This window comes from Panicum virgatum, chromosome 9N, assembly GCF_016808335.1.
Source record: "Panicum virgatum strain AP13 chromosome 9N, P.virgatum_v5, whole genome shotgun sequence".
Classification (NCBI taxonomy): domain Eukaryota; kingdom Viridiplantae; phylum Streptophyta; class Magnoliopsida; order Poales; family Poaceae; genus Panicum; species Panicum virgatum.
In genome coordinates, this window is record NC_053153.1 from 2058840 (window position 1) to 2194467 (window position 135628).

A 135628-nucleotide genomic window follows, 5' to 3' on the forward strand; every position below is an offset into this window, starting at 1 on the left:
ACAGAGAGGCGAAGATTGGAGTAATCGCATCGAAAATGACTAGGAAATATCTCTAATCCGGCCTGATAGATAGAATCATCGTAAGGATATGCCAGGCCAGATCCAACGTCTGACCCCCCCCCCCCCATTTTTCTAACCGGCCTCTTTCTTGCGTCTGTCATGACAGGGCAGTCAGTGGCGAAGCCAGTCTAGAAAATGATCTAGGGCGGACTTTTACGATAAAATTTTTACACGATCAGAGCGAGACGCCGAGACTTGCTGCCCGGCTGCAGGCGCCCGCGCCGGCGGCGCACGGGATCTGCTGTCGCCACCGACGGGCGCCGAGATGGGGTTGCTGAACGGACGGGCGTGGAGTGGCGTCGCGCAACGGCATCGACACGCCAGCGTGAGCGCCTGAGCGGGACTGTAGGGGGGGTAGATGGTGAACTGCCGAAATTGGCAGTAACATCTGGTGGCAAGATGCAGTGCTGGGCTGGGGCGCTAGGTTGAACCACTTAAGAGGCCACAGCCCACTCGACCTCGCGTTCGGGGGCGCCGCCGCACCGCCATGAGCCCCTGCCGGAGTTGAGAACGGGGATATTGTCAGCACCCACGAACCAGAGAAAACATCTCCTACTATGGGCTGCCACACCAAGAAGCCTAATGTCTGTCTTGGCGCGAATGGGTTCGTTAGATGGGCCTATGCGCACGTATCAGGCCAATCCCATGTAAACGCAAGAGAGTCGCTAGTTAAATACTGAGTGCGTGCGAGGAGTGATGGTATCGAACAATTTGTTTGAACTCTTACTCCTTTCTCAAGTAATCTATTCTGCGGAAGCCAATTTCCTGTTCTCTTATATTATTCCTATGTTTTTCAGATCCATCATTCTTCTCTTTTTCTACTACCTCTACTGTTAACAAATATACTCTGGACTTCACTTAGAGGGACCTAGGGCGGCCGCCCTGGCTCGCCCTAGTGGTGGCTCCGCCACTGAGGGCAGTTGTGTTCTCTCATCCTGAACTCCTACCTCCAATCCAATGACAAGCCATGGCGTAGTCAATTAAAGACTTGCCCGGGGCTGTCATGCATGATCACTAGTTAAATGCCGTCACATCGCAGAAGATGATTTTATGACAATAATGAGCCGGAGCGTTTGATTGGGTCTCGCGTGGCCGAGCTTCCCCTGCGACTTTTTTTTTTAAGGTCACGGGGGCCATCAGATTTGTACAAAGGTTTGGAGTTCCCTGGCGAACTTTTTGGTGGCCAAGTTGTTGTCATTCACTTTTGAGTTCGAGCACTAGGCTGCTAAACTTTATGTCTTCATATGGTTCATATCAAGTCATTTCGCTAATATGTTGGGAACAAATGTGATATAACTTTGTGCATATGGTGCATAGCCAAAATTAAAACTCTTACTCATTCCACCAATTGTAGTTAACTTTGCTTACACCAATTTAGGATACCTTATATATGGTCCAATATAACTGAAGCCGTTCGGTCAAATTTGCTAAATTATACACACCTGACACCTGTTTGTTCAATTGTGGCCATTTTTAAAAAAAAACAAAGAAACGCGATAATTCTTCGTTTATCAATATCAGGTCGATTGTTGCTCAAAAAAATATCAGTTTGATAGGCGATGATTCCAAGCGAAGTCGCACTCCTCTGTGGCTCTGCGTGGCAAAACCTTCGGTGTGCGGGGAAGTCGTGGTTGCCCTGGATTGCGTGCTAGTAGAGCCTTCTGTACTACGCACGGGCGGCTCGGTCATGCTCATGTGGCACTACCCGCGGCGCTGCAACTTGCTCTGGAACTGGAATTGGCAAAAGTCTATTTTACCTCCTCCAACTATCACCAAAGTTTGGTTTTCCTCCTACAACTATAAAACCGGGTATTTCACCTCCCTCAACTTTTTAAACCGTCCATTTTACCTCCCTTGAGCGGTTTTGAAGACTGTTTTGCTACAGTAACCGTAGTTTTGTCTTTTCCTTTTTTAAAAAATTTCAGTTGAATCTTTGAAAAATCATAGTAAATCACAAAAAAATCATAAAATGGAAAATCCAATTTTGTTGGACTCCACATGAGTAGATATACGCAGTGAATATATTATATGGTATACTTTAGTACAATTTTTTTACTGTAACTTTAGATATATACTTTTCTGTAATTAATTTATAGCTACAGTTTTCGTCGTCCCATTATGGTGAAATTTTTATGGTGAGCTAATCATTATATGATTGAGCTGTAGTAAAAATTTTATGATTATTAGATCATGTTTGACTGATCTATAGATTTATCTATATAAACTAGATAAATCTATAGAAAAATCTAGACGAATGTATAGATAAATCTATAACTCAATCATACATGATCTAATAATCATAAAATTTTTACTATAGCTCAATCATATAATGATTAGCCCACCATAAAAATTTCACCATAATGGGACGACGAAAACTGTAGCTATAAATTAATTACAGAAAAGTATATATCTAAAGTTACAGTAAAAAAATTGTACTAAAGTATACTATATAATATATTCACTGCGTATATCTACTCATGTGGAGTCCAACAAAATTGGATTTTCTATTTTATGATTTTTTTGTGATTTACTATGATTTTTCAAAGATTCAACTGAAATTTTATAAAAAAAGAAAAAGATAAAACTACGGTTACTGTAGCAAACAGCCTTCAAAACCGCTCGAGGGAGGTAAAATGGACGGTTTGAAAAGTTGAGGGAGGTGAAATACCCGGTTTTATAGTTGTAGGAGGAAAACCAAACTTTGGTGATAGTTGGAGGAGGTAAAATAGACTTTTGCCACTGGAATTTGACTGGCCCAAGCCTTAGTTGTCCTGGCCCTCAGTTGTCCTGGAAAGAGGCCCAGCCCAGATAGTAGAACATGGACCCCCAGGATTCACAGCTCCCACGATAGCACCTGATGAGAATTAAGAGCTTCTCATCTGTTCGATCTCCATCCAACGACAATCATCGTTCTTCTTCCTCACGTATATGCGCGCCACCTCATACACAAGCTTCGTTCCCATGCCCCCGCCCATCTCCGGCCGTCTCCGGCGACAGAGACACCGCGTGCCTCACAAAGCTGTTGTGTTTCATTCGTACAAGGTGTCTCCCAACTTCGACGAGTTTGTAGGCTCCTGGGACTAAGTAAATGCAGAAGAAAAAACGACTGATGATTTGCTGTGGCGGAGGTAAAGGGGGACTGGCAGGGGCCATGACCCCTCCTATGCCGGGTATGTCAACTCTAATATAGGTAGTAAAAAATTACATGATTAGTTGAGTGTATTTGATGTGTCCATGGCCGGACACTTGCTATGGATCACCCTGCCAGACGCATTTTATTATTATAATTTCACAAGCATGATGTCACGGTCTCGTTGATCACTAGCATAAAAACAATTTGTAGCATCACTCCGGCAGGCGCATTATTATTGTCTACTTTTTATGTCAACCCCATGAACTTTTACTTCCTTTTTCAGAAATTTCTTCCCATGTGACTGGTGAGGTATTAAGTGAGGTGGTAGGGGTCCCACTTAGAACGATGATGGAGGATAAGCGGTGAGTAAAACCGTGTGATAAACAACATCAAGATGACATCTACTGATATAAATCCTTCCGTTATGAGTGGATTGGACCGGTCCAAAATTTTATACTTAACTGTTAGCTAGCTATATATATATATTCTATTATGTAAAAAATACAAAACAACCATGGTAAAACCACTGTCTACAAATTGTATCATTTATTTCTTTTAAACCTTAAAGCTTTGAGACTATGTTATTTCCGTATTTTTTCATACCGTTGGTGTACAATCTTCGCTTGTCAGATTTTATCGGATGTTTCAACTTCCATGAGTCCTTACCGCCTATATGATATGGTCAGGCATTAAATAATTCATCTTCAACGGCCAAGTTTGTATGCCAAATAAGTTGGTTGATAAGATACTACTGGATTAATATTTGTTCCTCACTGGAGTTTAGCAATAGAATGGATGGAAAGGTGCTTATCTCCGAGTCGCAACTAGGTAGCATGCATGTAAGACCATTAATGTACAACTAGAAATATTCCATTATATAGTAAATGATTTTTAGATAATGGATCAGAATTAAACAAAATTTTCTAAGTGACTTTTTCTCTCTCAGTTTTTTTTAGAAAATTCTACAGATCTCTTTATACTCTATCTTTTGCTCAGGCAAGTATCCGAAAAAAAACTTTGTTCCAAGTAAAGATTGCTCATTTTATTTGGATCTCCAACAAACATACCAGGTAACAAATTGTGCAACTTATGTGTCCTACAATATTCAATTTGTGCAGTTCCAATTATACACATTTTAGGGTAAATGGTCGAAGTTTTTATTAATGATATGTGTGGTGGGATTTATATGTTCTAATCACCACATGCTTATATCTATCCCGATAACTACTCTTTAAGCCACTTATCTCTTAGTGCTATTTATAGAAAATTGTATTCTATATAGTATCTCTCTTCCTGTTTTTACTTGCTGCAAAGCTCATGACAAAGAACTGAATAATAATATGCATTTTCATTTATTGCCGCTTCAAATTTGCCACTAAACATGAATAATCTGCCCTTTCATTGTTGCTAGTTCAAGCATTCCAGTAAACATCGTGCTAACACACATGATTACATGTATCAGATGCTAGATATGCCAAACAAATAATCTAAAGTATATTAAACTGATCAACAAAATTGAAAATAAAAATCCTAATATTCCTCTAATGAAGAAAAACATTTATTTTCTTTTTGTGTTTGTTGAACATCATAGAAGTAAACTTTAAGTCATTTAGTGCATGTGGTGAACTTACTGGGCAAGAAGCGGTTGGTTCTGTAAGTATACAGTAGTTGTGGGTAGTGTAAGCTATACGAACCTCAAAAATATATTGGTCAGTGAGGGAGAGGTGGTGACATGAGATATTTTTGAAAGGAAGTTACCAGATGGCGGATGTGAGAGGGATTGGGGAGCAAGGTCCAATGTGATGATAGAGGAGAAGAAATGGATGCAACAGCTTGAGTGGGAACAAAATGGAAGGGGTGTTGGCATAGTGCTTTTGATTGACGAATGTAGACCGTCTGATCGACATCCAATGGTCTCTTCTTTTTCTTCTTCCTCACGACAAGAGACATCGTTCTTTCACCGAAGAAACCAAAGCTATATGAAGCTAGAAATTTGGTTGGGGACCTCACTTATCTGCCTCCTACTTTATGGCGAACCTACCTTTATCAGAGTCTTTCACATCCAATAGTCAGTGGCGGAGCTTGGATTAAAATCTACTTTAGAGCGAACCTACGTGTTTCAGGCAGGCTCCATAGCGCAGAGAAATAGGTGAGGGAGGGGGTGAGGGCTTCGTCGGCCGGCAGATATGGTGGTTGCCATAGCTCATCGTACTAGTGGCGGAACCATTTTTTATTTCAATGTTTGTTAGAATTTTGATAAAAAACTGAAAACAGACATCTAATGTTTGCTTGAAAGAAAATACAGAAACTATGATACAGTGAGAAGAATATAAAACTTCAAAATTCTAACAAATATTAGATAAACACTTGGTAAATACGTAGCATATCCGTTATTTTTGACCACCACCATGGAGAGAACTGTGGAGATCCATCCATCCATACCTCAGTCAGGTTACCAAAAATGCCAAACCCCTCCTCGCGGGAGCCTAAGTCTTTCTCCAACCATTCCCCCCATCCAACTCCCCCCAAACGTACTATTTACTATATTTTACTACCTCCCTCCAAAAGATTCCTCCCCCTATAACTCCTTCTCTCCAACCATTCCCCCATATCTATTCCCCCTATATACTATCACTCATTAACTAACTATTTATTTAATGTTTTTTAATTTAAAAAAATCATACAGTATTTGTACTGTCATAATACGCATTATTATCGTGTTACGGGGCTCAAACGAGATTAATATCGCAAAGAAATAGTGTGATTAGAGATATATGAGGAGTTGAAACTCCCCTCATATACAAGGGGCTGTGGGGGGAGCTGTTGGAGGGCTTCCTCCCCAAAGCTCCCCCTACGTGGGGGGAGGGCCCTTTGCAGGGCACCGTTGGAGGTCGCCTAATCATCCATTCTTTTCCGGAGGCCGGAGCACGCGGTCGCCCACGCGCGCCTGCAACTGCAATGCATCACCCCGCCGATGGATCGACGGAACGGAACGCCCCCTCTGCTGTGACGTGTCCCGCTCGCCGCGCCCGCGCGCTCCGCGTTGCGGCCTCGCCGCCCACGCGCCCCGCCATTTAAATGCGCTTTAGTTCGATCCATCTTCTTCTCAAAGTGCCCTCCCCTCCGATTCTCCAGTTCCCTTATCCTCTCCCATGGCCGCCAGCCTCGCGCCGTCGTCGTCGGCGCCGCTGAGCCTCCACCGCCGCCGGCGCGGAGCCGGAATCCTCACCTGCCGCGCCACGGCCACGTTCCACCAACTTGACGCCGTCGGTGAGTTCTCCGGGGGTTTGTGCTTTCTGCGGCTCGCGATCTCGCTTTGATTTTGATTTACGCGTGTGATGGGACCTCGGCCGGCGCAGCGGTGAGGGAGGAGGAGGCGAAGTTCAAGTCTTCGGCGAAGGAGGGATGCAACCTGCTGCCGTTGAAGCGGTGCATCTTCTCCGACCACCTGACGCCGGTGCTCGCGTACCGGTGCCTCGTCAAGGAGGACGACCGCGAGGCGCCCAGCTTCCTCTTCGAGTCCGTCGAGCAGGGCTCCGAGGGCACCAATGTGGTAAGTAAGATTCACCACTCCTGCTTCCCATGCCATCGAAGCTGTTCCCTCTGGAGAATTTCATCGAACATGGCACTCGCAGGGGAGGTACAGTGTCGTAGGGGCGCAGCCCGCCATGGAGATCGTGGCCAAGGCCAACCACGTGACCGTGATGGATCATGAGATGAAGTCGAGGAGGGAGCACTTCGTGCCTGATCCGATGAATATCCCCAGGAGCATTATGGACCAGTGGAACCCACATATAACCGACGGCTTACCTGATGCATTTTCTGGTATTTTTTTTCTTATTACTCTGGATTTGCAACGAGAATGCTGTGATTTTGGTATCTTAGTTGTCATAATGTCATTTTTCATAGATTTATGGCCTCAGTTCAATATTAGAATATCCTTTGTTGCCTCTAGATTTTGCATGCTTGGGGGCAAAACTTTGTCATTTCTACTCATGGTAAGGGTGTATACATTCTATAGTAGTTCCTTCTATACTTTTCCATGTGGTTGGTACTTGCCATGAACTCTAGGCTCTCGAAGTTTGTGGCACACTGATGGGCTACATTGGGTCAACCTTGACCTGTTTTTTTTTTCCTTTGGAAGATTAGCAAAGATGAGATATTGTTTGGTGCCAGACTGTACACTGTATGTTGATATTACTTCTCTTCACAAACCAGAATGCTCTTGTGAATGCATCTTTTGCTCTGTTGGGAAGGCATGGGGGTAGTAGCTCTTAATCACAACAACAACAACAACAACAACAACAACAACATAACCTTTTTTCCCAAGCAAGTTGGGGTAGGCTAGAGATGAAACCCGAAAGAAATAAGTTCAAGGTTCAGACACATTGATAGCTAGTCTCCAAGCGCTCCTATCCAAAGCTATCTTTTTAGAGATATTCCAATCCTTAAAGTCTCTCTTAACCGACTCATCCCACGTCAGTTTAGGTCTACCTCTACCCCTCTTTACATTATCGACCCGCTCAAGAAACCCATTACGCACCGGCGCCTCAGGAGGCCTTCGTTGGACATGTCCAAACCATCTCAGCCGATGCTGGGTAAGTTTCTCCTCAATTGGTGCCACCCCGACCCTATCCCGAATAACTTCGTTCCGGACTCTATCCCTTCTTGTGTGCCCGCAAAACCACCGCAACATCCGCATCTCTGCTACACTCAGTTGCTGGACATGTCGCCTTTTTGTAGGCCAACATTAAGCACCGTATAACATCGCCGGACGAATTGTTGTCCTATAGAATTTGTCTTTTAGCTTTTGTGGCACCCTCTTGGTAGTAGCTCTTAATCATAAACCAATTATGGTCACAACATTTTTATGATATTTGTGAGTTCTTCTGCAGGAGGATGGGTTGGATTCTTCTCGTATGATACAGTACGTTATGTGGAAACAAAGAAGCTTCCATTTAGTAAGGCACCACATGATGATAGGAACCTTCCTGACATTCATTTAGGCCTCTACAATGATGTCATTGTGTTTGACCATGTTGAGAAGGTATGCACAAGATCCGCCATCCATTTATGTGTTTCGATTAATTATGTAATGCTGTATCTTGTAATTTATATACTTAATAACATACTCAAATTATTTATATGTTGCTTTCTTCCCTATGAAGCTACTCCAATTAGTACACGTGATGCATACTATTTAATATTTATTCTCACTCTCCATCATCTCTCTTCCTCTCTATGGTCACTAAAAAATACTTGATATGTTATCATCAAACTGTATTTTCCATGGAATAGCAATGAGCATGATTAGTGGTTATGCCATCATATGTTTACCGCGCGCTTCTAAGTTAGCTACAACCAACAGATGGTGATTAATTTTTGGGACCGACTATAGTATTAAGTAGGTAGGAGTGAACAATATTTAATAAACAGTATAAGAATTGCAACTGTTTTGCAATTTTCTTTTCCCTGGAACCTTCAATGACCACCTCTCTGGCAAACTGTGAGAGTGTGGATCTTGTTCCTTACAAGCATTGGCCTTGATTTTTGTTTTTTGTTCGATATAGAAAACACATGTTATACATTGGGTGAGGGTGGACTGCTATCATTCTGTTGATGAAGCATATGAAGATGGAACAAATCGACTAGAAGCTCTGTTATCAAGATTACATAGTCTTAACATGTGAGTGTTATGCGGCTTGGACGATTCTCTGTTTTCCATTACATAAGTACTATTTTCTTTCACTGCTTCTTGTTTTACTGATTGATTAATCATTTATGTAGCCCAACACTTTCTTCCGGTTCTATTAAACTTAATGTTGGGCACTTTGGCTCAGCATTACAAAAATCATCAATGTCATGTGAAGAATATAAGCATGCTGTTGTTCAAGCGAAAGAACATATTCTGGCTGGTGATATTTTTCAAGTAGTCATAAGCCAGCGTTTTGAAAGACGGACATTCGCCGACCCCTTTGAGATCTACCGTGCATTGCGCATTGTAAATCCTAGTCCATATATGGCCTATCTACAGGTGACTTGAATACCTATAACATTCTGAATGTATTTTTTATGGTTGTTTTTGTGATATCCTGATTGACATGCAAATGATTTATCTCCTATGACATCCTATCTCTAATGACATCCCTCAGGCACGAGGTTGTATTCTTGTGGCATCAAGTCCTGAAATTCTCACTCGGGTGCAAAAGGTACACTAAAACAACAACTTATCTACAAGTTATGCTTTTACCCCCCCCCCCCCCCCCCCCCCCCCCCCCAAACTTGTTATAAATTGTTCCAAATGTGTAATGAGGCTGGTTCGGCTGCGATGCCCATGTGTAACAGTGACATAATAGAAAGGAACATGGAACTATAGTTGCGATATGATGTGTCAGAACTGCCAAAGTTGAGAGTATTTGGCAAATGTGATTAGAACTAATGAGGTTTGGAGTTGGGCAATTGGCCTTTTATGTTATGGAGAAAACTTATCCAGGTTGTTTTCGTATGCTTGTCAGCTTGTAGACGTTATTCAAGGTGAAACCATGAAGTGTGATCTAGGAATTAGCTACAATTTGTGAAGTGTGAACTAACCTCTATGTTTGTTGTACTGCTTCGATTATTCTAAAAAAAACTATATATTACTATGAAGTGAATATTACAATCAATTTTGTTTTTTTTCTAGAGGACAATCATCAATCGGCCACTTGCTGGAACTATAAGAAGAGGGAAAACGAAGGCAGAAGACAAAGTTTTAGAACAGCTGCTTTTGAGTGACGAGAAGCAGTGTGCTGAACATATTATGTTAGTAGATCTCGGTCGAAATGATGTCGGAAAGGTTTGTCTTTCCACTCTGTTTTATTTTTCTTTTGTTAATTTATTCTATTTTTCTTTTGTTACTTTACTCTATTTTCTTTTTCTTTTGTTACTTTACTATATTTCCACACATTTCAGAATATGCTAATTAATGAGGTTAGTTTGTTCATTTCAGAATATTTTGAATGGATAAATCATCGCATTTAGTGGAATTCCTCCATATTCTTAATCTTCAAATAAAATAAGTTGGCATCTATCATTTCCTACTGCCCTTGATTTCATCCCCTAATTGATCATACGAAGCCCCATTTCTTTACACATTGAGACATAAATTGCTTGGCTATGTTTTGTCTGGAAAGTGTACTAGGAATAAAATTGTCTACTGTTTTCTCAGTATATGTCAAAACACCAAAGATTTGGCATAGTTCTCTTTTACCAAATAATGCACCGTCCTGCTGTGTTCAATTTTGCAGCTGTATTTCCTAAACAAATCTGAGCAGCGTGTGTCCATACCACAAAAAAGAGAGACAATTTTGTCATCTAACACTTTGTTGCTATTAAAGCCTTTTTTCAATGGCCACGAATTGGTTAAGGCTTAAGACCGGGTGGACTTTTATCTTATCTGCTGTTCTATGGTTCAAAATGCCTTCGGTGCTCTACAAATATATATAGTCTGATCTGCAATGAATTTTACCATCTTTACAGGTGTCGAAACCAGGTTCAGTAAAGGTGGAGAAACTTATGAATATTGAACGATATTCACATGTCATGCACATTAGCTCAACAGTAAGTTTGATTTAAGATAAGACAACTTCAGTAATCTCAATTCTTCGTGGATGACTATAATTAGTTATAACAGTTACTGTCTCTTATCATAGAAATACAAGCTTTCCACGTTGTTTGCTTATCTATAATTGTATCTAGGGTAAGTAAGTAGGTGTAGGTCCAATGAAACAAGAATTACGAAATATGGTTTCTTATGACTATACCTTAACATCCTTTGCTGAATTGTATTATCAATATTCTTTACAAGATATGGGCCTATGTCTGAACTTATGTAGGTAACTGGGGAGCTACGTGATGATCTTACCTGTTGGGACGCGCTTCGTGCAGCACTGCCTGTTGGAACAGTTAGTGGCGCTCCTAAGGTAACTAGTTGAAGTCCTCTTTATTGTGTTAGCTTCGTTTTCTTTTTTTCATTTTCTCATCTTGTTACCCTGGGTCCAACTTCCATGCCTGCTTATGAAACCAATCAGGTGAGAGCAATGGAGCTGATCGATGAGCTGGAAGTGAACATGGACATTGCTCTTGCTCTTCGCACTATCGTCTTCCCCACTGGATCTCGGTTCGATACCATGTACTCATACACTGACGGAAACCCGCGCCAGGAGTGGGTGGCTCATCTCCAAGCCGGAGCTGGGATAGTGGCCGACAGCAAACCAGACGACGAGCACCAGGAGTGCCTGAACAAGGCTGCTGGCGCTGCCCGTGCCATTGACCTTGCCGAATCTACATTTCTAGACGAGTAGCCTACTCTCCGTGTAGCAAATGTTTGTTTCTAATTTCTATGTAATTGCTGACAATAGTAGGAAACCTTAGCTTCCTGGCTTTGAAGCTCTAGGATTTATGCTGTTCTGAATAAAAACTCTATTACAATAATAAAGTTAATAAATGTAAAGTAGATGACAAATTCAGCTATCATAGCCCGTTTGATCATGATACAATTTGGTGGCAGAAGACGAACTAGCAAGTGCAATCTGATAATTGGCAAGAACCTGAAAGCGCATATAGGACAGAAAAAAGGCATCCAACAGGAGCATATAATTGAATAACTGAATCCTGCATTCAGCAACAACAGCCTTTTGTTCTCTTTATAAAACTTGAAAACAATTGCACTAGTAACACATGCGCAGCAACAACAGCTGTTTCACTTTCACCGATATCCTACAGGTGTTTGTGTTTCACTTCCACTGATATCCTACAAAACGGTTCCAAATTGGGAATACAAACATGCAGATGTCAAACAATTGAACTAACATCATGCAGATGTAATCAATTTAAGGCATATGAAAAGACTTCCAAAAGAAAGCACCACTTGATGTAATCAATTGAAGGTATCTATGTTAAAATATAAAAAAGTTAACAAACTGATTACATTGTACAAGAAGTCAAGTACAAACATGTATCTGTCACACTCTTCTTTCATGGCGTTCACTATCTCCATCGTACCTTGATCGCTTGTGATCCATGTCATCGTATCTGCGTCTTTCTGATCTTTCTCCTCTTCCTTGAGAATATCTGTCATCATTCCGCTTCTCACCTCTTCTCTCAGGGGACTTGTCACGCACCCGATATTCTTGTTTTCTATCATCATGCCTACTCCTAGAATCTCGCTCTCCATAGCGCTCTGATCTGGATGATTCACCATCCCTAGAACTCCAACGAGTGTTTGTATTTTTCTGAAAGCATATTTCACAACGATCAGAATAGGATGTTAGCATGATTACCCTATATTTACAGGAAAAAAGGTTAGTGATAAGCTATAACGAAAATTATAGTAAGACAAATTTCAGCATATAAAACTGGAACTATATGGATTACCTGATGTCATATCAGCATCAGTTATACAGTAAAAGAACCTTATGCATATACAGCTAGTGGAACTTGTTTTTAAAAGCTTCTAGCACATCTAGAAATAAGGAAATATGAGTATGTATACTTGAAAGAAACATTGAGCGAAATCGATGTAATACTTATTTTATAGTTACTAATGGATCTGAAAAGAATGTTTTGCACAAACGTGTCACTGCAAGTCAAAAACATTGGGTTCCTTAATGTACATTCATAGTGAATAATCATACCTGCTCATCATGGGAAAATTTGCAGGATGCTCCACGGTTGCACTCGCCTTTCTGGAAAGCATAGCAAATGCCACGACTCTTTGGCATATCATGGTGTTTGTCATGCTCCCATGGTGCACTGCTATCCTCTTTAGAACCCCAACCGGTGTTTGCATTCCTCTGAAAATATAATCCATGAACATCAGAACATGGCACCACGCATAAACGGATAGAATTTAAAGCCAATAACAATAAACCAAGCTAACTTGTTGCTAGATTATTGATTGGCATCAGTAGGTCTGTCTGGATTGGGAGTATTTGGACCCTATATATATCCTAAAAGCTCCTATTGTGGCTCCCTCTGCATGTGTATCCCTCATTGTCTAAAAACCGAAAGGGTGTTTTAAAGCATATCCCATAGAATCCCAAAACAGAGCAAAGCAATCCTCACAAATGTAAAAATGTTTTTGCCTTGATTAGGTAATTCAATGACTCAACCAGAGTATAGATTAGGCCATGTTAATGCAAATGCCTATCACACTTCAAGCTTATGTTGTTTCCAGCAACCACAACAGCGGTAAACTTCATGAAACAATGGTTGTGAGGTGACAGGATACTGGTACCAAATTGATCAACAAATGATATAGTGTTTTTCTCAAACATACTACTGGTATCGGTTTGTTTACTGGCATTTTTACTGGCATTCACAGTAATTAATGACACAAACAGACGTGTTAATGCATTTACAGCACACTGACCTGCTCGTCATGCGAATATCTGCAGGAAGCTCCGCGATTGCACTCGCCTTTCTGGAAAGCGTAGCATACTCCACGGGCCTCCCTCTTCTGCTGCCGCTCCTCCTCATCTTCCTCCTCCTTCTTCTTGTACTTGCTCACATGGTCAACCCTTATGATCCTCCCAAGAACTTTAGCTCCATTCAAATTGTCTTCACCATGTGACAATTAGGCAAGCAATAATAAAAATTAGGACTAGACCAGGCAATCAATTGAAACGGAATACTGAAGCGACAAAAGAGAGAGGGGAAGAGGGGCGAAGAGAAGGCTCACCGACAGCGAGAATCGTGCTCCTCTGGTCCTCGTACGCGAGGAAAGCGAAGCCCTTGGATTTTCCGGTGCCCTTGTCGCGCACAAGGTTCACGTCGACCACCTCGCCGTACCTGCGAAAGGGGGGAGGGAGGGGGGGGGGGGGGGGCAGAAGCTCGTCAGATCTCCCTACCGGCATCGATTTAAACCGGACGAGAGCGGATGAAGGGAAGGCATGGAGCGGGGAGGCGCCCAGACTTACTGCGCGAAGAAGGCGAGGATATCGCCCTCGGTGAGGTCGAAGGGGACGCCGCCGACGAAGACGTAGGCGGAGTCCTTGAACTTGGCGTGCCACGACGCGTCCTCGCCGATTCCAAGGAGCGCCTCCTTCTGGTTGATAACCTGCGTCCGCTTAACCTGCGTCAGGGGATTCATCGTCGCCGACTACGGGGCTACTCGAGCAGAATCGCGAGGAATCGCCGACGGCTAGCAGCGATAGATTGACTGAGATTGAGAGAGAGAGGCCGGTGTTTGGAAACGAAGGGCCCAGCGTTCTTTTGGGTTTGGCCCAACTTACGGCTGTAGGCCCGGCCCGGCCTAATACCGAGCGTGCGTTTTCATTGAAAGGCCGGGTCCTCAGGCAAATGATTGTTCAGTATGGGCCTCAGGACACCACTAATTCTTTTTTGTTTTGCAGGCTACCTCTAATTCTTATTTTTGTTGTAAGAACACTAGTAAAAGTAAAACAAAACATCATTACACCCTTAGCTTCACACATGATCCTGAGATTTGCAAGTGATATAGTAGGTCGTTATCCCCATCCATGCATTTACTTTTGTTTTTCTTATGTTTGGAGCATTCAATCATATAAGAGCAGACTGCAATGGCAGTTCTTAAAAAAAATCTTTAGATCTTTAAACTCCAAAACGTAATTACAAACCTTTAAACAATCAGATTTTTTTTCTCCAAAAAAAACTTTTAATAATTAGACAAGTAAAAACTTTTTTCAGACAACGGCATTAAAGCTGAGGATGGATGAATCAATCAATCAAATAACATGCCAATAAAAGTGAGAACTGATCTGACAGTAGTAAATTGGACTTTATTTTTATATAAAACTTCTTCACGCAGTTCATATGTGAACTCGCCATATAGTAATGGCAAGCTGTCTTGACAAACTCATCATGCTCTTTTAGGCCCAAGCTCATTTCAACCTTAGCAGGAATGTGTGAGTTGTAAACAAAGGTTGCACACGTCCACGTGTGTAAAACTCAAACGCAACCCTTTTGGCCGCCTTGCTGCCCCGTGACTTGAGTTTGACTCCAACAATCCTCTCCACTCTCCAGTCTCCACACCGCCACGCCTCATTTCCACTAGTGATTTGCGCGCACCCATGCGCGCGATAAAAGCCAAGGTTTATATCAACAATTTGTAAACATGAAAGATGAAATAGAAAAATCCATTGAAAAATGGCTACACGTATATTACAAAAGCATGATGGTATGCAGTAGAGCAATTTTTCTATTTTTCTGTAAAGGACTAATCCATGGAAACTATAATCCATAACAACAAAGCCATATAACTTCTGCAGATTTAAAACTACTTGAAATGTGCCTTGTTCATAGGCAGTAGCCTCTGTTGATTCCGCACACACCCAAAAGAAAAGTTGTCTTGTGCAGAAATAGGTACCATTTAAATCACAGCAAAAAGGTATGCGTACAATTTTTTGTGATCATATTTGGTTTCAAAATGGATAGGAAAATTATATGATGTAAAATGAGAATAATTGATTTCTACGGGCGTGGAACTTTTGCAAGTCTATCTGATGCTTGCATTAAATATGGGATGAATGTGTCTTGGTTATGACATGATTTATGCATAAAAGGCAGATGTCATAGCCTCACAGCATGTTATACAGGTTGCAGGTAAAAAGTAGGAAATGTCTCGCTGCCATCATGTCACTAAGTGATCCAGTGGTATGCCAATGGAATGTTTGATTATCAAAAGAAAACATTCCCAATTGAGATTTCATACGTCCAAGAGCAGTAGAAAAAAAAAAGATATGCTTTGTGATGCGTCTCATAGCTACCTGGTATTTCTGAACAGGTACAAAAGTTATTCCTGCCTAATGATATCTTTGTATGGTATCTTGCTTTGAATCACGCCTAAATATTGAGGCTATTTGTTCCTCTGTTTTCTTTTCCTTTCCCTTGCTGTTGTTTATGGGGGAACAAACAATCATCGCAGAAGTACACATTAGAACATCTTCATCTGTGGCCAGCTTTTCTAATCATACACCAAAAGGCAAAGGAAAGATGGTTATATGGTTTGATGATTGTTGCTGGTCTCAAGCATTCAAATAGCATCTGAACTTGAACACACTCAAACTCTTCTACCTCCGCTTCATTTCTGAACATCGAAGACAAAGGATGAGCATAGCAAGTAAGGTCTTCAAATGTACCGCTTCGTTTTTCTTTTGTTGCTAAACTCCATACTCCATACACAGTAGCTTTTCATAAAGCAAAATCATATCTTACAAATGAAAAAGGTAGAATATATATGCATTAAACAAAAGCACTGCCCCTACAGGGACTTGGTTTGTTGAACTAATAACTCATCACAAATAAACTAAAATAAAAATAAAAAAAGGTATTCTTGGCCAACTCAAAAGAAGCAAAGAGGCCGAGTATATATACTCTTGCACTTTATTTTCAGCCGACAAAGTAGAGTATTTACTTGTATATATAAAATCTTAAAGTAGAATATTTCCTTCTATGTATAACATCGACTATCTACATATTTACTTTCGGTTTTCAAATGAAAAGAGACAGGTCATGAGAATATGTTAATATATAGTGTGGTGTGGGGAGAAAATCGTAAAAGTATATAAGTTCGACCAGATGATGTATTGTGTTGAAATAGCTATAGGTAAGCAGTTTAGAATTATTTATATGAGTACTTTTAACTGACATATATAGGAGCATCATGGCCAAGGTACTTTCATATTGCTAAAGTTACTGCTCCATAAATAAAATTCATGTTCTTGAGCTATCATTGTTACCTTAGGCAAGGCATGTAGCCTGAATTTCTCTTCATCAAGTAGGAGTCCTTGTCAGCCGCATTTGTAGTCAAATTCATTCTTATTTTTGCAGAAACCTGAGCATCCGTATTTGGCCAGTATTGCAGAGGCAAACCATCAAACACATTGTGTGGCTCCATGGCATGGCATAAGGCCACATCTCATAAGCAAATCATCAAACACATGGTGTGCATCCCCCATAGATGACAGGACGAGTCACTCACTTGTAAGCAACGGGTGATAGAATTGGAGAGGATGCAGCTGCAGACCTGTGCAGGGCTGCTGACAGCTGCTGCATCGCATGCCTCGTCAGTGAGACGTGTTGTCCCCGTTCGTGAGCTGCACTGCCGTAGTGTAGCCCTGCCTTCTCCGGTGAGCCATCCCTGGCAGTAAGCTTTGCCTCTGTAATGCAGCATAACCCCGCTGGTGAGCTGCGATGCTACATCAGCTATTGGCTGGCGCAAGGGGCCCATACGAAGCAGAAAATGTGCGAGGCGAGAACGTTGATCTGCAACAACAGAGGCAAGTGCAGAGGGGATGGGCACGGTGAATAGAGTAAATGGATTAATGGAGGGGATCCAACAATGTCAGATTGAGATGATGCGGTGAGAAGAAGCACCCCCGGAAGCTCTACCATCAAGGGGGAGGTGGCTCGGGCATGGCGGGTGGCGGCAAAGACGACAAACCGTCGGAGCGGAGGCACCGAGGTGGCAAGGTTGGACGGCGCCGCTGCATACGAGGCTGAGGAGTGGTGCGCTGCGAGGAAGGCAGCCAAGAGGGGAGGGGCATGTGAGGGCTGGAGGAGTGACGTGTTTTGGCAGCTGAACGGCCCGCGCCTGCTGCGTCGTGATACCGGAGCCGGCACTATCATCGGTGAGTTGCTTCATCTGAAAGCCACCGGCTCCCGAAGGAGGTGCCGCATATTGGAGGCCGGCGCAACGCGAAACGTAGCAAATCGCAAAGAGCAAAAAACAATCCCAACCTCGACGACGATAAGGCAGTCGCGAGCGGCCGCCGCAAAGAGGCACGCTGCAGCGGCGGCATAGCAGCAGCACGGCATGGCGCGACACGCTGGGGACATGTCGGCGAAGAAGCCAGGCAGGCAGCTGCGTGGACGGCGAGGCAGCTTCAGCCGAGCAGCGGAAATCCCAGTGGCCACATACGGCACGACGAGCATCGCGTGGCCCAACAATTTTCGAGCGACGTGGCCGGGGTGCGCGGGCGCCTCCCCCGCCCCGATTGTTACTTTAGATTTGACCATCGTCCTCCTCCGCCTCGTCCCTCCCGCCGGGCGACCACCCTTCCGCCGCACGCCGGCTCCCTTCCGCCGCGCCCCTAGGCTGCGGCCGCGTTGACCCCCGCGCCTCCTCCTCCACCGCCACCACCGTCACCTCTCTTTGCCCCTTTACGTCCTCCCCAAGCCCCTTCATGCCGTCGAAAGGCATCTCCTCCCCCCATTTAGCGTCCACCGTCCACCGTCTCCCTTCCCCCAACGCCTCCTTCTCCTCTCCAGCCACCGCCCCTCGGCCTTCTTCCTCTGCGCCGGCGATCTCCTTACAGGTACCAACAGCTCGTTCGTTTGATCGTGCCGACGACGGACTTGTGGGTTCAGGTTTCCTGATGGGATGTGATCAGTCGTTATTGCAGGCGCAGTTTCCATGCCAGTGGAGTTCAGGTCCGAGTGCGATGACATTGAGGAGGCCAAGTCCCCCAGCAACACGAGCGTCGCCGCCGTCGCCGTCAAGAACGCCGACGCCTCGGTCTACAAGATCATCCACGGCTACCTCAAGCAGAAGAACAACTCCATCATCAGAGTCGCCGCCAATGTCGCCAGGAAAGCGGCTTCCAACAAGTACACTGACAATTTTTATTTTTTTTTAACACACCGCTCTATTTATCTGCGCTGCATTCATGGGGGAGAAGGAGATGAGAAACCGATCGTTTGCTTTGCGTGTTGTGTGTCCAGGTTATCGAGGAAGACCTCTGATGTTTTCGACACCTTAATTCAGAAGCAGCAGAGCAAGTGGGGAAACAAGACCGGGCCGTTGCTTTCCGGGATTTGTTACTGCATTGCTTCCTGCAGCATGATATTGCTCAACAAGGTGGTTCTCTCCAGCTACAATTTCGATGCTGGCATATCACTGATGCTATATCAGGTAATTCAGTTTGTTTGCTCCTCTTGTTCCCATACTTTCTAAGAGTAATTATATGACGATTGTACCGTGGCGCTTGCTCATGTGTGATTACTGATAAATTGTTACCTTGAGCTGATCGAGCGTCCTTTTATGGTTCAGAACTTTGTATGTGTGGTCATTCTTCTGATACTCGAGCTCTTCCGTGTTATTACAACGGAGGAGCTCACATGGAAGTTGATAAAAGTTTGGATTCCGGTGAACCTTATTTTCATCGGGATGCTTGTAACTGGAATGTACAGGTATTTCCTGCTTCACACTGCATATACATGATTACCAGTTTATCACCTCTAGCATTAAACCAGATATCATGGTAAATTAAATGTGACTGTATTCCGTCTTTTTTTTTCTCATTTCAAGTTGTAGTAGTCTGAACTCTGAAGTACGAACTTTATCGGTTTGGTAGTCTTTGAGTATATGGATTAACCTTCTTTTCTCATTGTTTCTGTCACTCTTCAGTTTGAAGTACATAAATGTTGCGATGGTGACAATACTAAAGAACATGACAAACATTATAACAGCTATAGGGGAGCTATATATTTTCAGGAAGAGTCAGAATAAGAAGGTTTGGGCCGCACTATTTCTGATGGTAGGTCCATTACTGTTTGGCACGCCCGTTGTTTTACTTCTATAGTACTAAATAATGGCTTGATTATTGAGCTCAATTCAGAATTTACCTCAAGAATAGCAAGATTTGTTTTACCTGAGCAGTATATAACTCTCTGTTTTTGCAGATTGTATCTGCTGTATGCGGGGGCATTACAGATCTCTCTTTCCATCTAATTGGTTATACGTGGCAAATTCTGAATTGCTTTCTAACAGCAGGCTACTCGGTTAGTTCATTTTTGCTAATAGTTTTACACAGTTATAGACTACTGCAAGTCTCTTCACGGTCTATAAATGAACTGCCGCGCAGAGGATACTGTTGGGCATTTGAATCATTGCCATTTATATGTACTAATTCATACCGTAATGCACTTAAAAGGCATAGGCCACACCAGTTGTGTTAAACTTCATTCAATTGTATTGGATCTTCTTATGAGATCAATCTTATTAGTTCTGCATGCCCAGCACATCTAATGCATGGTCCTTCTTAACAGCTCACACTAAGGCGCTTGATGGATACAGCTAAACAATCATCAAAATCTGGCTCCCTCAATGAAGTTTCTATGGTGTTACTCAACAACGCGCTATCAATTCCGTTCGCAATCATTTTGGTTGTAATCTTTGACGAATGGGAATATGTTTGTCAAGCGTAAGAACTTCATCTTGCTTAAAACAGACTTTCATGGTGTGGATTAAGTACTTGGTCTGAGTAGTTTGTTACTGTGTTAAATTTTTTTTCAAGGCTGAATATTTAGAGTAGTTAACTCTATAAATTTGACCACCGACATGTTGTGCATTTACTTTTATCTGTTTATGCCAGTTATGTAATCAGGTATATTAGAACTTCATGTCATCTTACTCCACTTCAAAATAACTTGTTTCCATAGAAAAGCATTCTGACTTTGCTCACAAAAGAAGCTTTAATCTCTGTGATCAACTTAAATAATAAGCCAGATGAGGTGCATAAGGAAAACCAACATTTTTTATCATCACAATTGTTTTTTCCTAGGGTACAACTATCAATGTGCATGCTTCTCCATTCATACATGGCTTTCATTTGTTTTGCAGTGAAGTTACCAGAGAGCCTATGTTCTGGGTTGTTGCAACAGCTAGTGGTTTGCTAGGTCTAGCAATCAGCTTCTCTTCGGTGTGGTTTTTGCATCAGACTGGTCCAACAACATACAGGTGAGACAATAGTACTAACCTAATCGTGTCCACCGAAACTAAAATGTTTACATGAAAGGAAGAAATATGCACTCCTGTGAACCCAGCAAAGTTCTTATCACTTCTGTTCTCTTTTTCAGTCTTGTTGGTTCTTTAAACAAGATACCCATTTCAGTTGCCGGTATCTTGCTATTCAATGTCCCTGTAAGCGTCGAGAATTTCTGTAGCATAGTTTTTGGTAAGAATTTATTTCATCTGTGCTGTTTTTCTGATGTCCTTTTACCATGTTATATCCTAATGATGCCACATTTTTACATGTTCTCACCAGGTCTTTTTGCTGGGATATTCTTTGCAAAGGCAAAAATGTCCTGAAACTGTTCTATCCAAGTGTGGTTGTAACATGAAAAGTTCCTGCGGCCGCTCTGCCTATGAACTGTACAGAGATATGACAGAGTCCATTTTGTCACGAACGCCGCCCCGTCGTGAATTTTACATTCTTTCTCTCCATGCACAGGGTGTACGGGTACAGCATGTGTGTGTGTATATGCCCTCACTCAGTTTTTTACCATAACTATGTCAAAGGCAGAAAGAAATCTGCATGACTAAACAGCAACTGAAACTGTTCCGATCCGATGTCTGTGATCAAGAAATTGAGCACAATGTTTACACAAAATAAAAGAAAAATTTATGGTTACGGCTTGGTTGTCACCCAATAATTCTTCAGATATTCATGGCAAAAGCATCCCCAATCTTATTACAAGAGTTTGCAGAGCTTCATACAATTTTTGGACTCGTTATGTTGGGCTACTGGATCTATTGTGTTTCCCTGAGACTGATACATAATTCCTGAATCACAAATGTCGATAATTCCTAGCAAGCCGTCAATTCAATATTTGATCAAGATCAGAGGCATATGGAACATTGATCTGGTTGGTAATTTGATAATTTCAATAATCCATACTCAGCTGAAGAAAAAAGAAGAAGAAATGCTGCGTGAAGTATCAAGTAGATCACATTATCACATAGAAAAAGGAATCACTTGAGTTTTGAAGGGGGGAGCCACAGGCCACAGCCACCTCACACCACACCACACGTATATATATGCAATCAATTTTTGCAAAGCCAATCAATCCAGCTTCGAGTTTCAGGAATCAGCCTTTCTTGTCGAAGAGCCCGCCGATGTTGAACCCCAAACCGCCGCCGTCGTCGTCGCTGGTGGCAGCTTTCTTGCCGCCGGCCGTGGTGCCGCCGCGGGCCTTGGCGCGCGAGGAGGCGGTGCCGCCCCGGACCGGCGCGCCGTCGATCTTGTTGAGGAGCGGGTCCGTCTCCACGAGCTGGTCCTTCTTGAAGATGGCGCCGAAGATGAAGTCGACGAGGCTCTTCTCCTCCTTGGCCGGCGCGGGGCTGCCCCTCGTGGCGGCCGGCACGGCCAGCGCGGACCGCCGCGGCCGGCTCCTGCCCGCGGCCGAAGACGACGCCGGCGCCACGGCCGCCACGGTGCTGCCAAAGCCCACCGACGCCATGCTAGCTATCCTATTTCGTGAGGCGGCGAGAGGCCGGCGGGTATATAAGCGGGGGTGGTGATTGGGTGGTGCTCGCGACGGGGAGGGCGAGGCGGCCACAAGCGGCTTATCCGCATGGAGCTAGTCAGCTAGCGCATGGCCACCACCGGCCGGTGGGGTTGGAGACGTGCCGCTGCCGCGCGCGCGCGCAACAGGCGGCCGATCGGGCCGTGGGAAACGGTCGAGGAGTTTCTTCAAAAAAAAAAAAAAGCGGTGGAGGAGGTGGACGTGGTTGGGCCACACGGGCCCGCCCCTGCGATCGGGCCACGTCGGTCGGGCCACCAGGCTTCACTTGCCTTCTTGTCGAGTGCGACGCGCGCATTTCAGGGAGATTCGCCTTGTTTTCGACGTGAAAATTTGTGGAAAGAGGTTGGTTTCATTTTGTGGAAAGGGCGCGGTATCGTGCAGTTGTCAAGTACTTGCTGAGCTTTATTAGATTTTGTTCGGTCGCAATTAATTTTCAATCCGGAATAAATTCCGAATTTTTGTTATATCTCTTATTGTTTTATCATTCCCATCCAAAATGAATTCATGTGAATCCAAACAAGCTTTATTAGATTTTGTTCGGTTGCAATTAATTTTCAATCCGGAATAAATTCCGAATTTTTGTTATATCTCTTATTGTTTTATCATTCCCATCCGAAATGAATTCATGTGAATCCAAACAAGCCCTTAATTGGCACCGCAACTCCTAATTCAATGCTTTCTCTACAAACTCTCGAGCTTAAACTGTAACATTACCTACAAAAAAAATAGTACCTTTCAGTGGTGATACAATTCAGGAAAGATACAATTACCTGGCATTATACAACATCTTTAGGGTAACTTGAGGTGAAGGCGCCACGTTGTCCATTCTTCCGTGGACCGTTTTCACCTTGGAGCCAAAAAAATGAAGGCAGAGTTCCCTCTACTTGTCAAATCTTAGGCTTAGGCCCTCCGCAGTGTCCTAGCGGCGTCCAGATTCACCGTCAGAATTTGGAGTAGCTCCCTCCGTGTTACGGTGTGTATTACGGTGTATTACGGTACCGATGCCCAATAAGAGTAGGACCCACACAAAAGTAAAACAATAGCCCCAGCTATGTGCATGTAGGAAGAGTAGATTTCAACTGCCTAATGAGCACTATAGTATTTTATCATCATTGTTTATGAAGTTAGTACCGCTACACGTTTTTGCATCGCTCCAGAATTTTGGAGCATTTTATCATTGTTTATGAATTAGTACCCATGCACATTTTTGCATCGCTCCAGAATTTTGGAGCATCAGCTGGATTTTACGTCACTAGCCACGGTGTGTGGAGTGATGTTTAAACCATCTCTCTTCTCTTTAGGCATTACTCAGGTCTCAAGGTAAAGGCTATCTGTATTCGTCGTCGTCTAAATTCATTCTCTAAAAAAATATTTTTGTCTGGTCACCAAAATTCTCTCCTTTATACTCAATTTCGCTGCAACCATTCATCCTCTATATCTTTCCTCTACATCAACAACCAAACTCGGACCCACATGTCAGCCCCATCCCTCCCACGATCTCTCTCCCCGCCCTCCCCCCAGCTTCTTCCCCGCAGGTGGCCCGGCGGCCCCGCACTCCGGCCGGCTCTGCGCGCGGCCGCATCTCGGCCCAGAGCAACTCGGAGCGGGACGCAGGCGGCGGCCAGCAGGCCACGCCGCGGCACAGCGCCCGGAGCGCGCCCGCGTCGCTCTCCTCTCCGCACGCCTCCCTCTCTCCTCGTTCCTCGCCGGCGTGCCCATCCTCCTCCGCCACGCGCGCCCTCCTCCGGCCACGCCGCGCCGCCGGCTCGCCTCCACGGCCTCCGCCAGCCAGATCCGGCCGCACCGCCGCCCGCCGCGCTCGGCGTTGACGCGGTGGCCCTCGCGGCGACAGAGGCCCTCGCGGCGACAGAGCCCCTGCCCCCCATGGCGCTACGGAGCGGCCACGGCGTGGGCAGGCCCGCAGCGCAACGCAGCGGCCGCACGTCATGGAGTGCGGCGGTGTGCGCGCGGTTCCCGAAGGCGGTGGGGTGGTACGGGCCCGCGGCCGGGCGCAGCCGGCGTGCACCGCGTCGAGGCCGGCATCCATGGCGCGCGCTGCGGATCCCGGCGGCCACCTCCCTCCTCCCTCGCCGCGGCGGATTGGGCGCTACGCGGCGCGCGGCTCAATCTCGGCGGCGGCGCGGAGTTGCGCCTGCTCAAAGGAGCAGACCATGGCGCGGCGGCGAGCTGGCGCAGGGCCACGCCCCTCCCCTGCTTCCTCCGCCCCCTCTCTCTCTCCCCGGACGCGGCGACACGGACGCGGAGCAGCGGCGGGCCTCGCTGCAGCTCCATCGGGCGGCCTCGACGTCACAGCGGCGGCGGACCTGCGTGGCGGGGCGAAGCAAAGGCGCCGCGGTGGAGCAGCAGTGTTGCAGCGCTAGTGGCTCCATGGCGCACGGGGCGGCGGATGAGCGCTGGTCGGCGGGTGGTTGCGGATGGCGCCAGCGGGGGCGTAGGTGGGGCCAGCGTGGGGCTTCGCGGACGTCCTGCAAGCAAGGTTTTTTTTTCCGACCGGTATACACAAACCGCCGGGCCGATTGGACCGGTAACCGGTTGAAACCGGACAAACTCAAAATTGAGTTCAAATGATCCCGTTGAAACGGTCGGAACCGGTTAGCCGGCTGGTTTGGTGGTCAAACCGGACCGGTTTGCCTGGTAACCGGCCGGTTTGACTGGTGACCGGTCAAATTCAATTTTTTTTTCTTTTTTTGGTTTAAATTCAAATGCCCGCAAAATATACTAAATAAATGTTTGTATAACATATTTTAGTCTAAATGAACCCTCCAACCCTCTTTTGTACTACTTTTACATTGTATTTGTATACTTTTGTATGCACGTTTTTTTGTTTAACTTCAAATCCCTGCAAACTATACTAAATAAACGAATTTTTGAGAAAATTTGACACCATTAGATTCGTCGCACCTTGAAGTATTTTTAGGAATTTTTTGAGAATTTTTCATTTTTTGAATTAAAATTTAAATTTTGAATTTGGGCCGGTTTCTAACCGCCCGATACCGGAATCGGTCCGGGCCGGTTAGACCGGTAACCGTGGTAACCGGACCGGTTCCGGCCGGTTTTTTTAACCCTGCCTGCAAGTCCAAGTCCGCTGGATTTAGCTTAACTCCGCTCGTCCGCAAGCGTTGCGGAGCCCGTGCAGTACGCCGCTGCAGCGGCCTCATACGCTATCGCGCACTGGTGGACGGTTTACCGTCCCCCAGTGCGGATAGCCTTAGGCTTTGGCTCAGCTCAGCTTGCTCCGGCTCGCTTAGATAATAGCCAGCTCGGCTCGTTATCTAAACAAGCAAAAAAACGCAGCTCGGCTTGGCTCGTTTGCAGCCCGAGCCAGCTTGTTTTGGCTCCAGCGACTGAAACTGACACAGCGACGAATGGCGCACATACGCACGGTGGATGAGTACGCGAGGCCGCCTCAACGGCGGTGGGAGGTGCCGCTACTGGCTGGAGCTCACCGGAGATTCCGAAGTTGGAACTGGAGCGCGTCGTGCTCGTCTATGATCTGGAGACCCGTCAGAGAACAGCCACGCATGACGCACGATGAACAGACATCTTGCGCAGGGGACGAGGATGCCTGCCGGATGCGGGTCTGGAGGCCACTGACGCGTACCTCCACTACCGGCTCATCATGGCCGAGCCCCAAGCAACTCCATGGCCTACATGCATGAGATCTGCTAGCACAAAACTCGCAAGAACGAAGGATCTCAAATCGAAGCTACTGATAACGAATCAGGCTTCCTCAACTATTGGATGCTCCAAGGCAACGAAGCCAAACAAACTAAAACCAACCAATCCAAGCCGGAGCATCTCAATTCCTACGGCCTCACTTAGTTCATCAGCACAACGGCGGAGAGGAGAAAGATGCTGAAGCTATACAAACTAGGAAAATTGGCGCGCTAACGCCGCGCATGCACGTGATGTGCGTATAGGGTCGTATGGGCTGTTGAGGCTCGTTTGCTGCAGTGCAGAACGGACATGGCAAAGATGATTCGAACGTTGGCGTTGGAGTAAGTTTGGGGAAAGATTCTGTGTAGTTAAGGGCGGTGCGTTCAGGCCTTGGTGGGCTATGTGTGTAGTTCAGGAGTAGATTGGACCCATACTTCATCAATTGTTTTTTTAACTAAGGCAGGAGCACTGCCATGTTATTTAAGCAATAAGAGAATGAAAGATCTTACAATAGGTTTGATTACATAAAAGATAGCCAAGCTCTCAGCTCGCACTTTTATCAATTGTGGAAGGTGAGTATGAAAAGATACGGGCCCTGGCAGTACGGCAATATTGTTTGGTTTGGTCGTACCGTACTTTGGTTGATGGGCTGTCTGAGCTGGCATTGCAATGTTGTTGCAACCTATGCACACTGGCAAGTAGGAATGCCACTGGGCTACATATGCATGAGGCAGCCGCTACTGTGCCTTGGAACAAATTGATATTTCTCGGAGGCATCGATGGAGGTGGACTCGTCTAAGGAATTGAGAGAGAAATCTGCTGTAAAAACACGGACGTAGATGGCCGAAGAATTTTTTGCCTTCTAGATGGCACCGAAATTTTTTGCCTTCTAGAAGGCACCGAAATAGAATTCAAAGCAGGTATGCAGCTCACACCGAGAAATATATGCACTGGAAAAAAGAAGAAGCATTGAAACAATTAAATAAATTAGGACCATAGCTAAAGTGGACTTGAGTAGCAAAAGTAAGCTAAAAGCAAAATAACACGAATAAGAAGCCCCAAAATAAAATCAATGCATAACAATAATACTCTAGGTACAAAGAATCTCTATTAAACTGAATATATTAACAGCAAAAGCAACGTGCATCTAAATAATTTACCAAGATGACAGCTATTGCAGGCTAAAACTAAGCACAACAGTAATAAGATGACAAAACAAAGGTTTTATGACCAAGCACATGCAATAGAACAAAATATGAACACCCAAAAAAGAGCACCCGTGCCGTTAGGCTAAAAGCAACAGCCAGAGCAACGGCAAAATGAAAGGAAACAAACTGCATAGAATAAGTACATGACTGAAAATGATGAAATGTAGATAGAGTTCACATGCGCACAACACAACTGAAATAACATCAGAATTGGTTGCAGGGCCTATCGCCAGAAGGGAAAAATAGTCATGGCTAGAGAAGGAAAAGGGAAATCATAGCTGAGAACAGGTACAACAAAATAATATAGGCACACATGAGGACCAGTACAGTTTGGAATCGATAATCTCGCCTCGACCAAACACCAGCAGCAGCGGCACAGGCCCCGGGAATCACAAAGGGCAGACCACAGAGCAGACAAATGGATCCTGGGCATAGATAAAGAAAAATATTCCATCAGCATATCATTCGGAGCAATAGAGAGAAATCCAAGTAAGAAAAGAATGAGAGAGAACACAGACAGCTGCACTCAAAACAAAAGTAAGGATGAAAAGCAAATCTAAGAACCTGAAGGGGAAGAAATGAATAAACGAAAATCTGCAATAAACAGTAAGGGGCCAAAGAGAAGAAGCGTGAAGGAAGCATAGCAAACGGATAGGAAAAGGCCGGAAAATCTTAGAGCTCAGCAAAGAGGAATGAAAAAAATATAGGAATAGAAACTTACCGAAGAAGGAGAAGATACGGCTAATCTATCGGCAACGGAACCCATGAACCTAACCGGCGGAGCAGTCCAAAGGAAAAGCAAGGCGAACGGCTAGAAATGGGCGCCAAATCTTAGAGGTCATCAAAGAGAGAAGAAGAAAAAGAATAGGCACATGAACTTACCAAAGAAGGAAAAAAGAGAGTATGTCTAGTCGGTGTCTAGTCGGCGGTGTGGACGACGACCTCTAATCGGCGGCGCAGTAAAAAAATAACGCACAGGTGGGAGGTGGAGACCACGCCACCGACGAAGTGCGTAGCAACGATGTGGCGTCCGAAGTACACAGCTCTCAGGCAGGCCGCAATGCACCAAAAGGAACAGCAAAAACCCAAAACAATGAACACACACGGGTGACGCAAAGGAGCGGCCCAAAGAAGATCAGCCCAAACCAAAGCAGGAGACGCAAAGACAGGGAGGAGCAGGTGCCAGACGTCACACACGCAAGAGCCACAAAACAATTTGGAACATACAGGGGACATGCGGAGCGACATAATTGGCACTCAGGCCTCCGGAGCCCACGGTTTGATTGGGCGATATAGAGTTACATATCTGCGCCACAAGGTGAGGAAGACAGCCTAGGAGGAGGCCAGGAGGGACATCTGGGCTATACAACTATAATATTTTATTAACTTGTGATATGGTGCCGTTTGGTTTGTTCTTAGAAGATTCTAGAGCACACTTTGACCGCTAATTACGAATTAAATAAAGATAATTTACAAAACCGACTCTACAACCCCTGCGCTATAAACCCTGAAGAATTTAATGAGTCATTTGATCATATGATTAGATGATAGTTACTATAGCATCATTGTAGCCAATCATCAATTAATTACTATATTAGATTCGTCGCGAAAAATTACACTTATCTGTAAAAAAAATTTACAAATAAAATTTACTTAGTACTTTATAGATATAAGATTCTCTCTCCTAGAAATTTCTATAAGAGGGGTATCCAAACAGGACCAATGCCACATGAAGGGGGCATGTAATATTATTATCTATGGACTACATTATGGTCCCCTACAAATCTACTTGAATAAGTGCCCAGATACTTTTAATCAAAAGGTAGTAAGATTGCTTGGATACGTACAACTATTTTTTTTTTTGCGCCCGGGGGGTGGGGTGGGGGGTAACCGAGTGTGGGTCGATCCGTCCATCAAATTATAGTCACAACGATTTAGCACGGCATATAGACAACATCTAAACGTACGCACATTATTATCTTTTGGCATCAAGCTTTAAATAAAACCTTTTTATGCTATTCATAACTCTTATTGTTTTTAGATCTGTAGGTGTAGTCAAATAGTCAAGAACAATTATTTTGAACTAAATAAATATTGCTACAACAGATGTGCAATATCATCGTAGATATACTATATTCGCCGAATCGCATTCTACCTATTTCATTAATCACAAATCTCGACTCGTATCATATCAAATACCAAAAAATTGGGAAAAGTCTGTTTTACAATCTCGAACTATCGCAGAAATCTGATTTTCAACTTTCAACTACAAAACCGGATAACATAAGCCATTCAACTGTCGAAACCAGGTAAATTTGGACCTTGAGATGGTTTCCAAGGTGGTTTTGTATTTTTTTTAAAAAAATAAAATAAAAAATTAGATCTAAAAAATCAAATATAATTCATTCTAAATTAGAAAAATATTAAACTAGTACCAAATTCTTTTTCTAAAAATATAACCTATCTATTATTGCTCTATTTAAAAATTAGTTATTCAAAACTAATAGACATAACTACAAGCAACCAAATATTATGAAAATAAAAAAAATTTGATCTGAAATACTGAAACGTATCATGGCAATAGATAGGTTATATTTTTTATAAAAAAATTGATACCCCTTTCTTATTTTTTATCTAGAATGAATTACTTATGAATTTTTTTAATTTAAATTTGAATAGTTTTGATTCTCACAAAATACAAAACCACCTTAAAAACAGCCTAAGGTCCAAATTTGCTCTATTTCGACAGTTGGATAGTCTATATTATCAGATTTTGTAGTTGAAAGTTAAAATCAAATTTCTGTGATAGTTTGAAGGTGTAAATCGAACTTTTCTAAAAAAAAGTGTCCATCACCACAGCCCCAAAGAAGAGAGTGGAGGCACTTATCATGATTCATGCCAAAGGCACATAGTGAGCCTGCCGATTTAGGAAGACCAGCCACGGCTGGAGCGCCGCCCTCTTCTCCTCACAAACACATCCCCAAGGACAGCGAGCCGAAAAAGAAGGGAGCAGGAGGACGCCACCCCGGGCGCGAAAAAGCCCCTCTCCAAAACCACGCCGCGCCGCAGCATTCTGCCATTCCCGCAAAAAACTCGCCGGCGGCGGCGGAGACCCACCCATGGTCGGGTCCGACGTCCCTCCCGGCAGCCCCGGCGCGGCCCCGGGGTCCCCTGAGCATTCAAGGAAGCGCAAGAGCGTCTCCGCGGCCGCGGAGGGGGACGCGGCAGCGGCGTCGTCGTCGACGAGGCGCGCGACGCGGAGCTCGGCGTCGCCGCTGGTGGACGTGGATGGCGCGTTGGCGTGGGCGCGGCGGGCGGCCACGGGGGCAATGTGGGCGGTGCGTGGGCGGAACCGCGGCATCGTCGACGACGATGGGCTGCTGGCGGTGATCCTGGCGCTGCGCCACTCGCGCACCGAGGAGGTCGACCCCGACGAACCCGGCACGCCCTACTCCAAGGTAAGCGTTCTTTCCAGGCTGCGCCGCTTTTTTCTTTTCTTTCACTAGTTCGAGTTCTCGGGATTCGCTTAGACGAGGATCGCCTGTCGATGAATCGGTTTCGGGGAACTTATTTCTCCTTTCGTTCTTCCATGGAAAGATTGGTGGTGTTTTGAAGCTTGCCGTAGTTCCGCCCAAGAAAAGTTCCGCGGCGAATAGGATGGGGAATTTTCGCCATTGCGGTAACTCCCACTTAGTCACTTGCCACCACTCATGCTCCTGGACTGTTAGTTCACGGAATTATCAGCTGTTCCTGAAACCGTTTCTTCAGTGCGAGATCTGCGGGTGTTTCGATGGCTGCATCCTTCAGTTTTCATGTCTGATTTCATGTCCGAATAGGATAGGACACGGCATTATATTGTTTGCTGGGCCAAGAGTCGTGTTGGTTCTGTTAATGTTTGATCTGATTGATGCTATTTCTTGGGCATGTTATGATGATCGAATGGAGTGTGCTGTTATTAACGTTCCATGATCCATGTTATTACGATGTAATCTTCTTAGTCATGCTTCTCATGTCAAGATTGTGTTACAGTAGGTGTTGCCTTGGTAAGAATATTCCCATTCACCCCAGCCCCCGCGTCGCCCCGCTTAGGCGGCTCGGGCGGCGCCCGAAGCCCCCCCCCCCCCCGTCGCATCCGCTCGCCGCGCCGCCACCCGAGCGGGTCGCCGGAAGCCCGTGCGGCTCGCAATGAAGGTGGCGGCGGGGCTCCTTCCCCTTCCCCGGGCGGATCTGGGCGGGCGCGGCCGTCTCTGCCGCCGGTGGATCCTAGCCGTGGGCTTCTCCCATGGCGGACGAGCTCGAGGGCCACGGATCCGGCACGGCATCGGCCGGATCCGGCGGCTACACGTGCGGACGGCGGCGACAGTCGCGAGGGCGGCGCCAGCTTGGATGGCGGCCATGGTGGCGGCGGCGCCGGTCTGGGCCTCAGATCCGGCTCCCCGGGAGCCGGATCCGGTGCCCCTGGGGGCAGATCCGTTGGCGCGGCTTTGGGGGCGCCGCTGTCAGGCCCGGCAGGTGCGGCGGCGGCGTCGCCGGCAGGGGCCCGCAGAGGGCGCTTGCGGCGGCCGGTGCTGGCGCCCATGTGCGGCGCGTGGGCCTGTTGAGGCGCGGCGGCCGGCGCGGCCCGCCTGGGCGTGCGGTGCGCGGGCGTGCGGGCCAGCGGAGGCACCGGCAGGGCGTTGGCGTGGAGCAGCGCGTGCAAGCCGGCGGAGGTGGCGGCGCGTGCGCCTGTGGCAGCCTTCGTGCGGTGAGGCGTGTGGGTGCAGCTGGCGGTGGCAGGGGCGGCGAGCAGGCTGCGCGCGGCCGCCGCAGGAGGTTGCCGGGTCGCGAGGACGGCGGAGGGAGATGGAGCTTCGGCAGCGGGCTTTGTGGAGCTGTGACAGTGGCGTCCCTCGGTTGGGGCGGCCGCAGCGATGGTGCCGGCTTGAGGCGACGAACGCGTGCAGTGGGGTGCCGGCACTCCGGGCGAAAGCCCTCGCCAAATTCATTCTGGTGAAATGGCGGCGGCGGCTCCGGGCGTCGCTCTCCCTGTTGAGGGCGTCATTTTGGAGTTGCAACCCTCCTGCACGAGGTCTCTGGGTGAAAACCCGGTCCAGCTCCTGGACGAGCGACGGCGGCGCCTGTGGGCGTCGTGACTTCCTTGGAGGCGTCGTCTCTAGAGACACTGTTCGGCGACTTGGCCGGCCTGCTGCTCGCAATTTTCTTCGGCCGGTGGTGACAAATCTGTCGGAGGGCGTGCTGAGAAGGGGGTTGCCTACCTCACGCCAAGACGACTGCTCTTCTGTTGATGGTCATCACTCGGCTGTTGTCCGCCTGCTTGCAGCGTTCCGCGGCGCCTGGAGCTGCGTGGCAGTCTCCAGTGCGGTGCGGGACAGCGTTTGAAGGACGGCGCTAGCGCCAACGACAATCAGTGACGACTTGGCCTGCAGCGGATCGCGGCGGGGGTTTCAGCACGGCGAAACCCTTCCGGCGCGGTACAACGTCGGAAGACGGCGCGGGCGACATCTTCGGTCTTCTGGCTCGAGGGCGGCGTCTTCGTGCGAGGGGGAAAGCAACGTGATGATTTCGAACCACGGAGGTGGTCTGGCGGCTTGGTTCAGTTCCCGGGGGGGCGGGGCACCTCTTCTTGCTGCCTCGACGGCAATCCCTGAAACGAGTACGGAGTGTGCCGTGTGGCGGGTTGGAGGTCCCCGCACACGAGAGAGGCGTGCTGAGTGGCGGGTTGGAGGTCCCCGCGCACGCGAGAGTGGCGTCCAATGGCAGAAGTGGCGAGGCCCCTGCACGTTGGGTTGCTCCGGACTTGGTGTTTTTCATGCCGTCGAGCGGTTGATTTGGGTGCAGCAGCACTGCGGCGTTGGGTCCTGCACGGCGGTGGCCTCCTGGTGTGGTGGTGTGTGCCTCTTCTGCTCCTCTATCAATGCTGGAACACTTCAGTTGTTTCGATAGCCGCAAGAGTGCGATGGTAGGTGGAAGCTGCGGTTGTGCCTTTTCTCCTCTGTCGTCGTTGTGATTAGAGTTTGGCTGTGTTGATGTCCCAATCCAACCGGCCAGTGAGTATAGTTGAGCGGTAACCCGTGTTGACGTCCCAATCCAACCGGGCGAGTTTGTTGTTTTCTTTTCTTTTTGTTTCCTGCCTATGGCCTCCCAGGGCTGTAGTCTTGTATTTTTCTGCTATATCAATAGAAACGCACTCGTCGAGTGCCATTCGTTCAAAAAAAAAGATTGTGTTACAGTGATGGGGGGTTGGTTTTATTGGATGAAGTTGAATGGAAGCTGTGGTGATTAATGTGTTTGTTAAGGATATTGTTAAATTGTTTCCATTGTTATTAACTTCTGCTGTGCCCTTGTCATTAATGTTGTTTCATTGTTACATTGGTTGATATTTCTTATGGTGTCGTTAATGTCATTTCATTATTTCCTTGATTGAGATTTCTGAATTATCACACGATATGCTTACTAGGTTAGTGCACTGCAAAATGATGCATTATTGGTTTCATTTCCACTCTCGTTGCCAAAGTTTCAATTGGTCAGTATCTATAGTGACTTTGTTGGAGGAACAGTTTTTCTGCTTGGTTATGTCGTGGTTAGATTTTCATTGGTTATGTAGAAAGAGGAACTTGCACTCATCATGCAAAGGCATTGTTCCTTTATGGTTTATTTCTAACATTTTTTATTCAGGCTAAGGTCATGCAGGGATAGAATTCCCAGATCTGAATCGTCGTAAACAGTTGTATCATGGCTCTGAATTCCCAGGTCTCCTGACTGGTAGTAGTGTGTGACATTGTTTGTCATAAGACTGAAAACATTTGTGCTCATCTTTACTTTTAAAGAAAAACAATACAATGCAGATCCTGCTGCCAAGAGCAGTCTTGATAAACATATGTTGTTATTACTGCTTGGTGCCTTCCTTTTCTCTCTACCACTTTTAAGTATGTTTTGCTCAATTTGTTGTCTAATTAACTTCTGCATGCTAACAGAAACAGAAAAGACTTCACAAAGGCACAAGGAGTTCTGGGAGGATAGCTGGTGACCTCAGTCACTTATATAGTTTTCTTGTATCAACGAGGAAACTTATTGGGATGGACCCTGTCATGCATCAAGCTGCTGTCCCTGAGTGGGTTAATGGCCCATCTGAGGAAGAAAAGGCTCAGTACAGAGATGATAACGAGACCTTACAAAAGATAGGCACTGTGGTCAAGCTGCCACCCATTGTGGAGCCACGGAAGACGAGGAAAGCAATGGATGACAAGTGTAAATGTTCTCATCCTGGATCTGAGGCCTGTGCAGGAGTTCATGTAAAGGAGGCCTGGAAGAGGGTCAAGTATCAATTGGGTGATCATGCTTTCAGAAACTGTGGGTTTGATGCAATGGGTGAGCGAGTTCTGAAGTTATGGACTGCAGAAGACAAGAAGAAACTTGCTGATATCGAGAAGTCAGTTCCTCAGAAGAATCATGAGGACTTCATGAGGATTGCCTTGAAGCAGTTTAAGTCAGAGAGAACAATGGATTTGACCCAGTATTACTACAATGTTTTTCTTCCAAAGAGATTGGCCAGCCTGAACAGGGCAGAGGCTACAAACGTCATAAATGCAAGTCCAGATGATGAGGGCAACGATGAAGATGATGACAACGATGTGCATCGCTCTAAAGAGAAGAATAAGGGCTCTAGATCTTCTTCCAAAAGGTAATAATAATATTATGTGATCCTTGAAAGCCATTTTACTTTCCGCAACATAGGTGTAATTATTATATGTTACCATTTTACAGAATATTCCTTTTCACTAAAGAGCAAATAACCTTAGTGTATGATTTGGGTGCATGTCAACCTTGTTCATTGGGTTTTCCATAATGACACTGCTGCATTTCACCTGCAAATTTCCAAAGAAAGGATACAACCAGTAGTATAATTATATCTGGAACCAGATTCTTGATTCCCTTTCAAATGGTTATATTACAGGGTTGCAGATGTCCTTGTTTGCAGTATCTTCAATCAGTTATAGTTCCCTGGAAAACTAAAAATGGTTTTATAAGTGGATGGAGACTGGCTATTGCTTTCTACAATCCAGCCCACATCAATTTACAATTTTATACTTATAAAAGGGAATGAGAGATCCAAATATCTTATATTGACCCCCTCAAAAATTAGATTACAATTACACATTTCATTACCTGTCTTTGAAGATAATTTGGCAGTTTACGAATCCTGTCTGTGCATATAGATTGGTTACATAGGTTCTTGATAGTGATTTTTCTTGCTGCAAACAGCAGTCTATTGTGACAGTTATTTATGTCTTCCAACTGAAAGTCGAAATTGTCTTTGCTCTTTACTAGCATGGTAATTTTATTCAGCTTTCTTTGACAGGTCCAGAAAGTAGGGGAGTCAAACGAAGTTGAGATGGGTTGGCTGTCATTTTGCTGCGGAGGAAGAGGAAGTAGGGAATAGGGAAAATCTGAAATATCTTAATTGCTTGGACAACTGTTCTTTCTTTTTGCTGTTGGAGTTGGGGTAGTCCTGCCAGGTTACACATCTGACTATATGCAGTTGAAGTAGAAAAATCTTTCACTTTTGCAGCGTTTGAAAGTGAATGATTCTTAGATCTTAGGTACGAACCGAAATCAGCTAGCAGTGAGTAAACACTGGAGTAAACATATGTTGATGAGTTGTCTACCATGTTTGTGTCCTCTGGAGTAAACATGTACATGGGTTGCTCCATTTTGTACTTGAGATACATGACACCAGATCGAACAAAAAATTGGAATAGAGATGCAGAGCTTACCAGATATCTTGGTCAACGCGGCGCTTGGTGCTTGTTGCAGAATCCCTTGTTCATTTCCCTTCTACCCTTGTCGAGTTGCTATCTTATATCACCATGCTGTTATGGGAATTGTCACATGAATATCTAAGTTCATCCCGTCATGCCTACTGGCAGATTGTGGTTTGGTCGATGGAGAGGGTCCAGATAACTAGTAGTCCATCCACCTGTGGCTTTGTTCTGTGGCTTGGAACGTGCAATTTGAGAATGTACTGGCTGCAATATAAGCTATGTTCTGTGATTCATTTGAGGCTTATGGGCAACCCAATCCATGAACCAAACTAATCGATGGACGAGAGACCGATGCGTGGCCATGGCGGCCAGATCGTCGCAAGGCAAGCGCGTCTATATGATAGGTCGGTTACAATCTGACAAGTTGTAGCATGCGAAAGATTTAGTTTCTTGGTGAAGCATACCAACAGTCTGCGTGATCGATCGGATGGAGGCCGCCGCAGCGGAGCAGCATGGAACGCGAGGCGGCCGGGAGGAGCAGCCGGAGCGGCGACGCCGCCGCCGCAGCAGCAGCTGCGCCGTGGCCGAGACTGGCAGCCCCTACGTGCATTGCGGCTGCAGCACGGAGTAGCATGCGACGGAACCGCCAAATTAAATGTAATGGCCGTCATTTGAACATATCGGGCGCATTAGTTTAATGATTTAATTTGGCGATCCTTTCTCAACCCATGGCTCGATCGAAACAACATTGGTAGTCCCACGCGAAGGAAGGCGCAGATGGTACAAACACAACGAAACTTGAAAATACAACACATGACATAGTAGGATAAAACACTTTTACAAACAACTTCGAATACAATAATTTTACAAACCGGGTTAAATACATACTTGATATACAAGTCTTCCAACTATTAAAACTAGAATTTGTGTCAAGAAAAAGACTATACTACACTACCCCTGAGGTTCAGCCTGACACCACCGGTTAAACCGGTGTGCATGGGTTCCCCACGTAGACACCGGTCAGACCGGTCCCTCCGACCGATCAAACCGGTCCCGGCAAAACAGAGGGGCTGCACACTCAGCCCCCCAAGGGTGCAACCCGCCAAAACTCTAGTCTAGGGGTCTCGCTCCACCACTTCCCACCCCTCTGCATCTCTGCGGATAAATTTAACGCAGCAGGGGCAGAAATCCACGTCTGGGTGCCCTGAAATAAAAGTATGGTGGCAACAAACCCTGAGCAACTAATACTCAGCAAGACTTACCCGACCAGTGGGTATAATTTAGCCCATATACCTAGACATGCAAGGCTTTTGGCTGGTGGTTATTTTGCAGAAAAGCGACTAAAATAATAACTTACTTTTAGTATTTTAGCTCCAAAATCTATACAAATTAACTCTAATCTAATGTTTGCATGAATCAACTATAGCAAACATATTGGTGCAATCAAATAATAATTCCATGTGTTCATTGTCATATTTATATATATCCTCCTCATTCCATCATGAGACTACGATGCAGCAAAGAGATCAAGGCCCAGATAACCACGAGACACGGCGAATTGATTCGATTTAACCTTGCAAGGTGGACCTAACCAACACGGCACGCAAAAGCCCCGTCGAACCCCACGCAGCGACCTTTCCCCTCTCCGCCTCGAACTATAGGAACCAGTCCAATGACATATGGTCAGCCGAGCTCAACGTGAGACCACCAAAAGTAAACATATGCATCCCCATTTCTCCGCGACTACTTGACTACCCCAGGAGTTGGGTGCGGGTTCCTGTACTTTTGAAGCAAAGCAGTACTCTGCTTACCGGTTTCGACTACCTCCTACTCCTGGCATGCTGTTAGTACAACTCAATCCCCGATCAGCACTGTCGACAACGACCGGTCCTTAACCGACTCAGACGGGGCTAAGGCACCTAGGAACCCCTGTCCTGCTGCCATACCTATACATCATCATCACTCCCCGTCTGGTCTCACATTCCATATCACTTTCAATAACTCAGGGACTGTAATATAAACACATATAACTTATATCTCGCGAGAAACCGAAAAATTACCCGACTTCTAAATATCCTATATCTCGCGAGTGACAAGAAGTCACTCGACTTCTATCAAGGACTTATTAAGTATAGCATTTCTATTGTCCTATACATGCTAGTATAACTCAAGAAACCTAAGGATCATGCAACTAGGGTTCCAATCAACTCCTGAAACATAATGCACAAGTAATAGAAACGTATATAGATGTCATAATTTAAAATATTAGGACATGCACCGGGGCTTGTCTTCAGTCTGCGGCTCAGTGCTAGGGTGAGATGGGCCTTTGGCCGACTCCCCACGATCCTCCTGCTGCAGGGATTGCCCCTGCGGCTCCTGTAGCTCCACAACCACCTCGTACACAACCTCCTCCGCCGCGGCTGCTACACGTGTGCATATGCATATGATATGAGAGAATGCATGTATGATTTATAAAAATTACAAGTAACCTATATCCGAATTAATTTCTAACTAATTGCACCAACAACCACCTATTTAACCCTCTCAGCCACTGCTCTACCGGTCAGACCGGTACCCCATACCGGTCAGACCGGTCCCATTTAACTTAACCACGACACCGGTCAGACCGGTCCCTCTGACTGGTCAGACCGGTCCAACCCAGACCAAAAGCTGGAATCCTTGGCGCGGCGAAAATCGCCCACTAATTCCAATATCCTTCTAGGAACTAGTTCCAGGGTGCCATTGGAGGTATTTGACCAGAGAGAATCACCTAAGATCATCTAAAAAAGGAGATCGACTCACACGAGCCTTCATACCTTGAGTGAGCTCCTCCTTGCACGAAGAACTCGAATCCCAAGCACCCCAGGGAGGGAATCGAGGGGAAGATAAGCCACCACGCGGATTTGATCATTTCCCCGGCCTTGGAATCAAAGGAAGAGGAAGGATTGAAGAACCTAGGGCTTGAGAAGGGGAGAGCTCGGGTAGAGTGAGTGAGAGAGCTTGTGAGGTCGAGTGCACAGGTGAGGAAGAGAAAAAGAGAGTGATTTAAATGCTGTGAGGCTCAAAACGGTTGAAACCAGTTCAACCGGTCAGACCGGTTGCTCCGACCGGTCTGGCCCAGGCTGACTGGAAAAATTTTTGTTTAGCGATTTGTCGCGTGAGTTAGAACTAATGACCGTAATAAATTTTTAATTACAGGTAATTAATACCTAAAGTGTTAGGTAGTACAACCGCCGGACATACGGCGCCGCCGAGAACCACCGGCCCGTCGACAACTGCCGCGGCGCCGGCGCCACCGAGGGCCCCACGCTCTCCGCCTAGATATTCAAGCGCGAGCCGTGACACGTCGATCGGGTGATCCAACGGCCTGCATTGCTAGCTTGAAATACTGTCCAATGCACGGTCTCAACATCTGATGATCTGAATGTAGCGAACAGAATCATTCGTACGTTCTTGCATTACGTGTGCGATTGATGTGGCCAAGTAGATACGCTTGTTAATTCCTCGCCAAAAAAAACAACATTCTTCGCTAAATTCTGATTGCGAGTTTCGTTGATCTGGACCAGAAAAGTATGCAGTTCGTTGTCCTATCCGAAAACCTGATTGCGCATGATAATGCTATACAATAACCCGCTGCATTAATACAGATCTGAACTAATCTGACCGAGTCTGATTGCTACTACGCCCGTACCAACCAAACCATGACAGCGCAGTGCATGGATTTGAGATTCGGTGACATTCTATGGCGACATTCTCGGTGATATTAAATCACTGACGTGTGAGACCCATATCACGTGACCGACCAATAATTCTCCGTTTCAGAATGTTCTCCCATCTCGTAAAACATGCATATCCATGGACCGATGTTATCCAATCAGAGTTCACACTACAATTGTAAAACACGGTCATGGTTGTACGTTCTCAAGAAACCATTGGGACTCTCCAGAAATGGACCTGGGATCAGCAATGACCTTCAGGTCATCGAGGCATGCCCCGTTGACCCAGCAGCTGCCGGACAGCAACAGCCACCAGCAATCGGCATCCATGTCCTGCTGCTCCGTTGAACAGCGTCGAGTCATCGCCCCCTCCCCCATATGCATATCAGCGGCAGGCCACGAGATGAAGCGGTCACCAGTCGGCACCGGATGAGAGCTTCCCCTCGGCCTCATGGCAGCGTCTCCTGCAGCATCGAGGAGGCAGTCGACCACCGGCAGCAGAAGGAGCGGCGAGCTCCCAGGAGGCGCCGGCGCTCACGGCCTCCGGCCTTCCTACGATCGTGGGGGGGGGGGGCGTTCTCCCCTAACGTCTACGGCCGGCAGCTCTCTTCCTACAGCGCCCGGTCCTCGATGAGCAGCAGCGGCTCGTTCAAGGCGGCGGCGCAGCGCGCGCTGGCGCGTTCACCAGCTGCTTCTTGCCGCGGGTCCAGGTCAAAACCGAGGAAGAGGAGGTGAAGAGCAGAGGCACCACAGAGTGCCATGTCTCCATAGATTCAGGTAATACAGCTCCTCCCCCCCCCCCCCCCCCCCCCCCCTCTCCTGAAGTAGGCTACTTCTTGATTCTGACTTGTGCTGAATTGGAACTCTATCATGGCTGAACTGAAACAAAGCTTCTCTGATCAAATTTAGCACCACACCAGCACTAAAATCTTCAAATATGAAATTAAATCTGATTGCGTTGAATGTTTGCAAATCGAGCAGCAGGATCAGGGCAAGAAGGTAGGGCGCTCACAGTTGCTGATTTATCGAAGGCGACCTCAAATTTCAGCGAAAAGAACATAATAAAGCTAGGAGGTTCAAGCACCATGTACAGAGGAAAACTCAAGGATGGGTCTCAGATTGCCGTCAAATGTGTCAGAAAGGTTTGGAACCGAAGAACATGCATATTTCTGCATTGTACATACTTCATACAGCATGTAAATTGCAGGAGCACTAGATTAGTGGTTATAACTACTAGCTCTTCTGTCGCCGCAGTTGAACGGTCAGTATCTAACAGCTGAACTCTGGAAGGAGCTTGAGACTCTTCAGAATATTGAGCATCAGAATCTGGCGAGGTTCCTCGGATTCTTCGAGCGCAACAATGACAGCCTTATTGTCCTCGAGTACGTCAGCAATGGCTCCTTGAGGGAACACTTGGATGGTATGCATCCCTATCTCTTGCCACAAATTATCCAATAGATTATGCTAATTTTTCATCATCATGCTTGCTGTTGCAGTATACCACAATGCTAGAAATTGTTCTGCTGTGAGTTCTGTATTAGTATCTGTATCGAAGTAGCATCGTTTGTCAGTCTAGGAGGATACTGATCTACCGGGGTTTCGCACTGCTAAAACATTTCAGAATCCTGCGGAAATGGTTTAGAACTCGTGCAACGGCTCAACATCGCCATCGACGTTGCTCATGCCATCACCTACCTGCACGAGTACAAAGGTATGAACTCTGCTCGGTACATGTTCTTCAGATCAAACTGTGACATGATTTTTGCCATGCTTGGTGAATACACTGGTGACCTAGAAAAGGAAATGGGCCTGTCTGATTCTCTGAAACTCACGTAATGTGACGTTGAGTTGCAGAGCGTCCGATCATCCATGGAGGCATCCGGTCGTCGGTCGTGCTGCTGACCGACGCGCTGGCGGCGAAGGTGACCGGCTTTGGGCTGCTGGGGATGGCGGCCTCGGCCTCGGGCTCAGGCACAGGCTCCGGCTCCGACGCAACGCCGGCGAAGGGCGCCGCCGGGTACGTGGACCCGGAGTATGTGAGCACGTACCAGCTGACCGACAAGAGCGACGTCTACTCCTTCGGCGTCCTCGTCGTCGAGCTCGTAACCGGCCGGCCGCCCGTCGAGCGCAGCCGCGGCGGCGAGGCCCGGCTCACCACCAAATGGGTAAGAAACGAGTCGAGGATTTTACACAGTGCAGAGCTGCGCGACGCTCACAATCATGCCGTGCCATGCCATGCAGGCGCTGCAGAAGTGCAGAGGAGGGGAAGCCGTGGTGGCCATGGACCCCAGGATGCGGCGGAGCCCGGCGTCGGTGGCGGCCGTGGAGAGGATGCTGGCGCTGGCGGCGCGACGGCGAGGAAGGACCGGCCGTGGATGCGGCGGTGTACCGAGGTGCTGTGGGCCATCCGGAGGGAATACGGAGTACCACCGCCGGGAAGAGCCGCGCTGCGCCGCCGTGGCAGATGACCGGAGCGACGAGTGGGTGCTCAGGTAGCTCGTAAGCCAAACAGAGGATGTATCCTGTACATGATGCATGCCTGGACCCTGGAGTGGTTGGTTTGAAACTGTAACTAGCCTGAAAGATTTCTGAACAGCTGCCAAATGGAGGATTGCTCATATCAAGATTTGAGATTTAGCATGCACTTGCAGTATGTGTATGTAAAGCTAAATCACGCACTGGGAACCCCCATTTTGTCACGGAGAAGACTACCTAAACTTGTGCTGCATATTTTTAGTTCAAGCACTACGATTTCTGACAACGTTCTCAAATAACCTGGCCACTTCCGTAGAAGTCCTTTCTAGATCAACAGATCGGGTTCCATGGCAGGGGCCAGGCAAAAAGAATGCCATTCTCAAGAGTAACACTGAGCATAGTCGAGACAATGTCAGTTCAGTGACAATAAGCTCGAGCTCCGCGTGAGCCAATCTAATGCATCACCAGTTAGAAAATGGTTGAAGTGTGTACAAAATTCTTAGGCAAAACTGAAACGGATCTACTGTAAAGCTATAATCCTTGAACTTGTTAACTGTTGGGGAGCAATACATGCGGGTTCTCTGTGCAGATTCAACTCCCCAGTATATTACAGTGTAAACAAGGCAACAAGTCCCTGCCATGGGAATGTTGGGGAACTCTCAGCCGATCTGCTTCAATGTGGCCCAGGCATTATAATCACTAGTCAATATTCCGTGAAAATGATGGTAATGGTGCGCCTTCTTGGGGCCGTAAGATGACAAGAACACCAAACATCCCAAGCATTGGCAGTAGCACAAGCCACTTCAGCAGCTTATAGTAATGCATGTGGAAGGTGAGTGAGAACTCGTCAGAGAAATACAGCCCATTTTTATCAACCATCTCTAGGAGCACAGTTCCAGTTGTTCTAACAGGAACAGTAGGAAGCATCATTCGTTGCTTCCCTGGTTGATGATACACACTACTGACCACAATCCGCCTATCTCCTTGATAATTCCCAGGAACAAGTAAAGTTACCTGGAATTGAAACATAAAACGAATTTAGTTGAACTCAGCGCACATATGTTGCTTATTCCTCAGGTGAAGCTTTGGATTGTGAGATATTTGTTTTCTGTTGAAAATAAGGCCTGCGAGAATATACCGTCACGTTATAAGGAGCTTGATTCCCGTAGGGCACCCTGTACTTGTCAACAATCTCAAACTCTAGCCAGAAATTCTTGCCCTCTTCATCACGGAAGGTCCTGGAGCCATGCTTAACATAAATACCTTCACGGTTGTACTGATATGCAGCATTATTCCTTCCTTGGTTTGATGATCTCCATTCCTACCATCAATTAGAATGAGAAGTTTGATCGACGGAAAAAAAAAAGAGAAATTCTTTCCCTAGTCCCTAACATGCTGATAAAGTGTTTGAAGTTTAAACATCCAAAAAGCAAAAGAATAAAATCTAGAAGAAAATATGGGATTCTGAAATATTAAACAAGATTTAAGCAAAAGTTGCAAAAGGTTAACCAAAAGATCAATGTTCTATCCAAGCTGAGTTAAATAATGGGAAGTAAAATGAAGACCTACAAAAACTGATTGTGTACCTTGAGAGGATGGTGTGGTGAGGGAGTGGAAAAGCAGAAGACGTTGCCATTCATAGTGGTAACAATAAGATCAAGGTCGTCTCCACCATCCACATTGTCAGCCAAAACCATAGTGTACCTGCCAGTCAAAGTGAATCAGCCCATTTTATCAAAGTCTAGTATCCAATCCTCAACAATGATATCAAACATCTTGCAAAGCAAAGAAGAAATGCCATACGAGGTTTCTCCAATGTCTACAACATCTGCACAGCCACTTGATCCCTCAATCAAATATAAATAACCGTCAAATGACATTGTAGCAAGAGTTAGCCCTTTTGCATTTTCTCCATGTTTGCTCATGTCGAGCAGTAGAACAGGACTCATGATTCTTCCATGTGCTCTATAGGGGAAAGGTTGAATTTTTGAGCCATCCTTTCCACTAAGAACATAGATGTTTCCCGACACAGTTGGGACCACAACATCAGTGTGCCCATCTCCATTGACATCACCAACGGTAGGTCGCTGTCATCATATGATAACAATTATAATGCTAATCAGATTGCATTTTGAAAGCTGTAGCCAAGTAATGAAAGAAATATAAAGCAAAGGAAATGCTGTGGTGAAAGCATATGTCATATCTTCGTTTGGATTGAAACCAAGTTATAATGTTCTCAGCCAGTCATTCAAAATATAGTGATAGGATAAGTTTAATCCCAAACAGTAGAATTTAAGTAAACAATCTGAGCTATACTAAGATGCAGTTTTAGCACATGCAGCTATAGCAGTAAACAGACAGTCACAAGCCATGTGGTGCCTTGCCATACATTATAGACACCAGGAATTATAAAGCAACAGTCCGTCAACATCTTATCTTACAAAAGAAACAAGTGAAACTTGCCTGTGGAATTAGACTCTTTAGATGCACTTCCCAGATTTCTTCTCCTTCTGCAGTCCATGCTGCTACGTTTCCATGGGAATCAGTAGTAACCATCTCCATTTTGCCATCATCATTGATGTCCGCAGCAATGACTGGTGCATGGATCTCAGCCATCTCAAGGGGGAATTTGTTCCTAACCTTACCTAATTGACAAAACAATATAAGAAGAGGATAAGGATGTTTAACATAGAAATAGGTTACCAGTACACAGAAGGCAACCGGTATAAAGGGTTGGAATTCATTGTATTCTAGTGAGTATTTCAGTGAATTACAGTCTAAATTTCCGAAGAAAAATAGCATGTTACAAAACTGATTTATTTTTTCCTGATTGAGAGGAGAGATGTGTGTCCTTTCATTAAGAAGAAAGAATACACCACACACCAAAGACAACCAGAAGTCAGTACACACCAATACAAAACTGATTATTATTTTTGCCTATTGAAAACCGATGCAATTTTTCTCATAGACCAGTAAAACTTGATTTAACCTGTTTGGTTGTCTTCTGTTTTCTGTTTTACAAGGGGACAAATTACTTGGTCCCAGCTCTTTTTTCTAGCCACGGAACAGATCCTAAACTGGTGGCTCAGCCAGGAACACAAACCAGCAGGCTGGAGCACCCTGCCCTTTACTGGTGTGGATTATTACCCCAGTATTTGTAACTACAACAACAAATAGCACTATTCTATGTTCTAGAAAAGATAGCACTATTCTAGTCGAAAAGCTATGATCTGGGAACTTGATCTGTACAAAATATATGAAAAACAGGTCACTAGCTCAGAACAAAGCTGCTTTTGTGAACCATTAATATTACGAGATAAAAACTTACCACGATGGTCAATAACATAAAACAAGCCATAAGCAGTTCCAACAAGGATGTCCAAATATCCATCACCATCCAAATCAACCACAGTTGGAGAGGAATATACATGAGCACGGAAATTTACAGTATCTGTGCTCAAATCAAGATCTGCAGTCCATTTGACTTGCCGTGTGTCAAGGTTAAAGACAACTATACTGCTTGCAACATATTTTTGCATGTCAATTCCTTCTAGTTCTTTTGCATGTTCTGGGTTGTCATAATATCTGCCAACAAAAGCAGCAAGTTAATAGTATAACAAAGTCAAAAACAAAAAAAAAAATCACAAAGTGTTTGATTGTGGTAACAAGTTCTGTTAAGAAAACAGTCTCCAATCATAAAAGCAAGATTAACAAACACCTAGCATTGGCACGAAAGATAACACAGTGCCACTAACAAACACCTAGTTTAGAACATTTTCATCACCATAACATATGTGCCCACTAGTTTTTTAAAAGGAAAATATGAAATCTGGTGATAAAGCATGATTCAGAGAAGCGAAGGTTCAATCTGAATGAGATCAACCATGACAATGAAGAAACAAAGTTTTGTGATTTTATTCTTGGGACACAAATTGTACATGTTACCATATAGGACATAAAAAACGCATACATTTTTTTCTTCATTTTTTTAGGGTCACTCAAGTTCAAATTCACGTAGACTGGCAAACAGTTTAAGCTAAAAAACTCATTTCAATTATGAAGCTGAAGTCTAATTAAGAAGTCATGTGTAACATGTGCCGGATGTGTTTATAGCAAACAAAGAAGCCTTACTCGCGATCAAAGAAGTATGATACAGCAATCACCATTTCTTGTACACCATCTTTGTCAATATCTGCAATTACCTGTAGAAAAAATGAGGATAATAACTCAGGCCTATCTACAAAATGGACATAAAAACATAAGCAAAAGGAAATAAAAGCTTTACTTACTGGGGTGGACAAGATGTGGGCATCTATGCTCACAAAATTTTCCTCCTTCTCATGTTCTTGTTCTTTCCAGTCCTCATCACCCCACATGGATTCATGAACATAGTCATCGTAATCATAATTGTACTCGTCAGGGAGATCTTCTGGATCCCGAAACAAGTCAAATGATGCATCAGCATCTTCCTCTAGAGGCTCATTATTTTCAGCAGTGGCTGCTACTTTTGCTCCGGAATCACTTTCATGAGTTTTTGAGCTTCCTGTTTTATCATCACTTTTGTCAGTTGTTTGAAGCAAGCGTCTCTGAGTCTGTGATGTATTCTCTGCTGCAGTAGTAACACTAGATATGCTCCCAGAACGAGTGTTGTTCACAATGTTCAACAACTCCACATTCTCTTGTGCTTGGGTAGAATTAGGTTTTGTCTCAACTGAGTGTTGTTGCACAGATCCATTTTTCTGGGCCTCACCTCCCTCCACACTTCCTACAATGATAAACATAAATAAATCACATCAAAATGGATGTTTCTTACGTATTCTACGTCACCAAAATGCATAGATAGTCCATTATCCACATCAGTTAGTATAGTTTGGTACTGGTACAGTATGCATGCAATTCTTTTTATGTTTCATTTTTAGCTTGATGACATCAGACAGTTATGCTAATTGAAATCCATGGAGCTACACAACCATAAATTAAGCTTTATCATGATATGCAAAAACAAAAGAAGACATTTCTCTCAATAAGTAAATATAGGAACACATTTCCCATAGCATATTCTAGGATACCTGATTTGTTTTGCTCTATCGTGGGAGATTCCTTAGAAGCAGCCTCTTTGGCAATCGAATTATCATGAACATCTGGATGAGAGCGGTCAACTGGATCTGGATTTAGCCCAACATACCAATCTTTACGTACTTTCCTACGAGGTACCTCAAGCTTGTCCATCATCATATAACCTGATACCCTACATAACAAACAAATAAATACCGCCACATTTGACAGGAATACATAAAACTGTGCTTAGTAGAGTTCCTTACCTAAAGAAATTTACTACACCGTTGTAAGTTGCCAAAGCTATTTCCCGTACACCATCCTTGTCAATGTCGTATAGAAGAGGACTTGAATGAACATTTGACTGATGAAATGCAGGCCATCCTGCAAAGCATACAACAAATATATATTTACAGGAACAATACACCAAACCAATTTATTTTACCATGCTAACAAGAGAAATTTGCTTAAGACTTTGTCAGGAGCTAAAAGGATCTTAGGACATTACAGACACTAATTAAGTACAGATGAAACTTCTTTTCATAATCTGTAAGGAAGAGGTAAGAATGCAACATGGCAATGAACCAGCACCTGGCAGTTTGTCTCCATCAGTGCCTTCAAGAACTTCTAAGTAATGAACAAATGATGGCACCACTACTTCCAATTTTCCGTCACTGTGCAACAGAAAAAGGTTCATTACAAGTGTCTCTATAATGAAATCTTATCAAGGAAAATGCACCAAAACATTAACCGGGACAATGGCAAATGTGTGTTTGACATTTTCAAAATAAACTTTGTGAAAACTGCATACTTCGTTCATTTGACTGGTGTAACAGAAGTAGTTACAGAATGCTTGCTGTGAAGCTGACACGGTTTCAGTGCATGGAGCAATAATTTCATCGCCACATGAGCAAAGAAATAAAAGATATAATATGATTAACATGGTTTTTACTTTTTTGCATCAACAGCAGAAGATAGAGAAAGATATCTGACAGATCACCAGATAAGGCAGATATGTGTGACGCTAAAGACAGAAACCAAATTAACTAATTGACAAATATCTTTTACCTGTTGATATCAGCGATCAAGGGAGTTGCATAAATGCTGGAACTAACTTCAGTCTGCCATCTCAGCTCCACATGCTTCGGACATTTGGTCTTCAATAAAGCATCTTCATCTCTATTAAGATAAAATATAGATAAACTTCTTGAGTGCATAAAGCAATTCATATAGATGGCCACTATTAATTAACTGGCGTTTAAAGGCTTTCAATTTAAATAGTACTTAGACATGTGAAAAATCCTTCTGACTCTTGTATAAAATATTGTGACAAGCGTAATTAAACTTACATCCTAAGTTCACTTTTGCAGATATGAACTTAGATGAAATTCATTGAATGTGTAAAAACGTGAACACCTCACATGTTAAGGTAACAACTCAAGCTCTAGGCCTTGCATTAAATAAGTGTTAAGTACATAATTTCCTCCTTGTTTGGCTTTAGTTTCTATGTGTTATGCAGCAAGTCTCAATTAAACACAAGTAAAACTCTGGTTAACATTAACATTAATAGCAAACTTGCTGAGATGGCCTGTATGGGAACATAATAGAACAGATGCTTACCATTAGAAAGCACAATGTTACAGGTTCATCATAATTTATGATGAATCCAAAAACCTCAAGTGATGTTCTGATTTATCCACATTTACTTCAAATAGCTTATGAAAACATCTTTGACTAGGTTGTGATCATCATGTGAGTCTTACGTCACCAAAAAAAAGAACTTTCACTTTGTCAGCTCTTCCTTCTAATTTCTGTGTAGATTATGGGTGCGATTGGATTACCACTGTAGTTGCTACCTCTTTTGGAATATGAGTAGGGCTAGTAGCAATTTGAAGCTACTCAAAATTGATCATGATGCTCAAATCAGACAACAGCTGCTCGTTTCCATTTTCAAATAGGGTGTGCTAGGTGATGATTCAAACTTTTTGCTTGTACAGACCAGATGAGAAACTAAGACCGCAATACTAGAATGAAGAAAAAGGCAAGTGATCACTAGGCGCCTTGAACGCCTAAATCGGTATCGGTAGCACACTAGCACGGAAACCACGAGCTTGCCAATTCCATCGATCGTAACGCCCCCACGAGAACCCAGAGGAAACGACCACTCATCCAATCCGATCGCTGCCGCTCCCAAGGATCCAGCAGCAATTCCAAATCTAGAGCGGCACGCGAAGCGCGAAGGGAAGGGCGCGAGGGGAGGGAGGGAGGGAGGGAGAAGCAAGCGGCGCTCACAGGTTTGGATAGCCGAGCATGTCATCGCTGGCCTCGCGCTGCCGGAACTTGTTGGTGGAGTTCTTCGCCTCCTCCGCCGCGGCGCCGGCGGCCACGAGGAGGGCGCACGCGGCGGCGAGGGCGAGGAGGGGCCGCATCTGCGGATAAACCCCCAGCCCTCCCTAGGGCTCGCGCGGCCGCGCCGGAGTGCTGGGAGGAGGCGGGCGCGGGGAAGGGGATCTCGCGCGGCGTGCGACTGACTGCGGGTGGAGTGGGCGAGCCAGCACGAACCAACTCGAAGGGAGCGGGGGTGGGGCCGGAAAATGTCAAAGCCCACGAGGGGCTCCCTGCAAAAGTTACCAGCCAATGACTCAATGGGCCGATACGGCTGCTGACAGGTGGGCCGAGGCGGTGAATCCTACGACCGGGGCCGGCCTATTGGATCCGATGCGGTGGGGTCGTGTTTAGAGTAACTCTAACATTTTGATTTTTTCCTTTCTTTTTTTTATCTTTTCTTAATATAAAAAATTAATGGTGAAAAATATATTCCAACAAATTAATTTTTCATCTCTCTTTCTTTTTACTCCCATAACTCCCATAAGCGCGATTTTAGGACCGGATGCGAAAACCAAGATGTATGTAAAATTACGAAAATGCCCTTGTAAATGAGCGGTGGGAGACCGAGAACAATCCAGAGCATCCTAATATTTCAGCTTGGATGGACTCCACGTGTGCTTGCACGCAATCTGATGCAACTTTGGGACAGCAGCATCGGCACTGCAGCACCTAATGCTGCGTTTATTTTGGGACTTTTTTTGAATAGTAGAAGTGCAGTCAATGTGGGACGGAGGGAGTATTTTTTTCTCAATCCTCAATATTAATTCTCCAATCCCTAATAGAAAGGAGAGAAAATAAGTCTCCCTTTTCCTATTCCGACGGCCTCTTGCTGCTCTGTGCTGCTGCGCTTAGAGCAGGTATTACGGTCGACTACAAGAAGGCTGGATCTCACGTGGAGGAGAGAGAAGAGAGAAAAGAGAAGAAATCCGGCGCTCCACTCCCCGCCGGCTCAATCCAGCGTTCTCTTCTCTGCTCGTGGGCCTGCAGGCACTAAAACGCCAGCATGCAGCCTGCAGCGGCGCGCGGAAGCCGGCGCATGCCTGCGCACGCAGCCAGCCGGCGAGCTGAGTTATAAAACATGCTCTTACCTGTGCTGCTGCACTCGCCTGTGCTGCTGCTTGCTGCTTGCTGCTGGCAAGGCCGCACGCCCCTGCTATGCTGCGCTCGCCTGTGCTGCTGCTTGCTGGTGGTAAGGCTGCACGCCCCTGCTCGCTCGTGCTTGCCAGCTGCTCTGCCTGCTTGCTACGCGAGAGCGCCACTGCTTGCCGCCGGCCGCTGCGTGGACAGAACCCGGCCTAGTTCTTGGTTCGTGTGCGCCCTCATCTCTCTCCAAGCCGAATCAGCGTCGCTCCCTTGGCCAAGGCCGACTGCTGCTTGCCCTGCTGCGCGCGTTGCAGTGTGCAGTCCGTGCCTCGGCTCCTGGGAGCTCGCGCGTCCCTGCCCCGCGCGCGCGCCTGGCACCGCTGGGCACAAGGGAGCAGACGAGGGCGCCGACGGTGGCAACAAGGGAGCAGACGAGGGCGGCGGCGGCGGCGAGCAGGGCGGCTCACCCTGCTCGCCGACGGACGGGGAAAGGAACACCAGGAGAGGGGAGGGGAAAGAAAATGAAGAAGATGCGTGAGGGGAAAGAAAATGAAGAAGATGCGACAATGACAAGTTGACCCCACGTGACAGGAGAGGAAAAGGGGAAAGGGAAAAAATTAGCTATTGGAGCATTTCTCCTCTATAAGTTGAAAGTTGGAAAGAGGATTCCCTATACGGTGAGAAAGGGAAAAGAAGAAAATCAAGCTATTGGAGTTGCTATTAGCCCCTCACCTAAGAGCATCTCCAAGAGTTCCCCATTTATTCTTCCTAAATTTTGTTGTTTGCCAACTCCCCAAATAGGTTTGGGGAGATAAAAAGAAGATCATCTCCAATAGTACTCTATTTTAACTTGCTAAATATGAAAAATTGTGGCCCATAAATTCCAAACCAAACTTTCTTTCCTCCCGTGATTCTTCGACGCCGCCGTCTCACGGTCGCCCCTCTCCCCTCCAGCTCGATCATCGGCCAAGTAGCTCAATTCGTTCTTGTCTGAACTATGACGACGAACCAGCTTCGATTAATTGTATCCATCCAGACTCTGTACTACAACGGCGCCAAGAACTTCTGGGTCCATGGCACCGGGCCCCTAGCTAGGCTGCCTGCCCCAGAAGCTCGTCGCGCCCAGGCCCGACGACGGTGACCTCGACTACAGCGGCGGCCTCAAGACCCTCAACGACGGCGCCTACGAGTTCAACACCCAGCTCTGCGGCTAAGGCGGGCCGCCCTACAACTACAACGCGAACGTGAGCTGCCTCGACCTGGGCTTCCGGGTGTGCGAGGACGGCGCCAAGTTCGTCAGCTGGGACGCTCGCCGAGGCGGCCGACCTCGCCGGCCGGTGCCGGAGGCTGCCACCGGACGGGAAGCTGCGGACGCAGAGTGCCTGTGCCATCGACGCGCTCTCTGGGAAGCTGGACCTTAACCTCCGGTACTGCGTGCTGCTCGTGAGGACCAGCATGCTGTCCGAGTCCTCCGGCCCGTCGCCGCCGGCGCATGCGGATGTCCGAGAGATGCTCTCGAGGCTGCAGATCGGGCACAAGGCCGGCCAATTTGCTGCACGAACGAGACCTCTCCGCGGGAAGAAAACGCGCGACGAAGAAAGCGCTCGCGGGGAGTCGCGATGGGGAGCTACGGAGTAGCGCGCATATTTACGCACAAGCCAACCCAATTTACCAATTGTTAGGAGATGGAAAATTAAAATAGGGAACTATTGGAGAGTGTTTTTTTTCCTTTTTCCAAAAAATCAAAGATGGGAAAGAGAGATGAGGAACTGTTGGAGATGCCCTAAGATGACTGAGTTTGGGGATCCGAAATTCGCGGAGATCCGACGGTCCTTTTTTTTGCGAGGGGGAATCCGACGGTCCTGAACTCCTAATCAGATGACAGAGTTTGGGGAGACATGAGGTGGTCCGACCAATAAAAGCGAAGCGATTGGATGATTTGGGCCGGCGAGATACCGTGAACGCGATGGGTGATGATAAATGCTCGAGAAAAGCCCAAACACAATAGTTAGTGCTTTGAATCTGATATTGGCGATCACTGTGCAAGTGCTCGCACGGTCACGATCTGCGACTGCAAGGGGCCGAGCTAGGAACCTCTGACACAAAGGCACATGGCTAGCTAATCGTATGATCCGGGGCCAGCACAATGCTAAACAATACGCAAGTCAGAGCTAGTACACACACATCTCGCAAGTCATTGCTCACGCTACGAGAAAGTTTTCAGTTGGCCTCGATGATTACTAGTAGAGGATGATGGGAATTAACATGAATTTAATTCATCACAAACACAAAAAGGACCCTGCGAACAAGATCGAAATGCCTGCACGAGAGATTTTCTATTACTAGTAGAAGTCAGGATAAAACAAGTCTGGCATCTCATCGCAGTAGATTTTCTATTCGGGAGAGAATTGATGGTGGATGCAGCTCAAGGTTTTGATACTTGAATTGAACAAACAAAAATGCTCCCAGCTCATTGCCTTTGTCTCATCTACCCAACGCTGCATGCGTCCCTTGAATTTGGCTTCCCCTGTCTGTCGGGCTGGCCTTGTTAAATCCACGAGACCCACCCAGACTCCCATTTTTGGCGCACAGTGGACGGCATCTTCTCCGCTCCCCCACACTGATCACACACCCTTCGCAGTCAGAGGAGAGCGAGCAGCCGCGGCCGCAGCACGCGCGAGTGAGCAGCAGCGCGAGGCGAAATGGCGAGCAAGCCGGTCACCGTCGGCGACCTCATCCACCGCGTCGCCTCCTCCTGCCTCTCCAACCGCCTCCCCTGCAACTACACCATCCGCGACTCCGTCGACAGCGATCTGGACGACGACCCGTTCGCCGACGCCGTCTCCAGCAGCGACAAGTGCCGGCGCTCCCCCTCCGCGGCGGAGCTGGAGGAGCAGCAGGAGGAGGAGGAGAAGCTCAAGATCTGGGAGGAGGGCGGCCAGGAGGAGCGCAAGGCGGCCAAAGGCGACGCGGAGGCGCTGATGGCGGAGGTGTTCGACGCGGTCTCCGGGGTGCGCCGCGCGTACGCCACGCTCCAGGGCGCGCACTGCCCCTGGGACCCCGACAAGATGCGCGCGGCCGACGCCGCCGTCGTCGCCGAGCTCCGCCACCTCGCGCGCCTCCGCGACCGCTTCCGCCGCTCCGCCGCCGCGGGCCACATCCCGCGCCCCAACCCCTCCGCGCCGCCGCTCCGCGAGGCCGTCGCGCCGTACGAGGCCGCGCTCGACGACCTCCAGCGCCAGCTCCAGTCCAAGCAGGCCGAGGTGGACGGCCTCAAGGAGAAGCTCGCCGCCGCCACCAGCCGCCGCAAAGGCCGCCACCACCCGTCCAAGCCGAACGGCCCCGGCGGCGCGCCCACGGCGGACCTCTTCACCACCTGCGCCGAGCAGGCCCGCGCCGCGACGCGGGCCTTCGCGGCGCACCTCCTCCACCTGATGCGCGCGGCGGGGGTGGACGTCGCGGCGGCCACCCGGTCCCTCACCAAGATCCCCGTCTCCTCCCCGCAGCTGGCCAAGCACGCGCTGGAGGCGCACGTCACCCGCGCCCTCCTCGGCGGCTTCGAGCACGAGTCCTTCTACCTCGACGGCTCCCTCTCGTCGCTGCTCGACCCCGCCGCGTTCCGGCGGGAGCGGTACGCGCAGTTCCGCGACATGCGCGGGATGGAGCCCGCCGAGCTCCTGGGCGTGCTCCCGACCTGCGCCTTCGGCCGCTACGCCGCGACCAAGTTCGCGGCCCTCCTCCCGCCCCGCGTGGAGGAGGCCATCCTCGGCGACGGCGAGCACCGGCGGGTGGTGAACGGCGGCACGCACCCGCGGACGCCCTTCTACGGGGAGTTCCTGCGCGCGGCCAAGGCCGTGTGGATGCTGCACCTGCTGGCGTTCGCGCTGGAGCCGCCGCCCAGCCACTTCGAGGCCGGACGCGGCGCGGAGTTCCACCCGGGGTACATGGAGAGCGTGGCCGGCGCCCCACCGCGCGCCGGCGCGGGCATGGTCGTCGGGTTCGCGGTGGCGCCCGGGTTCCGGCTGGGCAACGGCGCCGTCGTGCGCGCCCGGGTCTACCTCGTGCCGCGTGGTGGCCGACCGTGACAGGCCGATGCACGGCGCAGCGCCGCGGTCCACGGATCACCGGTCCGATCGTTCGTTGTGTGGGCGCCATGCTGGAGCTGGAGCTGGAGTAGCTGCAGTTCTTGGTGAAGAACAGTGGTAGTGCCGTAGTGGTAGTACCGTACTACTAGCTCTGTAGACTTTCACTGATGCTCCTTAATCTAGATTGCCTTTTTCTCTCAAGTAATCAACGATGTCAAGAGGACTCGGAATTGAATGTATCATCATCGTTCGGTAATAACCAGTACCATTTCCTGATTAAAAAGTAGGTAGGAGGGTAAATAGACCATCCTGTAGCAGTGAGCAGTGACATCAAGAGACAGCCAGGGGGGCAGGGGAGATCTTGGATGTGGCCATAGGAACTCATCGTTATCTTCAAATAATTTGCTGAAGATTATGTCAGTGAATGCATGATGATGACCGGGCAAGAGCAGTTAGGGTGCAAAGAACGCATTTTTTTTATGTCTTTCTTTTCCCCTAGGATCTCATTTTCAGTACAGATCTATGGAAGCTGCCGGAAAAGATAAAGTGAAAAAGGCCGAAGCTTGTCTTGTTCGTAATCGTAAGCCTTTGGCCTAGAGTTGGGTCTCTTTCTACAAAGCAATCTCTGTTTGCCATTGTGCGAAAACCGAAGCAAGCCAGCAACGCATTGCTACATGCACAATGCATGATGATCCAAATACTCGAAGAATAAATAACCTACAGGACTGACAAAATTGAAATGTCACTTTCTACATTTAGGCCAAAATGTGAGCAATCTAGTGGAAGTCAATGGTTTCTCAAATCCAGCATCCTCAACTCTTATTTATAAACTTGCATTTTCAGTAACACCTGACCTTACACGAGGGCCTAATTTTGTGAGAATAATTTTTGCTTTTTCTTTCACCGGTTAGCCAGGTATACTCTTCTGCAAAATCAATGAAATAGGGACGTTCTGGTGCCCGTTCATTCAAAAAAAAATCAGTGGAAGAGAACGCATGCTACCAGACTCAGAAGTTACTGGTCAAATTTAGACGACAGCTCATGTGCTAACTCTTTCCCTGATAACTCGCTCTTCAACAGTCCACTGTCCACCCACTGAAGTCCCTGCTTCATTCACCCCAATCTCCAGCTGGAGACCTTGAGTGTTGTTAAAAGCTATCGATATTGTGATCCACAAACACAAGATGCCTGCTCGGACATTAAACAAAAAGTGAGAAACTGCTCTCCTGCAGCTAAAGTATGAAGGAGCTAAAATATTATCATAATGAGAAGAAGTTTGATATATGATGGAATCCTGAAGTTTTATTACTTATACGAACTTGCAGAAAAAAAAAAGACTTGTATGGTGTTAAATGGACGTTCACTTAAATGGCGGAGCGCAAATCAGAGCAGTGCAATAACAATGAATGCAGGTTCTATCATAGTACTCCCTCCGTTCTAAATTGTAGATCGTTTTGACAAATCTAGATGCATAATTTTTGCTATGCATCTAGATAAATACTATGTCTATATACATGACAAAAATTATGTATCTAGATTTGCCAAAACGACCTACAATTTAGAACGGAGAGAGTACATTCTTTGCCCAACAGGTGAGAAAACATGCTCCATATCTACCATTTCTTCTGCTATCCTATTTATGTAACTTCAACAGCTAGATGTCCCCTTCTGATCACTTCTACAGGCATAAATGTTTATCAAAGTCAGAAATGAGGATTTAGAGGAGTTTTCAGACCTCATAATTTACTGTCATTGTTGTCCGCTTCAACCAACTCAATTTGATCAAAATCTAGATCCACGAAGCTCTCTTTCCCGAAAAGTGTCACCTGGACAGTGGCCTGTGAAAGCTAACACTTCTTAGATAGCCAAACAATACCAGAAGGCATTGGAAAATAATCGTACAACTAGTTTACTAAGATTAATATCTAATTGCCCCAACCTTCCTGTTTTTGAGATTCACTTCCAGGATTGAACCAATGAAGTCCTCAAAAGGCCCAGAGAGAACATGGACAGTAGCACCAGCTGAAAAAGCTCGCTGGCTGGTGCCACCTTTTGAGGGTGACTTCTTAAACTGCTTCTTGATCTTATTCATTAACATAAGTTCAGATTTTTCAACAGGTTTACTGAATGACTCAACATTTGCCATGTTCTCCATTCCTTCAAATTCTCTATCAACTTTCTCTTGTTCCTCCTTTTCTTCTCTGATAATTGATTCAACTTCTTCAATTGGAATTGGTTTTGGCTTTTTAATCTGCCTTTTGCTGCATAGTGAGAATATTACTATATTAGTACCAGGGCAGGTACAAGAAATGCAAATCGAAATAACTTATAAATAGAATAGACTACAAGGAGATATGATCATTATAACAGTATATAGATGTTGTGATCATCATTTTCCTTGTAAAGGAATATCCCTATCTTCATAGAAGCTTTTAGTTTTCAGGAAACGCTTAGTTGAGCATGTTGGTCACTAGCTAGGTTGAAGGATATTTGTGCAATTAAGTCTGGCAAATAATGTCCATACCCAGAGCAAACGTTAAGGATTCAAGTCTTCCTCACAAAAGTTAGAAGCTGAGATGCTATCTAAGGTCAAGTACTCTAGTGTATAATCAACAACTGAATATTTCCAGCAAAGAATATGAAGGCAGCCACCTAAAAACAAGGACCATAGCTATGAAAACTAACAATGTGTCAACAAAAAAGAACAAAGGCCAATGAATGGAAAAGACCCAGGGAAGAACTCACATTGAACCAACTGTAGCCCCAATAAAGCCATAACAACCTTCGGTGTCCCTGATGAAGTCATGTAGCTCCTTGTTTAAGGTGCAATGCAAAAAGACCAACCCAGGATGCAAAGGCTTCGATTTGACACTGATTGTGCCACTCTTCAATCTCCTCTTGACTTGGATGGATGGATTATAAATCTGCGAATAACCCAGTACGAAACTATAACAGTCGCACGACTACTGTGCTGTGATGTTGCTCCTAACTCCTAAAATAATTAATTGGTACGAACATGATGCGACAAACTGACAGCCTAAAATCACGCCAAGTGTTGGGCAAAATGCTCGTGCGAGCCGTCCTTGATTAGAGGCAGCTACAACACAATCAAACTAACAAAACTAACGAATGAGCAAGAGCGAGAGATGAAGTGAAACCTTGAAGGGAACTTCGGGGAAGCGTCGTGAGATGGCCTTGGTGAGGAGGTCGACGTAGTCGGTGCCGGGCGCCATGGAGACGCGCACGAGCCACCACTGCGGCCCCAGCTCGGCGAGGAGGTCGAGGTTGAGCTCCTCCCGCCACGACCTCTTTGGCGGCTTCTTCCACCGCCGCGCCGGCTCGTGGATGAGCCGTTCCTGCACCTCCTCCTTCCAGTCCGTCGCCCGCAGCTCCCGCCGCTCCCTCTTCTGTAGCCGCCTCTCCCGCGCCGTCAGCTCGCCCCCACCCCCATCCGCGGAAGCCGAAGCCGATAAGGTCATTGACACGGGAAGCGGAGACGATGACACGAGTGCCGCCGCCGCGAGGGAGCAGCGGCCCGCCGGGAGGCGGAACAGCAGCGGATAAGCCAAGCTCATGGCGAACAGCCTCAGAGGCGAGCAGCTTGAAACAAGACGATTAAAACGTACTGGGCTCACAGGTGGGCCCCTGTTGTCGATGAGGCCCATTCAGATGCAGCCCACTTTGGAAGTGGGCCTCTCTGGGTTGGGTCTCTCCCCTCTCCGTCTCCGCCCTCTCCTTCCACCGGCGGCCCCCTCCGCGGAGGAAGAGCAAAGGGATAAAGCCCTAGAGTTTGGCGAGGGAGGGCGGAGCCGCGGCTGCTGGTCGGTGGTCGCTACATCGGATCTCCCCGCCGCCGTCGCTTGAACCTAGGCCTTTGTTCTCCTTCCCCGTAAGCTTCCGCTTCTCCTCCTCTTGGTTCTCTACTACGACTTCTTAGGATGATTTGTTTTCCTTCGGAGTTTGAGCTCTGTGCTTCTTCTTGCCTCTGTCCTTTGCAGGTGAGGTGCCGCAATGGCCGCGAAAGGCTCCTCATCCAACATGGAGAAGGAGCAGGTGTGCTCACGCACATTTCTTCCCGTTTTCGGCTTTTGGTAGGCGGATTTGTTGCTTTTGCTGAGGTGGGTGATGTGCGCCTTTGACTGGACAGATGTTTTGGATGGCGGAGAAGGAGATGGAGTACAGGGTTGATCTCTTCAATAGGTTAGTAATATCCTCCTTTTTCTTGCCTGAGATCACTAATCTCACAAGGATTAGACCAGAGCTTGTAGCTAGCCGCGTGGTTGCAATTCGAGAACATTTCCTCGAGAAAGAGGAGTTGTGCTCGAGTTACAGTGAACTCAGGCTCCTTGCATTACAAACTGGTATCGATAGTGCAATATGGCAGAAAGTTATAATCCTGGTCACTATAAGCCTGTCTTGGAATTTTCAAGCTAGTCTTTTGTATGATATTGATATGTCTGGCTTCATATGCTCAGCCCTTCTTTGGCACCTGATACCAATTGTCATAAGAATATGCACTGAAACAAGTGAGATGAGATATTTAAATACTTATTGCCTCCTAAGTCCTAATTAGTCCAGCGATAAAGAGAAAAGAGTTCGTATGTCTAGGCTGGTGTTAGTAAAACAGCATAGATATGCTTATGCTTATCGTTATTAATAGTACAATCTATTGTTTCCTCATCATTCTGGACTAACTGAAGGAATTGAATATGTTTCCAAGAAAAGCAGAATAGGATATATTTTCCTACATAATGTGTTCCTAGTTCGATTAGGCTTGTATCTTCCAAAGACGCTCTTATCTGGACTATTAATGTACATAGAGTTTTCCTGGATCTCTGAAATGTCTGCCATGTTTATGGTACTTAACAATTTAATACTTAACATCTCTACTCTTATATCGCTCTTCTCAATCTAGCCCTTTTACAGGTGGAATCATGTAGGGTTTCCTTTTTATTTTACTTGTTCTGATAGTGGCATTTTGCTTTATGCAGACTTACACAGACCTGCTTCGACAAGTGCGTTGAGAAAAGGTACAGATATAATCAGCTTATGTTTTGCATAACTAGAAACTTTTGAAACACTATTTGTAGTCTTGTTATGGCATCCTTATTTCATTTGTAACGGATAACCTTCTCATCAAAAATTTTGTATTTATGTATGGGTAATCATATAGCTTAACTAGATGAACAAGGTAGTGTATTGCAATGTTACATGTCAAGCATGGAACTTCTTATGGCAAGTTGTAAGAAGGATCTATCATCTGTTAGATTTAAATATGTGTTTTTTTTCCGGGGATTTATTTTATTTCAGGTATAAAGAAACTGAGCTCAATATGGGTGAGAACAGTTGCATCGATCGATGTGTTTCCAAGTACTGGCAGGCAAGTTTGTTAATACCATTTCTCTTTGTGGATCCTTTTTATACTTATTCAATTGCTTAAAGGGTTTATAGCTAGAATTGGAGCATAAGCATGACTGTGCTTATTAAATTTGTGAAAAGTGTCCTTGATGCTGTCTTCTGCTCTTCCCTACTTTTGACTTTGGAAAACAATGATGTATTTCTAGTGCTCCTTCTTACTGCGAACAAAGATAATTTGTGATCTCCATCCAGAGGAAACTGAACATATATGATTAGTATATTCTTTTTGCTGTTATAACTTTCATGCCACAACCTACAGTCTAAATCTGTTTGAGAAATATGCAGCATTATGATTTTATATGTATCTGCTATAACGGTTGCTCGTTATGGTCCCAGCATAACAACAACATAGTTGTCAGTCCACTGTTTTCCTTGTTGATATGCTGGCTATAATGTTTTGTTTGATAGTTGTTACGTGCTAGTTTGTTTCTATTGATTGTGAGTAGTTAATGTCACGGCATTTTAATCTGTCTTTCGGGCATTCTTTCAGGTGTCAAACATAGTTGGTCAGATGCTTGGGAACCGGCCTCAGATGTGACCTGGGAAGCACTAGTTGCATTTTTGTAGCATAATCTGTCGCTCTGTTTCCCCATTTTGGTTGGTTTTACAATGTGGCCACCTGCTAGTAAGTGCTCCAATACAGCACCAGTGACTTGCTAATTCATGGACCGCCCAAAAGGAAATCCCAATGTCTTGCACTTTCCAGGGATGTGCCTTGTCTATGAATCATGAACAGCGAACATGCTTGTAATAATTTGATACAGCTCGAGAGAACAATTCTGTTGCTAAAGTTGCACCTGTCTGGTAGTTGAACTATTGTATCGATGCATTTGGACTGACATAGCTGGTGGATTCGACTTTTGCTTGCTCGAGTCATTGCAGTTTGATGTGCTTAGAGTATACTAACATTTCTGTATAATCCATATTAGACATGCATTTGAAGATATCGTAGTTCAAACTAAATTTGGTCCCTCGCAAGAAAACAGGGTCAGACTGCACTTTCCACTCAGACACGAAAATTCCTCAGGTTCATATTAGTTACCGTTCTAGTTTTGACCTATGTCAGACTATATATAGTAACACCATAAGAAATACTTCAATGATGCATGATTCACATGTTGAAGGATACATATTTCAAGGAATTGATGTTTAAAGATAGATATGACGACTTTTGTAAAGCTAGAATGTCAACTAATTTGGAAACCGAATAGTTCATTTCAAGTGTCATATTCAAAATTTAAAAAACAGAGGGAGGATATTCATTTGTTGATCTAATTTGGTTTGAGAAATGATGGAACGGTGAACGCACCATCTAATCACTTGGTTAGAAAAACTCCAGAAATATCATCAGCTAACAAAAAAAAGGACTCTAGGATAACAAACTCATTTAACAGCAGCAGCACACAAAATGGAGCATGCACCATACACGACACGAAGACTATATCTACGTCGCATAGATAATGCTTACACACATAATGCAACCAGCTGCCTGATGTTGCTATAATGGGTAACAGATGCCATAGAGGATCAACCATACTTGAAGATGCCTGATTTTTTTCCCCGAAGAGGCCTGATATTCTGTTCTGCCCATCCATGGCTATTGAAAAACCGACTATCAAGCAAAAAAACAAATATCCAGCACTTATGCCTGACGGATCAAATATCTCAAGTTTTAAACCTGATAAAAATTCGAAAGTTTGTATATACATGAATCTGTTGAAATAAAATGAAAATTTTGTCACTTTACAATCTCAGCATCAACAGAATGCTATCGCGATACTAGTTGCCCATTTCCGTATTCATGAATATGGAGGTGTAATAACAGCCAACCTAGGAGTTTTTTGGAAATACCGATACATGTTAGGGAATACCAAAAATAGCCCTACTGGCGGCAAAGCATTGGAGCAGGCACCCAAAATGCAGGCGATATAAGTACAAGCAGAGAGAGCATCACACATTCAGGGCGGCTATACATTTGTAGCTCTACTATTTCTTTCAGCTTCCAACACAGTGCCTTTCTTTAGCGCTTCATTGCTTTCTGCCTCCCTTCCCAGGCTATGGAGTGCCAACGCCTGCAGATAGTGTCCCATTGGCCACCCAGGTGCAATGTCCTCAACCCTCTTTGCATCCTCTAGGCCTTCCTGCAACTTGCCAGCCACTACATATGCGAAGCACCGTCGCGCCAGCATTGTTGGAACCACCGCTGCACCTGAGTCAAGGAACTACCAAACATACAATACCGTAGATCAATTGCCAGAAGATAGTAAAGAAAAAACATAGCAATTTAACATAGTCCAGCAATACATGATATGTGTTACTACCATATTTCAGGCACAGCACGGTACATCCAGCATTCAGAGTTTGAAGTTTAGATTATCATTAGAGTTGGAAATAAATCAAGATTCAAGCACCTGTAAGACAGCATTCTAATTTGCAAAAAAAACCCCAAAGACTAGCTAACCTAACTAGGTAAAACGAAAACATTTTGGGCTTCAAACTCACAACAGCAAGACTAATCTATATTGACTAAACACAATAAAGTAGCAAATGTATTGATTTGAATTGGACAAAAAGTACAGATAGGAGAATTATATGTGCGCATCACATGATAATATAGCATACCCTTGAGTAACACTGGACGGCAGTTGCAAAATCCTTGGACTTGAAGGCATTGTCGGCATGCCTCTTGACGACGAAGCTCTCAGATATTTCGCCGGTCCATGACTGGAGAGATACCTGCAAGTTCCAGCATTCCAAATACAGATGTAAGATGTATATCAAGTGTTCTTTCCCAAAGTTACCATTCAAAGCATGAAAGCAAAAACACTGCAGGAGCAATTTCAGAAAATGGCACTCTTGGGCTATGCCAGAACTGGGCATTTGGCAAACATTAACCAGCCAGAATGGTGAGTTGGTGATAAAAAGCTTGCAAATTGTACTTTACACTGGCTTGTGGATAAGTTCTCTCTCTTGAGAAGATACAACAAAGGTCTCTTATAATTCTAAGGCAACAACATTTAAAGTTGAGCATGGTTGATTAGTTGAAATGTCCACATAACCTCAAAGTTGTGCATGCAGAATGTGTATATGGATGCCATTTCTTTTTCATGCATCTGAGAGCAGTACGGTTCTAATTGCACCGATGATTGATGACAGCCACACTCTATATGCATTTTATCACATTAAAGCAGTATAAAATGAAAGATAAAATTCTATCTATCTATTAATTTATTTTCTGTTTATCATGGAGAGGACAGTACAAAACAAGGAAGGGAAGCAGTACATAACATGAGCTGACCACTATATATCTACATCATGGTTTATCAAACATAGACTTGCTAGTTTCAATCATATGTGCTAGTTTCAATCATACGCCCCGTATTAAATGGATGTTATTACATCCATCTTGCATTGGAATGGTATTAGCTAGAAGAATTAGAGTACAATAGTGTCACAGCAACAAGCGCCCTAGAAATAAGATTTGATAGCAAACAGTTCTTTTACCTCAGCATTAGCCATGTCGTCCTCATTATAGCCATCATCCAGCAATATCTCATGAACCACGTCCAGGTCTGCTCTGGCAAAAGCTTTCCCAATACCAGATAACCGGACTTGGTCTGAGCTTCTTTTATCCTGTTGGATGCCCAGCAAAGTGTGTGAAGGAGTCTGCATCAAAATTCAGTTCGAACGATTAAGCAAGGAAACATGCTAGATGTCATCAAAAGGAAAATCAAGTTAAAATGTATGGCACACAAGACCAGCCTTTGTGTTCTCAACACATACACTAAGTGTTTCCTTGCAAAGAGCATCATATGTGCTAGTGAGAAGTTGCAAGGATAGAGAATATTACAGAAACGTCTTTCTGGAGACTTGCAAGACCAGACACCACTGCTTTCAGATTTGGCCGGTCACGTGCTTCATACTGCAAGCAGCGGGATGCTAATCGCATCAAGTCAGTTCCATCAGAGTTGGATACATGACCTTCCAAGCAAGAATCCATGAGCACCAGGAAGTTCTTTCCTCTTATAAGGTCAAGGGCCTACAGAAAAGAAACATTTCTTCGATGAATTGATCAATGGGAAAAACTAGTTCAACTTAATGTCCATGCACACAAATTAACATAAAGGCAAGCAGAGTTCAATGTAAAATCTGAAAATTGAGGAATGTAGTTTTGCTTTTGCAATTAAAGAGTAGGTCCAGTTAACAGCAGAATAAATGCGGACAAAATGCATACACACCTTACACTACATCAGACGATGAATTATTTGTAGAATATGTTAAAAGCACACAGAGAGCAGGAAAACTTACATGACTTGGTGGAATGTGCTTTCCACTCAGGAGATCAAGCAAGACGGTGCCAAAACTGTAAACCACACTCTCTGGACTAACTCTGCCTGCAGAACAGAAGTTCAGAAACAAATAAAAAAGCCACATTCCCAAAATCTTTCATGGAACACTATTGCTGTGTGTGACGCACTTACCTGTCTTCAGGTATTCAGGAGGTGTGAAGGCCAAATTAGTACTGTAGCTCTTTCCATCCCTGCTGTTCTTCATCAGACCAAAACATGATAGTCTTGGGTTACCATCCTACAAGTCACAGTCCAGAAACAAAAGGATTACACTTTTGTATGGAAGGCCTGAAAAGCATCTATGGCAAATAAGTAGAGACTTACCACATCAAAAACGACCCTGTACGCATGCAGGTCATGGTAGAGTGCTCTCCCTTTGCTACTGCAGTATTCCAATGCCTGTGCCACATAAAGCGCAGCCCTCATCCTCATTGTCCAGCTCAGGGGGTTTGTTTCCCCTGAAACACATAATCACCAGCAACACATAATCACCAATCCATCATGAGGGCAAAATGAAATTATATTTTTTCGTTACATGGAGCAACTATCATATTAAAAAATCATCCAATTATTGATTTTCCTAAATGCTTAAAGCTCCTAACTGCCATATTCCTGCAAGAGTTGTCCATGATTAACAGGTCATACAATGTAAACCATTCCCAGTAAGTACCATTCGTCCTAACCAACATTTGCAGGTTGGGTGCAATTAAGTTATAAATATCTCCTAGGATGGTTGACCAATGCAATTATAGACAACCAATGTGTTGATTTACAGCTAACCTACAGTTCAAAAATAGAACCAGACAAAGCAAACAGATAGAGGATTGTGCAGCATAAACTACCCAACACTTAGCAATTGAAGGAGTTTCGAGTTAGTCTGAAGTACAGAAATAGCACCGGACAAACAAAAAGCTAGCAGAAAAAACTACGTCAACAACCCTCTGTAATTGAAGGCACCTCTGTAATTGAAGGCGACCCTTCCACAGTGGATACAGGCGACAGACACACATCTTAACTACGGGTCCCAATATCATCACCTAGTGCTAGGTTTGAACTGGTAACACTTCAAAATCAACTCTAGCAACCCCAAATGTACTAGTTGCAGCTAATGTAGACAAAACCAAACGTACAGTGGAAGAGATGCTTTGCCAAGGTCTCATGTGGCATGAACTCGGCAACAAGCAGCCGCTCCCCGCTTTCGCAGCAGCAACCAATTAGGTTGGCCAGCCGGCCACTGCGCAGCTGCCCAACAGCCCTCGCCTCCTCCTGCACCCACAGATACACAGCCATTCAATCAGACGCAAGACTAACACAAGAATGATCCGTCACACGAAGCAAGCTACACGTACCAGGAACTGGCGGGAGTCAGGCCAGGCGGAGCGGCCGAAGCGCTTGATGGCGACGGTGCGGCCGGAGCTGAAGAGCGTGCCCCGGTAGACGATGTTGGGCGCCTTCTCGCCGTGCTCCGACACGATGCGGTCCGGCGCGAAGCCGTCGGTGGCCGCCCGGAGCTCGTCGAGGCTGTACTCGGCGAACACCGGCACGCCGCTGCCGTCATCGTCGGCGGCGCCATTCTCTGCACAGGGTACCAACACCGGCGCCGGATCAGGACCAAGGACGCGAGCAGAAACAACAGCACACCTCGGAATCAAGAGCAAAATCTCGTGATTAGCTTCGCATTGCTCCCCGCCACGAGATTATCACAAGGAACGCAGAGAGCCACACGCGGTTTAAGTCCAAAATCTCGCGAGAGCAACCGAATTCGTCGAACCGAGCAGAGAAACGTGCCGAAATCAGCGACAGGAGGGCCGAACAAAACAAGATTCGGATCGCTGTAGCGCGTCCAAACAAATCAGCGGGATGGATCGGAGCCAGACGCAATGAATTCCAGCGAGATCGACGGGACCAACTCCACCGAACGGAAGCACGAAATCCGCGGAAACGAACAACGAAAACCCCAGAAAAAACGCAGCAGAAACAAAAGGCGGCAGCCCCAAATGCCGGGAGGCGCCGCCCCCAACCGCAGAAGCGGACGACGCAGCCAGAAAGGAAAAAAAAGCATCGAGAATCCTTGGGGGGGCGCAATGTGCGGTAGGTGCGAACCAAGCATCGGCGACTTGAAGTGGGGAGGCCACCAGCACACGGAGAGCTTGGAGCAGCGAGCACCCATGGCGTTCGCCTAGATCTCGCAGCAAGCGGCTGCTCCGTCCGCTCCTCCACCACCACCACCACCCCCTCCTCTCTCTCGGCCGCTACTGGTAGGACTCGAATAGAGTAAGAAAGGAGGGGGACTGGACTGGGACTGGGCTCTGGGACTGGGAGGGAGGAATAGAAGAAAGGAGAGCCGGCGGGTGGGGGCGCTCGGGTTGTGGATCCGAGGAAGGTGGTGGTGGGCTTTTCCGCTCTTCCGCACCCCTGCTGTCTGCAGCCTGTTTGCTCTCCTCACCCACATTATGGCTGCACAATATCTGTCACATCAAATTTTCAAACACATATATAAAATATTAAATATAATTAAAAAATAATTAATTATATAGTCTAACTGATTTCTACGAATCTAATGATGCTAATAAATTTATGATTGGACATTAATTGTCAAATAATAACGAAATATACTACAGTAGCTAAACTCAAACTTTTTCACAAACTAAACGCCCCCCTATATACTCCCAAATTCTCTTCTTTTCCACTGGAAAACAGAAGGATTTTTGTGCTCTTTTGAAAAGAGCCGGTGACTACAGCAGCTGCTGCTGCAAAGCTTAAATTCCTTTGGGTGTGGATTGTTCTGAATAAATATATGGTTAAAATGTTCGGCCAGGCTTATAAGGGTGTAAGTGTTGAGTTTTATGTACGTGTGTGTGAGTATGCGTATGTTGTGAGTGTTTGAGTTTGTACCGTGTGATCTCAAAAAAAAAGTTGCAGATGTACTAGTACTTGAGGTACCTTTTTCTTCAAAAGTTAAGAAATTTTTCTAGTTTCATCTTGCATGTCCACTGCGCGCGTGTGTTTTGGAGTAAAACGACCACATTTGGGTATGCAGTGATACCAATAATATGATGCTAAAATTACATCGGATTGAAACTACGAGGTCCATATTTTGGTACCTATTTATATCCCCATAAGACAATATCTCTTATTCAAACGGGAAGTATATAACTCTGGTTAAAGTTAGCACTTGATAGATGACAAATAGTATAGTAATAGTAACTTGTATCCAAAAGGAGTGGCATTCGGTTTAGCACTCATTAAAATCCTGCCGTTACTTTCCATCATTCACGTTTGATTCCTGGAGCAGTTGCTACACAAAGTATGCAGTTCTAAGCTCGCGCATTTAGCAAATCAGTTGAATCACAATGCTGTATGGCACGATCGCTTTCCTAGTTGTGTTAAGCAGGCTATTGCTCATGATTGTAATACATTTATAATGAGCAATTAATAGATCTCTCTTTTCTCACAAAAAAACCTCGCGTGTTGCTAATATGTGATGATCTCTGAACCTGATCTTGCTAATACGTGACTTTACAGCATGCTCCTAATCTTGGAGAAACTCATTGAGCAAAAAGGATACAAGTAGATAGAATTGATGCAGCCTGCCTAAGCCTCTCACAGTCATAGATAACACACAAGGATCAGCAATGTGAACCTGAAGGAGAATTGAGACGAACCGGCCGGCGGCGGACGCGTTCGATCTCCTCCACCAAGCAGCTACATAGTCGTTGGGGCAGCACATGCAGGTGGGCAAAGCTAGCAATGCGAGCACTTACCAGGATCGAAGCAGCCGCGTCAGATCCGAGCGATATGATACCGAGTGGTCGTTGTGACCGATCGTTTTGACCAGGACGAGACGGCGCCTGTGACCCATCGGCGTACATATGTTCACATCATCATCACGCTTTAACTTGTTGGGCTATAAAGAAGGCCCATTGCCTCGGCGAGCTTTGTGCAAAGCAGCTGCAACACGCTTGGTGGCTGGGTCTCCTTGGCTTCAAAAATTCTCGTGTTCCTCTTCTTCCAAAGATTCCAAATTGTGTACATGATCACCACTGTCTTAGTTCCTCGTTGATCCTTTAGCATATTTTGCAGTGACTGAATCCACCAGTTCTTAATGTTTGCATCCACTGCCGGCTTTTTAACCAAATTATGAGTCCAAATCTGAACTAGCTCGCACACCCGCTGTGCAAAAGGGCACTGCAAGTGCTGGGCTATTTCAGACGCCGAGACGCAGAGTGAGCATAGAGGACCAGGAAGGATCACTAGTAATTCAATGCAGGATCACATGAGCACCTTTCTTGTTTGCGGAACTCCCGCATGCTTTGCCTACGTTACCGGGAGATCCCGCGTCGTCTTGGCACATAGTAGTAGTGTATTTTAGGATCAACCGCGAGAGCTTTTTGTTACCGCAAATAAGCCCGAATCTTAAGTACGACGACGGGTTCAAAATCGGGACTCTTTTGAAAAGCTAAAATCAAAGCTCAGTCCCGTTTAGTTTCCAAAAATTTTCGTGTGCTACAGTAACTTCGAACGTTTAACCACTAATTAGAAGTGTTAAATGTGGATAACTGACAAAACCCATTCCACAATCCCCAGGCAAAATCGCGAGACGAATCTAATAAACCTAATTATACAATGATTAGACAATGTCGTGCTACAGTAATCAATCTCTAATGAATGATTAATTAGGCTTAATAAATTCGTCTCGCGATTTTCCGTCCATCCATGTAATTAGATTTACAATTAGATAATGTTTAGCCTTTCTAATCTTCGATTGAAAATTACTACAGTAATTTTTTCCAAAAAAAATTTAGAAACTAAAAGCGGAAGAGCTCTCGCCATCGCCGCCGGTGGTGACAGACACCCTTCCAAGTGGGCCCTGCTCTGCTGCGTGCTGCCCCCGCAGGCAGGCAGGCCGCACGTACGCACGGGCACAGCGGCCTCGTGAGCCGCAGTGAATCCATCTATCTCCCCGCTCCCGGCCCGGTCCGTCGCCTCTCCGGATCGCTTCCCCCGAGACAGCACCGTCGCATCGCTACTCTAGACCTTGTTTGTTTGGTTTGCAACAAAACTAGGGCCCATATTTTCCGAATTTTTTTTTGCATTGTATGAAATATTAAATAAAGTCTATTTATAAAATCTTTATAAATATGAGTGTAATTTTTCGCGACGAATATCGATGATTAGCTACAGTACCATCCTCTAATCGCACGTCAAAGATCTCATTAGATTCTTCAGGGTCACTAGCGCGGAGGTGGTCAAAGATCTCATTAGATTCTTCAGGATCATTAGCGTGGAGGTTCTGAAGTTGGTTTTGTAAACTGACTTTATTTAACACTATAATTAGTGATCAATGTTGTTACTATTTCTAGCACGCTGTAATTATAGCGCGAACCAAACAAAACCTCTCGTGCTTCTACGTAAGGATGGATCCGGATGCCTGAACATCCGAATTATCCGTATTCGTATCCGCTTAAAACGTAAATATGGATATTCGTATCCGTATTCGAATTTAATATGAATGTCATATGGATGCATCCGAATTCGATTTTAAGAATTTTTCTCAATCCGATTCCATATTCGTATTCGAAGAATATCCGATCACATCCGTATCCGCAAAGAAACAGTGACTAGAGAGACAATCTTAAACTTATATGTATACCTATTACTTAATGATGTACACTATTTAAATTATTTAGAAAGCCAGATAACTAATAATGCATTTATTAAAATTAGTAATGATATAAAAATTAACTTTAACTATTTAATATATTTATTTCATGATTAAAATTATTTAATACGAGTCAAATCAATTATTTATTTAATGATAAAATCTTTTTATATATCTTAATTATTAAGTATTTAAATATTTATTTATTTTACATTTATAATTAGTATTATATAATTAATATAAAAGCTATGCATAGATAATTATATTTATTTTTTTATTAGCTATCTCCTAATCATTTACTCCCTACTTGTATAATGATTTTGATCTACTATAAAATTATTGACAAAATAAACTGATACTCATGATAGCTCTATGTTTCAAATCGAGAAGGTATCCGGATTCGTATCCGGATTCAAACTATCCGTTTTATATTCGTATCCGATAAAATTCAAATTTATATTATATCCAAATTAAAATATAATAAAAAATGACATCCGTATCCGATCCGAATCCATCCATTCTCCTACGGCAGCGGCGGACGAGACCCCCCGCGTGCGGCCGCTGGGACCGGGCCCTTTCCCCTCTGCTCTCAAAGCTTTTTCGATCTTTCTCTTTCCCCCGTGCGCGCTGGCCCCCCTCGGCCCGGCGCTCGGCGCGGTGCTCGACGTGACCGGGAGCCGTAAATGCCCCATGCCCGTACCACGACCGCGACCGCGCGCACGGGGGAAGGGTGCCTGGGCCTGCCCTCGGATTCAACTGCACGGCGCGCACGAGGGGCCTCTTCATTGGCCCCCCGCGCAGGGCAACCATTGACATTCGAGCAGCTGCCATGAATGCCTGTCGATTCGGACGCCACGACGTCGATGGCAATGGCATGGGGCTGCAGTGTCCGCCAGCGCTGCCGCTGCCGCTCCCCTCCCTCCTGCAACAGCTGATGGAGAACTCCTGTTACTGCACTGTTACCTCCTCGCACGCTGCCGGAGCCGGCAGCCAGTTCGTTTTGCCCTGCTGCCCGATGACGAGCTGTCGAGCTGCTCGCCGAAGCCAACGATTCAACGAACAAGGTCGAACAACCTGACGTCGGCAGTCGGCTCGTTAGCTAGCTCCACTCGTGCAGTGGCTCGTGCCAGCACAAGGCAGTTGGTGCGTGCGTCGACGCGACGCAAACACTCCAGCTCGTGCAAAGCCTTTCGGACATTCTCACGCCGCAGATCTCGCGGACATGAGGACGGATCCGTCGGACAAGGCAGCGAGGCACGCCGTGCCGGCCATGGCGAAAATTGGCGCGCAGGATCTCCGTACGTCCGGCCTCTGCGCCGCGCGAAGCCTCTGGGCAGCAGGGCTCATCCCGTGGCCATCATCCGGTTGCATGGTGTGGCTGGGTGTGCCTGCCTGCCTAGGTCACGCTCTTTCGTCGCGGGCCGCTTCGCTTCGCCTGCGCGAGCGCGGCAAGCTCAGGTCAGCGGATGCGGCGCGATGATGCTATGGAATTCCCCCTTCCGCGCACGCAACGCCGACGTGCATAGGAGTACGCGCGCGGCCTCTCGGATCGGCGCCTCGGCCGGCCGGCGTCGCAGGCCCGGCAGAGGCCACAGGCCAGTAAGATGGATGGCGTCCGCGTGAGGTGGAGTGGAGTGGAGTGTGATGGGAGGCTGGGCGTTGGGTTGGAGTTAATTCCCTCAATGCCATTAAAATTTTAACTAATTTTTTGAATGTCATTAAAATTTAGGTTATCTCTTCATTGCCACTGAAATTTCAATATAATCCCTTCAATACCATTCCGTGAGCGAATCATTAAAAACCCATTAAATGTTCATATTTCACCTTTGGATAGGCTATATCCTTATCGTCCTGCTCACCGGCGAGACCATGGCGACCCGTGCGAGGCGCAGCCTCGCAGGCGGGCACCAACCAGGCGGCAGGCCACCTGCGGTCGGGAGCGGGGACCTGCTCCTTCTTCGCAGCCGGGCCGGCGCCAGGCGCGACGACGAGGCGGCACCCTTCGCGGGGGTCTTCTTGGACTCCAGCTCATCATTGGCCGGCCCGCCCTTGGCCATGGCGGCAACGAACTTGCAGGCTCGGCCTCGGAGCGATGCTCGCCTTGCCGGCCGCCGCTACTAGCCTGCCTGCTGCCCCCTGGGCTATGTGTAACGTCCCGCCTCCCCCGAGGAGAGTCGGCTCTGATACCATTCTGTAACGTCCCGCCTCCCCGAGGCCGGGTCCGCTTATATCTGACTGTCCTCACACGCTTATATCTGACTGTCCTCACAGACCAACACCAATCTTTTCTGCACACTTTGTTCTCACTCATGCGCACCCGGGAAGAACTTCCCGATCGGTCACCCATCCCTAAATTTCTCCGGGCCAAGCACGTTTAACCTCGGAGTTCTTTGTAGACCGGCTTCCGGAAAAGAAATTGCAACTTATTGGTATGAGTATCCTATTAATCCTATTAAGTCTTGGGCCGGGGTGTCACACTCTGTCCCATGGCCTCTGCCTGTGCGCGACCCCGCAGCGACGGCACGCTGTTCCTGCACCGCGCCGGGAGCCGCGTTGCGTCGGGGGTCGAGGCCGCACTGGGGGCGTGCGCTTCGGGGGACGGGCGGGCGCAGGCCCTCGCGCGCGCGTCGGAGCGGGGGTTACACGGGTGCCGGCCCGAGCGTCGTCTCTCTCGCTGACCGCCGGAGCCGCCATTCCCCCTACGCGCAGCCCGCCCGAGCCAGCTTCTGTGCTGCCGCTAGCCGTGCACGGCGACGGAACTCCGCAGGCCGCTGGAGCAGCTGCTGACTAATGACACTCGCCTGGATCACTGAAGCCGGTGCTCAACTCACGTGGAGACCGGCGGAGTCTCGCACGCGCATGCCGAGGCCGCTGCTTGCCTTATTGCCGCGCTCGCACGGACCGCCGGCGTTGGGGCACTGCGCCTTCAGCCTCCGAACACGTGGGTCCATGGTCGTTGCTCTGCTCATCTGGCTCATCATGGAGTTTATTTTGTGGGGGCAGTATTGTCTTTTCATCTTGATTTAACGGTCTTTTTAACAGCAAAGTGACGGAATGGAATTGGAGGGATGGGGTTAAAATTTCAGTGATAATGAAGAAATAACCTAAATTTTGATGGTATTAAAAAAATTATCTAAAATTTTGATAGCATTGAGGAATTAACTCGTTTGGTTGGGTGGGTGGCAACTGGCAATGATGGCCGCGGGAAAGGCAGGCAGGCAAACGGCAAACCGCGCTGCGGAAACCCACTGGCATGTCGCCCTGCTCGCGCTGTCTTGCCGCGCCCCCGGCTCAGCCCTGCCTGCCCCTCCCTGGATATTCCCCGGCGTCCCAAACCGCCAGGCACCTCGTTTGATTCGCGCGCTATGATTTTAGCACGCCTCTTCTGGTCTGCGTATGAAAAATCAAATAAAGTCTATTTATAAATTTTTTTCAAAGATATGTGTAACTTTTCGCGACGAATTTAATGACGGTAATTAATCGATAATTTGCTATAGTGATGCTACATTAACTATCCTCAAATCGCGCGGTCAAATGTCCCATTAGATCCTTCAGGGTCACTATCGCGGGGTTCTGAAGTTGGTTTTGTAAGCTGATTTTATTTGATACCATAATTAGTGATCAAACTGTCGCTATTTACTACCACAGCACAAACCAAATGGGGCGACACACACAAAATATTTTACTCAGAAAATCTCACGATGCACCTAGATTTGCATCGCTCGTCACCTTCACCTAGGCAGCTGTTGAGTAGGATCACGGGGCGGCTGCTCTTGCTGCTGCCTACTGTTTCCTCATTAAAAAAAAAGCAATAAACAAATAGTACTTGTGCTGTACAGTAACATTGAGGCCATGTCTGGGTGGAGCGGTGGAGCCAGTCAGCCTGTTTTCTTCCCCAACCTGTTGACGCCTTTCGAGATCAACACACAAATGCATTGGCGCAAAAAGGAGCTCGCTGCACCGCCTCCAACGTAGACCGGTCAGACCGCTTATAGCGAGCGGTCAGACCGGTCACCGCCGGCGAGAACGGCGAAGAACTTACGAACGTTAGCCCGGGAAGACCCGTCGGGGTAGGCACACGTAGAGTTGTTCTAGAGTCGGCAGACCACCTAGAACGCCCTCAATCGACGTATAGACGAAGGAGGAACAACAAGTAGTAGATTGGAAAAAGTTAGGACAAGAGAAAATAAAATAGTAAAAGTTGTATTGATTGATCGATTGGATACCCTTAATCGGCCGTGACCCTTTATATTTATAGAGTGGGGTGAATTTATCCCGCAAGAAATCCTTTTACAGATTTAAATCTACAAGAGTCCTAATTCTACTCGGATTCCAGGTAAACCGGTCAAACCGGTCAGATCCACCGGTCAGACCGATCGGTGTTGCTAAACCGGTTACATGGTCCAGACCAGTCAGACCGCTCGTAGGCACCAGTCAGACCGGTTTGTTCAACCTGTGCCAATTTTTATCATCAACATATGTCCTCCTGTTTTTGGTGATGCTAGCATGCCAAAAAACAAACCTCTGGACTAAAATTATCTAAAGACGATGATAAACATGCATCGGCCATATTTTGTTCTAAGGGCGATAAATTCTATCGGCCGTATCTTACTTCTTCTTCAAGCTAACGACGAAACAACTTGCTTAGGGCTCCATACCTGCTTATTGGTCGTCGACCTTGCTGGTTCAACCTCCGCTTGGTGTTTCATAGACTCCTTGTTGCGCATCCGCTGTAGCCTTCTCTTTTGGGTGTGAGACAAGCCTGAGGGACACCACCTCGGCTGTAAATACTGAATATCTTGCTTCATATCTTTCTCACTATTTTGGTTGCAATTAGGTTTGCTTTTGACCTAATTATCGCTAGCAACAATCGGTCTTTGAGAGACATCATAATTTGGATATGTAGAAAAAATATAGAATAAAGTATGGACGCATATACATTCTACTATAATCCAAAGGTGTGTAGTAGTAAGGATACGACCAGAACTATGGAGCACCCGGCCCACCAAATGAATATGACACAAAAGCATTATTACTTTGTTGTACATGAGAAACCGATTGCTCACGATGCTTCGATGATGGATTTGTATCTTTAGCTTGATCTGGTCGTTTCTTCTGTTTTTGAGTAGCTCCTTTCTCCTCATACTTGGCCAAGAGTTACTTGAAACTCCGCCTTTTCTTTTTTGTCGTTTTTGAATTTTTTTAATCTTGCCCGGTCAGTACAGACCCGGCGCCCTTCTTCTGATCGTGCCCTCCGAGTGTTGAATTTTTTGATGAAGCTTCGAGGGACTTCTTCATCTGTTCAGATCTTAGTTCACCAATGACCATATTCTTCTCCATTGTTGATTCGTCTTGATTTGGCCGAATTAGAACATTAGGATTTTGTAATTCAACAGTATACACAGGGAAAGGATTGTTATCAATTTACATTTATGGAACAACCAATCGTCCTTCATTAACGGCCGATTGAATTTGTCTTTCTAAACACATTGCAATTATTGGTTGCATGAGAAAATAAATTGTGCCACTTGCAATAAGCACGCCGCTTTAATTCCTCAAGCGGTAGAATAGTATGAGACAATTTGATGCATCCTAATCTATTTAATTCATCGAATATGCGATCACATTTGGATACATCAAAAGTAAACTTAATATTATCTTGTCAATTTTTCTGAATCGGCTTGAGAGAACCACAAGTGCAAGATTTATCATTAGAAGGCCAAGTAAATTCAGCAGCATAAACATACTTGTTTTCATCGTCCGAACAATTTGATTCACAACCAAGAACACAAACAGGACGATTAGGCCTTCCATTGGACTTTTGCAAAGCTTCTTTAGCTCGGTTTTCATTAGTCAGAGCCTTTTGTAAAACTTTACTAACATCTAGAAATTCTTGTCCATCTAGCTTTTCTTTATGAAAATTGAGTAAACCAGCAAAAGCTAGATCAGCCAAATCTCTATCAGAAATTGTCAAACTATAGCATCGGTTTCTAATATCTCTAAATCTTCTAATATATTCAGCAACACCTTCATGTATCTTTTGCTTAACCGATGTAACATGTGATAATTTTAATTCAGTTTCACCATTAAAGAAATAATTATGGAATTTCCCATGTACGAATTGAATTGGGTGATAATGAAATAAACCAAATAAATGCAGCACCCGATAGAGACAAAGAAAATAATCTCAATTTATAAATATCACTAGTACTAACTTCACCACATTGTATAATAAATTGGCCGATATATTTTAATGTAGTTCTACTATCATCGCCAGTGAATTTAACAAATTTTAAAATTTTAAAATCCTGTGGATATGCAACATGCTCATATTCTTCAGGGTATGGTCTCTTATATGATCGGCATCTCCCTTTTGGATCTATACCAAAAGTTTGTCTAAAGATTTTAATTACATCATCTTTAATGCTGCCAGATCCAAAATCATCGGTCATAGGCCGATTTGGTATACCATGATGTTGAACAAAATTCGGCGGCGTAGAATGCTGCAACGAACTTGCTGTCCCATGAGGTACATTTGCATGAGGTGCTGAATTATAATTAATTCAGTTACGTTGGTTAGCTGAATTAATTACTAAAGCATTATTAGTTGGATTTTTGCAATTAGCCAAATCATTCATTGTCTTATCGGTATTAAATATATATGCATTATTATCACTACCGATAGGTTTCATACCAAGATGTGATTCTATTCGGCTAAAGCGATCATTAAATATATTATGAATATTTTGACCAATAAATTCTAACTTATTATTAACATGAGAAGAAACAACATTATTTATAGCATTAGCTATTTCTGAAGTAAGAGCAGGTTGTTCGTTCTCATCGAATTGTACCTCAAACTGTGAAGCATCGAAAGCGTCATCCGTTGTGACCTTCCCTTGACGGTCGATGGAGAAGTGCGAGATGTACTGTTTCATGGCTTCTTCCTCCAGCTTCTGGATCTCCTTCTCCTTCTCTTCCCTGATCTTCTGTCGGATGCCATCAAGAACCTTCTGATGATCGGCCAAAAGTTGCTGAACAGTCGGCCTCTGGATGTTGGCAACATCAACATCACTAGGTTTAGAAATTTTACTGGCCATGGCAGCCGATTGATTCTATCCCCAGCGAGTCGCCAAAAAGTATGTTGACACTTTTCGAGATCAACACACAAACGCACTCGAACGTGCAGCGTGAAGAGGAGCTCGTTGCAGCGCCTCCTGCGTTGACCGGTCAGACCGGTTATAGCGAGCGGTCAGATCGGTCACCGCCGGCGAGAACGACGAAGAACCTACGAACGTTAGCCCGGGAAGACCCGTCGAGGCAGGCACACGTAGGGTTGTTTTAGGGTCGGCAGACCACCTAGAACGCCCTTAATCGACTTAGAGATGAAGGAGGAATAGTAAGTAGTAGATTGGAAAAAGTTAGGGTAAGAGAAATTAAAAATGTAAAAGTTGTATTGATTGATCGATTGGATACCCTCAATCGGCCATGACTCTTTATATTTATAGGGTGGGGTAGATTTATCTCGCAAGGAATCGTTTTACAGATCTAAATCTACAAGAGTCCTAATTCTACTCAAATTTCAGGTAGACCGGTCTGACCGGTCAGACACACCAGTCAGACCGGTCAGTGTCGCCAGACCGGCTACATGGTCCAGACCGGTCAGACTGCTCGCAGGCACCGGTCAGACCGGTCTGTTCAACCTGTGCCAATTTTGGTCGTCAACACAACCACTTGTGCCGTTAGACACCTTGGTTTGTGAAACGATCTTGGATGTCGCCTAGAGGGGGGTGAATAGGCATTTTAAATTTATGCAAAATTCAACACTTAAAAACACTGTCAGCACATAGACCAGACAGACCGGTCCAGGACTTAACCGCAGAAAACAGATAGCAACCGGTCTGACCGGTTGTGTCCTGTGCAGAACCTGCCCACAATTAGAGTTTCTCCCCTCTTTAACTCTAGCCCAAATGTAACTTGGTGTAGTGTATTTGTAGATGATATCAAGTATATTTCTAGTCCCTGCACACACAAAAACAACACCACCAAGTAGATCGAAGCGGAAGCACAAAGTAATAGCTAGAGAAATGAATAGTGAGACAAACCACAAAAGGAGACACAAGGATTTGTGTCCCAAAGTTCAGATTCACCAACGTGAATCCTACGTCTCCGTTGAGAAACTCGTTGGGCTTGAGTCTCTTGCAACTCGTTTCTTTGAGTTGGGTCTTTTTCAACGACTCCTCCTTTCCACTATCTTGATCCTTTCCACCAAAGGGGCAAGATCACGCCCGCACAAATTTGCCGCTGCTCACCACACCGTCGGGAGCTAGCCGGCGACACCTAGCTGTCTAGGAGGCTCATCTCCAAGAGTAACAAATGCAAAAATGAAACTTTGACGGAATCAATGGTGCTCAAGCTATGGATGCTCTTAGCTACTCGAAATACAGCTCTCACAATGGTCACTTTGCTCACACACACTCAATCTCTCAACCCAATCCAATGATATGTAATCTAGTTAGCACAACTCACAAAGAGTGTTGGAGAGAGCTAGCTGGTCAAGAAAATGCCTCAAGAAACTCAGAAGAAAGCCAAAAACCAGCAGCCCTCAAAGAAGAGGGCTGAGGGGTATAAATACCCCCACTTTAAAAACCCAGCCATTGCTCTGTCAGTACAGACCGGTCAGACCGGTCTATTCAAATAAACTAGCCGTTGGACCCCGACCGGTCAGACCTGTCCTCCCGACCGGTCAGGGCCAGAGAACCTAAAACCCTGTTACAAGACTCCACTTGATCCATCAAGTCAACACTTGATCATTCAAGTATTTCTAAGTTAGTTCTCAGAGGTTTTCTCTCAGGATCCTCTCATGGGTCATCTATGAGCACTTTTGACCGAGTCAAATAATCAATATTGCATCTCTCTTGATAGTACGGCATACCTATATTCAAGATTAAATTTAAAACACATTTCATCCACTTGAGTCTTGAATCACTTCATATTTGCCATACTTTGATTTCCTCGAACTTGTGATTCCAACATTGCATAATCTTCTCTTTTGAGCAAATCCATACTTGAGTTAGTGACTTAGAGTCCCAATAACTTTACAAGTCTATCCTTGGATCCTTAAGTCACTCCAATATGATGTTTGATGCATTTCATCGCTTCTCACAATAAGATTTGGATATGATTCTTCGAACACCCCACAGATACTAACACTTCACCTTAGCAATTCGCACACATGGTGAGCCGTCGCTCCACCAAAGTTTGCTTAGTCCCTTGTCATGTTGAGTTAAGTTTTGTACACCAACAATGAATTACATATTCTATTCTCATATCTTCATTTCTTTGTTTTGCGTTGAAATTATGAATGATAACTATATTTCACGCATTGCAAGCTTCCATAAATAAGACCAATAAATTTTGCTCACAAGTGTATGTCTCTTTTTATTTTTTCATAACCCACAAAGTCTTGCAATAATATTTTCAACAATTTGTACCTCAAATGTGCCAAGCCATATATATAGAAAACACTTGTTGTCATTGCATGAACACTTGTTTCTTGTTTCTCTTCACAATATACTTGACATTTACTAGTATTTGTTTTTTGTTTGATTCTATATCACATGAGCTAATAACAATAACTGATTTGCAAATAATTCCCTGCTCATGACAATTTCAATAATATCGTTAGTCCTTTAATCATGTTGTTATTCAATCTCACCAAAACCCATTAGGGCTTAGATGCACTTACAGTTTGTACACTGACATTTGGTTATCTTTTTTCAAGGAAAAGACGTTTTGGTTATCAGCAGTCGTCAACCTTCACAAGATCCATCCGATCAACGAAGAACAAACCCAATTCGAGCAACCGCTCCGTCATACTAGCAACGTTCTCGGACCTGTCTTTCGGCAGCTACGAAGGCGTCGTCTACCCAAGCGCTTTGGGGAGGCAGAGGAAGATGTGGAGAAAGGCAAAGCAAAAGGGAGATAGCAGTAGTAGATCACTGTTGGTGCGCCCCTGCGCCTGTGTTAGATTCCTTCCAGAACTGATTCCCCTTTTTCATTTTTTTTTACATCGGCGAGCAGGGGGCCAAAGCGAAGGCGACGGAGAGGGAGCGAGCGAGTGGGGGACGGGGAAGGAAAAGGCGACGCCGGGCCGGGGCGTCGCGGCCGTGGGGGGCACGGCGGCAGCGCAACGTGCCCAGGCCCGTCCCCACGTCCGCGTCGTGTCGCCTGCTTTCCGAGCTGTATCGTATCCCGTTGCCCCGAGATCTTGTGTAACCCACGAGTATCACCGCTGTACATGGCCGGCCGTCCATTCGCCTGCCTTCCTGCCTGCCTGCCTGCCTCATGACACCATGACAGGCTGACACGCTGTACGTTCGAAAGCAAGAGGCTCTGCTGGCGGCCGCGGCTGCTGTTTATCGGCGCGCCATCTTTGGAGGAAATCGGTGCGGGGCCCGCCGGCCAGCGTCGCCGGTCTGTCTTTGAGCACCGCCGCCTCCCGTCCTCCATTGGACTGGACCGGACCGGCGAGAAATCTTCCGGCGCTAAGGGCAAAGGAAGCGCCCAAATGGACCGGAAACACACACACAGAGGCCCGCGTCTGATATGATGGGCCGGGTCGCAATGTGGCGTTTGGATTTTGGAAGTGATGATAATAATGGGCCAAACTATCGATCCATTGCATCCATCATCTGTCTCGGCGAATTTTGACGACGACGGTGAGATCTTTTGCTCTGTCTGGTTCGTCAGGAGTGTGTGGATCGACCCAACGTTACACGCGCATCTTATTATCTTGACTTTTGCGGCCATGAAATCGGCCGGGGAGCTACAGACACCAGCGACCCGTGCGCCGCCCGCAACTAGCTCCAGCCGATCCCAAGTACAAGTAGCTCCTCCTTGCTAGCAGACTCTACACACGCCGGCGTCGCGTCGATGGCGTTGCCCGTCGTGTCGTCCGTCGACGGCGACGAGCGTGAGGCTGCCGCTGCAGCTGGTGTTGTCGCGCGCCCACGATTCGGGGAAGATGGAAACTCAACTCGACGGGGGGAAACCATACGGTCCCAGATGACGTATGTCGACGCCTGCCGCGTCCAAGGCTCCTCCAACGGCCTTTTCTTCACTTATCGGCTGGGCTGACGACATGCCCATTTATTTGGAGGTTTCCAAGTTTGGGCGTCTGAACGAACGTCTTATCGGCAGGCGCATGGCGGCCGTTCTTGCACACGTAGCAGTATGCAGCAGCACGAGTGGTGTTCGTCTTCATCCAGCGAGCTGCTGCCGTCTGTGTTCCGAGTTCCAATAATTCAGGTTCATTCTGTGGAATCTGAATACAAGATACGTGCGTGCCGACCGCGGTGTAGCGAAAGAGAACCACTCAGGGGTGTTTAGTTCCAAAAAAAATTCTACGGTACCTATCACATCGAATTTTTTAACACATGCATGTAAATATTAAATGCAGTTGAAAAAATAACAAATTGCTAGAGTAGCCAAACCCAAACCTCTTCACCAACTAAACACCCCCTCAGTCACGAGGTTTCAGCCAAATTTCATGGCGAAAAGATTTTCAACTGATTACCGAGTTCAGACACGGAAACCACAAAGGTAAGATGACATGGCACAGTGGGTCGGACAAATAAAATGATACCCTAATGTTGCAGGGACATCATGTGCGTGACCAGCTTATCGATGGCCAGGCACGACGACCCGCCCTTGCCGGTGCACTCCTCCGCCGCCTTCTTCAGCTCGCCGGCCCTCGCCCTCATCTCCGCGCCGTCCTCGCCGGTCATCAGCAGGCGGATCGCCGCCTCGACGGCGCCCCTCTCGAGCTCGCCGCCCACCTCGACGCCCACCCTCCACACGTGCTCCACGTACCTCGCGTTCCCCATCTGGTCGCCGAAGTAGGGGCGGCACAGCATCGGCACCCCCTCGCACACGCTCTCCGTCGTCGAGTTCCACCCGTTGTGCGTCCAGAACCCGCCCACGGCGCGGTGGCGCAGCACCTCCTCCTGCGGCGCCCACGCCACCACCATCCCACGCCCGCGCGTCGCGGCCTCGAACCCCTCGGGAAGCTCTTGGCGCGCCGACCCGCGGACCATGCCCGGCCGGACCACCCAGAGGAACGGCACGCCGCTGCCGGCGATGCCCCACGCCGTCTCCACCAGGTCATCCGGGCTCATGCAGGCCAGTCTGCCGAAGCTCACGTACAGCGCCGACGCCGGGGCCCGCGCGTCCAGCCACTCCAGGCAGCTCCGGTCCTGCCGCAGCAGGCTGCTGTCGCCGGCCGGGGAGAACTTGTGGAGCGGGCCGATGTCGAACACCGGCACGGCCAGGTCCCGCCGGAGGCCGTCCAGCTCGCGCCGCTCGAGCGCGTCGAACGTGTTGAGTATGAGGCCCGAGGAGAGCTTCACGGCCGTCACGGCGCGGGCCAGAAGCTCGCGCACACCGCCGCGTTCGTCGCCGCTGAGAACCACCAGGTCACGCACTCGGTACGGCGGCAGCTCGCTCACCGGCATGTCGCGCCGCGACTCTGCATCCGATCCATCAAACGAGTTCACGTCGATCCGAGCCCGCGGAACATGTGTTCCTCCTGTTCCTACGAGCTACCAAAACAAAGAGAGAGACGTACGGACACAGGATGAGAGGACATGCCTTTTACGGGGAGGTAGCCTTTCTCGAAGAGCATCGGGTACGCGAGGAAGCAGGCGCAGCAGGCGGCGCTGCCGGTGCGCAGCGCCAGCGTGGGCACGGCGAGCTTCGCGGCCACCTCGAAGATCGGCAGCAGGTGCGCGTCGGCGATGAGGCAGGCGACGGCGTCCCTGGAGTACTCTTCCAGGACGGCGGCGAGGCGGTCCCGGAACTCGGACTCGCACGCGCCTGTGAGCGCGAGGATCTGCGCGACGACGTCCTCGATGGCGACGGGCGCGGGGCCGGACGTGCCGTCGGGGACGGGGACGAAGCGGTACTGCGGGTGGCGCGCCGGGTCCGGCGCGTTGAAGTGGGTGTGGAAGACGGTGACGGCGAAGCCGCGCGCGTGGAGGAGGCCGGCGAGCCGGAACATGGGGTTGATGTGGCCCTGGTACGGGAGCGGGAACAGGAGCACGTGCCGGCGGCCGCCGCCGTGGACGGCGTTGCTCTCCGCGGCCATGGCTGGCGTTGCTCTCCGCGGCCATGGCTGGCGCTGGTGGCGGCGTCATGGCCGATGGCTGATCTGCAGAGTGGAGTGCTCCACTACCTAGCTATCTGCGTGAAGGCTCAAAAACACAGCACATGCTGTGCAGTAAGATCTCGCATTAAGCCACATAAATCACCACACTGAACAATCCAACATCTTTTCTGCCCCATGGCGTGCTCTGCAACTGCGGCCGTACAAGCCATTGTCCATGCTCGGTCAGGGATGAGGACGGGACGACTGCCGATCAGCAGCACCAATCGATTTCTGGCTGCGGTCATCAAGTAGTTATTGGCCCTCGCTGCGTAGGTTTAGAACCGGCCCGGCATCGACGTCAATCATGGAAAGCATTCGGTCCTTCCCCCATAACTTCATGGAGGATGACACGAATGGTGAAGGAAAAAAGAAGGAACGGCAACAGCGTGGTCTGGCCTTCTTGGAATGGCAACAGCATGCCTCTAGAGAGAGGTCCATCTCTTGCTATTTTACAAGGAAATTTCATGGAATTATTGGTGAATTAGGGATGCAAGTTTTCTTTTTTCAATCATGGCGCCGGCCAAAAAATCATCAAATTGAGCTACCACGGATTTTAATGAGGTAAGAAAAAAATGATGGTAAACACAATGACATGGATCTACCTTTAGAGCAAGGCTAATAGATTTCACCTGCTGCCCGCGGATAGCAACGCCATGTTATCCATCAAAAGTAACTACTCTTTTTAATTCATTCGCACCCTGTGCTATTTAATGCTCATCAACTTTGTGGACCAATAGGAGCAGCAGGATTGCTAGTCGCCCTCTTGAAGCTGGCGTTCTGCGAACCGCCCGCTCCATTATCTCTCCTCTCTTCTCACTCCTCCATATAGGGTTTCACCGGCTACTCACATGCCATAATACTTGCTCTTGTAAAGTGCCCATTCCCCCAGTACATGATGATATTTTGCTAGCAACCAGTCATGTTATTTGCATTCGTAGTTGAACATGGACTCTTGGAGCATGGTAAAAACTGCTTTAATCCAACCTTGCTAGCGCGTTGACTGGTTTTGTCATGCTGTCCAAGTCAACGTTTATTCACAAAGCTAGGTTCAATCAAGTCAGCATTGAAGTTCATGCATGATTCAGAACTGAGAACCGTTTTCAGCATTGAAGAAGAAGATGATCATTTGAAGGGTTTCATGTTTGCATCATGTATGAAGCTTTTTCAAAAGAAACTAACGAGAAGTCATGAGTTCTGCTGCTCACTTTATAAGAAGGCAGTTTGCTACAGGCACCGAGTCTTTTTACAGGAACCGGCAAAACCCACACCAGATGATGCATGCAGATGCAGACGTTACATGAAACTTCAAACTTCAAGTAGTATGGGCAACTGAGTAGAGGTGAAAGTTGGAACACACAGTGAGCAGACGCCACGCTTGTACAGTGAGGTAGCCTTTCTCGCTGAGCATCGGCCATCGAGTAGGAGGAGCACGCCAAGGAACGGTGCGCACCACGCACGGCAGGCCGGCAGCAGGCGGCGCGCGTCCGCAACGCGACGGCGTCCCACATCCCTGGTCTACTACTACTCCTGCTTCCTTGTACGGCGGGTGGCTAGCTAGGCCACTGATCGGCCCCTTTTGGTCAAGCATGGCCCAGGGTCAGATGTTACATGGGCCGGGTGTGCCAGGCCGGGCCGCTCGTTGGCCCAGGTTCACTTCCTGCTTCCTTCTCCCCTTCCTTCGTCTCTCTCGTCGTCGTCAGAGTTGAGAATCCCCCCATTCCGCAAGCCGCGCCAGGGTTTTGCTGCTCCGGGCAGAGGAAGGGAAGCGGCGCGATGGCGGTGGCCGACCTGGCGTTCAAGGCGCTGACGGCGGGGCTGGGCGTCGCCACGCTCTATCTGGCGGGCACCTTCTCCGTCAACGTCTACCGCGGCCTCGCGTGGCACTCCGAGCAATCCGTAAGCTGGACCCTCAATCCCCGCCCCCTCCCCAACCCCACGCGTCGCTGGCCGGGCCCTGATTTGGGTTCCCTTAACTTCTCTCCGACCGATTCGATGCCTGCTCGTGCCGAACTCGACCACGCTCTTGCAATTAGCGTAGCGACGATGCTGGCGGCGTCAGTGCTCTCCCGGTGATTGTTTGTTGCGTCGCTTGGTTTGTTCCTGGCTGGCTAGATCAGCAAAAAGCTGTTCCTCTTCTGTTTTCTGAGCGGATGCGAAGGGACTGTCTTTCCGGACGCGTCGGATCAGTTTTGCAAGCGCTTACATGATATACTTCGGCGATCCCATTGCGCATACATGTCTGCTAGGTTGTTAGAACTTACCCCATTCCTCAAATTAGTTGACTTAGCATTCTATTTAGGAACGTTAGGTGCCATTAAATGTTCGGTGCGAAGCGAACTATGGTGGTGAAACTACTTGGTATGGTATGGACATCTTTGTTGTTCAGAATAGGGTGTGTTGTTTTCCTCTTAATGAAAAACGGTCGCGAAAAGAATAGAGTGTTTTGTATGCTCTAGTGTAAATAACAAGGTTTGGTTACCTCTGGATTCTCATGGTAATGTCAATATCTCGTATGCTTTGATTAGTGCCAAGTTGCTGTCTATTATGAAGAATTTGGCCATGCTTTGCAAATTAGCAATGATGAGTGGCTATGCGAGTGTGGATGTGTGATTCTTGTCATCAATCACTGGATAGAAAGTTACTTTATTCCTGTGCTTTGCAAGCGTTAACATGATAATTCAGCAGGTCCTATTGGGCGTATTTATTTGCTAGCTGTTTCATTGTAGAAGCAACCGGTGTTAGAACCTATCCCATTTATCAAATTAATTGCTTTAACATTTATTTTTCTGGTATCAAGGTTAGGCGCCACTAAGTGCTTGGTGCGAACTACAATGATGGGAGATGAAACTACCTGGGTTGAACATCTTTATTGTTTGGAGTTAATGTAGGATGTTTGTATGCTGCAGCGTAAATAAGTTGGTTAGATTACTTCTAGTTATTCTTCATCATGCCAAGATCAACGTTTGGACTTTCCTTAATCCTCATCGCTCCTGGAATCTGAATAGCATTCCTGATTTTAGTCTACAACTTATTTGGCATATATTTTCTTTTTTTTAGTCGAATACGCAGGAGAACTGCATATTTTTATATTAAGAGAGAATTGGCATATATTTTCTTGGTTTAGTGAGAACTTGATGCACTTTTTAATCGAATTGATCATAACATTTGGAGATCATATGCTTGCATTTCTGTGGAGCTTAGAAAAGAAATTCTCCATATTAGGATTCACAGTCCCTGATTAGTGATATTGGTATAGGTAAACCTCAGTGTGATTGGTCAGTTATGGAATGCAAAAGTCACGTCAATGCTGAATATGGTTTCAGTCTGCTAACAAACAAATTATTGTTCTGATATTGGTTACATGGATCCAGCTCTCCATTTTGGGCCTGTTTGGTTGGTTTCCCTGCCGAGCCAGGCTCGCACGAGGGAGCCAGGCCCCGATTAGCCAGGCCCGGCGCATGCATGGTGAGTGTGATTGGTTGAAGGTTTGTTCGAGACAGGTTAAAGGGAGATGGTGATTGGTTGCTTGAATATGCAGACGGCCAGCCACCTTTTACACGCGTTGGTGCGCTCGCTGCGCTCGCCCGAGCTAGGCCGCGCGGAAACGACCGTTTCTCCTGTATCTACCGAGCCAGACTGAGAGGGGCTTTTTGCACCGCACGGGCCAGGCCCAACGGTTGGTTCAGGCAACCAATCATGCGCAGGTTGTATCTGCAGAGACTGGCTGAACCATATCCAGGCAACCAATCAGGCCCTTTAAGTCCAGTGAAGCATTCAGTTATTGGCTAATGGGAAATACTTGCCTTGCTGTTTGCTAAACACATGGGTGCTAGATGAGCATTGTTTTATATTAAGAGTGTGGAACCCGAGTAATAATTTTGGGCCACCATAGTTAAGGCTTCTGTTTTCTAAATCTAAAATACCCTGAACTCCCGTGATGGAACCTTGTCTTTCTTGTTTCAGATATGGGTTTTACTCTTTTCTTTACTGTATTTTTGCTATGCACATTCTTCTGGGCTGCATGGTAACTTCTACTGTTGTCCATTACAGAAGCTAGAAAAGGCGAAAACCGAGGATTGAAAAGGATCAGCAGGCTATTTTAGATGGCAGACGCAAGCAACCAAAAGGAGCAACGAAAGGAAGGAGCCTTTTTTGTTGATGGGCGATCATTTGTGTTTATTGTATTTGGTTGTGTAGACCTTTCAAGTTCCCCAAGGAAAATTTGCTATGCTAATAAAAGGCAAATTTGCTATACTCCAAAAGCATGAAGTGATCCCTGTAGTTCAGTATCCTTGTAAGTCCGAATACATGTGATTATTGCTAAGAAGCAGAGCACAGAAGTGGATCAAGATTTCAAGAGAAGCCACAAAATACTGGACAAATTTGTATTCCACATTAGAATTATAAATCCTTTGCACTGAAACTCGAAAGAAGTGAGGGGGACACTTGTGCGAAAAACTGTCATAACTGTCCACGGAAAGTTGCACACATACTGTGTATCTTTGCTCACGTTTTGAGCAACTGATACAGTAGGCCTTTTTGGACAATATTCAACTGTCAGAACCTTTGCATTTCGTTCATCAGAGCCATGGGGTGAAGTTGAACCTTATGCGTTTCCCAATTTCAAAACCCCAGTGCGGCAGTGCGCCACCCACACGGTGCCCCGTACGTGTCCGGTGCTTTCGCTACCGTGGGTGGCGATGCTCGGCGGCGGACGGGTGGAGCAGCGCTTGGCCGGCGCATCTTCCATGGCCGTTGGCCGTTGGGTTTGAAGGCCCCATGGACCACGGTCCCCGACGATGGCATGCTCGTAACCTCTTTGCCATGGTCATCTCTGCCGCAGGCGGCCACGCCATCGTGGACTCGTGGTGTCCAGTGCCAGCCGATTCAGACAACGCCGGCGAAGCTTTTGCCGTGTGGTGTGATGATCAATTTTGCTGCAGGTGCCTTTCAAAACAAAAAAACAAAAAAAAATTGCTGCTGGTGAGGCCTTTTAGGAACAGACTTTGGGGAGCGTGCGCTTCTCTCCAAAGTTCACTAGCGCTTCATGTCTGAATGTTCTCGGTTTTTAACAAGGCATTTTTTGCTGCTCATCGATCCCATTTTTGTTGGTGATCACTGCTAACAACTGAAGCGCTGTAGATGCAGGTCCCTGGTACGATTGTTCATCCAGTGCTACAAACTATTAGAAGGTGTATTGTGCAATAGAGGTGCCAATACTCTGCCTCTGCAGTCAAGCATTGTTCACTGTCCTGATGGGATGGTGCGTAGAGGTGTCAATGTGTCATGATGGCAGTAATCGTAAACCTGCTTAGTTCGTCGATGAGATGAGTGCTAGATCCTGTCAGATGAGTAGGATCGACGTATTCAACAACAATTTTTGCTGACACATTTATTAGCTCAACAACACAAAACATTTGTGTACAATATCAGAAGTTCAGAGGTCAGAGCTATAAACTGATTAAAAAAAAGTGCTGAGATTCAACAGAAAGGAAGGAGAATCCATCACGTTGCGTAAAATTAGGTATTGAGTTCTGAAAACAAAACAATACTTGTGTACGAGAACCCATTCACAAAATGGAAACACGCGTACTTTCACACGACTAACTTCGAGCAATGCATCTGTAAAATTCTCTATAACACCTCTTATTTTAGTGTCAATATTTTGAAATACAAAATACTCCATCCGTTCCAAATTATAAGTCATTCCAAGAATCTTGGAGAGTCAAAGTTTTTCAAGTTTGACCAAATTTATATAACAAGATAATAACATTTATGATACCAACTAAGTATCATTAGATTTTTTGTTAGTTATATTTTCATAGTATATCTATTTGATGTCATAAATTTTTGTCTCTCTCTGTAATTTTGGTCAAATTTTGACATGGTTTGACTCTCCAAGATTCTTGGAATAATTTATAATTTGGAACGAAGGGAGTAGGTTTTTTATTCTAATACAAAATAGGTTTTGGAACTAAAAGATTGTGAGTGTGTCGTATACTCGTGTGTGAGAGGGAGGAGAGAGGGAGGATCCCAAGTGTGTAAATGTCTTCAAACTTTCCTTCTTGGTGCCCCAAACCAACGAATGTGTGGCAGTTCTGCAGTTGTTACGCATTAGTGGGCTTTTTCTGGGCCAAAATACTGGACTACGCAGGCCTAAGCCCATTCACATGTGCTAGGACTTGGGCCCAGTCGTTCTAGCGAAACCCGAACCGTTCGTTCGCCGCTCCGGCGAAGGCTGCCCCTACACCGGCGGACCGGCCTCGTTCGCCGCCTCGTCGGTCCTCCGCAACGGCTGCTGCGGCGACAAGGAGAAGGAGCCTCAGGGTCATATCCGCAGCCCCTCGCTCCACCGGTACGGCGGTAACAGCCTGTGGTTAGCACCCGACAGAGCGCTCGCCTGAGGGAGGAGAGATCCGCCGCTGGGTCCAGCCGGCTGACGATGGAAGCAGCGGCGAGCGGCAAGCGCGCGTACAGCATCATCGTGCCCACCTACAATGAGCGCCTCAACGTTGCCCTCATCGTCTACCTCATCTTCAAGCACCTCCCGTAAGCACAACCCCCCTGCCGTCTGCCGCTGATTTTCCCCTCCCTCGTGTTACGGTTGTATCGAGATCGTCTTCGTGGACAAAATCGTAGGGTTCGAATTCGGTTCTCTGTGATTGAAATCCGAGCAAATTGAATCAACACCTAACAGGAATCGGTCCGATCTGTTTGTGACTTTGTGTGAATGGAACTACCCCTATCTGTTTAACAACTTTGCCCTCAGATCCGACTGCAGGCACATGTAAATTATTAATTACAATAACTCATCAGTCCATTATGCATTCAATTGATGATACTCTCTTTCTTGATATTCGAACTCTGTTATGTGGCCATTAGCCAACCCTCCCTTGAGCTCTGCTTACACATTCTTCGCTATTGAGTTGCAGAGATGTAATGATGCCAGTTCTGTTGAATACTTGAAGTGATCACTGGCCACTTGCTTTTCTGAGAACAATAATGAAACGATTTTCTAGTGCATTTTGGCAATAATCAAGGTAGAATTTGCCTGTTTGTTGAAGTTTTGAACTGTCAATGATGATTCGGTCTTGTTATAAGAAGAGCTGATTCAGTTAGCAGTTTTCATTTCTACTTGCATATTTTGGACCATACAGGTCATAGACGCCCTTCATCCTAGTGCTGACCTGCTGGGTGTGCTTAATTCACTCTATTAGACTAACAAAAACTTGACACACTCACTTCGAGTTTATCAACTACGTCAAAAGGGTCATGAGAAGCTCTTCCAATTGGAGATCAAATGCAGTATTAGATATTGCAAGTCTTTAGCTTTCAAAAAAAAAAGACATTGCAAGTCTTGGCCTGTTGCACATCCCTGATCTCAGAATAGCAATCTTAGAATGTCATCATGCATTATACCGGCATTATTTAAGTTCCATTGTTTGCTGAAAGCTTGCTACTTTTGTGAAATGGAAAACTTTTACGTTCACATAGATATGTTGCCAATTTCTTGCATATTATAAACCCTGAGCTCAAGTTTTTGGACCATAGGGATGTGAACTTTGAGATCATTATTGTGGATGATGGTAGTCCAGATGGAACTCAGGACATTGTAAAACAACTGCAGCAAGTATATGGTGAAGATCGTGTTGTAAGTATCTTCTAAAGTCTAAAATATGTTCCAGATCAGCTTGAAGTTTTTGTATATGTGGTCTTTTTTTTTTGGTATCATGGCTTAATGCATTGTCTTTGATATGACACAATGCCAGTTACTGCGAGCTAGACCAAGGAAGCTAGGACTTGGTGAGTTTAGAACTCCGATATAAGTGTTTTTATGTATTTATGCCATCCGTTCATATTAAGTAGCAGCTGCAAATATGCAGGTACCGCATATTTACATGGATTAAAGCATGCCTCAGGGAAATTCGTTATTATCATGGATGCGGACCTATCTCACCATGTATGAACCTTTCACCTTTTGCTTTTTTTATTACATTTTTTTGCTATTCAGAATATTTTGCTTCCTAGCTTGCTAACTATTTTTCCCAATCTTGAACAGCCAAAGTATTTGCCAAGCTTTATTAGGTAAGAATCTTATCTCTGAAGATATAAGAGTTATTGGATTTTTAATATAGATAGTAGCCCACATCCTCAATCTGATTTTGCATGCAAATAATTGCCAGTCCACATCCGAGAATGTTTTTAGTCACAATAGGATAATAGTGTCACAAACTTTAACCAAATAGCTGGTCCCTTTGGGCCTTTGGCTGAGGCTATTGATATGAACTGGCTTGGGAGAATGTGTTCGTTTTTAATCATGTTATTTCCTTAAGCAGGAAGCAAAAGGAAACTGGTGCTGATGTTGTAACTGGCACACGTTATGTTAAGAATGGTGGTGTCCATGGTTGGAATCTCATGCGCAAGCTTACTAGCAGAGGAGCAAATGTTCTTGCACAAACGTTACTACAGCCTGGAGCTTCAGATTTAACTGGATCGTTTAGGTGTGCCTTCTTTTATTTCGAACAGAATAAACACCTTTCAATCTCTGTCTTTCGATGATGAATATAATTTCATAATAGGCTATATAAGCGAGATGTACTGGAAGATTTAATCTCCTCATGCGTCAGCAAGGGCTACGTGTTCCAGATGGAGATGATTGTTAGGGCTACTAGGAAAGGCTATCACATTGAAGAGGTACGTAACTGTGTTGTCTCATTTTTCTTCCGTGTAATAATGAACATCTCTTAGCTGTGGTAAATGAAATTTTGATTACCCTATCCTCCCCAGGTCCCAATAACGTTTGTTGACAGAGTCTTCGGAATTTCAAAACTTGGTGGGTCCGAGATAGTTGAATATTTGAAAGGCCTTGTGTATCTGTTGCTCACAACATAATTGATGATGTACTGTAGGCATCTAACTTCGTGGGTAAAACCGTGTAACAGAGAATTTTTATGATGTGTCACTGCAGCTTGAGTTGCATATCACTACTTACCTCTTCAACTTGCGAATGGATTATTGTATACAAGTCTTGGTTTGTCAGTACATTATTTCACACAAGTGTCCCTCTCAATTCTGTCGAGTTTCAGTGCAAACGATTTATAATTCTGATGCGGGATACAAATTTGTCCCGTATACATCGGCTTCTCTTTATTCACTTGTCAATTAGTGCGCTGCTTCGTAGCAGTAATCACATGTATTCGGATATGCAAGGATACTGAACTGCACAGGGATCACTTCATGCTTTTGGAGCATAGCAAATTTGCCTTTTATTAGCATAGCAATTTTTTCTTTTTTGTATCTCTTTATGAATCATCAGAGGTCAGATACGATTGATAGTTGTATGTTGGTCTCTACAAAATATAGATAAATGCATATATTAAAGAACCATGTAAGCAAACGACACCAAGACACAATATTTTTTAACGAGGTTCGGCCAATGTGACCTACATCCTCGGGGCAATGACTACGGGCGCTCCTCCCCGAAAACAACAGCAACATCGAGTCAGTCTCACAACAGCAACAGCCGCAACTTGCTTGCAGCTAAGCACACATGCAGCAGCTAGTTCTAGCCAGTGCTACACATCACTACATCAGAAGGCGAGGCCGTCAAAGAAGCCAGCATCCATTGGTGCCACTGCTGTTGGCGGGCCGCAGCATCGGCTGAACATCTCGTCCATGGTGAACTGGGTGTTTGGGGAGCAGCCACCGTACTCGCCGTAGAACGGGCCGCCCAACAACTCCTCCATGGTGAACTGAATGTTCTCCAGAAACTGGTCTTCCTCTGTTGGACACAGGGTCTCTGGCATCGCCATCTGTTGGTCAGTAAGCATCAACTCCTCCTGATGATCGACGCCGGCGCAGGCGTGCTTGTGACTCATCTTGGTCGGCCGAGCGTGAGGTTCGTCGCCCGTCGCCTTCCTCTTGGAGCCGGACGAGTGCTGGGTCGTCGGCAGCTTCGACTTCCCTTTAGCGAGAGACGAAGACGAGCGATAGATCTTGCAGAGCACATGGTCGCCGCCGTGTTTCTCGTCGTACTCGGTCATGCACCATCCCATGCGGTTGAATGCACGGCTGGAGCCTCCTTCCTTGCGACCGTAGGATAGGTTGCAGAGCGTGGCGCCGTCGAGACCCTTGACGGGCTTGGGGCCCGCCTCCGAGTGCCAGCAGGTACCATCGCCGGCGATGGCGCGCTGCCTGTGGCCGCTGGGTTTGCCTTGGGCGTTCTTGAATCGCTTGGGGCAGTAGAAGAGCCAGATGGCGTTGTAGCCGCCTTGGTCGAGATCGGTGCCCGGCACCGGCTCGCGGTTGGCGACGAGGTCCGCGGGGGCGGCGGAGCAGACGTCGGCGCGGTGGACGAAGCTCAAGTCGGCGGCTCCGGAGCGGAGGCTGCGCAGAAGGGCGATGGACGACGCGTCGTCGCGAGGGCGGAAGCTGCCGTCCTCCGCAGCCATGTTCGCAATGGAAATCGCAGGTTCTCTTCGATCTTCCTCGGGCTCTCGAGTTGCTTGGTTCCCGGCGAGGGCGAGAGGAGGTGAGGGGAGGGAAGATGAACTCGAAGATAGCAGGTTGATGTGCGTTGCGCAATGCATTTGGGGGCGGCGGCGCTTATAAAGAGAGGGCGGCGTGGCAACAAAGTCGGAAGTCGGAAGTCGGGTGTACGGACACAACACAGTGGCGTCGGTCCTCCGCAACGGCGGCTGCGGCGACAAGGAAAAGGAGCCTCAGGGTCATATCCGCAGCCCCTCGCTCCACTGGTACCAGCCTGTGGTTAGCAAACGACATAAAGCTCGCCTGAGGGAGGAGAGATCCGCCGCTGGGTCCAGCCGGCCGTCAATGGAGGCGGCGGCGGGCGGCAAGGATACTGAACTGCAGGGATCACTTCATGCTTTTGGAGCATAACAAATTAATTTGCCTTTTATTAGCATAGCAAATTTTCCTTTTTTTGTATCTCTTTATGAATCATCAAAGGTCAGATACTAATGTTAGTTGTATGTTGGTCTCTACAAAACATAGATAAATGCATATCTTAAAGAACCACGTAAGCGATCGACACCAAGACACGATATTTGTTGCCTTCATGGGATTTCGTCTTCAGAGTTGAGATTGTTCACGCTTGACGAGCATGGCACTCACCTTTTCCTTGATTTCGTTACTTATTGCGTATTGGAATTCAGAAAGTGGAGTCAAACAAAAGCCCCCAAGTCTTTGAAGCCTGTCGCTCCAACGAATTAGCACAACACTGCTGCAGCTTTTTCAAGTTAACACTGCTGCAGCTTAAGCATCAGCCATTAGTCCCGGAGATGGAAGCTGTGGTCGTTGTCTGAAGATCCTTTTCCCTTTTTGAAGATTAATTGAGAAAATGACTGTGCAAAGAAAAGTACTTGTGAAGCTCTGCATTTGAGGGGCCAAGCTGCACATCATGTCATCATCCAAAATTCATTTAGCTAGTTGACCTTGTGCCGGATTTACTGTTGTTCGTCAGATGCCAGTCCTATTTAACGTTCAGCTCAATGGTTGTGAGTTGGAGCAGAAGGGATGACTGTCAACTTTTAGTTCTAACGTTGGTGGTGACTGGCAACTTTCAGTACTAACGTCACACACGCAGGAGAACATAAGACAAAAATTAAGGTGCCAAAATAAAAAAAAAGGTTCAGTACTTTCTTGTCTATAAACCTGTTTAGTTCATGGCTTATTAAACCTATCAGCCTGGGCTGATTCTTGTACCCTCAGTGCCTGAGGCAAGTCAGAAATCAACAGCACGTTTCATTCAAACACATGTAAACATGCTGCCATCTCAAATTTGCTAGGATTGCTGCTTTCTTTCAGAACTGAAGAGTCCTATTACGGACTTTTGTGCAAAGAGATTGAAATCCAACTGACGCAGCCTGGAGAGAAGCATTTGTAATGAAATCCAACTGACTCGGCCTGGAGAGAAGCATTTGTAACAGCTGCATATTCGTTTGCAGCCTGCATTCCGAGCCCATTGTTATCTGTTCGTTCAGTTGACTTTTAGAGTATGTTTTTTTTTTTTGGAACAGAGTATGCTTTAAGAAGTTGATTTAGTAGCGAAGAGAAAAACGGTTTAAAGACCTTTAGGCAGGGATTTTATTTACCTTTTCAAAATCTTCTAGTTTCAAAACCTAGTATTTGGTAATTCTGCCATCCAACGGAACTGAAACAATATATGCACACGGAAAATGCAGTGCACCAGAAACATCTAGATCCCAAAGAGGCAAGTAGCATTGTGCACAACTCAGCAAGCTGCCCAAATCTTCTTTTCCTCTCATCTTGAAATGATCAATTAAACGGAATAATCCATACGGGACACAGATCCCAAAAGCAGTAAGATAAGAATCCATGGTAGCATATATACACACGAGGAGAACATAAGATAACAATTTAAGCTACAAAAATAAAAAATTCAGTAATTTCTGGTCTAAGGACCTGTTTGGTTTGAGATTTAAACCAATCAGGTTAGGCTGATTCTTGTACTTTGAGTGTCTAAACATATGCTGCCATCTCAAATTTGCAAAGGATTTCTTGCTCCTTTTCAGAACTGAAGATTCCAGATTGATGAGGCCATGAACTGCTAGGAACCCTTGTGCCAAAGGGATTTGAAAGGCAACTGAGAGAACCACGACTCAGATTTAGGAGATTTAGGAGACGCATTTGTAGCAGTGTGCGGATCTCGCCAAAACTTGAGAACAAAAAGGCTCTCCTCCTCAGTACATCTTTTCAAGACAACGCGTGATGCATACCCCATCTCGCTCATCAGATGACATATATCCAAAGGATCATTATCTTCGAGGGTCACCATGTACAGCCACCCTCTTTCTGATAGGATCTCCCGCACAGCAGGAAGGATCCTGTCTATCACCTGGCGCCCGTTCAACCCTCCAGCCCAAGACGAGGCAATGCCTTTGCATCCAATTTCTTCCTCCGGAGTTGGCACGTAAGGAGGGTTAATGACTACCACATCAACCATACCAGCTAGACGTTTCTCAAGACCAGATACAATATCAGTAACCATCACATCTGCATGCACACCATGGGCTTCAAGGGTTGCTTGGGTTGTCTCCGCAGCATGTTTGTTGATGTCAGTTGCTAGGTATTGGGTTCCAGAGGCTAATTGCCTGAGCATGATCGCAAGAGAGGTGATGACATAACCACTGCCACACCCTACCTCCATACATAACCTTGGCTGCAGCGCCAAAAGTTGTGCTTTGTCTGAGAGCAGTGCATCAACAAGGGCAAAGGAATCATCACATGGCTCATACACCTCTGGATGGCTTGCAACAAGCGGAATCTGTGCAGTGTTTAATGTCCTTCCTGAAGAAGACTGCAAAAACAAGTTCTTATCATGCAAACTGGGACGTACATTCCCTAAAATAATCACGAATTTCAGTATTTATCCGTTTAAAGCAAGCACAATCATTATTTAGATGAAACAAACCAGTACATGACAAAATGGATATATTGCTTGTTAGCGCTCTGCACTCTTGCAACAAGCAGTTAAAAAAGACACTTTTAGCTAAATGACACTTATATCAGAGTTATTTTTTTTTTAGCAAGGCCCTCTCACTGCCCTAAATAAAGGGCGTATCATGAAACATATCTCTCACGTTGACCTCACGCTATACCTTTGCTGCCTAACCTAGATTGCTGTATTAACCTAGACAGTTGCACAAAATAACTTGAGCACTTACTGAGGAGGTTTGTGCACATGATTGATCCAGAGTCAAATTTCCAAACAAAAATCCTACCTACTTAGGATGGGGAACGACGGCGCGCTACCAGGGAACTACCTCGCGGGCGGCGCCGCAGGCCGCAGCCATGGCCACGTGATAATCAAAACGAGCTCAATCCTGCATCCCACCACCTCCGCTAGACTACAAATCGTGAGATGCGAGGACTCATGTTCAGCTCCCAAACCCTCGGCCTCCCCCAATCTGGAACCAAGAACCGTTGGAGTGGGGAAGTGCTCACCTTGCCCCTCCTGGGGAGCCCCTTCTCGGCGGCGCTGGCGGAGTGCTCCGTGAGATTTCTCGACGCCGCCGCTCCGTCTCCGTCCGCCATGGAACAGCAGGAGCTGGGGGGTGAGCCGGTGAGGTGAGATGCTGCCGCGGCGGGGGCGGCGTGTTGGGGAAAAGAAAGGGAAGGCCAAGGAAAGGGGTCGCGGCGGCCCCGGGTCATCAGTCTTCTTAACCGAATCGACGCCTCGGACAGGTCAGGCTCGGGCTCAGCCTCAGCCTACGACTCTATCCACTTCCCGTTCCCGGAGGCAAAAATCTCCCCCAAAATCCAAGGCGTTGTGGAATCCTAAACCCCGGGTCTACCCCCGCCGCCGCCGCCGCCGCCGCGTGCTCGCATGGCGCTCGTCTCCACCGCCACCGTCGCGTCGTCGTCCTACCACTGCGACCTCCTCCTCTTCTCGACGGCCAGGAGGAGCTGGCGCGGGCCGAGGAGGAGCCGCGGCGCCGCGGGCGCGGGTCTGGCGGCGCTGGAGCGGGCAGGGGCCGCGGCGGCTGCCGCGAGGAGGGAGGAGGTGGTGCCTGCGGGGAATGGCAGGAACTCGTACGAGGTGGAGTCGCTGATCGACCGGCTGAGCAACCTGCCGCCGCGGGGCTCCATCGCGCGCTGCCTTGAGACGGCGCGGCACCGGCTGACGCTGCAGGACTTCGCCGCCGTGTACCGGGAGTTCTCCCGCCGCGGCGACTGGCAGCGCTCGCTGCGGCTCTTCAAGTATATGCAGCGCCAGTCGTGGTGCCTCCCCGACGAGCACATCCACGCCATCGTCGTCGGCGTTCTCGGGCGCCAGGGACCCGCCCTGCTCGACAAGTGCCTCGAGGTATTCCACGACCTCCCCGCCGAGTCCCGCACCGCGCTCTCCTACACCTCCCTCATCGCCGCCTACGCGCGCAACGCGCTGCACGAGGAGGCTCGCGCATTGCTCGACCAGATGAAGACCGCGGGGGTCGCGCCCACCGCTGCCACCTACAACACCGTGCTCGCCGCCTGCGCCCGCGCCACAGACCCACCCGTCCCCTTCGACATGCTCCTCGGCCTCTTCGCTGAGATGCGGCACGATGTGTCCCCCTCCGTGCGCCCCGACCTCACCACATACAACACCCTCCTCGCCGCTGCTGCCGTACGCTCTTTGGCTGATCAGTCTGAAATGCTGTTGCGCACCATGCTTGAGGCCGGCGTCTCCCCGGACACTGTGTCTTATCACCACATTGTGGATGCCTTTGCCAGCGCCGGCAACCTCTCCCGTGTCGCTGAGCTGTTCTCTGAAATGGCATCCACAGGGCACACGCCAGAAGCTTCTGCTTATCTGGGACTCATGGAGGCACACACGCGTGTTGGCGCCACGGCTGAGGCAGTTGCTGTGCTGCGGCAGATGCAGGCTGATGGTTGCACGCCAACAGCTGCCACATATCGTGTACTGCTTGATCTCTACGGAAGGCAGGGGCGGTTTGATGGAGTGCGCGAACTCTTCCGTGAGATGAGAACTGCTGTACCGCCAGACACAGCAACATATAATGTGCTCTTCCGTGTATTTGGGGATGGTGGCTTCTTCAAGGAGGTGGTGGAACTCTTCCATGATATGCTTCAAACTGGGGTAGAGCCTGACATGATTACCTGTGAAAATGTCATGGCTGCTTGTGGTCGTGGTGGCCTCCATGAGGATGCCAGAGAAGTTCTCGAATATATGACCGGAGAAGGAATGGTGCCTACGGCGGACGCCTACACTGGCCTGGTTGAAGCTCTTGGCCATGCGGCTATGTATGAGGTCAGGATACTAACCCAGGTCTTATTACCATGACCCTGCGATATCCCATTTCTGATGAAATGTTTAATTGGTGACATTTTCGGTATGCAGGAAGCCTACGTTGCTTTCAACATGATGACTGAAATCGGTAGCTTCCCAACTGTTGAGACCTACAATGTTCTTGCAAATGCATATGCTAAGGGCGGGCTGTTCCAGGAGGCTGAGGTCATATTTTCTCGGATGACTAACAATGCTGGCATTCAGAAAAACAAGGATTCATTTGATGCCCTCATTGAAGCATATTGCCAGGGTGCACAATTGGATGATGCAGTGAAGGCATACATGGAGATGCGCAAGTCCAGGTTTAATCCAGATGAGCGTTCCCTTGAGGGGGTACTCAACGCCTACTGCATAGCAGGGGTAATAGATGAGAGTAAAGAGCAGTTTGAAGAACTTCAATCTAGTGTGACTGTGCCTAGCATTATTGCCTATTGCATGATGTTGTCACTATATGCTAGGAACGACAGGTAATGTGAGGGACTTGTTGTTTTAACCTACAAAACTGTCATATTCTCTCTGGAAGATTGCTCATGGTTTTATAACAGAAACACTGATGCTAACAAAGAGCACATTATGTTTTTTAACTGAAAATTACATTATATTAATGATGTGTTGTTAGTTTCCTTGTCAAATTAACTGTTTTTTTGGGGGGGGGGACAAGGTTCAAAAAAATGTTATTAAACATTGTTTAATCTCCATTAAACACTAGACGGAGGCCTAACGTCTACGTTTAGCCTTCCTAGATGCTAGTCAGTAGGCTAACGCCTGCCTAGCGCCTAGTGTTTTCTTGAACATTGGGGGAAATAGGAAAGGAGATTTACGAGTGTAGGAGAGAATAATGGATGTATTCCTCCAAACCCTAGAAGGGTGGGTATATATAGTTCCTATACAGGGGCCTCTAGATGGGCCTCTATACACGGGCTCACATGTACACCAACAACGAGATTCGATTTTGATGTGCCTGCCATCTACATTTTAGGTTGCTAATCAGAGTTTAAACAAGCAATTGAAACATAAACTGCCAATGTAAACAAATGATCCTAAGCCTCTAAAAAATACTGGGGCTGGGAACTCCGATCAATATGCTGCTAGACATCAATTGAGATTTGGATGATAATTATCAGATCAGGGATCCGGATCCTTCGTCAACCCAACTAATATGATAAGCACTCAGTTTCAGAAGGTGAAAATTTGTTTTTGTGTTGAATCACACTTGTAGATACCACTTGTTTCCAGCATGGTACTGTTGGGTATGAATTCACATTTATTCTATGCTTTGGTATGGAAATAAGTTTCTTCCCTTCTTTGTGTGTGCCCTTTCTGTTACTTAGCATTTTTTAGTTGGGCATGGTATAACATTATTCAGGGTTTCAGGCAGCATTTGTAATGGACAATGGCACAGTGCCTTTATTTGCGTCTATCAGTTTAAATCAAACAATTCTTGGGGAGACTATCAATGCTTTGGATACAAGCATATTTGTGTTTACATAATTTAGGAGTCACTGAAAATATTATCTTGTTTGATTACAATTACTTTGGATACAGCATGTTCCCTATTTCTACCCAATGTGATGGGACTACACTATAATCGATGTGCATTTTTTAACAAACTAATCAATCTGCATTTTTCAGGTGGACTGATGCATATGATCTGCTGGAAGAAATGAAAACAAATCATGCTAGTAGTACACATCAAGTTATTGCTTCCCTAGTCAAAGGGGAGTACGATGATAGCTCCAACTGGCAAATGGTTGAATATGCCTTGGAAAACAATACTTTGGAAGGCTGTGACTATAGTTTACGATTCTTTAATGCTATCCTTGATGTGCTTTGGTGGTTTGGTCAGAAGGCCCGAGCTGTGAGGGTTCTTGATCAAGCAGTAAAATTCGGGCTCTTTCCTGAATTATATCGTGACACCAAGCTGATCTGGTCGCTAGATGTACATAGGTAATGCTACGTCTTGATCATAGTATTTGCCTTAAGCAACTTGATTTTCTATTTGCCAGGATGTACTAACTATCAGCTTGCATTTCAGGATGTCTGTCGGTGGAGCACTGGTGGCTGTGTCAGTATGGCTCAATAAGCTTTATGACAGACTACAAGGAGATGAAGATCTTCCGCAGTTGGCTTCTGTTGTTGTATTGTAAGCTTTGAGCCTAAGTTCAAATGTTCCTTTCGTATTACTGCCTTCTGTTGCTCTGTTATGGTATATTCTTGAATTGACTCTATATTCAGTTACTGAGTCGTTTTAGTTGATATACTCGCAGAAGTGCAACTTGATTTTAAGCCAATTTCTGTAGTGTTGAACTTTACATGAAGAGAGGAGCATTTGAGGGTATAACTGGATATTTTCACTGCAAGTGAAACTGAAGCCCAAACTTTTTTCGTAGGATAACAGTACATCATGGCATTATTTCATTTTTATTCTCATAAAATGATATACACTTATTTGCACTGTTATCAATTTAAGTGAATATTTTCCTTCTAGCCTGTTTTGGTCTGTCTGATTATTCTTCTATATCCACTTGTCCAGGAGGGGAGAAATGGAGAAAAGCACAATAACAAGAGGACTGCCAGCCGCAAAAGTTGTCTACTCCTTTCTAAATGACACTCTATCAGCGTCGTTCCATTTTCCAAAATGGAATAAAGGGCGAATTATATGCCTGAAGTCCCAATTGAAAAAATTGCAATCAGCCATATATTCATCAAATGGGTCTGCCACAGCTGGTTTTGTCCCCATGACGAACTCCCATTTGCCATCTCCTGGTTCCAAGATATATACTAGGGAGGCCCAAGTTGATAATGGCGCAGGCCATTTGCCTGAGGAGCCATTGGTAGAGGAAAAGGAGTCAGAGCTTCTTCCATTGTGAGTTCTGGAGCTGCTGCCCTTTGCATTTGCAGTCGTGATGCCATCGGTCTGAACAATGGGAGACAGGATGCGAGTGACAGCCATATTTTTAGAGTTTGGGCATTCAGACCTTCATCTCAGTACTATGGAGACAGGATGCGAGTAACAACCATAGTCCTGCTTGCAGAGCGGGGTTTGCTTCAGTTATATACATGGTGGATACTATCTCAGATCCACATCTTTGCCTGAAATTGGCCCATAAATGGTGAGCCCTAGTTACTGCAGGCTTGACAACAATGCAGAACTTCCAGTTGCATTTCAGGATTTAGCTCGTTGTAGGGAGGAGAATGAGATTATGGATGTTTCTCATCTATGTGACCGCCGTGTACACCCAGCGCAACTCTGTAAAACACGATAGCCTCGTTAGCCTGATAAGTGACTGCTAGTGAGACATGTCACCTGTTATACGTTCTGATCCTGAAGAAATAGTTCTTGTAGTGTGACTTTACTCTTACAAGGGACAATTGTCACCTGAATTTTTTTGTTGCTGTATGTACGATGCCGTTGCTTTAGATATTCACAAGTGAGTTCACAACTTGTTCAAACGAGGAAGAACCGGAAAATATTCCCTCCGTTCCAAATTGTAGTTCGTTTGACTTTTTCAACTTTAAATTTGACTACTTGTCTTATTTAAAAATTTATGCAAAATGTTACTTCTTTTGTTGTGGCATGTTTTATTAACAAAAGGTTTTTGAGAATGACTTAAATTTAACTATGTTTGCACAAATTTTTTGAATAAGACGAGTGATTAAATTTAAAGTCAAAAAAATCAAACATCTGTAATTTGGAATGGAGGGAGTACGTTCAAACGAGGAAGATTTTACTATGCCCATTGTCACGTGGGGGTAGCCACTAGCGTGTGGGGCCCTTTTCAATTAATTACTCAAAGTCAAACTACGCTTCCACCAGCCGGCCGCTAGTGGGCCCCCGGGAGGCCGGGAGCCACCACCTACCAGAGCCTGAGCCCGGAATCGACGGCGCCGCCGGAGATGGAGACGGAGGCGGCTGCGGCGAGGCAGGCCAAGGAGTCCCTGGAGCTGGCGTTCCAGATGTCCCAGATCCTCGACACCGGCCTCGACCGCCACACCTTGTCGCTGCTCATGGCACTGTGTGACCGCGGCGCCAACCCCGAGGCCCTCGCCGCCCTCGTCCGCGAGCTCTCCTCCGCCGCTCCCCCAACCGCAGCGGCGTCGACCCCTCTACTGTGAGCAACGGCACCGCGGCCCCGGCCCCGGCCCCATCATCCGTGTCTCTGTTCCCCTCCGGCTCCGGCCTTCGCCGTTCCTAGGGTTTGTGATATCCCCTTCTTCTCCGGTGAGATTGCTTATCGGTAGTCAAACTAGATCTCACAAATTACATTTGTCCGTCATGAATGACTGAATGTAGCTTTTCCTCTGTTGAGTAATTTTGCTTCCTGGTCTCCTGGCTTGTGATGCATCTGTACTTCCTACGATGAGTTAGTTCAGACAAAATGTGCAGATATTACCTGACCCGTAGATGTGCTGCAGCTTTAATTTGGAATTAGGATTCAAATCGCAATGTATATTTGGTTCACATGGTTAATTTTGAATCTGGCATTTCTAGAAGCAGATAATGTGAATGTTGAGCTGTGGAGTCGTTGTTGTTTCTGTGGAACAAGAACAATTTTGGTAGTTTCTACCTGTTGTTCTACATGCTGCTCTTTTAGCTATACCTTCTTGAGGTGTTGACATTTAGGTGTGTTGCAGCGACTGTAGATTAATCATCTGTGCAGAATTTAAGCCCACCCGGGTGCCCCATGACCAACCCATTTCATTCTGTATTGGAAAGCTCACAAGTTACTCGATCAGAATCTAGACTGCCACAAGTTACTCGATTGCTCTTGGAAAATTGATCATATGTAAAGGTGATAATTGAGGACAATTGATTGATGGCTGGAGCTTTGCCTATCAAAGGAGGCAAGAGAGCTTCTTCTTTTTTTTCCCCCTTTGACCCAAAGAATCAGGAAGATAATTGTCAAAATTGTTGCTGATTGTGATTATAGATTCTTTATGCCGAGTTTGTTTGAACATAGATAATCAAGCAATGCGATGATTGTGGTTTGGCTTTTTGCATGTACCATTTTCTTTTGTTTCCTAGTGCTGGATAGGTCTAATAATCTGTTACGTCGCCAAATTGGTAACATCGGATTTCAATTAGGTTGGTTCTTGCAGTTCTGGTTGAATGTTTACTATAGCTTTTTGATACAAATACTGCCCAGGACGAAATTAAGCCTTATAACATGATGCTCTAGCACCATTTGCTCCTATACTGACTGATTTTAGATGTAAATCGTTTGGTGTAATTTTTCCAATGTCAGTTAACATACCTTGTGCAGCCACTAATAATGGCTACTTTTCCTATATGCTGCTTCAACATTATCTTACTGCTTCAATTGACATCTTACGGTTGTTTTTGTCCAATCCAAGCTACCTTAATCATTTTGTCAAGTTCCTTGAGATTTGAAACTTAACTAATTTTTTGTCCCAAACCTTCTTCTCTTGATGTTGTTGATGATATTTCCTGTATTTATGCTTAAGCAGGTATTGCTGAATACTGAACGGGACTATGTCATCATTGTGTAACAAATGCAAATGTAAAGCTGGAATTGCTGGATGAAAAGGAGTGCCTTCTGCATTGTTGTGGCTTTTGTTGAGACAAGAAATCTGTGGTTCACAGAGGCACTGAAATTGACGTATCCTTCCAAGGACTTGTGCGGGTTAACAGTTGTGATCATGAGGTGTCGTTTTCTTTTTCATTCATCATTAGATTACGTCCATCAGTTGTATGCATCAGTTTCGCAGTCGGTCTTCCGTCAATTATCCTCACTTTGACAATACCGCGCCGTGCCTTGTGATGTGCTTATCCTGCGAGGGCACGTGTCATGGGCTCATGGCTGATCCAACATTCGCTTTCAGATTGCAGTCAAAAGGTGCGAGGATGACATCCCGTCCGCTGCTCCCGTGTCCCGGTTAGAAGTGCACCGTGATGCCCATCTTTCTGGTGCTCCACTTGTACCAATATTCTCGATCTGATCAGCTCTTGTTCGTTGTTAACAGTCGTGAATGTTTGATACCAACCGTGCAAGTTGCGATGCACAATTCGGAAGGTTTGATCAGCTCTTGCAGGCTGTCCAGGTTCAATGCATCGATTTCGTATTGCTCAATTCTTGTAAATTTTTTTAGAGAGGCTACAAGTTTACTTTAGCTTGATCAGGTCAGGAATTTCGGCTGAATCTTATCGGAGCAACATAGTCCTATATTCGAATTGATCGGACTACTAAGCTCTTAAAAAAAGCCGGCCTGGGCCGACCTTTAGTGGACCGGTCGTTTTGGACTGCGGGATCTGCTCCCAATGGCCCACTAGCGCAATTTCAGGTCATTTTTTTTTCTAGAGAAAGAGATAGGAAAACCATTTCCATGGAAGGGAATGCGTGCGTGCGGTGTGAGGTCGGGCGCGGAGTTAGGTCAAGCCGCGGTTGCGACGCGGTGGGCGGGCGAGCCGAAACCAAGCGGCGATCGAGGCGAGGCGTGGCGTGGCGTCCGGAGATGTCGCAGAAGAGGCAGCCGGGGGAGAGCGACGGCCAGCGCCGCAGCGGGGGCGCCGAGCCTGGCGGGAGCTCCTCCTCTTCCACCCTGCCTTACCGCCCCGGCGAGCCGAAGCGCCCGAGGGTCGCCCTCCGCGAGTAAGTTCGCCCTCGCTCTCCCTCACGGCCTCGATTGGAATCCCCCGGATTGGATTGTGCCGATTCGGGCCCGCCGCTCTCTAATTCGATGACGTGGTGGGCTTGCTCCTCCTGCAGTGTGATCACGGAGGTGATGCGGAACACCAGCATCGAGAAGTTCTTCATGGCGATCGAGCCCCTCATCAGGAGAGTGGTGAGACCGCCTTTTATTTTCGACCCCCTTCCTTTGTCTCGTTGGTTGTGTTGACGGTACATACTGCTGTTGCAATCCCATCTGTTAGGCTGATTATGTTTTAGGTATTTTTGTTACCACAGCAAGTTCTTTTTTAACTCCCAAATTAATCCTTAGAGAAGCTAGCTGTATCGGTGTCATATTAATAGCTGTATAGGCTTACCCTACAAAATAAATCTTTGTTTACCGTTTCCATTCTGTGTCCACCCATTCCAATTCAGAGATAAGTTTACTGTAGAGAACAGCCTAGACTTGCCTTCAAACTTGTGTTTAATTTAGCCATTACCGATGGTTTTGATAGTCTATTCATTTCTAGGTAAAAGAAGAAATTGAGTCAGCATTTGCGAATCATGCCTCTATGATGGAAAGGTATGGAGTTTTAACACTAATTTTGACAATGTTGTGTTGGTCACTTTATCTCTAATGAGTTTATTTCTTGTTTTTTATTAGAAGTGTCACAGATACTCTCCCATGTACATCAAAGAATTTGCAGCTGCATTTCATGACTAGGCTATCTCTTCCAATATTTACTGGCTCCAAGATTGAAGGAGAGGGATCCTTAAGTATAACTGTTGCTCTAGTTGACACTTTGACGAGACAAATTGTAGCATCAGGCAAGGAGTCCCTGATGAAGATTGAGATTGTAGTTCTAGAGGGGGATTTTGAAAGTGGAGAAGATGATGACTGGACAGCTCAGGAATTTAACAATAACATTGTCAAAGAAAGGGAAGGTAAAAAGCCCTTGATTTCTGGAGACGTGTTTGTTGCCCTTATTGATGGCATTGGAACAGTAGGGGAACTGTCATTCACAGATAACTCCAGCTGGACACGGAGCCGAAAGTTCAGGCTTGGTGCAAGAACAGAGGATGGTTGTTTCAATGGCATAAGAGTACGGGAAGCAAAGTCGGAATCATTTGTGGTTAAGGATCATCGAGGAGAGTGTGAGTTTCTGATTGGACTCCCTTAAGTTTTAATGCCCAAGCTATCTTTTTAATTTCTTGCTCTGATGGACTATGCTAGGCTTCTGACTGATTATCCATACAATCAATTTAGAAAATTAAAATGAACTCCTTGTCCTCTAGACTTTAATTGAACAGTGTGGTTTCTTTAAGTGACGAATTTTGATATCCCAGTGATCTACCTTCTCTAATTGAATGGGGCATGTTATTCGTCCATAGCTTTTAATACTTCTAAAATGGTCTAGTTTAATTCATTATCACCTCTTGACCAGTGTACAAGAAGCACCACCCACCATTTCTTGAAGATGAAGTATGGCGCCTGTTGAAAATTGGCAAGGATGGTGCATTTCACAAGCGTTTGAATAGGGAGAGCGTCCGCACTGTCAAGGATTTCCTCACCTTGCTACATCTTGATGGTCCTAGGCTTCGAAAGGTATTGTTCTGGTCTTCATTTGTTCTGCTGCTCTGCATATTGTCTCCTATGGTAGTCACAGTTCAGCAAAGATATGTATTACTACCCCTGCTCTATGTTCAAATCATGCAGATATTAGGTGGCGGCATGTCAACAAAAATGTGGGAGGCCACAGTGGAGCATGCGGAAACATGTGTTTTAACTGACAAAGTGCATTACTATTATCCAGACGGTGTAAACAAAGCTGGTGTTGTATTCAATGTAGTTGGAGAAGTAAGAGGGTTAATATCTGATAAATTTGTTTCTGTTGATGATCTTACTGAACAGGAGAAGGTAACCATGTTTCGTCACTTTTTCATTCCTTTGAACAAGTTCACCCATTTTTACTACACTTCCACCCATTCTGACCTTGATAATCTGTTTTTACATACCCATTCTGACCTTGATAACCTGTTTTTACATGTTTGCTATTTTCAGGCTGAAGCACGTGTGGCTGTGAAGCAAGCATATGAACACTGGAAGAACGTCTTTACATGTGACAATGAAACACTTGTGGAAAATTCTTCGCAGCTGTTCAATACGAGATCTCCATCTTTGCATGAAAATCAATATAACCAGTTTCCCACACAAGTTTCTACAGATAGCTTTGTGTTGAGCCATTCGACCCTACAATCATCTGACATTTTCTCCATGGAACCATCCTCTTCATTAGACCCTTGTGTACTGGAGACTGAGGAGAGCAATGAAAATCGATTTCAGTCAGAGATGCCCCTAGTTGGTGGCCATGAAGCACCTCAAGAGTCTCATACACTGGATAAGTTCTCCAACTCTTTGGTTTACGAGGACTGCAGTCATCCCCCATTCAATGATATCTATTATGGCCCCGTAGATCCCAGCATATCCTTTGACACACAAGATCTTGGAGCTGCACTGAAAGGTTTCATTGCAACTATATCTAAGCCTAAGGCGGCATATAGAGGATGGAGGATGCTGTCTTATGTGCTAGGATGGATTTTCTATACCAAGAGAATTGTGGCAAGGAGAAAGAAACATGGGAAATAAATGTCCGAGGCTTTGTGCCTCTGCGTAGTTAAATTGAAAATTATAAATAGGGAGGAGATTATGTACATTAGAGTTGTTTGCTGCCTCTTCTTTTGGGTGCAGTTGGTAAGCGCTGCTGGTTTCTTGAGCTGTATATGAGCAATTTATCAGCTAGGGTTCCGATATGCGGCTGTAAATAATCAGATGAAGTTTTTTGTGCAGGGTTATGGGCAAGTATTGGTGATGAAAAGCCGAGATTTCTTTTTTTTTTTGTCGCGACCCGTGTATTCTGTATAGCATTCTGGTAAAATCTGCACATTTTTTTGATGCTGCCTTTTGTTGTAGGAAACTAGGAATCCAGTGTTGTGCTGTGCGCGGTAAAAAGGTACTTGAGATGGTTGTTTACTACTAGGGCAGAGCCGGTAAAAAGTTCATTTTCCCTCTAGTGTTTAGGGCAGAGCTTTCCCAACATGAGGCAATGGCATATTCTTGTTGGGAGTGTCTACCCATCTTTCAGGTGATTTCTTTGGTGGAAAATCACTTTTTCAACCAATAGCAATGTGACACATCAGCACTGAAAATTAAAAAGACAAAGTGGGTGATACGACAAATTATTTTCATCCAGCAGAAGAAAAAGGATTCATCAGAAAAAGATGAGTGAGAACCAAAATATATATCACTCAGAAAAGAAGCAGCTTTGCTGTGCTGTTAAAGTTTGGAAAAGTGGATCACGTCTCCGCACTGCCCTCACGTGACTCCTCACTATCTGGCCGAACAAACAGAATCTAGGACTAACTTGGCAGAACATGCAGAGCACTCCCAACATATTGATCTTGTCCTTTTTCTTTTCCATTTTTTCTCAATATAGAGAATTGATGTTAAAAAAACCTACTCCAGCAGATTGATTTTCCATCTCTCTTTCCCCTTTATTTTTTCTCAATCCCCAATAATTTCTCTCCAATCTCCAATAGAAAGGGGAGACATTGCATCTCTATTTTCACATAGAAATGGGGAAAATCATTCTGCTGGAGCACTTCTTCCATATATGTTGAAATTGAGAAAAGGGAATTTCCCTATATCGTGAAAAAGGGGAAAGGGGAAGATCAATCTGTTGGAGTTGTTTAGTGTCGGTGTCCTGACCCGGTGGTCCGGACCCAACTAGTAATGATGTTGCGTGTTCCTCGTCCCAGATGGTTGATGCAAGAGGCAACACAGTAACACACGGGTTTATCCTGGTTCCGACCGTGGAGTCGTACGTCCAGCAAAGGGATGTGCGAGAGCACTGTACTGTCTTGCACCGGGGGTGCCTGTAGTAGAGGGTACAAGCGAGGCGAGAGAGGGAGGGAAGCTCCCAGATCTCTGCTAGAGGATGGATTGATTGAGGCGAGTGCCAATATCGGGGCTCAGAAGAGAGTATGTGCTCTGTGAGTGTTGCCGAGTGTTGTGTTTCGCCAGATGAACGTCCATAAGACAGAGCCCGCCTCCTTCTTTTATAGACACAAGGAGGGGCGGTGTACATGCACAGGAGATCGCGGAAGTCGTCGTCTTTTCCCCGAATCGCGGGGGTACAGTGGTCGAACACTGTAGAAAGTATACTGCAGGGTATGGCGCCTGGCGTGGCAGTCGTCCTGGGCATCGTCCTTGGCCTTGCAGAGGTCGCGCCGGTGTCCTCGTAGCTCCAGCGGGCGGTGTGGTGGTTGCCGTAGGGGGTACCGTTCTCTAGGCGTGGCGTGGCGACATTCTGAGGGTCCTGCAGGCCAAGGTCTTGTCCTGGTCAAGGTCGGAGCTGCTTCCGAGGGTCATGCCCATGCCGCTCGAGGGTTCCTGTGGAGGGGAAAGTATGAAGGAAGTACAAGGAGTTGGCAGCACAGTGGCTGGAGCAGTGCCGAGCACGTCTTGCACTGCGTCGCAGGTTCCCACAGTGTCGCCACAGCGTCCGGGATGGTGGAGCAGTGACCGAAGTTGGCAGACGGGACTCCGGTCACTGCCACTGCGCGAAGTGGCTGCCTGACGCCGTCTGACCCGGATGCTGCGGAGGAGTGGTTGGAATTTAATGCCTCCGTACGGCGGGCGGGTGAGCGGATGGTGGTCTCGAGCGAGGCGAAGTCGATCCGCTCTCTCGAGGGTAGGCTCGCTACCCTCGAGCGAGGTGGAGACGCGAGGCGCGGTCGAGGGTCTCGGCAGGGGGCCCTCGAGCGAGGCAGAAATCGCCCCGCGGGTTCGAGGGGGCTTGGATGGGCCGCACTGTGTACGTGGGCCACATATTGGGCTTCTTTGAGTCCTTTCCTTTCCTTTGGTTTGGAGGAAGGCTGTAGGCCTTCGAGGGCCCGGTTGCCTAACATATGTTTTGTGTTTTAAGGGTGATTTAGTCCCCTGGTTAGGATGTACCTAATCATGGTACCCGACAGTAGCCCCCGAGCCTTTGCGGGGATGAGCATCAGCCTTGTAGAGGCTTGACCTCTCGAGGGCATGACCCGGGTGCTGACCGTGGGGATCTTGGTTCGCCCGGCGGGGGCGCGACGGCGCTCCGGAGAGCGTTGTCGGAAAAGATTGATCCAAAGTAGGGGTTTCTCGTTGGAGAAGCAACGAGGTGGCCACTCCGAGTTGCCTATGTAGATCATAGTCGCCTCGAGCACCATGGCGCCGCCGCTAGGGATGTCGCCGTCGTGCTGCTGAAGGCGTTCGAGCAGGCCTGCAGAGGATTTTGGTCCTCGAATGTGTGAAGTTTCCTCCATGGGGGCGTGTCAGCGCACCCGCGGGTGTAGCCCCCGAGGCCTTGGAGGAGTGTTTGCACTCGTCCAAGGGCTATAAACGTCGTCCTGCTTGGTTGCTTCACTTGGGAGACTGTTCAGCTTCCCTTTCAGCCGGCATCGGCGTTCCTTTCAGCCGGCCTCGGCGTTTTTCGTGCTGGTGCAGCGACTCGGGGTCCTGTTGAACCATCTGGCGGACGCTTGTGAAGAGTGGGGGTTTTGGCTACACACGTGGAACTTCACAATCGACGGTTGTCGATCCATTCGAGGGTGCGGCCTGAACCGCGGCGTGCGAGATGCCCCCGAGCCCTGGCCTGCGTGAGGGCGTTCAGGGGACCCTCGACTTTTATTACGACCCTCGTCGCCCTTCCGCAGGGAGGAGGGGTGAAGCGCACCATACTACTCATGCCCGGGCCGCGAGCTATGGCTGCTTCAGTGAGCTGTTAGCGGGTGGTTCAAGTGGACGTCCGTGCCCCATTCGGTAAGGGTCGGCTTGTGGTCCGTGGACACGTCACATAAAGCGCTCGCAAAGGGTCGCTAGGCGGGCCCAGACCCATTCGATAGGGTCTGAGGGCTCGATTCTCTCTCTCGATGGGATCCCCCTGCTAGGCACCCTCGACTGGCCTTGAACACTGTGTAGGATGTCTCGAACTCCGTGTTCGAGGATAGCTTGTACGACACTTCAATGCAGTCCCTGACTCTAGTGATCTGGGGCGCCTGTCGAACCCTCGACGGGCCAGGCTACGAACCCCTGATCAGTAAGGCCTCGAAATTGATTTCCTTCGACGGTAAGGAATCCCCGGGGGGAATATTCTGTAACGGTTCGCTAAACGGCATGGAGTCGCTGGTTGTGCGTGCCAGTCTCCTACTAGTCGTGGGCTATGTGGCCCAATACGCGTAGCGCGATGCAGAGCACGCCTTTTTAGGCGGCTACCTCGGGTAGGCGGAGAGGCGTGGGCAGCGGCTGACAGATGGAACAGTGCTACAGTCGCGCCACGCCCGTCGGTTACCGCGCCGTAATTATCGCCGAGTGTGCACGTGGGAGACTCCGCGGTCGTGGGGCCCAGCTGTCGGCGACAGCAAAATCTACCGCATTCAATGCGGTGGATTCGGGCTGCGGCGACGAATCCGCACGTCTTGATGGATAAAGCGGGGAAGGGGGGATGGTCTGGGCTCACCTGGCCATCTTACCTTTCCTTCATCCACCTCCCCTACATCCGGAGCCCAGAGCCGAGAGTGAGAGGAGGAAGAAGAAGGAGAGAGTGAGAGCGCACCTTAGCCATCGTCGAGCTTGCTTCCCCGCGTTCCCCGGCGATTCGAAGCGATGTCGGGCGTCCAGGAGCCGTTGCCGTGGGGGAAGTCCACCACCACCACGGCGGTTTTGGAGCAGCTGGTTGTAGAGAGGCTGCTGCCAGCGAACATCAACTCGGAGCGGCCGGCGTGGATTCCCGCGCGGCCGGAGGAGACCGAGACGAATCCCCCCCGAGGGCTACGTCGTGAGCCTCGTGCGGCTCCACGAGCGGGGATTCGGCGTCCCCGTCGGCAGATTCATGCGGGCGTTGTGCGAATACTATGGAGTGGAGCTGCACAACTTCAGCCCCAACTCCATCTCACAGGCGGCGGTCTTTGTCGCCCTCTGCGAGGGGTATCTGGGAATTGAAGCGCACTGGGATCTGTGGATCCACCTGTTCCGCGGCGAGCTCTTCATCGAGAACGTGTGGGGCCAGCCAAGGAGGTACGCTTGCGCCGGCGGCCTCATGCTCCATGTGCGCGTGTATAGGTCGCACCTGTACATCCCTAGCAAGATGACCACCAGTAACGCCGGGTGGTCCCGGGGGTGGTTTTACCTGCGCAACTTCGGCAACCGGCTCTCGGCGTTCTCCAACAAGGTGCTCCGGGAGAGGCCGGAGAAGTGGAACTAGGGGGGTATCTGTAGCAGCACCGTCCAAATTAAACCTTCTTAAATGCACAAACCATCATCTTAATACTTAATCAAGTTACTGTGCACTTAAAACGGTGTAACCTGACAGGCTGTCGGGTAAAATCCCGATTGAACTACTGTACTCCAGGATCACAATTGCACTTAGACCCGTACGAAGACGAGCACAGGTGATACCAGCACACAGAAGTCTTCAAAATAATTTACAACACCGGTTTTACATAAAAGGTTTAAATACAAACAACAGAGTTCAAACGCACAGCGGAAGTTTAAATCTGAGTTCGAAATACAACACTATAGCCACGACGACGATAAAAGGGTGAGCTCCACATCCTGCCCACCGATGTGATGCCAACCTGCCCAATCTTCACGGGGAAGACCGGGCCCACTCGACGGTCCAACCCGGAGGAAGCGGCTGTCCAAACCAGGATGCACAGATCTCCTCGAAGTCAGCGGGAACACAACCTGCTTAAAAGGTTTCAACAACAACCCTGAGTATACTAATACTCAGCAAGGCTTACCCGACTTTGGGTATACTTAGCCCATTATCTAGACATGCAAAGCTTTTTGGCTCTGGAGTTTGTTTTGCGGAAAGGCTACTACTAATGAATCCTTACTTTCAGTATTTTAACTCAATTTAAGTTTATCAAGTACCAACTAGATTTGCCTGACATCTAGAGCAAACATGGTTGATCATATCAATCTTTACAGAGTGACATCATTATATCACCATCATTCCAAATCTTTACTACGATGTGACAAAGAGATCAAGGCTCTCATAACCGCGAGTCACGGCGAATCGATCCGATTTAACCTTGCAAGGTGGACCTAACTCACACGACACATGTAAGCCCCGTCGGGCCATGCGCGTCAACTGTTTCCACATTACCACGGCATCTGAACTACGCCTGCTAAAACCCAGGTGATGGGCCCCTCGCGGTGAACTCCCGGAGAACCCGGAGACGGCATCCTATCCAACACCCGCCAACTCCCACGCCCAGCGTAGCATGATGGAATTCAAATTACCGTTGTAAAGTGGTACACAGCTTACCGGTTTCGACTACCTCCTACTTCCGGTATGTGGTTAGTACTGTTCAATCCTCGATCAACACTGCCAACAACGGAACGGTCCTCAATCGACACAGGCGGAGATTTCTTTTCATCCATTCTATACCATTAATCCAACTCATTTCCGCCCGGTCTCCATTTCTCTTTACTCAACAGCTCATTTCACAGCCATAGCTGAGGAATCAAGATCCTAAAACTCGCGAGTGACAACAATCACTCGACTTCTACCGAAATCCTACTTAGCAGAGCATTGCTAACGATACCTGCACACTAGTATGGATTCATAGGTATCTAGGGAGAACATGCATAATAGGGTTTCATACAACTCCTAAAACTTAAATGCACACATACTTAAATAAACATTGAATAATTTAAATTATGGTTATGCTCCGGGGCTTGCCTTGCAGGTCAGCGGGGTTAACGAAATCTTCTGGAGCGGGCTCAACGGCGTTCTCCAGCTGCTCTTCTGCTCGTGGCTCCTGGACCGGCTCAGCAACTAGCTCGTGGACAGCTGCGTTCGCGGCGTCTACACGAATAAAAATATGCCATGCAACAATTAGAACACAGTGCAATGCATGAGCACTTACGATGCGATGAAAAGATCAACACAAAATAGCCTGAAGTGTTTCCTTCCAAAAACAACTACTAACTTTGCTTAGAGCAGCAAAGATTAAAACAGAGGCTTGCTTTGCTAAGGTTACACATACAGGAAATAAAAACTAACAACATTTATATAGGGAAAAGAGCAACTAGGACAATTTATAAGTAAAAACCCTAACTTGCCTACAAGCTCTAGCACAAGAATTTACCAGCTTAACTTGAAAGCAGTAAGCATGCCACCCAAATTTTTCTAACATTTATTGATATAGAAACACATTTCTTTTAGCCCTAGAAAATGAAATAAAACACTAACAGATGCACAACCAAACACATAGGCTATGCATCTGAAAATTTTACAGTGGATTACACATGCAAGGATAAGGCCACTGCAAATTTTTCACAATTTTTAGAGCAATAGAACAAGTGGTACAAAATAAACTAGGTTAAACACAAATTGAATTTTCATCAGAACAAAAGTGACAATTGCTCTGCATAGCTATTTTTCTTCTAAAGATCTCAGTTTTAGAAACCTAAAAAAATTTACTTTGCATTTTTAGGAATTTTCTACGAATTTTTACGCAATTTAGAACTATCAGCCGAAAAATAGAAATGGAAAACATGAAGGGGGGGGGGCTGACAGCCGGGCCCCACATGGCAGTGGGCCAACCCGCCCCCACTCCTCTGCTTTACGCGCGCCGTGCTCCACGGCCGTGGCCGGCGAGGCGGCCAGCACCGCGGCGGCGGCGGCGTCCTGGCCCGCCCGCTGCTCGCCGGCGGTGCGGCCTGGCCCGCCCGCTGCTCAGCAGCTCGGCGGAGCCGGCGCCCGCGGCGGCGCAGGGGGCGCGCAGCGCGGCTAGCAGCGGCGCAGGGGATAGGGCAACGGCGGCGGCGGCGTTCCGGCCCTATTAGGGCCGTTCGGCGGCGGAGGCGGGCAGCAGCGTGGCCAGGGGTTCTAGGCGGCCATAGGGCGCGCGGCAGCGGCGCACGGGGAGGCGCAGGGAGGTCCGGCGGCGTGCGCGGGTGGCGGGCAGCGCATTTCGCGGCGGCGCGGCTTCGATTCGACGGCGGCGGCGCCGATTCGGGTGATGAATAGGTCGGGGAGTAGGAGGAGGCCGCGATTGAGCTCACCGTGGGTCGATTTGGGGCGGAGGATGGCCGGGGAAAGGAGCTCGACGGCGATGGCGAAGCTCGACGGAAATAGCGGTGGTGGACAGCGTCTGTGCTCGATTTCGGCCGGGTTTGCGCACGGTCGTGCTCGTGGAGGGTCGGAGTGGATGGACGGCGAGGCTGTGCAGCTCGGGGTGCGACGAATCGAGGCGGGGTGGTGAGCCGTGGCCGGCGCGGCGGACGGCGGTGACTGCTCGACCTAGCTCCGCTCGAGCTCGAGGATGGGGATGGAAGGGAAGGACGGGAAGGTTCAAGGCGTCCGCGTGGATAAGAGCGGCGCTCAGACGCCGAGGTTGAGCGCGATTGCCGACGCGTGGATGCGCTCGCCGGCGACCAGCGGCGGTATGGGCGTCGGGAGCTTCACAGTAGAAGCACTGGAGGCTACTGTTTACTCGCTGAACAATTTTGACTCCAATTTGACCCGCTAAAACTCCAAATTTCATATAACAACTTGAAATTTGGCCAAAATAAAAGTTGTAGAGGATTAAAAGATCTACAACTTTCGTTTTGGGCGGAAGTTGATTTGGAGCTCAGATCAAGGACAAAAACGAGATCGAAAACGGCTAAGACAAAGATTAAATCGCGGACTCGGTTAACGCTAATGACAAATTTTGAGTCCACGATTAGCGAGTTAACTCATGATTAACGAGACGATTAACACAGGGGTGTTACAGTATCGCCCCCACCGCATCAGGCTAGGCTCGAGGTGCTCACCAACGCGTTGCAGCGTCTGGCGAGGAAGGGGTTGACGGCGGTGGCCGTCATCGCAAACTTTCATCGGCAGAGGGTGATTCCTCTCACGGAGACGAACCTGCCAATTTTCGACCTCACCCCCGAGGCCCCATACGCGGGCTCAAGGACGTCGAACGTGCTGCTCCCCCGTGACGTCGCTGCCCGGAGGACGAAGAGTGCGGTGGCAGAGTTCCCCGACAACCCAGACGATCTCTGGGAGATCAAGATGCGCCCCGAGACGTGGTACATTTCTATGGTGAGTTCAAGTCTCAATTCGTCATCGATTTGTGCTGCTCCTCTCCCTGCTCCTTGATCCTGACTTGGTTGCGTTTGCAGGGGGTGAGCCATAAGGGCCATGTTTCGAAGCCCCCGGCCCCATAGAAATGCGAAGCCAACCGCCTGCACGGAGAGGCGGTGAAGAAGAAGAAGGAAGCGGCAGAGGAGGCCGCCGCCAGGAAGAGGAAGAGGAAGGAAAAGCATGAGAAGGAGTGCAAGATTGCACGCGCGGAGGGAAAGCCGCGGCCCTCCACGCCGGAGTCCACTGAGGAGGACTCCTCGGACGTGGAACTCGATTTCTCGGATGACGACGAGGCGGTGAAGGGCGCGGGCTCCCCCCGGTCTATCGAGGGGCTGGCGGCGAAGATGTGACGGTGACGCTGGGTGAGGCGAGGCTCACATCGGGATCACTGGTGGAGCCGCCCCACGTGAGGACAGAGCGGGGGGCACCCACGCCAGCGGCGGGACGAAGGTCACCCACGCCGGCAGCGGGTAGGAGATCGTCCACGCCCGTGACGGGGCAGAGGTCGTCCACGCCGGGGGCGAGGCAAAGATTGCCCGTGCCAGCGACGAACGAGAGGACACCCGTGCTCGCGACGGGCAGCGGGGAGTCCGTAGTGAGCACGGGAACGCCCGCGCAGACAGCCTCGAGGCGCTAGGCCGACCCGAGGGCGGCGCCCTCGGGACAGTTGTCGGGAGGTGTCAGTGTGCCGCGGGCCCGGAGGAGCAGCACGGGCAAGCGCATCATGAGCGCCCGATCAGGGTAAGTGATCTTGATTTTATCCTTCGCATTCGTTTAATTGACCCTCCAGTCCTGTTGACTTCAACGCTTCTTCCCTGATTACCCAGCTCCGGGGCCATCGACAGGGATGCAGCCCAGCTTGCGCCGACCAAGGCCCTCAAGACCGGGGCGCACGCAATGCCGCACATGGCGCCGCAGCCCCTTCCCGTAGTGGACATAGTGGCAGAGGCCGCGAAGCTCCAAGAGGCGACGGCTCGAGGGCCCCAGAAGGCCCAACTGGCTCGAGCGCCGGAGAGTGGGGGCGACGCCGGCCAGAGCGGCGTTGTAACGGCCGCTCAAGCCGATGCCGAGGAGGAGGTCGGGCGGGGCGGCGCGGATGACGCCGCCCGGCTGGACGTCAAAATCGAGGCCGGTCGGGGCGACGCGGATAGCGCCGCCTAGCCGGTCGCAGGAGGAGGAGCTGGCGGGGACGCACCGGAGCGCCCCGCTGGCCGAAGAGAGGAGGAGACCCCCGCCCTCGAGCCCCCGAGGGCTGGGGTCAAGGGTGTCACGGAGGAGGAGTCGGCGCTAAGGGCGCCGGCAGCAGAGGAAACTATGTCCCAGAGCCCGCAAGATCCAGGGACGAGGGTGTTGTTGCAGCGGTGACGGCGCAAACGGCGCCGGAGAATGTGGTGCCATTTGTGGAGCTGCCGCAGAGCAGCGGGGAGTATGAGGGCTCGGGAGATGTCGACCCCGTTGCGGCGGCCAGCGCCGCCGACAAGATCGCTGAGTTCCTGTCGGCCTCCCAGGAGATACTCGGTGCGGGAACGTCCGAGGAGCCCCGTCATGGGGTGATCGTGCAGTCTGGGGTCCCCTTGGAATTTCTCCGCAGCAAGCAGGAGGAGGAAGCGGTCTTGAAAGCACAGTTCAAGGTCGGCTCTCAGATTCAGAACCACCTCGACTGAGACCTAGGGCTTCACCGGACGACGGACCTCCAGATCAGTCAGGTAGGTGGCTCTCTCCCAGGAATTGTTCGCATTTGGTCTTGATTTTGTGCATTTCACTCATGCTCTTCTATTTGCAGCGGCTGAGGGATATTTTGCGCAAAAAGAGTGTTGAGCTGACCCGGTTGTACTCTCAGATGCGCTGGCTTGGGCAGCACAATGCCGACTTGGTGCTCTGGAACATCGACGCCAACACCAAGATGACAGACCTAGGGACGCGCCAGCGGGCGCTAGAGGAGGAGCTGGCGCGGACCGCCGGCGAGCGCAACGTCCAGAGGGCCGCAGCGGAGTAGAAGGCTCAGGAGGCCGAGGCGCAGACTGCCAAGCTGCAGCTTGTTAGGACGGCGCTCGAGCAGAAGGAGGCCGAGCTCCAGCGCAAGGAGGCCGAGCTCCAAGGCAAGGAGGCCGAGCTCCAGCGCGAGAAGGTGACCGTCGCTACGCTGACCGGGACCCTTGAGGAGAAGGGCAGAGCCCTCGAGGAAAAGGAGGTGGCCATCCGGAACGCGGAGGCCGCCCTCAAGGAGAAGGAGGACTCCTTGTCCTCGCTCTAGGAGACTGCCCGGGTCCAGCAGGAAGAGGCGCAGAAAAATATCGCGGGTGAGCGTTCGAAATTTCATTGTCGTTTGTTCTGAGTTTATCGCAACTTATCTTGGTTCCTCTGATCAGAGCTGAGGCAGAAAGTGGCGGATGAGACTACGGCGAAGGAGGCTGTCAACACCGCGCTCATAGTGGCGCAGGTTGAATACTCTAAACTGAAGCGGACCGCCGTCAACACCGCGCTCATAACGGTGCCATGTCTGGTAGCTCGGTGGTCAGCCGCCTCCGAGCGCTAGGTGGCCGGATCGCCGAGCACGCCAAGAGCACTTTCCGCCTCGGTGTCCTGCGAGCCCTCGCCGTGGCCTCGACGCACTACATTATGGACCTTCAGAGGGTGTTGTTGGGGTATGTCGTCCCAACCGACGCCGATGCGGATGCTACGTCGGCCATCATGGATGACGCCGACGCCACCGCCGAGGAGTTTGCCACCGTCCTGGACGGGAAGCTTGAAGCTGATATCCCCCCATAGCTGAATTCGATGCCGTTGAAGACCCGCAAGGGGGGATGATAACCTGTAGGAAGTCTGGGCTTCGGAGCCTGTGTAATAAGTTTGTACTTGTCGTAATTGTACTTCTAGATTAAGTAATTCGTTATCATATATTGACGGTGTGGCCCATCGAGGCCTTGTGCGTTCGAGCCTTTGTTTCTTTACTTTATTTCCGTGTTCTCGTATGCGTTTTAGATAGGCTTCAGCGAGGAAGTTGTCGTTCATAAGTGACTTAGGCGTAGGGAGGTGAGTGGGGATGCCGTATCACGGAGGCGTAGGCGGTCCCGCGGCTCGGCCGATCCCGTTGCTTAGTCGCTTACGCCTTGCGTCTACCTTTCTAAGTACACGAGAAACTTAGATACGGAAATTTTTCGAAAAAACTTTGGCGATTTTTGGGGACGTTCGGGGGTTCCCCCCGTAGTAGCACCCAAGGGAGGCTTGGCTTTGCCGAGGGTAAAGCCGAGCGTACCTCAGTGTTCGTGCGCATCCGAGCCCTCGAGGGTTCTGAGAGTTCCCAAAGATAAATAAGTACTCCCTCCGTTCACTTTTGATAGCTATATTTCATCTTGACACAATGACCAAGGAAAATAACTTTACTTATCATATAATAAATACAACACGGACTTTTTTGTTGGTCCTCCAATGCTTTAACTGGAAACTCCTCGTTACTAGTGCTATTTATTGCCACAGCCCATGCCATTAGCAAATATAGCTATCATTTGTGAACATTTGAGTTTTTAAAATATAGCTATCAAAAGTGAATGGAGGGAGTAAAGCATACTCTTTTATTGCTTCGGGAAATTTTAAATACGAGTACAAACGATGTACAAATAGCTTGGAATTCTAAGGATAGAAGCGACATAGCTGCTGTATGTTCCAAGCATTGGTGAAGACTTCGCCGTTTTCATTCGCCAGCTTGTACGTGCTGGGTTTGAGCACCTCAGCGGTGATATACGGGTCTTCCCATGGCGGTGAAAGCTTGTGGCGGCCCCTGTTGTCCTGCCGAAGCCTCAGCACCAAGTCCCCCTTGTTGAGATCTCGGCGCCGAATTCTCTGCGCTTGATATCTTCGCAAAGATTGCTGATAACGCGCGGAGTGTAGGAGCGCCACGTCTCGAGCCTCGTCCACTTGGTCCAGCGAGTTCTCGCGGGCTTGCTGGTTCTGTTGCTCTTGATAGGCCTTGAGCCTCGGTGACCCGTATTCCAAGTCTGTGGGGAGCATGGCCTCGGCGCCATAGACGAGGAAGAACGGGGTAAAGCTCGTGGCTCTGCTTGGGGTCGTCCTCAGGCTCCAGATAACCGAGGGTAGCTCTGTGAGCCATCTCCAGCCAAACTTGTTCAACTTGTTGAAGATCCTTGGCTTGAGGCCTTGGAGAATCATGCCATTGGCATGCTCCACTTGCCCATTCATCTGTGGGTGCGTCACAGCCGACCAGTCCACACGTATGTGGTAGCTGTCACAGAATACCAAGAATTTCTTTCCCGTGAACTGGGTGCCGTTGTTGGTGATGATCGAATTCGGGACCCCGAACCTGAAGACAATATCAGTAAAGAATAGAACAGCTTGCTCGGATCTAATCTTGCCGATGGGTCGGGCCTCGATCCACTTGGAGAACTTGTCGATCGCCACCAACAAGTGGGTGTAGTCCCCGGGCGCCTTCTGCAGCGGGCCGACGAGGTCCAATCTCCACACGGCGAACAGCCACGTGATGGGGATGGTCTGCAGAGCATGGGCCGGGAGGTGTGTCTTTCGAGCGTAGAACTGGCAACCCTCGCAAGTCCGTACGACGTCGGTGGTGTCGGCGACCGCGGTGGACCAGTAAAAGCCTTGCTGAAACGCATTACCCATGAGGGTGCGCGTGTGGCGTGGTGATCGCAGATGCCAGCGTGGATGTCACGGATCAGCTCCTTGCCCTTGGAATTTGGGATGCATCGTTACAAGATGCCCGAGGGACTGCGCTTGTACATCTCTCTGTCGATCACGACGAAAGACTTGGCTCGCCTAACGACGCGTCGCGCCTGTGCGCGGTCTGAGGGTAGCACCCCTCGGTTGATCCAGTTGAGGTACTGGTCGCGCTAGTTTCACGGAGATGGGGCCTCGTCGATCTCTATTGCTTCGGCCTCGTCCATATAGGAGGTCTCGAAGTTAGTGTCCATGGCCTCGGGCACCTCCGTCGAGGGGTTCCCGTTGGGGGGCTCAGCGTTCGAGGGGCCCGGTTCCACCGGATCCTTGAAATCGACGGAGGGCTTGGCGATGTCGCGAGCAAAGATGTTCAGGGGGGGCGGGATGGTGGTCCGCCCTGACGCGATCTTGGCTAATTCGTCGGCATCCTCGTTGTACTTACGCGGGACGTGGTTGAGTTCTAGGCCATCGAACTTGTCTTCGAGGCGGCGTACTGCATTGTAGTATGCCTCCATCTTCGGGTCGTGATAGCTAGACTCCTTCATCACTTGGTCGATGACGAGCTGAGAGTCACTGCGTACGTCAAGGCACTTGACGCCGAGCTCGATGGCGATGCGGTGGCCACTGAGGAGGGCCTCGTACTCCGCCATGTTGTTGGACGCAGGGAAGTGTAGGCGAATTATGTAGCGCATGTGCTCTCCGAGGGGTGAGATGAAGAGGAGGCCGGCGCCGGCGCCGTTTTCATCACCGACCCGTCGAAGTACATGGTCCAGCATTCAGCTTGGATTTGCGATGGGGGCAGCTGAGTGTCCGTCCACTCAGCGACGAAGTCGGCCAAGATTTGGGACTTGATCGCCTTGCGAGGCGCGTAGGTGAGAGTTTCTCCCATCAACTCCACGGATCACTTGGCAATTCTACCCTCGGCTTCCCTATTGCGGACTATCTCTCCTAGAGGGAAAGACGAGACCACGGTGACGGGATGAACCTCGAAGTAGTGGCGCAGCTTGCGCCGAGCCAAGACCACCGCGTATAGCAGCTTCTGCATCTGCGGATATCTTGTTTTTTGTTTCGGGCAACACTTCGCTGATGTAGTACACCGGCCGTTGGACAGGCAGAGCATCGCCCTCTTCTTGTCTTTCGACAACGATGACCGCGCTGACCACTTGGGTCGTCGCAGCTACGTACAGGTAGAGGGGCTCGCCGTCTATGGGTGGTGTGAGAATGGGGGCATGAGTGAGCGATGCCTTCAGCCTATCGAGGGCTTCTTGAGCCTCGGGGGTCCACGTGAAGCGCTCAGTTTTTCTCAGGAGTCGATACAGAGGCAAGCCTTTCTCACCGAGGCGCGAGATGAATCGGCTAAGGGACGCCAGACATCTCATGACCCTCTGTACTCCCTTTAGGTCCCGGATCGGTCCCATCCGAGTGATGGCCGAGACTTTCTCAGGGTTGGGTTCAATGCCCCGCTGTGAGACAATGAAGCCCAAGAGCATGCCTCGAGGGACCCCAAAAATGCATTTTTCTGGGTTGAGTTTGACCCCTTTGGCCCTTAGGCAATCGAACGCGATCTTGAGATCAGCGACCAGGTCGTCCGTCTTCCTAGATGTTATAACGATATCATCGACATATGCCTCTACGTTCCTCCCGATATGGTCCCCAAATACGTGAAGCATGCACCGCTGGTATGTAGCTCTGGCATTTCTGAGGCCAAAAGGCATCGTGACATAGCAGTACATGCCGAATGGTGTGATAAAAGAGGTCGCGAGCTGATCGGACTCTTTCATCTTGATTTGGTGATAACGAGAATAAGCATCAAGAAAGGATAAAAGTTTGCATCCCGCAGTTGAATCAACGATTTGATCAACACGCGACAAAGAAAAGGGAACCTTCGGACATGCTTTATTTAAACTAGTGTAGTCTACGCACATCCTCCAACTTCCATTCTTTTTCTTCACTAATACAGGATTAGCTAGGCACTCGGGATGGAATACCTCCTTGATGAATCCGGCCGCCATAAGTTTCTGCAGCTCCTCGCCGATCGCCCGGCGCTTGAGCTCGTCGAAGCGTCGCAGGCGCTGCTTCACCAGCTTGGAGTTAGGTCGGATGTCAAGAGAGTGCTCGGCGACCTCCCTCGGTATGCCAGGCATGTCCGAGGGGCTCCACGCAAAGATGTCTGCATTGGCGCGGAGAAAGTCGATGAGCACCACTTCCTATTTGTTGTCGAGGGTGGCACTGACCTGCAACGCCTTGTCGTCGGGGTGATTCGGGTTGAGGGGCACGTTCTTGATACCCTCGGCGGGTTCGAAGCTGCCCGCATGCCAGTGCGTGGAGTCCAAGGCCTCGCTTGCCATCTTGTCGAGGGTGGCTGCGAGGGCCTCGTCCTCCGCTTGAGCCTCCGCGTCCTCGACGCACTCGACGTCGCACTCGTAGGCGTGCTCGAATGAGGAGCCGACATTGATGACACCCTTTGGACCCGACATCTTTAGCTTGAGATAAGTGTAGTTGGGGATGGCCATGAACTTGGCATAGCAGGGACGGCCAAGGATGGCATGGTAGGCTCTCCGAAACCCCACCACCTCGAAGGTGAGCACTTCCTTGCGGAAGTTGGCTGCCGTGCCGAAGCAGACGGGTAGGTCGATCTGGCCGAGGGGTTGGACTCGCTTCCCCGGCGCAACACCATGGAATGGCGACTTGCTGGGGCGGAGCTTGTCCAATCCGATCCTTATGAGCTCCAAGGTGTGGACGTACATGAAGTTGAGGCTGCTGCCTCCATCCATGAGCACCTGAGAGAAGTGAGTGTTGACGATGATGGGGTCGACAACAAGCGGGTACCGTCCCGTGTGTGGGACGTAGTCGGGGTGGTCCTCGCGGCCAAAGGAAATGGTGTCCTCCGACCAGTCGAGGTAGGATGGTGTGGCCTTGGTGACGGAGAAGACTTCCCGGCGCTCATGCTTGCGCTGTCGAGAGGTCATGTTCGTCGTCGGCCCTCCGAAGATGAAGAAGGTGTTCTCCACCGGGGGGAACTCGTCGTCTCCACCTTTGTCGCCAGCATACTTCTTCTTGTCCTCGTCGTGATGCGCAACGCGGTTGTAATACTTCCGGAGCATCTCGCACTGCTCGAGGATGTGGTTGACCGAGCCCTTCTGGTAAGGGCAGGACTTCTTGAGCATGTCGTCAAACAGGCCGCCACCGCCTCGAGGGGGGCCTCGAGGTCCTTTGCGGTACGGGGCAGCGACGAAGGCCTGGTCGGAGTCCTCCGCCTGTCCCGGTCCGCGCTGGTTCGGTGGGGCCGGCTTCTTTCCTTTCTTCGCCCGCTTTTGATTCTTGGCGGGGGCGTTGGCCTTGGCGCTGCTGCCCTCTGCGGGCGCATCTTCCTTGCGCTTGTTCGCCTTGTCGTCAAAGATGGCACCAACTGCCTCTTTGCTGGTGGCGTAGTTGGTGGTGGCATCGAACAGCTCGTTGGTACTGGCGGGATGGCTTCACGCAAGCTCGTGCACCAAGTTCCTGCACGTCGTGCCTTCGAGGAAGGCATTGACGACCTCGACGTGGGTGACGCCGGGGAGCTCGGTGCATTGCTTGGAGAAGCGCTGCACGTATTCGCCCAGAGACTCATTGTCTTTCTGCCGACACCCTTTGAGGTCCCAGGAGTTCACAGGGCGCACGTAAGTGCCCTAGAAGTTGCCCACGAAGATCTTGACTAGGTCGGCCCAGTCGTGGATCTGGTCCTCGGGCAAGTGCTCGAGCCACGTTCGTGTGGCGTCAGCGAGGTGAAGGGGGAGGTTGCAGATGATGGCTGTGTCGTCCGTCGCACCGCCCAGCTGGCATGCAAGGCGGTAGTCGTTGAGCCAGACCGCGGGATCGGTCTCGCCCGAGTACTTGAGGGTGGTGGGCTGTCGAAAGCGCGGGGGAAAGGGAACAGTACGAATCTCCCGGCTGAACACACGGGTGCCCGAAGGCTCCGGTGACTCGCCCCTGTCGTGCTCGGGAGCGAAGCGACAACCCCGTCGAGGGGTGTGCTTCCTGTTATTGATGATGTTGCGGGCGTCGCGTGTCGTGGAGTTGCTCCCTTGCGGGAGTCCTTCCGATGCGGTCGTGCACCGAGGGTGCATTCGCACCGTCCGCTGCGGCTGCCTTGCCCTTTCCTTCCGAGGGAGAGTGCACCGAGGCCTCGCGGCCCTGGTGTGCCGTACCTCCGGCCTTCGGGATTGTCGAGTGCATGCGAGACGCAGAGCTCTCGGCCTGCTGCACAGCAGCCTGCTCGATGAGCACCTGTGCCTCGTGGCGTAGGTTGCGACCCGATGTCGTAGATGGCTCGGGCATTGTTTGGAGTAGGTAGGTCGCAGCGATGAGTTTCTCGCTGGCCGTCTTCAGTTCTGGTGGCCTGTCGACGTTGTCGGCTCGCTGCTATTCGAGCGCAGTGCGCAGCTCCTGAGTCTGCCGGCGCTGCTCGTCGAGCCTGACTTGAAGCTCCTTGAGTTGCGCCAGCTGTGCCTGCCGCACCGTCAAGCTTGACGAAGAAGAAGGGGTCGCGACAGGCACCACCGCTTGGTTTGCTTGCGCGTCTACCCCGCCGTTTCCGTTATTGCCCGGAGAGTCGTCGATTTGCCCGCCCGCGAGCTTGACCATGAAGCACTCTCGAGTGGGATCATAATCCCCCACGCTGGAGTCCTCGGAGCAGGTGAGGTAGTACGCCGCCGCGAGCTGGAACGAGCAGAAAGCGTCGAGGTCACGGACCCCGGAGTAGTCCTCGGCCTCCTCGGCCGTGAAGTTGTCCGTGAAGAAGTTGATGTCGTCGGCGATCGAGTCCGCCGTCTCGGGGTAGGAGTCGTCAGGAGATGACGCGATGAGGTTGCGGATCGAGAGGAGGTGATGACCCGGCAGATCCTCATACTCGATGAAGTTGGTGCTGGATGAAGAGGCATAGGTGGCAGCGTTGCGCATCCCGAAGGGAAAGGGCGACGGCGCAGTTGCGCCCTCCCTGGGAGGCACTGGGGCTGCAGTCGATGGTGGTGCCGGCGCAGATGGCGCCGGAGCATGTGATGTCAAAGTGGTGGCTTCGTCGACCGTGACGCTGAGCTGTGACATGCCGACCTCAACCCACGTGGGGGAGCTGAGGCGTGCCGCCCTGCGCCGCTCCATGCGCGCTTGTTGCAAGCGCTGGCCCGAGCGCTTGTTGCACCGGGCTGGTGAAGTCGGAGCGTCGGGATTGCGTCTGAACGAGAGGAGCTCCATAAGGTAACCGTTGTCGGTTGCCCTGAACTCAAGACTTCCGAACCGAATCTCGTATCCCGCTGGGAGCGGATCCGAGGCGCCCATGGGAAATGGGTTGGATCTGCTCGCCATCCCTGGAGATCAAATGGGAACAAAAGAGAAATATCACGCAGCCACCCTTACCTGGCACGCCAACTGCCGGTGTCCTGACCCAGTGGTCCGGTTCCTCATCCCAGATGGTTGATGCAAGAGGCAACACAGTAACGCACGGGTTTATCCTGGTTCCGGCCGTGGGGCCGTATGTCAAGCAAAGGGATGTGCGAGAGCACTGTACTGTCTTGCACTGGGGGGTGCCTGTAGTAGGGGGAACAAACGAGGTGAGAGAGAAAGAGAAGCTCCCAGGTCTCTGCTAGAGGAGGGGTTAATTGAGGCGAGTGCCAATATCGGGGCTCAGAAGAGCGTATGTGCTCTGTGAGTGTTGTCGAGTGTTGTGTTTCGCCAGATGAACGTCCATAAGATAGAGCCCGCCTCCCCCTTTTATAGACACAAGGAGGGGCGGTGTACATGCACCGGAGATCGCGGAAGTCGTCGTCTTTTCCCCGAATCGCGGGGGTACAGTGGTCGAACAATGTAGAAAGTATACTGCAGGGTATGGCGCCATACGTGGCAGTCGTCCTGGGCGTTGCCCTTGGCCTTGCAGAGGTCGCGCCGGCGTCCTCGTAGCTCCAGCGGGCGGCGTGGTGGTTGCCGTAGGGGGTACCGTCCTCCAGGCGTGGCGTGGGGACGTTCCGAGGGTCCTGCAGGCTAAAGTCTTGTCCTGGTCAAGGTCGGAGCCGCTTCCGAGGGTCGTGCCCATACCGCTCGAGGGTTCCTGCGGAGGGGAAAGTACGAAGGAAGTACAAAGAGTTGGCAGCACAGTGGCTGGAGCAGTGCCGAGCACGTCTTGCACTGCGTCGCAGGTTCCCACAGTGTTGCCACAGCGTCCGGAATGGCGGAGCAGTGACCGGAGTTGGCGGACGGGACTCCAGTAACTGCCACTGCGCGTAGTGGCTGCCTGACGCCGTCTGACCCGGATGCTGCGGAGGAGTGGTTGGAATTTAATGCCTCCGTACGGCGGGCGGGTGAGCGGATGGTGGTTTGTCCTTTCCGTCGAAGGGTGGTCTCGAGCGAGGCGGGGACGCGAGGCGCGGTCGAGGGTCTCGGCGGGGGCCCCTCGAGCGAGGCGGAAATCGTCTCGCGGGTTCGAGGGGGTTTGGATGGGCCGCACTGTGTACGTGGGCCACGTATTGGGCTTTTTTTAGTCCTTTCCTTTCCTTTGGTTTGGAGGGAGGCTGTAGGCCTTCGAGGGCCCGGTTGCTTAATTTGTGTTTTGTGTTTTAAAAGTGATTTAGTCCTCTGGTTAGAGTGCCCTAATTATGATACCCGACACTTAGAGTCCTTTCCTTTCCTTTGGTTTGGAGGGAGGCTGTAGGCTTATGAAAGGCAAAGCCAAGCCCAAACAAGCTGCAGGACCTACAGAACAAGAGAGAGAAAAATCTCAGTCATAAAGTTTTTTGCTCGCTTGATCTTAGGAACAAGATTGCTGTAGTTTGTTTCACTTTATCTTAGGAACGGTTGTGCTGCTCCTGGTAGAACGAGGTCAGCGGCGACAGAACAACCCGGTCTTCACCCGCACGGCGGCCCTGCAAAATCGCCGCTCCATCTCGCATCGCCGCAGCGTGCCGCTTCTCGGCGCCGTCCGCCATCGTGCAGCGTTGTGAGCTCAGTGAGAAAAAATCAACAAGACACCAGCCTGTCGGGAGAGAAAGAAAGAAAAGCAACACGACCTAACGGGGAGATGCCGGCCGGAACGAACGAGCAAAAAAAAAGAAAAAAAGGACAAACGGGCAAAAAAGAACCACAAGGCCCACACGAATCTTGGGGGAGATCAGAGCCGTGGAAATCTGAGTGAGAAAAAGGGGTCGAAATCACCCGATAGATGGATAGAAAAACCGTTCTTGTTCTCATTGTTCTAGTTTGGTTTGGGCCTTTGCTTGGGTGGATATGAACTTCCAAAAATGAGAGAGAAGAAAAGGGAAAGTCAAGCTGAACGTCCAAAGGCCCAAGCCCCAAGCTATACATAATGAGCCGTACAAACAAAGCACTCCCAGAAGACGTTGATTAGAGGCCCAGAGAGACGTTGGGGAACGAAAGCACACTAATAAAGTATAGTATATTGTATAACCCTGCTGATGATGATGCTCTCCCATCATCACCACCGAAAGACGCAAGAAGAAAACAAGAGAAAGACAGAGGAGGTTGGTTTGGGCATTCGCATTTCGCAGCAGGCGCTAACGTCTTTATTCCTCTGACGGCCCCCAGCCAATCCCTGCAGCCAAAACACGTGGCCGTGCCGTGTGAGGCTATTTTTATCAGTAAATCTCGTAAACACGAAAAAAACATCTCATTGACACATACATGGAATACTAAATGAAGTCTATTTACAAAATTTTTACATGGATGGGCTGTAAATCGTGAGACAAATCTAATAAGCCTACTTAATCCATAATTTGCAACAGTGATGCTACAGAAACCAATCGCTAATTATGGATTAATCATGGATTAATTAGCATCATTAGATTCGTCTCGCGATTTACAATCCATCTCTCCGACCCCAGGCATGGTTTGACCGGTTACCGATCAAATCGGTCCGGCCCGGTTTCGGTTTGGGCCGGTATGAAACCGACCCAAATTTAAGATTTAAATTTGAATTAAAAAAATGAAAAATTCCCAAAAAAATTCCTAAAAATACTTTAAGGTGCGACGAATCTAATGGTGTCAAATTTTATCAAAAATTTGTTCATTTAGTATAGTTTGCGGAATTTTGAAGTTAAATCAAAAAAGAAAAAGAAAAAAACCGACGGTCCATTAAGGCCCATCGCACGGCAGCGGCCAGTTAACCTCCCCCAATATCTCTCAGCCTCAGTCGCGCCCCCCTCAGTCCGCTCCCCCCCTCAGACGCTCCTGTCCGCCGCCAAGACGCCCCGTCCGTCGCCCGACCCCGGCCAGCCGCCCGCGGCGCTCGGCTAGCAGGTTAGCTGCGCCGGTAAGCCGGGCCGGTAGCAGATCTACCGGTCTCAACCGGTTAGCCGCCTGAGGAACTCGGTTTACTGGCCTGGAGAGGCGGTAAACCGGCCACGAGCGGCGGTAAGCCGCGGCCAGGTAAGTTTTCCCCCCTATGATTTAGAGTATTAGATGATTTGTTTTAGAATTTAGGTGTATGACTTAGGTGTATTTAGAATGTAGGTAAAATTTATTTGTATTAGATGATTTTTTGCACTATGTAGTAGGTTTTAGGTAGATTTGATTTGGGTGTATTAGATGATTTGTGACACTATGACTTAGGAGTTAGAATATTAGATAATATATTTTTGTTGTCCATGTATGCAGATAGACAATGGCAGGTAGAGATGTTGTATGGGAACACGGTGAAAATCTTTATCCCGGATGGCGATGCAACTATTGTTGTACGCAGAAAGGAGGAGGTGGTGCGACTAGATTGAAACAATATTTGGCTGGGCGCGGGGCAGAGGTGGTCCATTACAGGAATGTGCCACCTGATGTGCGGGACTTCTTTCAGCGTGACATTGATAGGGCAAAGAAGGCAACTGCTAACCGGGCTCGAGAGAGGTTGAGACGGGAGAAATCTGCAGCGGAGGGAAACTATCCCGGTGATGAAAAAGATGAGGAGGCTCATGTGCAGCGTGCCATGGATCTATCGAGAGCGGAAGCAGAGTTCCGACGGGGGTGGAACAGAGAAAAGGTGAATACGAGTGTGGAGGGGGTAGTGGTTCGACGAGGGGGAATGCTATGCAGAGGATGTTTTGAAGGGCCACTTCGCAGAGGGAGAGTCCTGTGGTGGAGGACTATAACTTGGCAGCTGGCGGGAGAAGAGGAATGACGCAACCAAAAATTGATACAGGCTCCTAGACGCAGAAGGATAAGAATGCAAAGAAAGCTATTGGTAAAGCTTGGTCAAAGTTTTTTCATATTGCAGGAGTACCTGGAAGACAGGCTGACAGTCCATACTTTGTCAGCGCGGTCAGAGAGACACAGAAGTGGGGTAAGTTTCCTTTCATTGGAATGACACCTATGAGCTTATATTTTTATATCTCATGATTTTCATATGGTTGCAGGTGAAGGTATCGCATCACCCACTGGACGGGATATTGATGGCAAGTACCTTGATCAGAACGAGCAAGACTTGAAGACGAGGTACGTAAAGTTTTAGAAAGACTGGCCATTATTTAGCGTCACGTTGATGTGTGATTCATGAACTAGCCCGACGAGGATGAATGTCATCAACTTTTTGATATAGTGCAATGGGGTCATGTGGTTCCATAAGTCTATTGATGCGAGTGGAAGAACTCAAGATGCTGCATATTTGCTCAACGTAGCCCCTAAACATGTTCCATTCACATTGAATATGTTTTGACATGTTACTAAATAATCTGTCTTTGTTTGCAGGAGATTCGAAATGTGGTGGAAGAGATTGGACCGGAGAATGTCGTGCGCGTAGTCACCGACAATGGCTCGAACTACAAGAAAACATGCAAGAAACTACTAAGTGAGGTGTATGAACACATAGCTTGGACACCTTGTCTAGCACACACTGTCAATTTGATGTTGAAGGATATAGCTTGAAGGCCTGAACATGGTGTTATGATCAAGCAGTGCAAGCGAATTTCAAATTGGTTACACAATCATAGTCAGTTAAATACAATGATGAGAAATGCAATCGGTGGTGAGTTGGTCAAGTGGAATGCCACTCGATTTGGAACCAACTATATGTTCCTAGAGAGCATCTATCGGAAACGTGATCGTTTCATGCAGTGGATGGCATTTACTGAGTTCCAACACAGCAAATGGGCGAAAACCGAAGATGGTAGATTTACTCATGCAAGTTTTGCAAATATGGAGCGGTGGGATGCATTGAAATATATCATCGACACGGTTCAACCAATATACAAGTTGCTTTGCTTCGCTGATCAGGACAAGAAGCCGAACATGCGCGAAGTCGTGATGGCCTACCAGACTATGAACAGGACCTGCGGTCTTTCTTTGGAACAAATGTTTCCACACTGAAGGAGTATATTGAGGTGGTGGACGAGAGGTTGGGTGACGTGTTCATAGGTACGTATGTGGGTCCAGGTAAGCACACACGAGTCATCTATTTTTAAACTCTATTGATCTTATGCTTATTTGAAGTGATTTATATTTTGCAGCTGCTGTCCTAAATCCGAGGTATGCATATACGATGGATCCAACTCAAGAAATGTTTCGTGGACTCAAGGATACATTTCAGCGCATGATGGATCTCCAGAGCGCCGTGTAGGCATTGCAGGAGTTTGACGTGTTTCGACAGAAGGTTGGCGAGTATGGCAGTGAAATGGCAATGCGGATGGCGATGGACCCAAAGACATCCCCATGTAAGAGTTACTCCATACGACATTGTTGTTTTTTCTATTAGAATATATTGATTACATACTCGGTTGCACATGCAGCGTCCTGGTGGATGATGTTTGGATCAAGCACTCCAAAGCTGCAGTACCTTGTCATGAGGCTTGTTTCACAATGTTGTTCGTCCAGTGGATGCGAGCGAAACTGGAGTATTTTTGCCTTGCTGCATACAAAGGTTCGCAATCGATTGTCGCACAAGAAACTTAACAAGCTTGTCTATATCAACTACAACCTTCGTCTCCGACTTGAGGAGGTCTCCGGCCCACCGATGCAAGAAGAAGGTGATTTCATTGATCAGCTGGCTCATCTTTCTTTCTATGATGAGAATAATCCGGTGCGAGAATGGATGTAATATGGTAGATCTAATCGGGCTCCAGTTCTGGACGAGGATGATGATGACGGTGACATCCCTCTCACGTCCCATATTGTCAGAGATCAAATAAACCTGTCAGATCTGCGTGAGGCTACGGGGGATGATTCCATCAGCGATTGGGCACGTAAAAATGTGGGTGACACTCACCTAGGGAAGAGGAAGTTGCAGAAGGGGCCTACGAAGGGTGACCCGAAGCGTCGAAAAGGCAAAGAAACAGCAAAACCAGTGAGCAGCGACACCGAGACTGATGATGGCGAAGGTGAGCGTAGTCCTCCGTATCAGGAGTCCAAGAATAGCAGCTCGGCCGATAATGGTGATGATAGTGACGGTGCTGATGCTGATGCTGGTGGTGGTGCTGGTAGTAGTGGTAGTGGTGCTGGTGGTGCTGCTGGTGGTGGTGGTGGTGGTCGTGGTGTTCGTTTCACAGGTATACATTGCACATACAAATGCACACATATTTTTGACTATGAGTATTGACTACTAATTATGATATATGGTTGATTGCAGGGGAGACTCAGTTCACACATGCTACTCAGGACACCGACCATGGAGCACCGTAATAGCAGAGGAGAACAGGTGGACCGACGGACTAAGACACTCCACAGTACTCTTCTTCCTCCTACAGCGATTCCAGGCAGTCTTTTCACCACCCCATTCCTGACATCAGCATGTAGCCACCGACGAGATGGGTATACGAATGAGACGACTCCCATTTTTACACTATGTTAGTTCAGGAATAGCAGACAACATCGATATGGACGGGTCAAACTTGGCAACACTACAAGACTGAGCTGCTTAGAGTACGAGGTATCACTTTGATGTCCACTGCCGAATACCAAACCGCGTCCCAAATGGGGGTCTTCCCATTCCTACGTTGAACTCTTATTTGATGTGTATAAGTGTATGACTCGGTATTTATATGCATGCTTATTACTATTGTATTTGTATGCATGATTATAAATTATTGCTTTGGTGTGGTCATTTATATTAATATGTGCATAGTTCATGCCGAAATTTCTTTTTATTTCACACTGAGAAACCACTTTTAACTGTCGGAAAATATCATTAAACTAGCGGTATACTGGCCAGGTAAATCGGTCCGAACCGATTGCACTGCGGCTTTTGAATTTAAATTTGAATTCAACCGATTTAGACTGATTTTCGACCAAACCGGACCGATATACCGGAATCGGACCCCGCCGGTTTGATCGGACTGGTCGGTAACGTTAACCCTAACCCCAGGAGGCCAGGAATCATAAACAAGAGAAGGAGGTTCTCGAGATCCTTTCCTTGCACCTTTCGCCTTGCTTTTGCGACCTGCTCAGCCCCATGTGGGGATCACTCGTCCGCTGGGGTCCCTCGAACCGAGCGCTCCAGTCTCCTGTGTGGGTCCCTCGCTCGCTCTTCTTAAACCCTTGGCCGTAGCACGATAACCTCCTCGGGTGGGGGGAAAATGGCCATCTACAGCATGGCTTGCATGAACAATGCTAGTTAGTACAAATGGCCATCTACAGCGAGGGACCGTGTCATTGCCACACTCATCGTGCACGTACCAATGGATCGTACGCACGGCACATTTCTTGGTAGATAGATGGCCACACACATTGCTCGTGAAAAAGCATCAATGGCGGTCGCCGGGGCGGCGAGGGAGCATGATGGTGTTGGCAAAAACAGCACCCACTCGCCGCGCCGCCCGCAACAAACAAACCAACGGCCGGCCCCAGCCGCGCCGGATGCCGGCCCACCCTCTTCTCCAACGGTCAAACCGGCGTGCGCGAGAGAGACGGCCGCCGCGCCATTGATCGTACGCGCCCGGTCGCCGGAGGACCAGCCGTGGAATGTGAATGATGGCCGCAGTAACTCGGCAACCACCCCCCGCCTGCGCTGCTGCCTGCGCACCCCCGGCCCGGCGGCGGCCGTGCGCGTACAGGGGAGCTGGTGAGGATTCCATGGTTGGTTTGTTTGGCGCGGCGCGGGCACACCCCGCACACAGCGACTGGCAAGAAAGAGGGAAGGGGGGCCGGGCGTCGGTGACCCGACCATATTTTACTCGGCTACCGCTCGATGCGCGTGAGTCACCGCGGAGTCATCGCCGCCCCGCGAGACCCCTGTGCCGCGTTGGTGCGCTGCCTCTGCCTCTGCCTGCCTCTCCTGCGCTGCGCCTCCCCGCACCCACGACGCACCGCACCGACCGCTTCAAATCGCGCGTCGCCACGGCACCTCGCTCACTTCTCACTCTTCGCTTCCTCACACTTCTCCATTTCCTCTGCGGCTCGCTGCAGTCTCGCTAGCTCCCACGAAAAGCGAGGGGAGGAGCGAGAGAGAGAGAGGCCTGGAGGGAGGGCAAGGGGGAGAGGAAGCAACAGAGAACAAACAAACAGCTCCTGAGCTGAGAGCCCGAGATGGCGGCGCCGGCGCCGAAGCAGGAGGAGCTGCAGCCGCACGCCGTCAGGGACCAGCTGCCGGCCGTCTCATACTGCCTCACCAGCCCGCCACCATGGCGTACGTCCTCTCTCTCTCTCTCTCTCTCTCTCTCTCTCTCTCTCTCTCTCTCTCTCTCTCTCTCTCTCTCTCTCTCTGACTGACTGACGCCGGCTTCCTCCGTGTTCGTGT

General features: G+C 48.0%; 17 protein-coding genes, 2 long non-coding RNA genes and 2 pseudogenes across 25 annotated transcripts in view; 12 read left to right on the forward strand and 9 right to left on the reverse strand.

Annotated features, from left to right (window-relative positions):
- Window positions 1-6103: 6103 nt before the first annotated feature.
- On the forward strand, window positions 6104-11696 carry LOC120691694 (anthranilate synthase alpha subunit 1, chloroplastic-like). The gene is made up of 11 exons (XM_039974845.1): window positions 6104-6463; window positions 6553-6746; window positions 6829-7018; window positions 8089-8240; window positions 8764-8879; window positions 8981-9227; window positions 9346-9402; window positions 9876-10028; window positions 10712-10792; window positions 11068-11154; window positions 11263-11696. The coding sequence occupies exons 1-11, from the start codon at window positions 6346-6348 to the stop codon at window positions 11533-11535; spliced, it is 1668 nt and encodes a 555-aa protein (XP_039830779.1). The 5' UTR covers window positions 6104-6345; the 3' UTR covers window positions 11536-11696.
- Window positions 11697-11850: 154 nt separating this feature from the next.
- On the reverse strand, window positions 11851-14362 carry LOC120691696 (zinc finger CCCH domain-containing protein 25-like). The gene is made up of 5 exons (XM_039974846.1): window positions 14152-14362; window positions 13914-14023; window positions 13605-13792; window positions 12868-13026; window positions 11851-12465 (listed from the first exon to the last, which is right to left on the reverse strand). Exons 1-5 carry the CDS (start codon window positions 14322-14324, stop codon window positions 12196-12198), a joined length of 900 nt encoding a protein of 299 aa, XP_039830780.1. The 5' UTR covers window positions 14325-14362; the 3' UTR covers window positions 11851-12195.
- A 1387-nt stretch (window positions 14363-15749) lies between these two features.
- LOC120691268 lies at window positions 15750-17954 on the reverse strand. Of its 2 annotated transcripts, none has more exons than XM_039974309.1 (4): window positions 17603-17954; window positions 17193-17476; window positions 16951-17045; window positions 15750-16298 (listed from the first exon to the last, which is right to left on the reverse strand). In XM_039974309.1, the coding sequence occupies exons 1-4, from the start codon at window positions 17853-17855 to the stop codon at window positions 16157-16159; spliced, it is 774 nt and encodes a 257-aa protein (XP_039830243.1). In that variant the 5' UTR covers window positions 17856-17954; the 3' UTR covers window positions 15750-16156. The 2 variants fall into 2 exon arrangements, with proteins under 2 accessions (XP_039830243.1, XP_039830242.1); XM_039974308.1 differs by having other exon boundaries at window positions 17588-17954.
- Window positions 17955-18321: 367 nt separating this feature from the next.
- LOC120691267 (GDP-mannose transporter GONST1-like) lies at window positions 18322-21624 on the forward strand. Of its 2 annotated transcripts, none has more exons than XM_039974306.1 (10): window positions 18322-18528; window positions 18604-18820; window positions 18935-19124; window positions 19263-19402; window positions 19620-19749; window positions 19895-19993; window positions 20261-20415; window positions 20835-20951; window positions 21071-21168; window positions 21259-21624. In XM_039974306.1, exons 2-10 carry the CDS (start codon window positions 18627-18629, stop codon window positions 21300-21302), a joined length of 1167 nt encoding a protein of 388 aa, XP_039830240.1. In that variant the 5' UTR covers window positions 18322-18528; window positions 18604-18626; the 3' UTR covers window positions 21303-21624. The 2 variants fall into 2 exon arrangements, with proteins under 2 accessions (XP_039830240.1, XP_039830239.1); XM_039974305.1 differs by having other exon boundaries at window positions 18616-18820.
- A 286-nt stretch (window positions 21625-21910) lies between these two features.
- Window positions 21911-22509, reverse strand: LOC120691269. The gene has a single exon (XM_039974310.1). It carries the CDS (start codon window positions 22451-22453, stop codon window positions 22082-22084), a length of 372 nt encoding a protein of 123 aa, XP_039830244.1. The 5' UTR covers window positions 22454-22509; the 3' UTR covers window positions 21911-22081.
- A 5008-nt stretch (window positions 22510-27517) lies between these two features.
- Window positions 27518-28292, reverse strand: LOC120693357. Its single transcript, XR_005682977.1, has 2 exons — window positions 28127-28292; window positions 27518-27830 (listed from the first exon to the last, which is right to left on the reverse strand). It is a non-coding gene; the product is annotated as an uncharacterized LOC120693357 (long non-coding RNA).
- Window positions 28293-30396: 2104 nt separating this feature from the next.
- On the forward strand, window positions 30397-36185 carry LOC120687583. Its single transcript, XM_039969596.1, has 3 exons — window positions 30397-30863; window positions 34380-35086; window positions 35765-36185. Exons 1-3 carry the CDS (start codon window positions 30525-30527, stop codon window positions 35775-35777), a joined length of 1059 nt encoding a protein of 352 aa, XP_039825530.1. The 5' UTR covers window positions 30397-30524; the 3' UTR covers window positions 35778-36185.
- A 3890-nt stretch (window positions 36186-40075) lies between these two features.
- Window positions 40076-42625, forward strand: LOC120691047 (annotated as a pseudogene).
- Window positions 42626-42774: 149 nt separating this feature from the next.
- Window positions 42775-49952, reverse strand: LOC120691046 (protein DEFECTIVE IN EXINE FORMATION 1-like). Its single transcript, XM_039974005.1, has 13 exons — window positions 49706-49952; window positions 48482-48592; window positions 48005-48087; window positions 47680-47797; window positions 47428-47606; window positions 46648-47123; window positions 46490-46560; window positions 45687-45943; window positions 44822-45003; window positions 44162-44445; window positions 43945-44062; window positions 43497-43679; window positions 42775-43372 (listed from the first exon to the last, which is right to left on the reverse strand). Exons 1-13 carry the CDS (start codon window positions 49840-49842, stop codon window positions 43058-43060), a joined length of 2514 nt encoding a protein of 837 aa, XP_039829939.1. The 5' UTR covers window positions 49843-49952; the 3' UTR covers window positions 42775-43057.
- Window positions 49953-53405: 3453 nt separating this feature from the next.
- Window positions 53406-55389, forward strand: LOC120691048 (protein GRAVITROPIC IN THE LIGHT 1-like). The gene has a single exon (XM_039974006.1). It carries the CDS (start codon window positions 53587-53589, stop codon window positions 54967-54969), a length of 1383 nt encoding a protein of 460 aa, XP_039829940.1. The 5' UTR covers window positions 53406-53586; the 3' UTR covers window positions 54970-55389.
- A 311-nt stretch (window positions 55390-55700) lies between these two features.
- LOC120691049 (transcription termination/antitermination protein NusG-like) lies at window positions 55701-58649 on the reverse strand. Its single transcript, XM_039974007.1, has 5 exons — window positions 58128-58649; window positions 57715-57893; window positions 56909-57230; window positions 56705-56807; window positions 55701-56157 (listed from the first exon to the last, which is right to left on the reverse strand). The coding sequence occupies exons 1-4, from the start codon at window positions 58632-58634 to the stop codon at window positions 56706-56708; spliced, it is 1110 nt and encodes a 369-aa protein (XP_039829941.1). The 5' UTR covers window positions 58635-58649; the 3' UTR covers window positions 55701-56157; window position 56705.
- Window positions 58650-58673: 24 nt separating this feature from the next.
- Window positions 58674-61249, forward strand: LOC120691051 (mitochondrial import inner membrane translocase subunit TIM10-like). The gene is made up of 6 exons (XM_039974009.1): window positions 58674-58858; window positions 58968-59022; window positions 59117-59169; window positions 59961-59999; window positions 60280-60349; window positions 60878-61249. Exons 2-6 carry the CDS (start codon window positions 58981-58983, stop codon window positions 60923-60925), a joined length of 252 nt encoding a protein of 83 aa, XP_039829943.1. The 5' UTR covers window positions 58674-58858; window positions 58968-58980; the 3' UTR covers window positions 60926-61249.
- A 799-nt stretch (window positions 61250-62048) lies between these two features.
- On the reverse strand, window positions 62049-67073 carry LOC120691516 (serine/threonine-protein kinase BSK5-like). The gene is made up of 10 exons (XM_039974590.1): window positions 66840-67073; window positions 66086-66312; window positions 65867-66002; window positions 65061-65194; window positions 64869-64974; window positions 64696-64781; window positions 64238-64426; window positions 63892-64053; window positions 63010-63123; window positions 62049-62609 (listed from the first exon to the last, which is right to left on the reverse strand). The coding sequence occupies exons 1-10, from the start codon at window positions 66904-66906 to the stop codon at window positions 62355-62357; spliced, it is 1476 nt and encodes a 491-aa protein (XP_039830524.1). The 5' UTR covers window positions 66907-67073; the 3' UTR covers window positions 62049-62354.
- A 14088-nt stretch (window positions 67074-81161) lies between these two features.
- Window positions 81162-83719, reverse strand: LOC120691830 (DIMBOA UDP-glucosyltransferase BX8-like). Its single transcript, XM_039975026.1, has 2 exons — window positions 83050-83719; window positions 81162-82927 (listed from the first exon to the last, which is right to left on the reverse strand). The coding sequence occupies exons 1-2, from the start codon at window positions 83543-83545 to the stop codon at window positions 82047-82049; spliced, it is 1377 nt and encodes a 458-aa protein (XP_039830960.1). The 5' UTR covers window positions 83546-83719; the 3' UTR covers window positions 81162-82046.
- A 1455-nt stretch (window positions 83720-85174) lies between these two features.
- On the forward strand, window positions 85175-88063 carry LOC120691831. Its single transcript, XR_005682385.1, has 2 exons — window positions 85175-85501; window positions 87656-88063. It is a non-coding gene; the product is annotated as an uncharacterized LOC120691831 (long non-coding RNA).
- Window positions 88064-89786: 1723 nt separating this feature from the next.
- LOC120692555 (dolichol-phosphate mannosyltransferase subunit 1) lies at window positions 89787-92662 on the forward strand. Its single transcript, XM_039975880.1, has 8 exons — window positions 89787-90154; window positions 91157-91256; window positions 91375-91408; window positions 91489-91565; window positions 91665-91690; window positions 91942-92106; window positions 92185-92299; window positions 92393-92662. The coding sequence occupies exons 1-8, from the start codon at window positions 90048-90050 to the stop codon at window positions 92495-92497; spliced, it is 729 nt and encodes a 242-aa protein (XP_039831814.1). The 5' UTR covers window positions 89787-90047; the 3' UTR covers window positions 92498-92662.
- A 3185-nt stretch (window positions 92663-95847) lies between these two features.
- On the reverse strand, window positions 95848-97808 carry LOC120692934 (methyltransferase N6AMT1-like). Of its 2 annotated transcripts, XM_039976319.1 has the most exons (3): window positions 97592-97779; window positions 97411-97494; window positions 95848-96944 (listed from the first exon to the last, which is right to left on the reverse strand). In XM_039976319.1, exons 2-3 carry the CDS (start codon window positions 97438-97440, stop codon window positions 96195-96197), a joined length of 780 nt encoding a protein of 259 aa, XP_039832253.1. In that variant the 5' UTR covers window positions 97441-97494; window positions 97592-97779; the 3' UTR covers window positions 95848-96194. The 2 variants fall into 2 exon arrangements, with proteins under 2 accessions (XP_039832253.1, XP_039832252.1); XM_039976318.1 differs by lacking the exon at window positions 97411-97494 and having other exon boundaries at window positions 97592-97808.
- Window positions 97809-97894: 86 nt separating this feature from the next.
- LOC120692933 (pentatricopeptide repeat-containing protein At1g74850, chloroplastic-like) lies at window positions 97895-102837 on the forward strand. The gene is made up of 5 exons (XM_039976317.1): window positions 97895-99398; window positions 99489-99904; window positions 101070-101384; window positions 101473-101580; window positions 101971-102837. Exons 1-5 carry the CDS (start codon window positions 97974-97976, stop codon window positions 102305-102307), a joined length of 2601 nt encoding a protein of 866 aa, XP_039832251.1. The 5' UTR covers window positions 97895-97973; the 3' UTR covers window positions 102308-102837.
- Window positions 102838-103260: 423 nt separating this feature from the next.
- Window positions 103261-108942, forward strand: LOC120688005 (annotated as a pseudogene). The gene is made up of 9 exons (XR_005680941.1): window positions 103261-103634; window positions 104907-105334; window positions 105423-106048; window positions 106166-106241; window positions 106597-106649; window positions 106734-107221; window positions 107512-107672; window positions 107784-107984; window positions 108129-108942. The product of XR_005680941.1 is annotated as a mitotic-spindle organizing protein 1B-like (transcript).
- LOC120688004 (calmodulin-binding protein 60 A-like) lies at window positions 105747-109121 on the forward strand. Of its 3 annotated transcripts, XR_005680940.1 has the most exons (8): window positions 105747-106048; window positions 106166-106241; window positions 106597-106649; window positions 106731-107221; window positions 107512-107672; window positions 107784-107984; window positions 108129-108818; window positions 108915-109121. XR_005680940.1 is itself a non-coding variant. In XM_039970127.1 (7 exons), the coding sequence occupies exons 1-7, from the start codon at window positions 105783-105785 to the stop codon at window positions 108711-108713; spliced, it is 1833 nt and encodes a 610-aa protein (XP_039826061.1). In that variant the 5' UTR covers window positions 105747-105782; the 3' UTR covers window positions 108714-108960. The 3 variants fall into 3 exon arrangements, 2 of the variants coding, with proteins under 2 accessions (XP_039826061.1, XP_039826062.1); XM_039970127.1 differs by having other exon boundaries at window positions 108129-108960; XM_039970128.1 differs by having other exon boundaries at window positions 106734-107221; window positions 108129-108960.
- Window positions 109122-135241: 26120 nt separating this feature from the next.
- LOC120692458 (nucleobase-ascorbate transporter 6-like) overlaps window positions 135242-135628 on the forward strand; it is a 3835-nt gene continuing 3448 nt past the window's right edge. Inside the window, exon 1 of the mRNA XM_039975764.1 lies at window positions 135242-135517. Coding sequence (XP_039831698.1) covers window positions 135418-135517 — 100 coding nt within the window. The 5' untranslated portion in view covers window positions 135242-135417. The remainder of the gene's footprint in view (window positions 135518-135628) is intronic.

Bases quoted from the DNA above. Each gene is read 5' to 3' on its own strand.
- LOC120691694 (XM_039974845.1), top strand. From the start codon at position 6,346: ATGGCCGCCAGCCTCGCGCCGTCGTCGTCGGCGCCGCTGAGCCTCCAC. The intron at 8,880-8,980 runs GTGAGTGTTATG...TCATTTATGTAG, and splicing joins AGATTACATAGTCTTAACAT to CCCAACACTTTCTTCCGGTT. The intron at 9,403-9,875 runs GTACACTAAAAC...TTTTTTTTCTAG, and splicing joins TTCTCACTCGGGTGCAAAAG to AGGACAATCATCAATCGGCC.
- LOC120691696 (XM_039974846.1), bottom strand. From the start codon at position 14,324: ATGAATCCCCTGACGCAGGTTAAGCGGACGCAGGTTATCAACCAGAAG. The intron at 13,793-13,913 runs GTGAGCCTTCTC...CACATGGTGAAG, and splicing joins GAGCACGATTCTCGCTGTCG to ACAATTTGAATGGAGCTAAA. The intron at 12,466-12,867 runs GTATGATTATTC...ATATGCTTTCAG, and splicing joins AATTTTCCCATGATGAGCAG to AAAAATACAAACACTCGTTG.
- LOC120691268 (XM_039974308.1), bottom strand. From the start codon at position 17,855: ATGAAGCAACTCACCGATGATAGTGCCGGCTCCGGTATCACGACGCAG. The intron at 17,046-17,192 runs GTGAGTGACTCG...ACGGATGCTCAG, and splicing joins CTATCACCCGTTGCTTACAA to GTTTCTGCAAAAATAAGAAT. The intron at 16,299-16,950 runs GTAACAATGATA...TTCGATGTTCAG, and splicing joins GGCTACATGCCTTGCCTAAG to AAATGAAGCGGAGGTAGAAG.
- LOC120691267 (XM_039974306.1), top strand. From the start codon at position 18,627: ATGCCAGTGGAGTTCAGGTCCGAGTGCGATGACATTGAGGAGGCCAAG. The intron at 19,750-19,894 runs GTAGGTCCATTA...CTGTTTTTGCAG, and splicing joins GGGCCGCACTATTTCTGATG to ATTGTATCTGCTGTATGCGG. The intron at 20,952-21,070 runs GTGAGACAATAG...TCTCTTTTTCAG, and splicing joins ACTGGTCCAACAACATACAG to TCTTGTTGGTTCTTTAAACA.
- LOC120691269 (XM_039974310.1), bottom strand. From the start codon at position 22,453: ATGGCGTCGGTGGGCTTTGGCAGCACCGTGGCGGCCGTGGCGCCGGCG.
- LOC120687583 (XM_039969596.1), top strand. From the start codon at position 30,525: ATGGTCGGGTCCGACGTCCCTCCCGGCAGCCCCGGCGCGGCCCCGGGG. The intron at 30,864-34,379 runs GTAAGCGTTCTT...GCATGCTAACAG, and splicing joins CCGGCACGCCCTACTCCAAG to AAACAGAAAAGACTTCACAA.
- LOC120691046 (XM_039974005.1), bottom strand. From the start codon at position 49,842: ATGCGGCCCCTCCTCGCCCTCGCCGCCGCGTGCGCCCTCCTCGTGGCC. The intron at 47,607-47,679 runs GTAAGGAACTCT...TTTGTTATGTAG, and splicing joins GGTGTAGTAAATTTCTTTAG to GGTATCAGGTTATATGATGA. The intron at 45,004-45,686 runs GTAAGTTTTTAT...TTTGTCAATTAG, and splicing joins TTATGTTATTGACCATCGTG to GTAAGGTTAGGAACAAATTC.
- LOC120691048 (XM_039974006.1), top strand. From the start codon at position 53,587: ATGGCGAGCAAGCCGGTCACCGTCGGCGACCTCATCCACCGCGTCGCC.
- LOC120691049 (XM_039974007.1), bottom strand. From the start codon at position 58,634: ATGGGCCTCATCGACAACAGGGGCCCACCTGTGAGCCCAGTACGTTTT. The intron at 57,894-58,127 runs GTTTCACTTCAT...GGTTATTCGCAG, and splicing joins TCCCCGAAGTTCCCTTCAAG to ATTTATAATCCATCCATCCA. The intron at 56,808-56,908 runs GTTGGGGCAATT...TAGCTTTCACAG, and splicing joins TGAATCTCAAAAACAGGAAG to GCCACTGTCCAGGTGACACT.
- LOC120691051 (XM_039974009.1), top strand. From the start codon at position 58,981: ATGGCCGCGAAAGGCTCCTCATCCAACATGGAGAAGGAGCAG. The intron at 59,023-59,116 runs GTGTGCTCACGC...TTGACTGGACAG, and splicing joins CCAACATGGAGAAGGAGCAG to ATGTTTTGGATGGCGGAGAA. The intron at 60,000-60,279 runs GTACAGATATAA...ATTTTATTTCAG, and splicing joins GACAAGTGCGTTGAGAAAAG to GTATAAAGAAACTGAGCTCA.
- LOC120691516 (XM_039974590.1), bottom strand. From the start codon at position 66,906: ATGGGTGCTCGCTGCTCCAAGCTCTCCGTGTGCTGGTGGCCTCCCCAC. The intron at 66,003-66,085 runs GTACGTGTAGCT...CTGTGGGTGCAG, and splicing joins CTGACTCCCGCCAGTTCCTG to GAGGAGGCGAGGGCTGTTGG. The intron at 63,124-63,891 runs GTAAAAGAACTG...TGGAACTTGCAG, and splicing joins ACGACATGGCTAATGCTGAG to GTATCTCTCCAGTCATGGAC.
- LOC120691830 (XM_039975026.1), bottom strand. From the start codon at position 83,545: ATGGCCGCGGAGAGCAACGCCGTCCACGGCGGCGGCCGCCGGCACGTG. The intron at 82,928-83,049 runs GCATGTCCTCTC...GATCGGATGCAG, and splicing joins AGGCTACCTCCCCGTAAAAG to AGTCGCGGCGCGACATGCCG.
- LOC120692555 (XM_039975880.1), top strand. From the start codon at position 90,048: ATGGAAGCAGCGGCGAGCGGCAAGCGCGCGTACAGCATCATCGTGCCC. The intron at 90,155-91,156 runs GTAAGCACAACC...TTTGGACCATAG, and splicing joins CTCATCTTCAAGCACCTCCC to GGATGTGAACTTTGAGATCA. The intron at 91,257-91,374 runs GTAAGTATCTTC...ACACAATGCCAG, and splicing joins TATATGGTGAAGATCGTGTT to TTACTGCGAGCTAGACCAAG.
- LOC120692934 (XM_039976318.1), bottom strand. From the start codon at position 97,798: ATGACCCGGGGCCGCCGCGACCCCTTTCCTTGGCCTTCCCTTTCTTTT. The intron at 96,945-97,591 runs GTGAGCACTTCC...TTGTTTTTGCAG, and splicing joins GGCTCCCCAGGAGGGGCAAG to TCTTCTTCAGGAAGGACATT.
- LOC120692933 (XM_039976317.1), top strand. From the start codon at position 97,974: ATGGCGCTCGTCTCCACCGCCACCGTCGCGTCGTCGTCCTACCACTGC. The intron at 101,385-101,472 runs GTAATGCTACGT...CTTGCATTTCAG, and splicing joins TGGTCGCTAGATGTACATAG to GATGTCTGTCGGTGGAGCAC. The intron at 101,581-101,970 runs GTAAGCTTTGAG...CCACTTGTCCAG, and splicing joins TTGGCTTCTGTTGTTGTATT to GAGGGGAGAAATGGAGAAAA.
- LOC120688004 (XM_039970127.1), top strand. From the start codon at position 105,783: ATGGAAGGGAATGCGTGCGTGCGGTGTGAGGTCGGGCGCGGAGTTAGG. The intron at 106,049-106,165 runs GTAAGTTCGCCC...CTCCTCCTGCAG, and splicing joins CCGAGGGTCGCCCTCCGCGA to TGTGATCACGGAGGTGATGC. The intron at 107,222-107,511 runs GTGAGTTTCTGA...CCTCTTGACCAG, and splicing joins TAAGGATCATCGAGGAGAGT to TGTACAAGAAGCACCACCCA.